At 45.7% G+C, this 140600-nt stretch overlaps 8 protein-coding genes across 21 annotated transcripts in view; all 8 read left to right on the top strand.

Moving 5' to 3' along the window:
* Positions 1-28255, top strand: part of pam (peptidylglycine alpha-amidating monooxygenase) — an 82693-nt gene extending 54438 nt beyond the window's left edge. For all 3 annotated transcript variants that reach the window (XM_035391021.1, XM_035391019.1, XM_035391020.1), the window contains 11 exons: positions 4107-4236; positions 9778-9894; positions 10176-10248; positions 10434-10644; positions 12202-12405; positions 13040-13155; positions 13732-13831; positions 19207-19260; positions 21170-21502; positions 21707-21766; positions 27285-28255. In XM_035391021.1, the coding sequence (XP_035246912.1) occupies positions 4107-4236; positions 9778-9894; positions 10176-10248; positions 10434-10644; positions 12202-12405; positions 13040-13155; positions 13732-13831; positions 19207-19260; positions 21170-21502; positions 21707-21766; positions 27285-27475 (1589 nt within the window). In that variant the 3' untranslated portion in view covers positions 27476-28255. The remainder of the gene's footprint in view (positions 1-4106; positions 4237-9777; positions 9895-10175; positions 10249-10433; positions 10645-12201; positions 12406-13039; positions 13156-13731; positions 13832-19206; positions 19261-21169; positions 21503-21706; positions 21767-27284) is intronic.
* Positions 28256-34700: 6445 nt separating this feature from the next.
* On the top strand, positions 34701-82044 carry ppip5k2 (diphosphoinositol pentakisphosphate kinase 2). Of its 10 annotated transcripts, none has more exons than XM_035390760.1 (31): positions 34701-34853; positions 38849-39361; positions 40458-40653; positions 42786-42876; positions 43676-43761; positions 48889-49043; positions 49829-49930; positions 50300-50461; positions 51142-51263; positions 51787-51888; positions 52924-53010; positions 53738-53813; positions 53920-54029; positions 54202-54287; positions 55177-55302; positions 55886-56007; positions 56740-56922; positions 58373-58514; positions 59028-59251; positions 59780-59907; positions 60591-60705; positions 61336-61443; positions 62014-62130; positions 64693-64857; positions 68796-68969; positions 73146-73218; positions 74736-74855; positions 76807-76869; positions 80697-80840; positions 81133-81255; positions 81540-82044. In XM_035390760.1, exons 2-31 carry the CDS (start codon positions 39182-39184, stop codon positions 82016-82018), a joined length of 4161 nt encoding a protein of 1386 aa, XP_035246651.1. In that variant the 5' UTR covers positions 34701-34853; positions 38849-39181; the 3' UTR covers positions 82019-82044. The 10 variants fall into 10 exon arrangements, with proteins under 10 accessions (XP_035246651.1, XP_035246656.1, XP_035246657.1 ...); XM_035390765.1 differs by lacking the exon at positions 68796-68969 and adding an exon at positions 68592-68633; XM_035390761.1 differs by lacking the exon at positions 34701-34853 and adding an exon at positions 35979-36098.
* Positions 82045-84334: 2290 nt separating this feature from the next.
* macir (macrophage immunometabolism regulator) lies at positions 84335-91618 on the top strand. 3 transcript variants are annotated; one of them, XM_035392433.1, is made up of 2 exons: positions 84335-84596; positions 87430-91618. In XM_035392433.1, exons 1-2 carry the CDS (start codon positions 84531-84533, stop codon positions 88120-88122), a joined length of 759 nt encoding a protein of 252 aa, XP_035248324.1. In that variant the 5' UTR covers positions 84335-84530; the 3' UTR covers positions 88123-91618. The 3 variants fall into 3 exon arrangements, with proteins under 3 accessions (XP_035248324.1, XP_035248326.1, XP_035248325.1); XM_035392435.1 differs by lacking the exon at positions 84335-84596 and adding an exon at positions 84612-85032; XM_035392434.1 differs by lacking the exon at positions 84335-84596 and adding an exon at positions 85040-85310.
* A 2843-nt stretch (positions 91619-94461) lies between these two features.
* On the top strand, positions 94462-101013 carry LOC118212950 (lysozyme C-like). The gene is made up of 5 exons (XM_035391509.1): positions 94462-94542; positions 98316-98443; positions 99383-99541; positions 99990-100068; positions 100784-101013. Exons 1-5 carry the CDS (start codon positions 94529-94531, stop codon positions 100848-100850), a joined length of 447 nt encoding a protein of 148 aa, XP_035247400.1. The 5' UTR covers positions 94462-94528; the 3' UTR covers positions 100851-101013.
* A 2929-nt stretch (positions 101014-103942) lies between these two features.
* LOC118212953 (lysozyme C-like) lies at positions 103943-105983 on the top strand. Its single transcript, XM_035391513.1, has 4 exons — positions 103943-104111; positions 104531-104689; positions 105062-105140; positions 105685-105983. Exons 1-4 carry the CDS (start codon positions 103985-103987, stop codon positions 105749-105751), a joined length of 432 nt encoding a protein of 143 aa, XP_035247404.1. The 5' UTR covers positions 103943-103984; the 3' UTR covers positions 105752-105983.
* Positions 105984-108936: 2953 nt separating this feature from the next.
* Positions 108937-111172, top strand: LOC118212952 (lysozyme C-like). The gene is made up of 4 exons (XM_035391512.1): positions 108937-109189; positions 109640-109798; positions 110148-110226; positions 110883-111172. Exons 1-4 carry the CDS (start codon positions 109063-109065, stop codon positions 110947-110949), a joined length of 432 nt encoding a protein of 143 aa, XP_035247403.1. The 5' UTR covers positions 108937-109062; the 3' UTR covers positions 110950-111172.
* Positions 111173-114186: 3014 nt separating this feature from the next.
* Positions 114187-116290, top strand: LOC118212951 (lysozyme C-like). Its single transcript, XM_035391511.1, has 4 exons — positions 114187-114347; positions 114800-114958; positions 115264-115342; positions 115961-116290. The coding sequence occupies exons 1-4, from the start codon at positions 114221-114223 to the stop codon at positions 116025-116027; spliced, it is 432 nt and encodes a 143-aa protein (XP_035247402.1). The 5' UTR covers positions 114187-114220; the 3' UTR covers positions 116028-116290.
* A 5779-nt stretch (positions 116291-122069) lies between these two features.
* Positions 122070-124110, top strand: LOC118212156 (lysozyme C-like). Its single transcript, XM_035389795.1, has 4 exons — positions 122070-122417; positions 122865-123023; positions 123531-123609; positions 123787-124110. Exons 1-4 carry the CDS (start codon positions 122291-122293, stop codon positions 123851-123853), a joined length of 432 nt encoding a protein of 143 aa, XP_035245686.1. The 5' UTR covers positions 122070-122290; the 3' UTR covers positions 123854-124110.
* Positions 124111-140600: the final 16490 nt, after the last annotated feature.

The following is a 140600-nucleotide window of genomic DNA, read 5'->3' as shown; positions in this document are numbered from 1 at the left end:
ATGCCGTTTTTTTTTTAAGCGAGTTCTTTTGTCGTGGAGTTTTATTTTGTTGAAAGTCTGACGTGTCCCCGCCCCCCCCCCACTTCATCACAGTCATGCACGGTCGCCATAGTCCCCAGCCCACGTCAGTCATGCGCCTCTCCCCCCCGACTGCCGTTAAAACTCCAGAAACTCGATAAATTTGCGGTCTTAACCGGGCGAACAGGCCTGCTTCCGGCTCCGCAGGGCATTTCCTCTCTCTGTCTGTTGGCGTTAAAATGTATGTTTGTAAACGCGTTTCCGTTAATCTCAGTTGGCCCAGGCCAGGACAGACTGATTTTCCGGAGCGTATTTACACTGTGGATATTAATGGAGTCGCCGCTTGGCTGGAATCAGGGGTCTCCTCCGTGACATTTCCCAAGCCAGTTGCCATGGCAGATTTCACGTGTCACCGCGGAGGCTTCCGATTGGACGATCGTCCCCTTGTTATATCGATCAGGTCTGGAAACGCTGTTACCAACACAACAGGTGTAAGTGAGTTTTGTCCCGGGCTTCTGCTTCTGTTTTCGGCCGCAGAAGGAGAATCCGAGCTGCCTGAGCGTGTCCCAGCTTTCCAAACGCTCTCCCTCCTGACATCTCCCCATGAATTATTCACAGAGAAGCTTTCAGCCCCGTTCACCCCTCAGTGCCAGAGTCGAACCCGTCAGCAGAGCCACACGGGGAATCTGACCCGCACGCGAGTGATCACAGACACAGACGCAGCGCAAGTGATCACAGACACAGCCCCAGCGCGAGTGATCACAGACACAGCCACAGCGCGAGTGATCACAGACACAGACGCAGCGCGAGTGATCACAGACACAGACGCAGCGCGAGTGATCACAGACACAGACGCAGCGCGAGTGATCACAGACACAGACGCAGCGCAAGTGATCACAGACACAGCCACAGCGCGAGTGATCACAGACACAGCCACAGCGCGAGTGATCACAGACACAGACACATCGCGAGTGATCACAGACACAGCCACAGCGCGAGTGATCACAGACACAGACACAGCGCGAGTGATCACAGACACAGCGCGAGTGATCACAGACACAGCCACAGACACAGGCACACCCACAGCCAGACACAGACACAGCCAGGCACAGACACAGATACAGACACAGACACACCCACACCTACAGACACAGACACAGCCACAGACACAGACACAGCTCCAGACACATCCACACCTACAGATGCATACACAGTCACAGACACAGACACAGACACACCCACAGCCACAGACACACACACACCCTTTTTAAAAAAAAAGAAAAGAAGTAAGAAAATAATTGTGTGTCTGTGTATGTGTCTGCAAACCTTATCGAGTTATTGCTGCAGAAAAAAAACAATTTAGCAGTTTTGCTGTGGATTATTTTAGGGAAATGAAGCGCAGTCTTTTATTGGATGGTCCTGGAGTTTTTTGACGGCCAGGTTTCATTCCAGACATAAATTTTAATACTGCATCCGTCTGCATTTTTTTTTCTGCATGCTGGTTTGGACGTGCTCAAAACTCATTTTCCTCCAGCTATTCAGCTTTTTATATTTTAAAAAATGGACTGGAAAAATTGAGTGTGCGCGTCTATTTTTGTGAGATTTTTTAAAGATGCTTGCAGTGTATTGTGGGTAAATAGTGCGTGATGGTTCATGCCGAGGTCAAAGGTGATCTTCTGAGCCCCTCTGGCTTGTGCCATTACAATTTCTTGACACTTGTTTTACGACAGGTCTCATCACAAGATGCCATGGCTATTTTTATATATTGTATTGGCTGTTGTATAGCGTTAATGCATGTGATCGTTTGGAAAAGGCCACCGTTACATGAGCTGTCAAGGACGCCCCGCCCCCTCCCCCCCCCCATCACCGCGGCAACAGACGTCAGTAGTTATGTAATGCTAATTCTGGTGACAAAAGGATTGCCCATCGCCGGTGTGTTTAGGGCCCAACCTTCTCACTCTCATTAATCGCTACGTGGAATGTTCGGTGACTAATGAATCTCGCCCCTTTTCTTTGTAGAAGTAATTGCAAGTTGCTCTGGATAAGGGGTGTCAGCAAAATGCCTAAAATATGAATGCGGTTACGTAAACGCCATTACTGCATGCTTCGGGTGTGGAGCGCAGTATCGAGCCGTCTCATCATGTCTGAACGCTCACGTGCTTTTTATAGACGTTACTTGGCTCGTGTTGCCTTTGCTGGGGCTGCTGTGTGATTGACAGCCCATCAACCATTAAGAGTAAAATAGCCTATCTAGCGTTAACTGCTTTGGCAATGGCACTGGTATGTAATAGTCTACGTTTATACAGTCCCTTCGATGGCTTCCCGCCACTTATTTCCATTTCCTGTCTCTTGTTTCTTCTCTTGGTGTCGTATGAAAAAGGAGCATTTCAGCACTCTTTGTTGTGTCTATTTGCCCATTTAAGTCGGCGGTGATGGAATTTTGCTGTTTTTTATCCGTTGGTCTGCATCGCTAAGAGACTTTGGCGCTCAGTTATCCGGATATCTGCCGACTTGCGTTGTGCTAAATTTTAAAAATGAGGGCGGTTGTGTATTATTAATCACCTCAGAGAAAAGTAACAAAATTTTTTAAAAATTTTATTCCCTGGCAGCAGTTCCCATGTGGGAGGGGCAGCAGACAGAGGCTCACAAAAAAATATTAGAACGTAAGATTTTCTGGGGGTGGAGGGGCCCAATGTGAGATCTTTTCATGGGGCCCGAAATCCCTGAGAGCACCCGCTGATCTCCCTGAAGCACCCCTTTTTACTTTCACTGTAAAGTGGTGCTGATCATCCACTTTACCGAAATCTCCATCCCTCACCGTGAGTGACTGTGGACCCTAAATTCTAAAATGAAGTGCATACTCCGGACCAGTCCAGTAGGAGCACTGCTATATTGCTGATGCATGATCCAAACCTCAATGCATACACAATCAGTATAAGTTTGTAAATGGGAGTAGTTTATACTTCAATCTGAGCAGTTTTCTGTCTGTGTTTTCATATTGCTCTGCATGTCTCATCATACACTGCTTTCTGCAACATCGACGAAAAAGTACACGCAAAAATTGGCAGTAATTGGTATTTTGAAAACGCGTTCTTGTATTTTGCATTAAAGTATGTTTTCGTTAATTTTGTTAATGTATTGTCCAGTTCAGGGGGATTGGTGGGTGTGTAGTGAACAGGGAGGTATAATGATTTCAATTTCTGGGTTGCCATGTTTTTTTTTGGTGAGTTTTCTTTTTGTTTGTCGATGATTCACAGCAGATGACATGATTCCATGATGCCAGAAGCCTGGATTTTAACTTAAGACCTACAAAATGGCACCCTTGTGCTTTGTCCTTGAAACTTCACTGCATTGAGATGCTTTTTTAAGAAAAAACTAAATTCCGTGCACCCTTTGAGCAGCCAGATGGCGTGGCCGGGACTTTGAGCCTGTCGGGTTCATATTCTGTAAATCAGGCTAATCTCTTGACTGCGTTCGCTGGAGTTCTAGATGGAGTTAGTCCTGTCGTTTAGCTTGCATCCTTTTCACAGACACCCCTGGACTGTTAGCCAGTTTTAGCAGGTGCCTACAAAATGTCTGCTCCCTCAAACCCTTCTCCAGGTATGGCATTAAGAGGCGGAGCAGGCGTGTAGTACATGGAGGACAGGCTGTTTTTTGCGGGCGGCGCGGGACCCATAATTCCGCGGTTGCCCTCCTCCCCGGCTGGACGGCAGCTTGTAGTCGTTTGGCCCGGGGCGCGGTTCGCCAGGCATGGCTGCCGCTGCGACGATGCCCTTCTGCTCGTAATGGCCGCCGCGTTCGCGGCGCGGAGCAGACGAGTCGAGTCGGGGCGGGTCGGAGGGCCTCAGGAGCAGATGGGCTCAGCGCTCCGCCAGACGGCGACGAGCGGAGAGAAACCGCGGCGTAGGTACCGGAAGGGTACCCAGAATTCCCTGCATGCCGTCGCACCTCACTGCGCGGGGCGATCCTTTCCCCGGCGTCTCTTACCTGTGTAAAACTTGTCACACACACACGGGCGCGCTTGTGTGTGCCAGCTGAAGCCGAGTCTGCTCACCCCCCCCCCCCCCCCCGCTTTCCTCTCGGTCCAGGGTTCCACCTGGCGGAGGTGGAGGACTGGCCGGAGGTGCAGCTCACGCTGGGCCAGGTGTCCGGCCTGGCCCTGGACTCCGACGACAACCTGGTCATCTTCCACCGGGGAGACCACCGCTGGGGGGTCAGGTAAGAGAACAGAAAAGATTAACACACTGTAGAGTACAGAAAAACAACAGACATACAAGAGTGAACGATTTGCTTATTTAGGCTTGTGTACCGCAGTGTGTCACAATGGTTTTGCATTATTTTTCAGTGTGATATCAATGTTTCATCTTAACCCATCATAAGGGGAAAATGTATATAATTTATAACGGACAGAAAGCTTTTTATTAATTTTTAGAGAGGTTTTGGATAGGTTTGTGGACACCTAGATATCATAGACCCCTATACTGAAGAGCAGATAGTAATTCCCACTTGCAAATGATGCAAAAGTGAGGTTCATGAGCCAGAACTGCTGATTTGTAGAGAAATACATGATTATGTTCTGATTTACAGCATTGCTTAATTTCAGCCATTTTACAGGTCTCTGTGTTGCTTGCATCTGAAATGATAAAGCCTTAAATAGAACACCCCCTAAATGGGCGAGGAATTGGCCATATTTGGAATCTGAGGGAAGGGGTTAAGTGTCTAATCTGCAGAGGTCTGAAAAGTTAAAACATCTTGGAGAGCGTTTGACCCAGGTGTCCATGTGACCTCTGCATCCCCACCCCCGTTCTCTCTCTCTCTCTCCCCATCCCATGATGCAACAGCCCTGTAACGGTTCCTGTGGAACGTGTGCAGTGAACCTTCTCTCCAGTGCCCGTCTCTCACCCCGTTCAGACTCCCACCCAGCTGTGCTATTACAGACCGAACCGCCTGCGCGCTGTCTGTTACTCTTACTGAGTTACAGACCGAACCCGCCTGCGCGCTGTCTGTTATTCTTACTGAGTTACAGACCGAACCCACCTGCGCGCTGTCTGTTATTCTTACTGAGTTACAGACCGAACCGCCTGTGCGCTGTCTGTTATTCTTACTGAGTTACAGACCGAACCCGCCTGCGCGCTGTCTGTTATTCTTACTGAGTTACAGACCGAACCCACCTGCGCGCTGTCTGTTATTCTTACTGAGTTACAGACCGAACCGCCTGTGCGCTGTCTGTTATTCTTCCTGAGTTACAGACCGAACCCGCCTGCGCGCTGTCTGTTATTCTTACTGAGTTACAGACCGATCCGCCTGCGCGCTGTCTGTTATTCTTACTGAGTTACAGACCGAACCGCCTGCGCGCTGTCTGTTATTCTTACTGAGTTACAGACCGAACCCGCCCGCGCGCTGTCTGTTATTCTTACTGAGTTACAGACCGAACCGCCTGCGCGCTGTCTGTTATTCTTACTGAGTTACAGACCGAACCCGCCCGCGCGCTGTCTGTTATTCTTACTGAGTTACAGACCGAACCCGCCCGCGCGCTGTCTGTTATTCTTACTGAGTTACAGACCGAACCGCCCGCGCGCTGTCTGTTATTCTTACTGAGTTACAGACCGATCCGCCCGCGCGCTGTCTGTTATTCTTACTGAGTTACAGACCGAACCCGCCTGCGCGCTGTCTGTTATTCTTACTGAGTTACAGACCGAACCGCCCGCGCGCTGTCTGTTATTCTTACTGAGTTACAGACCGAACCCGCCCGCGCGCTGTCTGTTATTCTTACTGAGTTACAGACCGAACCCGCCTGCGCGCTGTCTGTTATTCTTACTGAGTTACAGACCGAACCCGCCCGCGCGCTGTCTGTTATTCTTACTGAGTTACAGACCGAACCCGCCCGCGCGCTGTCTGTTATTCTTACTGAGTTACAGACCGAACCCGCCTGCGCGCTGTCTGTTATTCTTACTGAGTTACAGACCGATTCGCCCGCGCGCTGTCTGTTATTCTTACTGAGTTACAGACCGAACCCGCCTGCGCGCTGTCTGTTATTCTTACTGAGTTACAGACCGAACCGCCCGCGCGCTGTCTGTTATTCTTACTGAGTTACAGACCGAACCCGCCCGCGCGCTGTCTGTTATTCTTACTGAGTTACAGACCGAACCCGCCTGCGCGCTGTCTGTTATTCTTACTGAGTTACAGACCGAACCCGCCTGCGCGCTGTCTGTTATTCTTACTGAGTTACAGACGGAACCCGCCTGCGCGCTGTCTGTTATTCTTACTGAGTTACAGACCGAAACCGCCCGCGCGCGGTCTTTTATTCTTACTGAGTTACAGACCGAACCGCCCGCGCGCTGTCTGTTATTCTTACTGAGTTACAGACCGAACCTGCCCGCGCGCTGTCTGTTATTCTTACTGAGTTACAGACCGAACCGCCTGTGCGCTGTCTGTTATTCTTACTGAGTTACAGACCGAACCGCCTGCGCGCTGTCTGTTATTCTTACTGAGTTACAGACCGATCCGCCTGCGCGCTGTCTGTTATTCTTACTGAGTTACAGACCGATCCGCCTGCGCGCTGTCTGTTATTCTTACTGAGTTACAGACCGAACCGCCTGCGCGCTGTCTGTTATTCTTACTGAGTTACAGACCGATCCGCCTGCGCGCTGTCTGTTATTCTTACTGAGTTACAGACCGAACCGCCTGCACGCTGTCTGTTATTCTTACTGAGTTACAGACCGATCCGCCTGCGCGCTGTCTGTTATTCTTACTGAGTTACAGACCGATCCGCCTGCGCGCTGTCTGTTATTCTTACTGAGTTACAGACCGAACCGCCTGCGCGCTGTCTGTTATTCTTACTGAGTTACAGACCGATCCGCCTGCGCGCTGTCTGTTATTCTTACTGAGTTACAGACCGAACCGCCTGCGCGCTGTCTGTTATTCTTACTGAGTTACAGACCGAACCCGCCCGCGCGCTGTCTGTTATTCTTACGGAGTTAAACTGTGTGATGTTTTATAAATGGCCGTGCCGTGCTGTGCTGGTGCGGGAGGTTGCCTGTGGAGTTGCTGCGGTGGCTTCTGACCGTTCAGCCCGTTTTCTGTCAATCGAGGGAGCATGTCTGCTGACCCCTGACATGCAAGTCTGTGATCAGCAGAATCAGCCAACCTCAAGCTTTTCATAAAGTACCTGAACATTAGTGAACACAGAGCTGGAAGGTCGTGGGTTCGAATCCCGGCCGGGGCCTTTCTGTGTGGAGTTATGCATGTTGCATGGTACTCCGGGTACTCCGGTTTGCTCCCACAGACCAAGGACATGCAGGTTAGGCTAATCTGAGACTCTGAATTGGCCGTGGGTTTGAGCGATGAGTGTGAGTGAATGGTGTGTGTGCACGCTGGACTGGCGACCCGTCCAGAGTGTATTCCCTTTTAGCCTAATGAATGCTGGGATTGGTTCCAGCTCCCGCCCACCCCCCCAGCCCCCCGCCACCCCCCACTCCCGACCAGGAGTCAGTGGGTTAGATAATGGAATGGATGGAAGGCTTTCCAAAGTTTTATGTGAATTAGGAAAGTGAATGATTCCGTGCTTCCTGCGTTTAATGAATTGGCAGACCTGCGAACGCGGTGTTGCAGCTTCTTCACGGCACAGTGCGTGGTGCTAATGGGGAACGGGGGAGGGGGGGGGGGGGTTTGGCATGCACAATACGTCTTTCCAAATCAGCGCGGGCCATTGGCTGCGCCTGGCGTGCGCATTAAACATCCAATTAGACACATTCCCCGGGGTCTGGGGTTAATTTCCCAATCCCCGCCGACCTTTTCCTCAAAACCTCCGAATTCGAGGGTGAAATTGAGTGCGCGTGTTTTAAGATAATTGTAACATGAGTCATTATAGCATGTGCATTTTTCACGGTTGCCCTTCGAGGGAAACAGCATCAAGGACAAACAAATAACAAAAGGACTTGAACCCTCTTTCACATCGCGGAACAGTAGGGGGGAAAAAGATGAAACCGAGGGAAAAAAATGTGCTTAGTCATTTCCCTTTCTAATAGTTTGTGAAAGGTGTGACAAAATGCATCGCCGCTCGCTGTAAATGGGGATTGTCAGAAAATTACAGAACAGCCAATTAACTTTTAAATTATTGACCGTCCACGTTCTACAGTGCCGGAGCAAAAAAAAAAAAAAATGAAGCTGTGATTTAGTCCTCCAGCTTCCCATCAGGCACCTGTGTCTGTTCTGCTGACCGCAGCTATTAGCGCGAATCTCAGCGGGGTAATTTGATGTAACAGCCCCGCTCTCAGCTTCAGTGGTCTGCCCCGTGTCATCTGCACCGCCGCCTAATATTAATGCCCCCCCAAACGGCGTCTCTGGAATAACAGGGTGATGAGCCGTGCAGTGGGGAGTGGGGTGGGGTGAGGTGAGTGGGGGAGGAGGGGGGGTGTCGTCCTTGGAGGAGCGTCTCGGAGCAGAGCCAGTGGGGGCTGGGGGCTGGGGGCTGTGGGCGGGGGGGCGAGGGGGGGGGGGGTGGCGAGCAGGTAAATGGGATGAGGCTGGGGGGTGTGGGCGGGGGGGCGGGGGGCGAGGGGGGGGGGGGGTGGCGAGCAGGTAAATTGGATGAGGCTGGGGGGTGTGGGCGGGGGGGGGGCGAGGGGGGGGGGGGGATGGCGAACAGGTAAATGGGATGAGGCTGGGGGCTGGGGGCTGTGGGCGGGGGGGGCGAGGGGGGGGGGGGTAGCGAGCAGGTAAATGGGACGGGGCTGATTTAATGAGGCAGCGCGGCGGGGGAGCCGAGGCGTTCCTCTCGCACATTCATCAAACCCCGGCCTTAGTTACCGCCGCTGCTCTCGCCGCGCTCCGGGATCTTGTCGCGGGACTGCCCCCGAATTCATCAAACGGGAACGTTTGGGGGGACGGCAACTAACGAGCGCTTCGGGTCGGGGGGGGGGGGCTTTGGTGGGTTTTGCGCGGGCGCGAGAACGGCATGGCGATATTTTCGGGTGTTTGGGGGGGCGGGGGTGGGGTGGATCCAAATTTACCGCTGCCATTTCACCCCCTTCACTCGCCCATGTTCCCTGTGAGGGACTTGCCAGGGGAACCCCTGGTTTGGAAGCGGGAGCGAACCAATCGGACGGGATCGTGTACGGGGGTGGGTTGGGCTTGGACAGACGAGTCTCGTCGCAGTATTTCAGACCCTCGGTAGTGTTGTCATCACAACACGTCTCGGTCCACCAGCGTGTGCAGCGACATGACCAGCCCGGCCTGATGCAGAGGGTCTGACATCACTGATCAGTTTAGCCAGGGGGGAGGGGGGGAGGGGAGAGATGTGATTTCCACTCAGGAGTCACAACACCAGCTGAATTTGACCTGCCTGACCTGAGCATTTATTGATATTGTAAACAGTATGCCCCTAAAACCGTGCTGAGCGTGGACTGGAACCGGTGTGCTGAGCATTGATGATGTGGTGTGACCCCGCACGCTTGCGAGATGACTGATATTTATGTGCGTTTGGGTCCAGACCGTCCTGAATGAGAATGAGCTGATCAGTGAGCTCTTGGGCCCCGACTTTGGTGGCAACTGCACCATGTTTGAGTCCAGCCACAAGTGGAATCAGTGATTTTGTCCTTTTCACCTCCACCCTATTCAGTAGTTCTGTGGTCTGCTGTACACTCATTCTCAGCAACATGCGTTGGGTGGTGCAATAGACGGTGTGTCCAGAACAGTTGAAAATGTATCGATTCCTAATTTTTTTAAGTTTAAATTTCTGCTCTCCTTCTCTTTCTCCAGTTCCTTCGACAGCCGGTTCGAGTACCAGCAGCGGTCTCTGGGTCCCATCCAGCAGTCCACCATCCTGCTGGTGGACCCCGCCAAGGGCACCGTCCTGAAGGCGTCCGGCCGGAACATGTGAGCCCCCCCGCGCCCCCCCCCCCCCCCACCCCCCACCCCCCCCAGCCTTCAGACTCCTCACCTCAGCGCTCCAGCCCCAGACTCGAATCCCCCCCCTCACCCCCCGGCCTTCAGACTCCTCACCTCAGCGCTCCAGCGGAGCGGCTAACGACCGCTTAGCGCCGTTTCATTTCCCCGTAGCGCTGCTTCATCTGTTACCTGCAACAATTTTAGGAACATTTCCTCCTGTGTGTGTGTGTGTGTGTGTGTATGTGTGTGCGCGTGTGTGTGTGTGTCAGGTTCTACTTGCCGCATGGAATAACCACAGACAAGGACAACAACTACTGGGTGACGGACGTGGCTCTCCACCAGGTAAACAAACTCTTCCTTCTGGCTTTCAATCGAGGGTGTGTAGGAGAAACAGCAGAAAGATGGCTCGTTTACGCTAACTGCCTGCAGACGGATTCTGCATTTGCTTTTTGCATGAACCAAGCTGTGTGCGTCACCTTGGAAACGTCTGTTTGACAGCTGAATTTTCCGCTCTTTTTTTAAAAAAGGTGTTTAAATTGGGCAGTGACGGGAGTGACAAGCCGCAGGTGGTCCTGGGACGACCTTTCGAACCAGGAAGTGACACGAGCCACTTCTGCCAGCCCACCGACGTGGCGGTAGACCCGCTGACGGGGAACGTCTACGTGTCCGACGGCTACTGCAACGCCCGCATCCTTAAATTTTCGCCCGAGGGGAAGTACCTGGCGCACTGGGGAGCAGGTACTGAAGCACCTGTTTCGGGCACTATTTTATACCCTTAAGACCACACAGTACTACAGGAGAGCCAGTCACTATTTTACACCCTTAAGACCACACAGTACTACAGGAGAGCCAGTCACTATTTTACACCCTTAAGACCACACAGTACTACAGGAGAGCCAGTGACTATTTTATACCCTTAAGACCACACAGTACTACAGGAGAGCCAGTGACTATTTTATACCCTTAAGACCACACAGTACTACAGGAGAGGCAGTGACTATTTTATACCCTTAAGACCACACAGTACTACAGGAGAGGCAGTCACTGTTTGACACCCTACAGGCCACACACAGTACTACAGGAGGACCCTAGTGACTATTTTGCACCCTACCCTTATCTGCTTATATAATCAAATATGTTCTATTGCTGTTGTAGCAGAATGCGGCAAAGTCACGAAAAACATGCCTCAGCTACATTTTAACCGGCTCCTGTGAGATGTGAAGCTTTTTTTTTGGGTTGGATTTAGAGACAGGCGGGTAAACACAGGCCTTGGCCCTGTCGAATTTCAGAGGACGGCATCGCCACACCCGCCCTCGCTCTCTGGAGACGGGGGAAAATTCACTCTCACGCACGCAATAATGTAATAACGCTGCTTCCTGGAGTACAAACGGGCCGTAGACAGGGCTGCTCTGTGCCTACCAGGAGGGCCACCGCTGCTCCTGATAACGACGCGGGCTGTTCTTTGCGCCTCCATCTTAAGCCCGATGCTCTGCGCGCGCTCCAGATAGCCCGCCGCGCGCCCCGAGCGTCTGGAGCTCGGCTCTGCGCAGGAGGCAGGCCGGCGTGGGGCTGCCCGCGATCGGGACGGCGAGGGGAAATTATTTCACCCGTTCTGCTTCGAGAGCGCGGCTGCGGGAGGAATCGATCTTTCTGAACGTGAAATTGAAAGCGTGTGGATTCAGGATTAAATTCTGAAAATTTTGGCACTGGGGTTTTTTTTTTTTTTTTGTCATTTTGCTTCAGGTTATTTATTTATTTATTTATTTATTTTCTGTAATCCCTACTTTGACATCAAAGGTTGTGTTAGAGTCGAGGTGTGCAGATTTCACTTAATTCTGATCCGACTGACACAGATTAGGAATATGTGGTGACCCACATCCTTCGCGGAATGTAATGTCTTCCATCCAAAAACATTTTCTCACTCTGCAAGTAGCATTATGGATTCCTTCGAAGCGACCATAAGACTGTGTAAAATCGGCATCACCGCGTGCATTGGGTGATGCGCATTGGGTGGCAGTGTAGTGTAATGGGTAAAGAGTTGGTCTAGTAACCTAAAGGTTGCAGGTTCGATTCCCGAGCGGGATACTGCCACTGTACCCTTGAGCAAGGTACTTAACCTGCATTGCTCCAGTATATATCCAGCTGTATAAATGGATGCAGTGTAAATGTTGTGCATAATGTTGTGTAAGTTGCTCTGGATAAGAGCGTCTGCTCAGTGCCTGTGATGTAATGTGATGTGATGGAATGGAATGGAATGATGTCACATCCTGTTTTTGTGTGTGTTTTCCCCCTCAGGATCGGCGGACCGGCGGAAGCGGGTCCAGTTCCGGATCCCGCACAGCCTGGCGTTCCTGCCGGACCGGCGGGAAGTGTGCGTGGCCGACCGGGAGAACGGGCGGATCCAGTGCTTCCTGGCCGACACCGGCGAGTTCGTCAAGGAGATAAAGAAGGCCGAGTTCGGCGACGAGGTGTTCGCCGTCTCCTACGCCCCCGACCACGGTGCGTCCCGGCCGTGCGTTAGGCCCACCGACCGCTCTGCCGCCATTTTATAGGCTGAAGAGAAGGCAGGTGTTACTGCCGTGCCCTGTCCTATTGGCCATAGCTAACCGATTAACCCAGGATGACTAAGTTGAGCGTAGCAGAGGTTATGGGGCGTTTCTTAAGGCCTTGGTTCTGAATTGCAGGCGAATCTCTTATTTTTACTGGCTACCGGCTAACCTTTGATGCGATATCATTAATTAATAAATGTAATCAAAGATGGCTGGGCACCTTCAAATGTGAACGTTCGGATGAATCTTGGCTCGAAAAAAAAAAATGGAAAATTAAAAATTACTGGCTTCCGTGTAAAAGTGGGTCAGGCAGATCCATCGTGCTGCTGAAACCAAAGCAGACCCGACTTCAAACGCGTCCCCCTGAAATTTCATTAGGGGGGTGTCAGCGGGGGCCGGCCTCTGGCTGCGGATGTTCTGTTCTGTAGTACCGTGCCAGAGAAACCCCCAGCGCCGGCTCCTGCAGTTCGGAGGCAGAGGATGGAAGCGTGGCTGTGCGGCAGTGCTGGGGTGTCCGGTGAGCCTGCTGGTTCTGTTCGGTCCTCCTTGCGCCTCGTGTCGCTCATGTGCTTGTGTGCTTTCAGGCGGTCTGATATACGCGGTGAACGGAGCGCCCCCTTATGGCCAGTCGGCTCCGAGAGGATTCGTCATCAATTATTCAACCAAGGAGCTCCTCGACTCCTTCAGCCCCGACACGCAGGTGGGTCTGTCTCCACGGTTTCCTCTACCGCGCTGTGCTAGCGTAGCAGGAACAGGCTGGTCTGTTTCCTTATAGCGCTACAGTTAGCGTAGCGGGAACAGGCTGGTCTGTTTTCCTTATAGCGCTACAGTTAGCGTAGCGGGAACAGGCTGGTCTGTTTTCCTTACAGCGCTACAGTTAGCGTAGCGGGAACAGGCTGGTCTGTTTTCCTTATAGCGCTACAGTTAGCGTAGCGGGAACAGGCTGGTCTGTTTTCCTTATAGCGCTACAGTTAGCGTAGCGGGAACAGGCTTGGGGTTGGGCTGTTTCCTTATCAGGCTGGTCTGTTTTCCTTATAGCGCTACAGTTAGCGTAGCGGGAACAGGCTGGTCTGTTTTCCTTATAGCGCTACAGTTAGCGTAGCGGGAACAGGCTGGTCTGTTTTCCTTATAGCGCTACAGTTAGCGTAGCGGGAACAGGCTGGTCTGTTTACCTGCTAAATGGACGCCCCACTGATTGTACATCGCCATGTTAATTCTCCGCACGGCCACCCATCCCAAATTTGAAAATCCTTTCGCTCTTCCTCTCTTTGCTCAGGAGTTCAAAATGCCGCACGACATCGTCGTCACCGGAGACGGGAGCGTGTTCGTCGGGGACGCGGCCACGGACGCCGTTATAAAGTTTGTGTCTGATGAGAGTGAGTGAAGCTTCAGATTCTCACATGATGTTGTATCCGGTTCTTTTCCCATGTACCTCGATTGGGCTGAGGTGCTGCCAGAGGATGATTTGCTCTTTGGTAATCAGTATTATAAACGGTGAATAATGAAATGATTTTCAGCGTGTGAACAGGAAACGGGGTCATTTCCTCTGACCCATCCTTTCTCCAATAAAATCATTTTTTCTCATATTTTGGAGACGTACGACTACTGACAATGGAATATGGAAATATAGCTTCACGCAGTTGGGTAAAATTGTGATGTGTTGATTGGCACCAAGAGTAAGCAATAGCTAGAAAATCGGCCATGTTAGCTGATCAGGGCTCGACTGGTCAGGTCTGTCTGGAAACCCAGCCTGATTCAGTTCTATTATGGGCCAGGATGTCTCATCACTTCAACAAAAAAAAATCCCTGTTTTTCTCTTTTATGTGCTTTGTGTATGAGTTGGATGTTGGATTTTTCCACATTGAAAATGTTCCTATTTTCACAATGTGTTTTTTCTTTTTGCTTTGTGTGTGTTAGTAATTTAGTCATTTTCACTTGGGACTTTGCTCAGGTCCTCTTCCGTTCTCTGCTGGATCAGCCTGTGGTTTGAGACTGGAGTAGATTGAGCCTGTAGCACAAGGTTTAATAGAGCTGTTATCCTTCTGTAGGAGGGTCAGTGAATATCCAGCATCCAGTTTCTCAATACCGGGGAGGATGTGATTCCTGGCCTCCTTCTGAAAGTAGTTTTTTTGTTGTTGTTGTTATTGACCGAGCCACAGGTGTGTGTGCCTCTGTGGATTAAGAATTGTCTGGCTGATGGAGCGTTTAGAATAACGCTATCAACAAGGACGCCGTTCTGTCAGGAAACTGCCATTCTGTGGAAGGTTTAGCGAGGCAGGGCGTATGATGCTGTTTAGCTGGGCTACCTGACTGTCAGCCTGGGGGGACCAACTGCAGTCCACCGTGAGCGCCGTTTGATCACGATAAACGAGGAGAAAAAAAAAACTCACGGTCATCCATTTCTCCCTTTGTTGTTTTGATCCTCTTGGCCCGGAGGTGTCCGCTTTCTGACCGGTTTGGTGCACCCCAGTCTGTGCTTTCTACACTTTCTTTGTTTTGGGTTTGGCTGTGTTTAAAATCTTTAAAACACTACTGGAGCTGTACGTGAGTTTTGACGCTCGCTAGATAAAGTGTTCGGTGTTAAATTCATACTGTTCAAGCCCTCTCTGTGACTTCTGCTAGTGACAGAATACCAAGTAATGTGCATATTTTCAGGAAAAATCTCCTTGGTATGCACAGGAGCAATAAATACTATCCCGTTTACACATTGTTTTGTAAATTATTAGCCTCTAAGCAGCATGAAAAATAAAATAAAATGGTCACCAGGAAATATGTTAAGACCTATCCTGTACAAGTATAGTGACATTTTTAGATTCACCTAGTATAGGCGACTGGCTGGGCTTATTGCCCAGTGTTAATGTTTTACCGCATTCTATTGCGCCCCCTCTGATTGGTGATTGCGGGAATGGCATTTCCTGTTTACTTCGCTCAAACGCGCTGACTCATGGAGTGGAGTGGAGTGGAGCGGAGTGGAGTGGAGCGCTGTGCGGTTTTACGAGCGTAAAAAAAACGAGGAGGGGAGAAAAAAACAACGATCGGGCGTCCTGCCCGCGTCCCATCATGCACTCTCACGCTGCTCTGAAGTGGCGGGCTGTTGTGCGGTGAGAGCGGCCGCCTGGCGTCCTTCAGAAGCGCGTTTGTGGACCCCGCGCAGTTGAACTGCGTCAGGGTTTTAATGCACTTGACAGTGTTGTCATTTTAAAAAATATGTACATCATCATTTTACTTTTTGGCTCATGAAACATGCAGAATCGGCAGATTCCCCTTTCCACTGACTTTAAAATATTCCCTTTAATAGTGGAGAAGGTCCTAAAATAATCCCTTTAACAGTGGAGAAGGTCCTAAAATAATTCCTTAGGCAGTGGAGAAGGTCCTAAAATAATTCCCTTTAGCAGTGGAGAAGGTCCTAAAATAATCCATTTAACAGTGCAGAAGGTCCTAAAATAATCTCTTTAACAGTGGAGAAGGTCCTAAAATAATCATTTTAACAATGAAGAAGGGCCTAAAATAATCCCTTTAACAGTGGAGAAGGTCCTAAAATAATCCCTTTAACAGTGGAGAAGGTCCTAAAATAATCCCTTTAACAGTGGAGAAGGTCCTAAAATAATCTCTTTAATAGTGCAGAAGGTCCTAAAATAATTCCTTTGGCAGTGAAGAAGGTCCTAAAATAATCCCTTTAACAGTGGAGAAGGTCCTAAAATAATCCCTTTAACAGTGGAGAAGGTCCTAAAATAATCTCTTTAACAGTGAAGAAGGTCCTAAAATAATCCCTTTAACAGTGGAGAAGGTCCTAAAATAATCCCTTTAACAGTGGAGAAAGTCCTAAAATAATCCCTTTAACAGTGGAGAAGGTCCTAAAATAATCTCTTTAACAGTGCAGAAGGTCCTAAAATAATTCCTTTGGCAGTGAAGAAGGTCCTAAAATAATCATTTTAACAGTGGAGAAGGTCCTAAAATAATCCCTTTAACAGTGGAGAAGGTCCTAAAATAATCCCTTTAACAGTGGAGAAGGTCCTAAAATAATTCCTTTGGCAGTGAAGAAGGTCCTAAAATAATCCATTTAACAGTACAGAAGGTCCTAAAATAATTCCTTTGGCAGTGGAGAAGGTCCTAAAATAATTCCTTTGGCAGTGGAGAAGGTCCTAAAATAATCCCTTTAATAGTGGAGAAGGTCCTAAAATAATCACTTTAACAGTGGAGACGGTCCTAAAATAATTCCTTTGGCAGTGGAGAAGGTCCTAAAATAATCCCTTTAACAGTGGAGAAGGCCCTAAAATAATCCCTTTAACAGTGGAGAAGGTCCTAAAATAATCCCTTTAACAGTGGAGAAGGTCCTAAAATAATCCCTTTAACAGTGGAGAAGGTCCTAAAATAATCCCTTTAACAGTGGAGAAGGTCCTAAAATAATCTCTTTAACAGTGGAGAAGGCCCTAAAATAATCCCTTTAACAGTGGAGAAGGTCCTAAAATAATCTCTTTAACAGTGGAGAAGGCCCTAAAATAATCCCTTTAACAGTGGAGAAGGTCCTAAAATAATCCCTTTAACAGTGGAGAAGGGCCTAAAACAATACTCCCGTAGCACACCTTTCTTGTCAGTGTTTTATGGTTGGAGGTGTGAAGGAGTGGACAGGTTTGTGTGCAACTATGTGCTTGCACTTGTTAACTGCTTAATTAGCGCCTTTTATGTGTGAATGCAAGCCAGAATGCTTAAAAAATTTTTAAAAAAAACAATATAAAACGAAAACAAAAGGACACCCCAGACATGAAAGAACCAAAGTGTGGTTTCTCCATTGCCTAAATTGCCTTAGCCTCCAAAATCTACAAACAGACCTGATCAGCTGAGGTCTCCTGGGAGTTCAGCTGCATGAATTTCAATTAGGCTGCAATTTAGCACTTTAATTTAGGCGTTTAATTCAGGAGTTCAGAAGCTCCCTTGATATGAGACTTGGGAGCTGCTGAGGTCAGGTGCGCGGGAGAAATCAGACGGAGAGGTGGTGGGTGAAGATGAGCAGGGACGTGCTCTTTAAAGGGCTTACACGGACTCATTCACAGTGCGCTCACGTCTTCATTCGGGTCCTTGTTGCCGTGGACGCGTGGCGGCAGCCAGTTGAAATCCGCCATGTCGCCGTTGCCTCGTACAGAAGCTCTTGACGCGTCTCATAAGTACTAATTGAGTTGACAAAACTTTCTAACGTTGCTTCATTAACTGCCAATGCTACCTTGGCAGTGTAATTTCAGTTTTGCAATTTCACTTTTTTAATTGCATGAGCTGACCCTCAGACTGATTTGGCAGTAAACAATTTGGTGCTGTAAGACTGCCGTCATTTGGCCCTTAATAACGTGATTAGATAATAAATGCACTGCTTTTTATTCACTAAAGCACATAATATGAATCAGACTTTAAAATCTTTTATTTAATGCTCCCCCCCCCCCCCTCCCCAATTTGTAATACCCAGTTAGATTTATTAGCATTCACTGTAACCACAGATTTGGGAGAGTGCAGACAAAGCAAGGGTTCCACACCAGACTGTGGGGCCGATCCATGTGTTAGGAGAGTGCCTTAACAGGAAGAGCCATCCAGCAGCCAGCCTTGGCATCCTTGTGTTTGCACAGGCTAAAACTCACAGCCTGGCATCCTTCTCTTTGCACAGGCTAAAACTCACAGCCTGGCATCCTTCTCTTTGCACAGGCTAAAGCACACAGCCTGGCATCCTTCTGTTTGCACAGGATAAAGCTCACAGCCTGGCATCCTTCTGTTTGCACAGGCTAAAGCTCACAGCCTTGGCATCCTTCTCTTTGCACAGGCTAAAGCACACAGCGTGGCATCCTTCTGTTTGCACTGGCTAAAACTCACAGCCTGGCATCCTTCTGTTTGCACAGGATAAAGCTCACAGCCTGGCATCCTTCTGTTTGCACAGGCTAAAACTCACAGCCTTGGCATCCTTCTGTTTGCACTGGCTAAAACTCACAGCCTGGCATCCTTCTGTTTGCACAGGCGAAAGTGCACAGTCTGGCATCCTTCTGTTTGCACAGGATAAAGCTACAACCTGGCATCCTTCTCTTTGCACAGGCTAAAGCACACAGCGTGGCATCCTTCTGTTTGCACAGGCTAAAGCTCACAGCCTGGCATCCTTCTGTTTGCACAGGCTAGAACTCACAGCCTTGGCATCCTTCTCTTTGCACAGGCTACAACTCACAGCCTGGCATCCTTCTGTTTGCACAGGCTAAAGCTCACAGCCTGGCATCCTTCTGTTTGCACAGGCTAAAACTCACAGCCTGGCATGCTTCTGTTTGCACAGGCGAAAGTGCACAGCCTGGCATGCTTCTGTTTGCACAGGCTAAAGTGCACAGCCTGGCATCCTTCTGTTTGCACAGGCTAAAACTCACAGCCTGGCATGCTTCTGTTTGCACAGGCTGAAGAGCAGGATTCTTTCCCCAGCCTAAGCGTTTCCTTACAGTCTCACCTTCAGCCTTAAGCCTTAGGCCCAAAGTTTTCACTTGTTCCGGAAATAATTGATTGCATTAATATTTTTATTGCTAAATGATTTCTGGAGAATTCCTTTTTTGTTTTCAAAGCTCAATTTTTTAAATGGGAGTTGAGGGCATGCCCGTTTTCAGGGTTTAATTGGTATATGATAAGTGTGTTTTTGTCCCATTACTTAACCTGTGTATAACAGATTGAAAATGGTTGAAAATTTGGTAATGGTTTCCTTGAATACCTTGGTGCTGATTTGATTATCTTCCTTTTTCAGAAGCTGAACATCGTTCTGTTAAAAAAGGTGGAATTGAAGTTCAAGAAATTGAAGGTATTTTATGCGCAATCCATTACTATAATAGAATTATTTAACGGACAACAGATAAACTGAATGTGCTTTTAGTCTAGACTAGAGCCTCCTCTGTTCCAAGCATGCCGGAGATGAAGCTAAATATTTTGCATGCGCTTATTGCATGTATCCCTGCATCCATGCATTCATGCATGTTTTACATCATTTCATATGTCGATGTAAGAAATGACAGTCATGTAGGTGTTTGAATACAGAGTTCCATTTCCCCATCTCTGTGTTGTGTTCTCGCTGCAGTAAGGGTTTGGGGTTCAGTGTGGGTCCTCTTATGAAGTACTGTGTTACCTAGATGCTAAGATAAGCAGAACAATGTTTTGCAATTAATGCAAAATTTTTTTTAAAATGCAAGCAAAATGTTGTTCATTATTGAGCATTAAGTGTGCTGCAGTTGCAGAGCTGAATTTAGGCTTGGCTCTTTGTGCTGTTCTCTGTGCCATTAAAACCACCGGCTTACATTAAGACCAAACTGTAGTACAGAAGCCTCGGCAGAAATGAGTGGGTGGGTAGGAGGAGGGGGGGTGGGGGTAGGATTGGTGTGTGTTAGTTCTCCCTCTTTCCCCTGCACCGCGGCGTGATGTCACGCCCTGTCGAGCAGCTGACATTTCCGCGGCTCCTCGTCCCTCCGTCATGTTTTGTCACCTTTAGCGCTCCGCGTCCGTGCGGAAGGAAGGATTTGTACAGCAGTAAGCTGTTTCTCCCGGACGTCGGAGCGGCAGAAACGCCCTTGGAAAAGACTGATGAGCTCAAAGAGATGCGCGGGTGTGTGTTGGAGTCTCGGGGGAAATAAGGCGCTGGAGTAGCTCTGCAGCACAGGAGGAGGAGGACAGAGACGGTCACAGGCTGAGTCGCTGCTTATTCTGCCGTTCCTGGCTCCGGCCTTGCCTTCTTGATTTCCTGCCATTTAAAGCTTGATCAACTGCGCTTTAGTGTGATTCACTCTCTTATTTACCGCGCGCCTCCCTGCTCATCCATCCTGCTCGTGAGTAGTGTGATTAAGCTCTGACTACTGCTGCGGGGAGCTGATGTGTTTATCAAAGTTACTGGTTCTGTTATAACCCGTTAAGGAGTGAGGTCACAGATGTGAGATTAGAATGTTCTTAGCTGAACATTCTAATGCTGATGTCACAGTCGCTGCTGGTGACTGAACGCAGCGGAGTTCTAGAACACTGGCTTAGAATTCTGGAGGGAAAACAATTTCCAGAGGACCTGCTCTTCAAGGGGTTAATTATGAAAGTGCACAGCCAAAAAAAACGGTCCCATGTTGACGGGTGTGGATTAATGAAATGAATTGCGGAGACGACCCTTCGCCTGGTGTTCCCCAGAACGTGTTGGTTTCTGTATTAGAAAAGCCGTTTGACATTTCACGAGTGGAAAAGGCCGGCGGAAGAACGAAGCTGAAGACAGACGTTTGTTAAAGTGACACAGCCAGGATCATCTGCAGGGCATAATTCAGCGTGAAGGGTACGAACAGCCAGAAATGCTGCTGCCCTGGACGTCCTAAGATCTGTTTCTAAAGCTGCCTCTTACACACATGGTGGTAAATCTGCTTCTCTGTGCTGGTACTAGAGCAAATGTGTCCAACAAATTTGTACAGTCAGGCCAACCCCCACCCCCCCAACCCCCACCCATATGTGATTCTGGCAAAAGATTCCATCTCGATTCATTCAGTAAATTCGGGAAATGAAGTGAGATCCAGTTAGTTCGCTGAAAAATCCTCAAAGGGCAGCGGGGCCTCTTTCCAATTCATGAACTACTAAGCGCCTGAATTGAGAGAGTTGAAATGGAACGGCCTCCATCTTGTTTTGCCTGCACGTTTCTTTATTTGAATTTTAGGGAAGTTGTTTGTCCGCTAATTTCCGCGACCCTCTCGCAGAGACGGAGACGTTTGTCCAGACGCAGCTGAAGCCGCTCCTGAAAGGGGCCATCCAGAGCGCCCCCGCCGCCGCCCCCGCCGTCCCCGCCGCCCCCGCCGCTGCCGCCGCCGCCGCTCCCCACCTCCAGCACCAGGTGGCGGCCTCCCACAAGACCCCCCCGCCCACCCCCCTGAAGGAGGAAGGGACCGCCAAGGCCAAGCCCGAGGGCGGGGCGAGGCGGGACGCGGAGGGCGTGTCCCCCGCCCTGGTCACCACCCTGCTCCTCATCCCATTGGTGGTGGTCATCGCCATCGGCGTCTTCATTCGCTGGCGCAAGACCAGGATGTACGGAGGTACGACACCGCGGGGCGCCTGAGGGGGGGGGCGGGGGGGGTGGTCGGGGGGGGGTACTGACCTGTCGGTACTTTGGTCCTCACCTGGCTGTGACCCTTCACGGTTTTGTTTTTTAAACAGAGTGTTATTATGATGTTTTCTTTTGTTTAAAATTCAGATTTTTTTTCCCCTGCGTTTAAACTGCTCCCGTTGTTTCCCCGCAGACGACTGTGAGGTGAAACTGGAGCCCGGCTCTTCCGGTGGAATTTTGGGAAAACTGAGAGGTGAGTGACGTTCCCCTCGGTTTGGAGCCGGTCTGGAAGCGAGGGCAGAGGGTTCTGAGCAGGGCAGCGTTCGTTTTTCTCCTGGTTTGGAGCGTATTGACGGTGCTCCGTTGTCCTGGTGACGCCCGGCTGGGCTGTCACGCTGTTCTGGATGATCTGAAGTTAGAACAATCAATACGGGGAATGAGTGACTGATCATGTCGACATTGCGCCGCTGAGTGAGTCTATTTATACCAGGGACGGGCATGCGAGCGATCCCTCAGCGCCAGAGCAACCGGAGGAATTTTAATAGAGCGCTCAAGAAGTTGTTTGAGTTTTATAAATGCTGCGTGTAGAGACAACACTATCAGTATGGGGAGGGGAGGGGAGAGGGGAGGGGAGAGGGGTGGATGTGTCTGTTCATCTTGAGCTGCTGCCGAATAAATAAATGTGTCTGCCATTGTGTCGACGCATTGAGAGGGAAAGGAACAGAGGTGGGCTGGAGTCGCACTGGAAGGCGGCGACGTAGCTCAGGAGGTAAGACCGATTGTCTGGCAGTCGGAGGGTTGCCGGTTCAAACCCCGCCCTGGGCGTGTCGAAGTATCCTTGAGCAAGACCACCTAATCCCTAACTGCTCTGGCGAATGAGAGGCATCAATTGTAAAAGCGCTTTGGATAAAAGCGCTATATAAATGCAGCCCATTTACCAGGTGGACATGTTCAGTGAGGGCGTTTGAGAGATTTTCGTGAGGAAGCGCTGTGACAGTTTCCCCCTGTAATGATCCAAATTCTTATTGTGAGATTTTCGATAACTTTAAGGACAAGTCTTGCAGAATCTGAACAGGCTACCTTACAATAGCACTTCTGAGGCTATGAAAGCCACTTATCTGCAGAAGATTTAAATCACACTCCTGATGGGGGGGAGAAGCTCTGTCAGCCAGAGATTATATGTACACAGTGCGCAGAAGTCTTCGGGCCGCAATGATGAATTAAAACTGAAGTCGTGCATCTGAGCAGTGAAGATAAATCATTGCTGAGCTGAAGTTTTGTGCTGTACCGCACAGTGAATCATAATCAGGTTTATGTTCCTCTGCATTCATAACTCCATGGGTTTGGGCCAGATCCGCTGCAGCGCTGGCGGAAATGCTCTGGTCAGGCGGGCCGTGACTCGCCGGTAATCGCCTCGTTGGTGCGAGACAGTAATTGCATGCCCGTCAGACTGTTAGCTTAGCCATTAGCGCGCGGAGAATTCCCCCAGCAGCACACTGCTCTGGTTCAGAGACTCAGGCCCTCATTAGGTGGAGTCAGGTGTGCAGCCGGTGGACCATAACAGGCCTGTGGAATGGAGGGCTTACCTGGAGGAGAACTTTGGGAGGCAGGCCTGTGGAATGGAGGGCTTACCTGGAGGAGAGATTTGGGAAGCAGGCCTGTAGAATGCAGGGCTTACCTGGAGGAGAGATTTGGGAAGCAGGCCTGTGGAATGGAGGGCTTACCTGGAGGAGAACTTTGGGAGGCAGGCCTGTGGAATGGAGGGCTTACCTGGAAGAGAACTTTGGGAGGCAGGCCTGTGGAATGGAGGGCTTACCTGGAGGAGAGCTTTGGGAAGCAGGCCTGTAGAATGGAGGGCTTACCTGGAGGAGAGCTTTGGGAAGCAGGCCTGTGGAATGGAGGGCTTACCTGGAGGGGAACTTTGGGAAGCAGGCCTGTGGAATGGAGGGCTTACCTGGAGGGGAGCTTTGGGAAGCAGGCCTGTGGAATGGAGGGCTTACCTGGAGGGGAGCTTTGGGAGGCAGGCCTGTGGAATGGAGGGCTTACCTGGAGGAGAGCTTTGGGAAGCAGGCCTGTGGAATGGAGGGCTTACCTGGAGGAGAGCTTTGGGAAGCAGGCCTGTGGAATGGAGGGCTTACCTGGAGGAGAGCTTTGGGAGGCAGGCCTGTGGAATGGAGGGCTTACCTGAAGGAGAACTTTGGGAAGCAGACCTGTGCTCTTCTGCTCGTATCACAACATTTCAATAAAATTAAAAAGCACAAGAAATAATTCTTACTTTTTATTATATTAATGTTTATTTGTATTTATTCTAATGTTATTCCAAACAAATAAGCATTTATTGCCCAGATAAATAGCTTTTTAAACATTGTTTTTTGGGTGGCCCGAGACTTTTGCACGGTGCAGTTTATAGTGCTGTCAAGTCCTTTTCATTTTTAACATGGCTTAAGTGGAATCTAGCTAGAGCTAGCAAGCCACACAAAGGTATTACGCAATAGGCCACAAAGAGTCTGCCATTGTTCGGGAAACAATTATGAGCTGTAGCCCGATTTACAATGTGCCCTGTCCACATCCGAGAATGACTATTTACACACAATAAACACTCGATTCAATTGGCGGTGACATAACATAACATAATTACGGGAGCAGGCCATTCAGCCCAACAATGCTCGCCGTTGTCCCTGCCACTGAAGGGCGCCTAGCGCCCACCGCGTACCCGCGAATTAGATAAAGAGTTCGAGACGCTGTTTTGAACAAAGGCCACGTCGCGTTTCCAGCGCTCGGCCGAACTCCGACTAAACGGCGCTCTGGAAATCCAGCGGATTCGCCTGTATCCATGACGACGGCAGCGGCGTTGAGAGACGCCGCCGCTTCAGGGTCCCGGCTCGTGCGTTGGCCGTAAAAACCGCAGAGCGCCGGAGCTGCGGCGTAGAAATAAACAGCGAACCCGCTTCACTGGCACCCGCTTTCAACTGATTTTTTATTTTTTAAATTTTTTGAAACGGTGAATTGAAGCGGTGAAGCGGACCTCGTTTTAAGTGCTGGAGCTCTCGTACCCGAGCCTTCTGAGCCCATGGCCAAGCGCATATGAAAACATATGCTTTCTGTCACCCTTTCCTTTTTCAAAATGTGTCCGGAGATATTTTCTGACGCATAAATATGTTTCACATGATGTCAAAACAAATATATAACATCAAAGTGTGTTATATGCAGTAAGTAATATAATTTGGCCCGATTCTTGAAATCTCTTTATGACTGCTTTTGAGCGCAGCATTTTGAAAATATGCAGCGTTATTTTTGTCAAGTGCGTACAGTAATTTAAAGCAGCAGTCGGCCCCAGCCCATCGTTCCAGAGACCAGTGTTCAGTGGCCACCCCCCTCCCGTCAACACTATAAAATTTTTTCCGAGAGCAGACGCAGTGGAAGAATTTTGAGTGAGGAGATTTGGCCTGAGGGAGTTTGGCGGGAGGGAGCTCCAGCCACCAAACTCACAGGGGGCACATCATGTGTCAGACGGAGCAGGACTGGGTCCCGCTGTTCGTACCCCCCGTCCCGTCCCGTCCCGTCCCGTCAGGCTCCTGTCAGGGTCAGTGAGTCACAGGCCTCTCCGGCTCACACGGACCGCCGCAAGCTGTGTCCCGACAGGCCAACATGACGTGCCCCCCCCATCTGCACTCTTAATCTGCCCCCCAACCCCCCCGCCTGTCACCTTTCATAAGAGGGAACGCACGCGGGACGGACGCACACGGGACAGGCCGCTCACCGCCTGTGGCTGTCAGGGTCAGGCAGCCCGACCCCTCGGTTTCAGTGGGCCTGTTTGACTCGCTGCGCTGACGGTCTGCTCCTGGCTGCGTGGGCCGCTGGGTCAGTACAGTTGGGCTACTGGGTCAGTAAAGGTGGGCAGCTGGGTCAGTACAGTTGGGCTGCTGGGTCAGTAAAGGTGGGCAGCTGGGTCAGTACAGTTGGGCTGCTGGGTTAGTACAGTTGGGCTGCTGGGTCAGTAAAATTACACTGGTCTGCCCCTGGCTGCGTGCACTGCTGGGTCAGTACAGTTGGGCCGCTGGGTCAGTACAGTTGGGCTGCTGGGTCAGCACAGTTGGGCTGCTGGGTCAGTAAAGTTGGGCTGCTGGGTCAGTAAAATTACACTGGTCTGCTCCTGGCTGCGTGGGGTGCTGCGTCAGTATAGTTGAGCTGCTGGGTCAGTACTGTTGGGCTGCTGGGTCACTAAAATTACACTGGTCTGCTCCTGGCTGCGTGGGCTGCTGGGTCAGTATAGTTGAGCTGCTGGGTCAGTACAGTTGGGCTGCTGGGTCAGTAAAATCATACTGGTCCACTCTCAGGCCAGGATATTGGCCTTGCAGGACTGCGCACCCGGGACCCAGTTTGCCCCGGGAACTTTTCTGCTTTGTCCAGTCGTCTCTGAGGGACCCTTTAGGCGGCGCACAGTTACTGTTCTGCAGGCAGGCCCCCTGATGCTCACCCTACACCAGCGCTGCTCTGGCTCTCTAAATCAGTCGGCCCTCGGGTTTGTCCCGCAGTGTTCTGTTTACAAGCGTCACGCAGCACTGCAGTCCACCCCGGGGTCTACTGCAGTCTGCAGGCTGGGGCAGAAACAGCACGACTCCAGTAGGGCTACTTTCAGTTTGAGATGAAGCTGATTGTCTGATCTGTGTGTGTGTGTGTGTGTGTGTGTGCATGCTGCAGTCTGCTGTTAAATGCAATTATATGCTTACAAACTCTCAAAATGTCATGGCAGGTATACAGGTTAGTTAGAACAGAATTTACATTTTTGACAGCTGGTGCTGTAGGTATGGGTTTCATATGAAATTCTATAGGCTGTTGGTACTGATTTAAAATATTCTCATGGCTTGTAGCATTTAGATTTAGTGTTCAACTGTTTTTGTGCATCACTGAGAGAGACAGTTTGAGCCAATTAATTCCATGGCATTAAGCCTAAAAATCTTGTTTGTCAATGGCTAAACAGGATTGCTTTGATTTATTTTCATATCTTTTCTATGATTCAGTCTGTCAGTCATCTCTGCAGTTAAATATGTATCACTAAATAATCTGTAAATACATAAATATTGTTACATTACATTGCAGTCTTGTAGCAGATGTTTTTTTCCGGGATGACTAACAGCAGTGGAATCAGACCTGATTAGTCGATTCGGTTTCACTCTAATCTGCAGACGTTCCTCAGCATCTGGTGCAGTGAAGGAATTTCAGACAGTTCACATTGGAATGCAAAGCAGGGAACCAGTCGCTACCCTGGAGGGTACACACACACACAGACACATACTCGCACCCGCGTGTTTAAGCCCCTTTTAATGGGCTTCAACATGCATGCACATGGACGCACGTACACACACTGACACGCACACTGAACACATGTACTACACACACACATGCTCATGCACACTCAACACCCGCATATACGCACATGCACACACTTAAACATATACGCACACACTCACACACACACATACTCTTGCATGCACATGCACACACTTAAACATGCACACACACGGAACACGTGTGCTACACACACACACACATGCTGACGTCTGTGTGCACACGCATGAACACACACTGGAGCCTGTAAAGAATGCTCTTCATATTTCTTCACATTTTTGGCTTGACTGAGTTTCAGCAAGTGATGCAAAAAAAAAAGCATTTTTCTCCGGAACGAAAACATTCGCTGACTTTATTATTTCATAAATATGAAGCACAAAAATATGAACCCTTTCCCCCCCCCCCCTCTCACCTGTGCACAGGTAAGGCCGGGGGCGGGCTGAACCTGGGGAACTTCTTCGCGAGCCACAAAGGCTACAGCCGGAAAGGGTTCGACCGGCTGAGCACCGAGGGCAGCGACCAGGAGAAGGACGACGAGGAGGCCACCGACTCGGAAAACGAGGAGTACTCCGCGCCTCCTCCTCCTCCTCCCGTCCCCTCCTCCTCCTCCTAGTTCCCCCGGGAGGAGCGGTCCCGTCGGGGAGGGGGGTGGGGAGGCCAGCGCCTCCTCCCCTGCTCGAGTGTTCAGGATGTTCTTTAATCGTGTATGTCATTGTTTGTATTGGCTGCCAACTTTATTTGCCAATATTATTTATTTGTGCAAAGATTTTTCTCGAGAAGAAATATTACGACTGCCACTTTATTTATACAAATTAACGGGGACCAGATGTAAAAAATAAATAAATAAATAAATACATAAAAATCAAAGACAACACTAGTAGTAGGTCAAGGCTTAAGCTCTAGGTTCTGATTTCAGGAGAAGAGAGATGGAGGAGAGATGATGGAGAGATGGGGGCAGGTGGGGAGGACCCTTTATTTTTGTTACGATTTAAGCAGTTTAACTTCTTCCAATAACGTATCAGCCAAACAGCATTTTTGGGTTCTCCGGGTTATTGGTCCAGTACTTTGGTTGACGTTTTATATCTGTACATTTGTGCCTTTTTAATTATGTATTGAGCCTTCTGCAGCGCCTGCTAACACACGGATGTGCCACATTATGAAAAGAGCTGCTAACGTCAACTGTAACTTCATTTCAATTATATCGCATTCATCGAAAGGAAAAGAGAACTTATTATTATTATTATTATTATTATGTATCTAAGACTATTTACTAAATTTTTCAAATGGATGTGAGATGTATCTGATATTTAATTGTGACATACTGAGGTTTTATGGCCAGAATACTATTTTCTGTAACAATGTTATTTGTGTAATAAAGTGTCTGCAAAGCATAGCGATTTTCTGGGCCTTTCTGCGAGATGTGCGATTGTCTGAATTTAAAATGAGGTTCTGCCAGCCGCTGTGTCAGGGAAAAAAAAATATCTGCGCGCATCAATCTTTTTAAGAAATGGAAGTGCTGTTACAATAAACCAATAACCCTTCTCCATATCCAACATCCATATTCGTTAAAACCTGTTTAAAAATGTTTTTTTTTTAAATGCAGTATCGACTGTGCAAACAGTCCAGTGGCCGTTACTCAGACAGTAAACTGAGGGAAAGACCTTGTAAAGGGGAATTCACGACGGTCCGTAAAAACCAGCGACTCGTGCTGATGTCTTGGCAGCCCCCGCCATGCTAATTCCCACGACCCCCCCCCCCCCCCCCCCCCCCCCCCCGTGACTGCAAGACAGTCAGCGGCTATATGAGCCGTTGCCATGGTATTTCAATTGAGACCCATGCAAACTGGTTGAAATGGCCGGTCTAGCTCAAAGCCAAATGCGTATATCACAGAGTGCCTAGACCAGGGCGTGCACAGCTTAAGGTGGATCGTGTGTCAGGTCCACGGCCTCTGTTTGTTAACTGACGCCGATTTTTCGTTTGGCGTTTAACTGTGTGCAGAGGAGCAGAACTGAGGACCTGACACTGAATCTATCTTATTCTGTATATTCCAGGAATAAACCAAACATCCCGTCACCACTCAGTCAGGTTTTCACCTTACAGTAATTAATTTAATCACATATTTACCCCTGATTAATCAACTGTGAACAGTTGATTCACAAAGAAAAAGATACTGAGAGCAGGTCATGCTGATAACTGCACAACAGCTGCAAATGCTATCTGCGTCTTATCAACGACTGATTCACTGAAGTATTCATGCAAATCAAGCAACCACACAACCACATTCAAATGGTGGCACGCTGTATACAATAAACACGTGTTATGAGCTATATTGTGTGCTCAAAAATGGGGAAATGATTAATTTATACTTGTACAAAGTGCCCCCCCCCCCAAAAAAAAATATACATGGGTGTCAAAATTATTGGCATCCCTGTTTTCAGTACTTTTTTGCACCCTCCTTTTGCCAAATAAAATGACCGAGTTTTATGTGATTTATGTTGGCATATTTGGGGGGTTTTGATCATTTCTCTGTACAGAATCTTCTAAGCCCTTTCAGTCTGAGTCTAGGGCCTGGCCTCTCCAATTCTCAAACCACTGAGTTCTGATCGATTCATGTGTGGAAACTGAGATGGCCATGGCAAGACAGAAATCGTGTGGTCAGTTGACCATTTCTCGGTGGATTTTGAGGTATGCCTGGGATCATCGCCTCGTGGTAAGATCATTTTGCCACCATGTTTGCGCTCCCTGGGGGGGGGGGGCGGTACCAGGTTTTGGGAAAAATGCCCTGATCGTTTTGTGTTCATGATTCCATTGATATTACCTGCAGGCATACCTCCAGAATCAACCTCAAAAACGATTAACTGACACCAAAATTCACTGTTTTTGCAATGGCTGTTTCAGTCTCCAGACTTGAACAAATAGGATGTTTGTGGTTTGGATTGAAGCAAGCGGTCCAAAGGATCTGAAAAGACCCCCCCCCCCCCATAATGTTCACCCATCTCAAAGAACACTACTGAACTGTACTTGCTGGTATCATTACACTTATGAATGGGTGGCGCACAGTACTAAATACAGGTACTGATAATTTTGCCACCTATCTTTTTTTGTAAAAACAATTATTTTAAAACCTTCTCTGAGGAATTGTTGTGTGAAAGACTGAAAATTCCCATTTTTTGCACATGCAATATAGGTCATTTCCTGTTGATTTCCTGTTCCTGATGACATTATACAGCCTTTTTTGTTGTTGTCAAAATGACAAATAAAAAAATCATTACCATAGCAATGATTTCGGGGGATTGTAGTTGGCAGTGCAGTTAACAGAACATAGTTTAGATTGGATATTTTTAACTTGTCTCCGTTCTCTTGAGTGCAATTATGTATTATTACTGAGAAATGGGTCTGGGTGTCAAGTTATCTCCATATGCACAGATAAAGTAAAAGGCGGGTTTTTATTCACACCTGTTTTTGAGGTGGAGCAAGCGCTGATTCAGTAACACCACTTGGAAACCTTCCTGTCGTTTAACCAGTGATTAATATCAATTTAGTGCACGAACTGATGCAGGAATACTAATGATTAGCAAAGGGAACCGCTGAACCGCAGGCAAGATCAACTGAATGACCAGCATTGGGACCTCTTCAATATTCCTTTTAACAACATGCTATCTCAATTCATAGAACTGAACACTGAAAACTGAATTATTTTTTATTTTGAAGCAACATGGGTATGTGGAGTCGCCCGAATAATTGCGCGATGAATGCCTACCGAAAATATCACAGAAGACAAATTACAGGGGACAGCTTCACATTATCTTTGGCATCAAAGCGATGCCTGTAATAACATAATTTACGGAAGATCGTGCCGTGCATGACAGGCGTGCAGGAAAACCTGTCTTCTCGAGGCGACAGTGGCGCCCAGGGCAGAAACGCGGTTACACAGAGCATGGCTTTTAAACGGAACGTGTCGCATTACCACCATGAACGTCAGTTTGCCTCTAAAAAAAACCCATTAAAATAAATGCGTCAGATAATGAATCAACGGTCACCTTAAGCAAAAAGGCATTTTATAATTTAATCAATTATTCGAATTGCTCACCATTAGCTAGCTAGCTTAGCTTAATGGCTCTTGCCGCCTTTTATTAGCTTGACACCCTGAGGTTAAGATATGAAAGAATAGGATGTTTCAACCCCTTAAATTATTATAACTACAAAAGTATAGAGCTAAGGTTTTAGGGGGTAATGAAGCGTTATATAAGCCCCATACTGACATGCAGAGATGTGTGCATGAAGTCAGGGTGGTCTAGCTTTCATGGTTTGGGTTATGGATAAGATTTTTCATGTTATTAATTACGTGTAATTAGGTATTTTGCATAATAAACACTAATGTGATGCATTTCTCATTGCTACTACATGTAATTCATGTGGAGGGATTTTAAATTATTTTGGCTACGCAGGGTATTCTTATCGTCATAGCTGACTCAAAATGCTGCGTTCAATTAAGATAAAAGTGTTAATCAACTGAGTTGATGACCTGCATCTTCTCTGGTGAAACCTGGATTTGAAGTGAATGAAGATTTTGTAATTACATCGGCATATATTTAAAAACTAACTCAGCGTGCATGAAAAGTAGTAGCTCGGGCCACTGCTACTGATTGAAATTATTCACAGTGAAAAATCGTACACACATGAATGTTCTCATCTGTTGGAAGTGCACCAATATTGTTATCATAAATGCCTCTTGTCGCCCCACGCAACCTAGGCCGTTCCGACGGACCAGCAACCCTAATCTACGGCGACGCAGGCAGCGAGGGATTTAGCCAGCCAAGGATGACGTTGTTTCCTCGTGCCCCAGCCACGCTCGACGGCGGATTTGGTGCTTGAAGTTCACCTGTCTTGCTGCAAATAAAGTGTCTTCCCCTGATTAATGCCTGAGTGAGCCCAAGCTATCGCAGTGTGAAAAAAGCGCGCTTCGAAGGCGAGTTTGGGGTTGTCGGCGCTCTCTAAAATAGCCAGCAGACTGAGCAGAGTAGCAACATTGGCGTCTCAGCACGCGCATGAATCAACATTCATAATAGGAGAAAAAGAGACTTATAACGCATAAACGACGCTATTTAAAAAAAAAAAAAAAAAAAAAAAAACCTTCTGTCATTTAAATTATCCAGAGCTGTTGAAGGCTATAATACTTGCCAATCCAGAATTCGAGCCTGAGTAGCAGCAAAATGGTGAGACTTTTGATCTATTCACGTTTATATATAAAGTTTGAGCGACATCCAGTGGCAGTGTAGGGTAACCGATGGATTGCGTTTTAGGGTCATTGCGAAATGTAAACGAGCTTGTAAACATGAATTAAAATGTTATTCTAACATGGATGCTTTTCTTTGCAGATTCTCTGTTCGACCGAATACGTACAAACTTACCTCTCCTCACAAAAACATTTACAGTATGCTTAAAGAAAAGCAATTTAACAGTGTTCAGACTCCATTTTAAATAGACAACAATGGGAACTAAAATTCTGGTGTGTAGCCTATTTATATCTATTGCAACAGGAATTCAGGAAGCATCCCATTTCCCCCCAATCACCTAGTGTGCAGCTGTGGATTGGCTCCGTTATCTTCCAGAAGAAACAAACCCAGGGGAAAAAATGACCATTAGGCCTTTAATCAAATTTGAAATGCTTCGGGGGTTTGTATCACAAAGCAGGTAGCTGGATAACTGCGCTGAGTAAAACCCAGAACCTTCCCAAATCTGGAACATGGACGGAAGTAAATAGAGCTGTTCTGGGTTTTACTCCGCATAGTTTTCCAGCTAACTCTGTAATTCCGCTTCGTGACACATGCTCCCAACATGCATTGGAGCTCAGTGAATCAGCGACCTGCAAACACATATTCACCACAGGTGCAAATGCAATGAGATCATCATAAACAGGCCTGTTTACACCTTTACGGTGAGTACCTTTCCTTTTTCTCCCATCCGCTATTTCATACATGACAGATGTTACAAGCAAGCAAGCAAGATAATATGCAACTACTGTATCAAAAAGAGGAGGATTTTTTTTTTTTTTTTTAACAAAAAACACTATTCCACACTGACAAGGCCACACTGCTAAGGACAAACTATCTATTTCAGCAGTCTTATTCACCACATATGGTAGATTTACTGTGTGCGTGCTGTAACTGACTTGTCTTTTATTAAAAAAAAGGATCCTTGACTATGTCACTGTTGTCAAGGAAACCTGCCATACAGGAGCAAGTGTTTGTGTCTGACAGAACATGCTCAAGGACTCATTTCAGCTTGTTCAAAAGGGCATTTCGCTCTCAGGCAGAGCTTCTGTGGTTGGGCATTCAGCACGGCGTTGAAATCGATTCTGTTTTGTTTCAGGAAGGAACTGCGTGATGGACCACACCCACCCAAATGAGGTTTTTTTGCTAAGTTTTTTTTTTTTTTTTGCCATTTACAATTTTTTTAGTTTTGTCCTTTTTTTTCTTTTCGTATTTTCAGTCGTTCTTATAGTAGAGATGCTATAGACAATATTTTTTTCCTTCTCACCTAGTTTTTCCTCCATAAAATATTATTGTACAGTAATTTAATATTTGTTTTTTATTGCAAGACCGGCCTTGTGTTATGCCTCTCCCAGAACTAACTCAGTGTCACAAAGCTGAAATGCAATGAATTAATTAACTATTTTTGCATGTATTATTTTAATTTTGATTCTAGGTTAGAATGGTTAGCCTACAGTTAGTGTTTTAGCTGGGTTGCATCTATGTCTACATTGCATGCTCAGGGAATATTGTTGCCCAGGTCTGACACTATAATTTGTTCACATTAATCAGCTGCATGCATTCATGTTCTCTGCCATTGTGAGTCACTCTGGATAACAAATCATTTTAGGACAATTACAGGCATTTTTCAATTTATGAATTGAATTTCAGTCAACCCCAATCCTGGTAAACGTGTACCTTTAACTTATGTGGCAGTGCCATTGCTTTGCTTTTAATTGACAAAAATAGCATCATACACTTCACTTATCAACCCCCTCCCCAAGCCTGATCAACCCCTTCACCACCACAGTATGCCACAGAATGAGATAAAGCTCTTATATACACAATAGAAGAGCAAGCTGCATTATTCCACGCTCTGTGTAAAACATTTGTAAAGCTTCCTGGTCGACATTATATGGTCACACCAGATACTTTTGCAACAGAGCTTTGAACAGCTGTGCAAAAAAAAAAAAAAAGGTTTCCTTTCAAAATTCGCACAACCTCAACCAAATTGAGCAGCGCCCTAGTTCGTCTCAGCTAACGCTCGACATAAGCACAGCGTGAGGGCGAATGCCACTGTATGCCCGCTGTCACATGGCTCAAAACACTTTGACGGCAGATAGCCATGGAAACCACGATGCTTTAACTGAGATATGATGAGGTCACAGCCCCAGCCACGGGGCGGGAGAACAAGAGGCTCGTGAGGGCGTTCAAATAAAGGAATCCTGCTGACAGACCATGCTGCGTAAGGCAGATCGTATGCCACATAAGTGTTTGATGTCTTTGAACGCGTGGCGCATAAACATTCAGTAAAACAAAGGCTACATCTCATGAAAATTATCCCGCAACGTAGCCTAATTTTCAAAATTGCAACTAATGTAGCAATGTATTTGAAGCAATGCAGTCCAATATCGCTATGTTATGCTTCCATATGCTATACGGACCTATTCCGTGAAACAGAGCAAAACCTCAAATTTCCAGTCTGGATGTAGCCTAACAACCACGCTTATGCAAGTTAAGCTGTTATTAGTGTTTTCCTGTCCGCTTTCAATGGACGACTGTCTCTCTTTTCCCGCCCCTTACTGACGACATATCCCGACGGTGACGCTGCCTGGCTGCAAGTGTTTGTGATTTCTTTGAGCTGGTTAGCTGCAAGTCAACGTTAATGCGGGTGCAAAAACCAGGAAACCTGACCGGCATCATACCGTCGACGCTGATGCTGCTGCAGAGCTGGCTAAGGTTAGTTGAGAAGTCTTTACTAGCTGCAGCGCTAAGCTTGTACTCGCAAGCAGATAGGCATTAGTCGGGACTGTTTAGTTCTACAGTCTTAGCTAGCTAGCAAGGATGTGGGTTTGGTGTCTTTGAAAGGGTGTAGCTAGTTGGCTAGCTTGCTAGCCACCACAGTAACGTTATTCATACAGTGCAAACAATGCGATTTAAGCCCAGTGTATCACTGCACTAACTCGGTATTTGGGTTAACTGTGGAACACGTTTCTTGGGTTTTGAAATTCGTTGTGCGGTAAGATGAATTGAGTCAAAATGTGATCTAGTCTCTGTATCTTTAGCTACGGAAGTTCGCTGAAAAAGTAAGGACACTGCCATGTGTTAGCTAAAAGATCAGCTTATGTTAGTCAGCTATAGCAGTCATATGCATGACAGGAAGGAGCTAGCTAGCTTGCAAGCAAACTAATAACATTACTGTGTTGGACTAAAGCATCAGTTCTGTTCTAGTAGACCCTATATTATTATAAGGTTACCGCCCAGAAATGGCACATGGTAGTCTTTTCCAAATCACTGTTATTTCACTGCCTCGATAAAACCGTGATGATTTCTCTCCCATATTGGAAAATTTGTCTGCAACGCAAAAATCGCACCAAAAGTCGCGTAGCCTAGTGTGTGTGGGTATTTTCTGTGCTGCTGAGTTGTTTGGTGATGCTGGAATTTGAAAACATTTAGCGCTAGCTAGCTGGAATATTCGCATTAAAACAATCTTAGAAATCATCAGACGAAAGTTGGCCTGAAAACGCACATAAGGGGAATTGCTCTCATAGCACTCATACAGCTTTAAATGTCTATGCACAAAATAATTACATGACGTTAGAAATTAGACTTTCTTGCTTTTCACATTGGAACCGTCGACGGCTGAACTAGCAACAGTTGTAATTCGTGTTTCGATGTTGTAGGACGCAGGCTAACAGCACGCTAAGCATTACTGTATATTATTGCTGGCTAAGTCATGAACTTAACCGAGGTCATCACTAACGTGACTTCGTTAGTTCCAAATGATATTGCTTGGAGGGAGGGACGTTTGTTAACGTTGGCTAGTTGAGACCTTAGCCAAACAACGTTAGCCAATGTAGCGAGAGCAAAATACATACTTTTCAATGGTGCAACTTATCCACCACCTTTATTTCAGATCGGGTCGTCGATTTAACCTGGCTAACGGCATCTCATTTTAAGCGACGTATTTATTTAAAATACTCGGTAAATATAACATTAGCAGATACCTTGTGACGAAGATTTAAAATGTGCTTAGATAGCTAGAAGAAAAGTCTGGCACTGTGTGTCATCCTTGCAGTAGGGGATTCAGTAGGATCATTTTGCTAGTTCAAAACCTAGGTAAAAATCACCACGTTGCACACGTCAACAAGACCACGTTTACGTCACCTGCCCGAAGACTCTGCTAACATTAGGGATCGAGTTCCAGACTCATTCGATTTAATTGACGTCAGCTTATTTGAACTCTAATTAGGGTCATAACAGAATAATTTTTGCTCAAAATTAATACAACTACACTTATTAGAAATGTTTGTGCGAGAAACAGCATACATTAAACAGATTGATTAGTCTGTGGGTATTGTAGTTTTAATATCTGGACAAATCTACCTTGAGAACTTTTTACACTAACCCTAGAACAACGCTGTACTGTATTAGCGTAATGTTTCTTGTCCGAGATGGTGCCTTAGAATTTTTTTCTCTTCCCCCCAGACCAAACATACTAAGTAAAACTTGGCCATCATACCCACTTTAGATTCATCAGCCTTTTTGTTTAGCAAATACCCACATCTACTATGAAGTGTACCACACAGCTTTTTAAATTTGTTCTACTTTCTAGTTGCCAAATCAACCCAGTAAGGCACATTTAACTTCCAACAGTTTGGAAACCTTTTACATTTACTGTTGCAGTTCAGTTCGGCAATCATGGTATTATTGCTCCTGCCAAATACAGTGTGGGGGGTGGTGGTGGTTTGCGTCAGAATTTTTGGATTATCCTTTAGCTGGCATCGGCGTCTCATCCGCGTAGTCTAGATTTCCTGGCTGTGTTCAAATGGGGTGAATGTGCAGCTGATAGTGAAAGGTTGGGGGTCGGGATGGGGCGTGCAGATCAAGATTGGGTCATGCTGCAAATTAATTTTTGAATTCAGATTAATTGCTGTTCTTAAGAGTTAGCTTGAACTACCATCAGATTTGGAATCCTTGGTATTGCTTTCGCAAGCCAAGTGTAGCAGCTGTGTGTACAGGAGGACTCCAGTTGAAAGTTACTGGCCAATGCCCTGGCACAGATCCGTAAGGATCAGATGCTTAACGCCGTATCTTTAACACTCAATGCTCCGTCTCCACACTGGTGAAGTCGGAACAATGAGCAATCTTCGGAATATTCGCTAATGTTTGCGCGACACTAGGGTTACTGTAATGTAGCGTCGGAGATTCCTGTTCCTCACCGCCACGGCCACCTGAAACCTAAGAGACCGAGAGAATAGGCGGAACCAAGGAACCGAGCGTCTGATGATTATTAAATCTGCGATAATCCGAATTAATGGTGACATTTGTAATTTTTTAAAAAATGTGTCACGGGTAACTGACAGTTTGGGCTGAATTAGAGGTTCCAGGAACGCCCACAGCCTGTAGCTGCTGCGAAATTTCATGAGTCAGTCTGGCCGTGAGCCGGTTCGCCCTGACAGATTGTGTCATTCCAGCTTCTTTAAACCGGTTTACAGAGTGGGGTCAATGTGACCGTGTCAAAAACGTCACCATGGCAACGTCACCATGACAGCGTGATCATACTGTACTTTGCAAGTGGAAACTGAGAATAGGAAGCTGATGCATGGGGAACCTGAAAAATGTCAGCCGACCCCACCCCCAACTAACTGTTAGTTAGCCTCCATCTAGACACTTGATCAGGGATACAGAGCAATATATGCAAACATTTTTTTCCAAGGAACACATCTGTTCCTAAGTTGAAAAATTTAGGAGCGGCACTAATTCATCTCAATTATTAAATGTGCTAAATTATTTTTCCAGTTGGCACAAAGCAATTTTCGGGAGCCGCTGCTCCTAAAATAGGAGCTCTGTAGAGCCCAGGGGTACTCTGATCTGCTCCTCAGGGCATTAGCGTTGCTGGTTTTCAGTCCTCCCCTCTAATCAGAGACTGGCTTAAACCTGTCGCACCAACTGTAGATCTCTGGCCAATCAGTGACATTATTGGACTATGGGCTATCAGGCAGAAGAGAAGACCGCTCCAGCAGTACTGGCTGACCTTGAGGGCCCGGTCTGAGCGTCCCAGCTTTAAAGATTAGAGATCACCGAGTCTAAAGCTGTCCCAGCCTGTCTGTTCAATATTTCCCGCTTTGATGCAGGCAGTTAAATAAACTTTATTATTCTGGCTGATAAATATTATGCTTGTGGTTGGGTTGCTTGATGTGACCTCAGATGAGTATCTGGTGAGAACTTGACTGCTTTCCAGAATGCCTGGGGAGGGAGGAGGGCAGGAGTAGGGGGGGGGGGTATTTAAAAATGCAGAACTGGCACGCTGTGTGCATTCTTCATCTGTTTGTTCTGTTTTTTCTTCCTTCAATCGGAGCGGGAGCGCGGTGCAGATGAGCACAGTGATAATTCTGTTTCTGTTTCTGTTCCCGCTCCAGGAGTGAACGTTATGCAGGAGCGCGGTGTGGATGAGCGCAGTGATAATTCTGTTCCCGTTTCTGTTCCCGCTCCAGGAGTGAACGTTATGCAGGAGCGCGGTGTGGATGAGCGCAGTGATAATTCTGTTCCCGTTTCTGTTCCCGCTCCAGGAGTGAACGTTATGCAGGAGCGCGGTGCAGATGAGCGCAGTGATAATTCTGTTTCTGTTTCTGTTCCCGTTCCAGGAGTGAACGTTATGCAGGAGCGCGGTGCAGATGAGCACAGTGATAATTCTGTTTCTGTTTCTGTTCCCGTTTCTGTTCCCGCTCCAGGAGTGAACGTTATGCGGGGCCCTGAGGAGCGGGGGGCGGGGCACCAGGCCGGGGCCCCGCGGCTGTGAGGCTTCGCGGCTTCGCGGGAAATGCGCTGGGCTCAGGCCCTCTAATCCGGCCCCGGGGCAGCTGACTGATCCGGAGCCAGGCGGCAGGCTCGGCGGGGAGAGCGAGCGAGCGAGAGAAAGAGGGGGCGGGCGAGGGAGCGAGCGAGCAAGGGCAGAGAGGCGGGGCCTGTGGAAGTGGGCGGGGAGCTCAAGGAGTAGCGGGAGAGAGGCCTGGCCCTAGCGCCCCACCCCCGCCGTGACCGCCAGGCCCCCGGGCCGCGCAGACATGTCCGCCGGGGGGGAGCCCGACGCCGACCACCCCCGCTTCTTCGTCGGGTGCGATGACGGCGAGAGCGACGAGTTGCTGGACCCGGGGAGGATCATGGGATACGACTGCCGCTACGAGAACGTGGAGGAGGAGGAGGAGGAAGATGATGACGACGACGACGACGAAGAATACGACTCCGTAAGTTTCCAGCAGGGTCGCGTCGTTGGCCGGTTGCTACGGTTACGTTTACCGAGCTTTTTTGTGATGTGTGTCTGGCGTCTGGCAGGCCTGGGTCTGTACTTTAACCCTTTAGCCTTTGCAGAACACTTTACTGACACTTTCACACGAAATATCTGTTTTCACCAACTTTGTGGAAAAAATGCTTCTTTTGTTTGACTGTACGCTGTGATAAGTGTTTTGTAGATCTGCAGGAGCGTTCAAATTTTTTTCAACTCCTTAAGGGTGAAAGTATCTCAAGTATGTATTTGCACTAGGCCTGGTGACAGTGTATTTGACTGAATTTCAACAGTTTTTCTGAAGTCAAATGTAACGGACGAGCGAAAATAGTTCTCCGACATGCTTTTCGGCCCATTCCTGGTTTGCAGTTAAATACTGGGATTTGCCGATTTACTGGTTTCTCCTGGTGTTCGTGCAGACGAGAGAGGCCGTCTCATTATTCCGTATGGAAACCGGCGCGGCCTGCGGGCGGTTAGTGCTTCGGGCCTTCGCTGGTGACTCACGCTCGTCTGGTCTGACGGCAGTTGTTCTCCAGCCCCTCCGGCTGCTGAGCGGCGCTCAGCGTAAGCGGATTAATTTTTACAGCGTGCCGATCGATTAACGCCACGGTCCCCGCCGGGCCTAGGCCAGGGCCGCGTTCTGCACCAGCACATGGCCCTGTGTGCTATAAATAGAGCCCTGCTGTCTGTTAGCGCACCGCCGATAGCACGGTGTTAGCGCTGACGGACGCGCTTCGTTAGCGCGCTCGATTTTGACACGGCGCGTTCCTCGGCGCGGCCCCGCCCGTCGGAACGAGTGGAAAAGTAGAGGCGGTCTGTTTTCTTTTCTTTCTTTTTTGATAAGGAGTTTCAGCGATTAGAAACGTTGCCGCGCGAGGCTTTTGAAACTGTCAGCGCTTCTGAAACGATGAGTAATCGTTAGCGGGATCGCGCGGCAGCTGCTAGCGGCCTTGGCGGCGCGGTTGGCCCCCGGTTGGCCCCGGCAGCGGCTCATTCGGGAACGCTCACGCCCCCCTCCCCCACCCCCCACCCCCCCCCCCCCCCCCATCTCCACGCAGCCCCCAGAGCGGCAGATCGTGGTGGGCATCTGCGCCATGTCCAAGAAGTCCCAGTCCAAGCCGATGAAGGAGATCCTGGAGAGGCTGTGCCTGTTCAAGTACATCACGGTGGTGCTGTTCGAGGAGGACGTCGTCCTCAACGAGCCCGTGGAGAACTGGCCCCTCTGCGACTGCCTCATCTCCTTCCACTCCAAAGGTGAGCGGCCCCACTGCTCTCTGGCGCCCCCCACTGGGACACCACGATAAACTCTCATCGCTCATTCTTTAATTACACCTTATAATCATCCGAATCATGATAAATAAACATCCAAACTTTAGAGCCTGTGAAATTGGGGGGGGGGGGGGGGGAGGGTGAGGGTGAGGTAATCCCTGTTATCTTCTGGGTTAAGACGATCAGTCGACAGCAAGGTCATTCAGTTTCCATGTGATTGTGTGATGTGCTTTTGTCAATCGTATCGGAATGCTGCAAGGCCTTGCTGCTGATTGGCTGCCTTATCAACACCCAATAGATTTCAGTGGTGATGTTGACTCAGCACTGGCCCTCTGCCCTTCACTGGGCCCAAACCCCCCCCCCCCCCGTTCCTCCCCAAAACCCTGGCCCTATTCCTACACCCCACGCCCCAGACCCACCCAGTACATGAAATTACCCCTGAACTGGCCCCTGAACTGACCCCTGAAACGACCCCTAAACTGGCCCCTGGACTGGTCCCTGAACTGGTCCCTGAAGTAGCCCCTGAACTGACCCCTGAAGTGACCCCTGAACAGACCCCTGAATTGGCCCCTCCAACCTTACCACTCTGGCAGCTCAGTGCCGTAGTACTGTCCCCAGACCCCTGTTCCACAGTGCTGTGCATTCACACCGTCTTAACTGTACCTGCGGAGAATTTGGTAAACAAATCCCCCCACCCCCACCCCACCCCACCCTGCCCCCGCTGCACCGACTCCCCGTGAACGCAGAGAAACGTCAGAACATGGCTGGGGAGCTTAGGAGGGGATTTGCATGCAGAGCAGGGTTTTTTTCGGTGCAGTCATTCCTCCCGTGATGTGCTGCCGCGTTTGCCTGCGGCAGAAGCACACACCCGCGGTGTACCGTAGAGGTTAACGGGGTTGTCATGAGTCTGGGGTTTGAGTCTGGGGTCATACGGCGGCAGAGTCTGGGGGTTAAGTCTGGGGTCATACGGCGGCACAGTCTGGGGGTTGAGTCTGGGGTCATACGGCAGCAGAGTCTGGGGTTTGAGTCTGGGGTCATACGGCGGCAGAGTCTGGGGGTTGAGTCTGGGGTCATACGGTGGCAGAGTCTGGGGGTTGAGTCTGGGGTCATACGGCGGCACAGTCTGGGGGTTGAGTCTGGGGTCATACGGTGGCAGGGACTGGGGGTTGAGTCTGGGGTCATACGGTGGCAGGGACTGGGGTTTGAGTGCAGTACGAGATACACCCCCAGCAGGCCCCCTCTGGCGTGTAGCCCTGCTCCTCTGTCCCAGGCGATTGATTTGTCCCGCTTTGCTCCAGAGCCGCGGAGCGCGTGACCTCAAATCTCAGGCCGCTGTTCTGTGTCATGGCTGAGCCAGCTGTAATGACAGCAGCCACGGCTCGTGTGTGTGTGTGTGTGTGTGTGTGTGAACTCCACAGCTGTGTGGTCTCATTCGTTCTCCTGTCACATCTGTTGAAAGAGTAGAGCAGGCAGGGTGTCGCTGGGTCGCTGTTACTCAAGAGCTGCTCTCTCTACTGATGTTCACCCCTGGCGTGCGGACCAAAGGGCAGGGAGCAGTGCATTGTGGGCCACCGAGCAGAAGAGTTTGCATTGAGTGGGAACAGCCTGATGCAGTGTTATTCATTTATTCGTGCAGGGGCCTGTCCTTAAGCAAACCTGACCTTACTCTCCCCCACAGAACCTGTGTGGGGATTATGAATGCTTTCGAGTACTAATCTTCTCCACGGAACCAGTGTGGGGATTATGAACATTTTTGGAAACCCTGGCAGTATTCAGAGCCCTTAATTTGATTGGTTCCACGTGCCTGCACAACCGTACATACACACAGCCTTGTTTTTTTTTTTTCTCGCCACTGTTTGAGGGTTTATCTCCTCACTGGGAGTTTTTTTTTTACTTCATGTGCCTGCTGTTTGGGGGTTCAGGTGCTTGCTATTCGGGGGTTCAGGCCTGGTGTGTACTCTGTTTAGGCTCTGTTTGTTCTGCCACCCCGTACAGCGTCTTTGTGACCGTTTTCAGTAAAAAAGCGCTCTACAAATAAAGCAGATTTGCTTCGAGGTGTTCTGGAAAGAGGTGTGAGTTGGTTTGTTTTTTTTTTGTTTGTTTGTTTTCGCCTGCAGGGTTTCCTCTGGACAAAGCGGTGGCCTATGAGAAGCTGAGGGGCCCCTTCGTCATTAACGACCTGGACCTGCAGTACTGCATCCAGGACAGGTGAGGCGTTGGGCGGGTGAACGCGCGACGCTGTTAGGCTGGGTGGAACGGTTGCATGTGGGGGACGCAGTGGGCAAGAACACCATGCCAGGCGGAAATATGCCCATTTCGTTCAGTAATGGAAACTCTGGGATTTCTTCTGCTGTTAAAAGCGCGGATAGGTTATTTCTGGTATGCTGTCACTCCCCCCAACACACCTGGCTGGGATGTGGAATGTGGAATGTGAGAGGGGTGGAGGGGGGGGGGCGTATATATCGTATATATTTTTGGAGTTTGAGAAGATGTCAGTAGTTAGTTTATATTTGTCGATTCTTCTCATCCCACTCACGTGTATGAGTCACACACACACTGATTTTTATGCCTGTTTTTAGGTGTATCGAGGGTTATTGCAGGTTTTTGCAGGTTATAGGTGCCTGTGACATTTTAAAATGACGAGCTGGTAAAACTGGATTAACAGAATAATCTCTAATTTGCAAGAAGTAATCTGCTCCACAGCTAGGTGCCGCATGGTTGGTCAAACCTACCCGCTCTTTGGCTTTGATTGGTCAAGCCTACCTGCTCTTTGGCTTTGATTGGTCAAACCTGCCCGCTCTTTAGCTTTGATTGGTCAAATCTACCCGCTCTTTAGCTTTGGTTGGTCAAACCTACCTGCTCTTTGGCTTTGATTGGTCAAACCTGCCCGCTCTTTAGCTTTGATTGGTCAAACCTACCCGCTCTTTAGCTCTGATTGGTCAGTCAGTCTGGGCCAAATGAGCTGACCAGTCACGGCGGGCCTGTTTTTGATGTGGTTTTATTCCAGGAGGGAGGTGTACCGTACCCTGAAGGCGGCGGGGATCCAGTTACCGCGATACGCTGTTCTGAACCGCGACCCGGCTCGGCCCGAAGGTGGGTAAACCGGACACAGAGGAGACGGCCTCGTGCTTCCCACCCCTGGGGAAGGCCGTGTGTGTGCTTAAGGGCTCATTTTTAAGGAATCGTGTGTGTGTGTGTGTGTGTGTTTGTTCATCAGTAGTTAGATAAAGTTGTTTTTCCCTGCCGTAAGATAAAGGTGTTTTGCTTAAGAGCCAATTCAGCAAGAACAAGAAAGATGTGTACATGGCTGGATCAATGCAGAATGTGATAAGTGTATGGTTTTGACGTAAAATGCAGAGTATATATATCAGAGAGTACATTTGGTCCTTCTAAAACCAGAGTGGATTATAATTTTCCACAACACCGCATAACAAATTTATAATTGTCCTTAATGTCATTGCTAGCCTGTTGCATGGAGCGTTGTTGCATAAAAGAATTTCCTCTCCAGCGGGGTTGGGCCTTTTTGCCGTAGCCATTTTACCACTTCCCCACAACGCAGACAGAAACTGCTCTCACACCAGCAGCGCTGTAAAATGCTGTGCATCGGTCACTAGCAGCCTGTGCACATTGACCCATTAGCCAGTGCTAGTAGAGCTGCACCACGGTCCTGTGCTGCACTCCCATGCAGCATGAACAAACAGCATCCTGTGTGTGTGTGTGTGTGAGAGAACTAGACCACTACGAAGGCCTGAATACTGCGTTACAACGGCAGACTGTGTGTTTAGTCGTACGGGAAGTGGACGCTTACGGGGGTTCTGTGTCTCTTGGCTGTAGGAATAAGACGTGGTCTTCGTGGTGAACCGTCGGCTTGTTAATGCTCTCTTGCTGCAGCGTAGCTTTGGAGGCCTGTTTGGTTATTGTGATGAGTGGTTGCGCCGGCCGACCCCCCCTTGCTCGCTCGCTCGCTCACTCGCCCCCCCCCCTCCTGATCCGCTTCGACAACGTGACCGAGCCTCTGATGACGGTGAAGACCAGGAGGGGGGGGGAGGGGGGGGAGGGGCAGGTTATCTGTCACGCTGAGATCCATCTGTCACACTGTCCTGTCCCCTTCCACCGCAGCACTGCCCTACACCCCCCCCCCCCCCCCCACTGCAAGGTTCTCATAGAATTTATACCTGTTACGAACAAAAAAAACCTGTTACTGACCCCAAAATCGGTTACTGACCCCAAAATCGGTTACTGACCCCAAAATCGGTTACTGCCCCCAAAATCGGTTACTGACCCCAAAATCGGTTACTGACCCCAAAATCGGTTACTGACCTCAAATCTGTTACTGACACGAAATCTGTTGCTAACAAGAAAACCTGTTACTAACAAAAATCTGCAGTCACATTAATGTTTGTTCTGAATTTTTGGGGAAAATATACGTAGTGTATGCTGGATTTCTTTTTTCAGCAGTGATGCATGGATTTCACATGGACTTTCCCATTTACGGGCCAAGTCCATGTTGCATGCGCGCGCACACACACACGTGCACACGACACGCACACAGACGGACACGGACACACACGTGCACACGACACGCACACACACACACACGTGCGTGCACACACGTGCACACACACACACACATTCACAAACACACACACATGCACACAACACGCACACAGACGGACACGGACACACACGTGCACGCATGCATGCACACACGCACACACACACACGGCTGATTTTCTTCACCGATGTTCATGCTTTCATCTCAGTCACGCATACCAGAAAGCCAGCCGGCCAGCCGTCATCTGTGTGTGTGTTACCCACTCAGAGTGCCTGAGGTAGGGGTTGGGAACAGTACCCCAACAGACCCTCATACCGACCCCTGAAACAAACAACCCGAAGACCAAGTTAGGACTTAAAAGCGATAGTAAATTAGCGCGACCGTTTAGGCAAGTTTCACGCCTAAATATGAACAATGTGCCACAAGATTAATGTGCTGCTTATAGTCGTGTCGAGGGGAAAAAAAACATGTTTTGCGAGATAATACAAGCCACAGCTTCGCTTGTTTGTTTCGGCAAAGTTATTCTGAGCCAACGGATCCATTTGCCTCTGAGCATAGCTTAAAATAATAATAATAATAATAATGAATAATTCCAGCTGCAGAGCGATAAATCGAGCAGTGCTGCTGTTGCCTCTGTGTGGGGAAAAACACTGATATTTTTAAGATGTTCGGAAATATGCCTGATTATCACTTAAACCGAAGTGATAAATGTTTTTGTTTTTTTATTATTGTTATAAATACATTTGTCGTCAGTAGACTTGCATGTCTGGTTCAGGCAGGACCTGGATTACAGGCAGACGAGGTGGAAAGATCTGGTTTTGCTGAACTCCCATCCTCTCAGAATAAGGGAAGGTGTGTAAATTCTCAGTACGACGGTTTCGGGTTGACTCACCGCGACGGCGCCCGACGCACCGGGCCTCGGGGTGCGGCGACAGGCCTGGCGGTTGTTACGCGACGCAGGAAGTGAGTCTCTGAACGCCGCGGCGCGCCGGCGCGGGCCGGTTTGAACCGCCCGGAGCGAAGCCTCGCGGCTCGCCCTCAGGCGAACGGAACTCGGACGCGTGATCGAAAGCACGCGCCACGATTTTAACAAGAAGGCTGGAGGAGGCTCTTTTACATTACATTACAGGCATTTAGCAGACGCTCTTATCCAGAGCGACTTACACAACTTTTACATAGCATTTTACATTGTATCCATTTATACAGCTGGATATATACTGAAGCAATTTCGGTTAAGTACCTTGCTCAAGGGTACAACGGCAGTGTCCTACCCGGGAATCGAACCTGCGACCTTTCGGTTACAAGCCCAGTTCCTTACCCACTGTGCTACACTCCGTCTCTTTTGCATAGACTGCGTTGTTGCTGTTCTCGTTTGTGTTCGCGTTAATCAGTTTAACCTTCAGGGTCCAAGTTGAACTATGCGGTTGTTCCCTGCACTTGGACCTGGTACTTCTCTCTAGGGTTTTCGACACACTTGTTCCTGGTTGTGGTTATACACCTTGTTGTACGTCGCTCTGGATAAGAGCGTCTGCCAAATGCCTGTAATGTAGTGTAATACACGTTTGGTTTGTTTTTCTTCACGTGCTCTTCGCTTTTGCTTTTAGCTTTGGTCGCGGTGGAAATTGCTGGAGATCCACTGCTGTGCTTGCGCCACGTTCGTTTGCGTGAGAAACCGCGCAAATCAGAATGGCTTTACTGAGGGACAGTCCGAAATCACATTTAGCACACGCGTTTAATGTTTTAATAATCCCACGCTTGTAAATGTTCCAGGTTTTTATACTCATCCTCTGCCATATGCGTATATCAGACGTCATGGATAAAGCAGGTAATATTCTTGCTGTCCATAAAGTAGTAACATTAACAACATTTTTTTAAATGCATACCGCCACACATGACGCACATTCCTATAATGACTGTGTCAGAATCAAAATGGTGGCTTTTTGAATTCTTCTTTGGGGAATGTGCTTCACGTGTGGCTGGCACCCCCTCCCATATGACCCGAACGCATCACGGGACGGACAGAAATAGAATTGCGCTTTTGAAAAGACGCCTGCCTCGACGGCTGGTATGCGTGAGCGTTTATAGCCACCATGTACACACACACACACACAGACACACACACACACAGACATGTACATCGCATGCCGTGTCTGCGACGATCTGACTGTGTCCCTGTTTGGACTTCACGTTTAGCACTTAGGAGTCATGCTTTTTATGGGGGTTTAACCCCCCCACCACCCCCCCCAGGATTACAGATGGTGATGGAATTACAGTGCAGAAGGTGCCGGGGGGGGGGGGGGGGGGGGTGTTATGGTAAAACCACTGGCCTCACAGGGGGGTCATGTATGGGTTGGCAGTCTGTTGCTCTCCCTTACGTGGTTTATGATGGAAAAGCTAATGTGTTGTTGGGTCTTGTGTGTGTTGAATAGGCTCTCCCTAAACCTGGGTGTCCAGTCTTATCCAAAAAGCGCCGGTGTGGGTGCAGGTTTTTGTATTAGCCCAGCACTAAGGCACCTGATTGTACTTCTCTTGATTGAAGAGCGTGATTGATTAGTTGTTTCGATGAATCGAGAATCATAGTGCTGGGCTAAAATAGAAACCTGCACCCACACTGGCCCTTTTTGTGTAAGATTGGACATCCATGCCCTAGTCTGAGGCAGGCAGTGAATTTTTGGTTTTTCAAGAGCACCCAAATAGTTTTTTGGGGGATTTTTGAGGAATGCTGATGTAAGGAGATTATATTCAGAGGAGGGGGGGGGGAGGCTTACGTGAAATTCAGTTTGGATTTAAGTTTAATCTTACTCCATATCCACGTTTTTATTCCTTTAATTTTCTACTGTATGTGCTTTTCCATGTCCACTCACTCTGATCACACTCCAGTCGCTGGCTCTGAATCGGCTCCTTTGGTCTGAATCGGCTCCATTGGTCTGAATCGGCTCCATTGGTCTGAATCCGCTCCATTGGTCTGAATCGGCTCCTTTGGTCTGAATCGGCTCCGTTGGTGTGAATCGGCTCCTTTATTCTGAATCGGTTCCTTTAATCTGAATCGGCTCCTTTAGTCTGAATCGGCTCCGTTGGTCTGAATCGGCTGCGTTGGTCTGAATCGGCTCCTTTGGTCTGAATCGACTCCTTTGGTCTGAATCGACTCCTTTGGTCTGAATCGACTCCTTTAGCCTGAATCGGCTCCTTTAGTCAGGGCCAGGCTGGTCAGCAGCTGCACTAGAGAGGCAGAGCAGCTTAAGTTTGATGACTGACAGGATTGCAGGGGAACAGTTATATAGCAGCTTACAGTGTGTGTGTGTTTGTGTGTCTCTGTCACTGTATCTGTGTGTGTGCGTGTGTGCATATGTGTATGCCTGTAAATGTGTGTGTGTGTGGTTGGTGTGTTTGTGTGTGTGTGCGCGCACGTGTGTGTGCGTGTGCTTGTATCTGTGTGTGTGTGTGTGTGTGTGTGTGTGCACATGCGTGCATGTGCATGCGTTTGTCTAAGTTTGTGTGTGTGCGTGTGTTTAAACGCATGTGTGTGTCTGTGTGTGCGCAGGCGTGTGTCTAAACGTGTGTGTGTGTGTGTGTGTGTGTGTGCACATGCGTGCATGTGTTTGTCTAAACGTGTGTGTGTGTGCGCGTGCGTGTGTCTAAACGTGTGTGTGTCCCTGGCTGCGCAGAGTGTAACCTGGTGGAGGGGGAGGACCACGTGGAGGTGAACGGCGAGGCGTTCCAGAAGCCTTTCGTGGAGAAGCCGGTCAGCGCAGAGGACCACAACGTCTACATCTACTACCCCACCTCCGCCGGGGGGGGCAGCCAGAGGCTGTTCCGCAAGGTGGGGGCGCACAGCAGGCGCCAGACGAACACAAACACCCCCGGGGGACAGTGCAATAGAGTACACAGCCGGGCCAGTGTCCCACACAGGGCACTGATACGCCCATTTAAACCTGCCCAGCATCCGTCACTCTTATGATCTGCATCAGTCTGTCGTCACTGTCTTTTATTTTTGTGTAACGTGTAAAGCCATTTATATATAGCTGCTCTGAGAGCACCATAAAAAAAACATTCTTCTCTTGTGTTTCTCGTGTTTGATTCGATGCTTGACGGACATGAAGCACAGCCGTGCGTGTGATATCGCTCTGCTTTGGCTTGTTGGCCCGTTGTGCGTAAGCACTTATCCTCAATGAAATTCACTGGTTGAGGGCGGGTTAAATGGAATTCATGACAAAATGGAAAAAAGCCCGGTTGTAATGCCACGGCACAAATCGGAATGAGTGAAAGGGAACCTTCAGTGACATTTTGTAAAGAAAAGAGATCTAGTGACGAGAGTCAGTCCATTTTCTCACCTGAGATTTGTTACACAAAGGGTAGCTGTGGTTTAAAAACACTGCAGCCCAAAGGACTCTTTCTCTGTCTCGGGGCAGGGGGCATGGGACAGGGGGGCAGGGAGCAGGGGGCTGGGAGCAGGGGGCAGATAGTTCAGCCCATGTTGCTGTCTGTCTGTCTGTCTGCTCCTGCCTGACTTTGTGAAAACGTGTCGATAGGAAGAAATGCATCTTTCTGCATTGCTGGGGTTTTGCGGAAGGAAAAGGATGTTTGAATTTCTGCGGTTTGTCCTAGATCGGGAGCAGAAGCAGCGTCTACTCTCCGGAGAGCAACGTTCGCAAAACGGGCTCCTACATTTACGAGGAGTTCATGCCCACGGACGGGACGGACGTAAAGGTACGACTCAGAAGCGCAGTAATACCTCTGAGACGAGGAGAGCTTCGGGAACGAAGGGGTCGGTTGTGACGACTGGCTGTGATTGGCCAAGAGCAAGGCTCAAATTTGAGGGCCCATCGTATAGGAATGGGGGGTGGAATCAGTTCAGGAGCAGTTTCAGTTGTGTCTTAAAACGGACTGGTATATCAAAACATTTTTGCTTTAGTGATTAGACACATTATCAGTATAATTTATTTCTTTTTTTAGTTTCTGTTCATGTTTAAAGAGGGCAGTTCAGTCATGCCTGTGTTCCGCCTGAGCAGCTCATCTTCATCAGAACACGCTGCGCTCTCTCTCCGCCCTTCCCATCATGCTCTGCTCCTCCGGCAGGTGTACACGGTGGGCCCGGACTACGCCCACGCGGAGGCGCGCAAGTCCCCCGCCCTGGACGGGAAGGTGGAGCGGGACAGCGAGGGGAAAGAGGTGCGGTACCCCGTCATCCTCAACGCCAGGGAGAAGCTCATCGCCTGGAAAGTCTGCCTGGCCTTTAAGGTAATCTAAGCCTGAGCACTACGCACGTTCTGTAATGCGTTATGATTTAACGCTCTGATTATAGTCTGCCTGGCCTTTAAGGTAACCAGCGCATGTTCCATAATGCATTTATGAGTTCTAATTTAACACCGTGATTATAGTCTGCCTGGCCTTCAAGGTAATCTACGCCTGAACACTGCGCATGTTTTATAATGTGTTTATGAGCTCTGATTTAAGGCTGTGATTAAAGCCTGTCTTAATCCCTGTGGGCAGTTTGTGTGGTGTAGGTACAGTCAGAGATTTAAAGTAATCTACAAGAAAAATTGAGCACCCCAAAGGGATGACTTCATACTTCCAGATGAAAGTGTTTCGCTGAAAGATAAAGATGTTTATGTGGCTGATTGAGTGGTCTGTGCAGCAGGGCAGATTCTGGCGTCTGTTATTATTAAAAATGAATAATTATCTGCTGTGTGTGAAAAGGCCTTCCCTGGTACGAGCCTGCCAGCATTTATTTAAAAATTTTTCAAAGAATATTTGGCATATTGACCATTTATTGCATACTGTCTTTTCTCTTAACCTTTAAAATGTATGAAAGTTAATCGTCTGGCAGCTATGAAATGGGAAACCAACCGATTCTGCAGATATATATCTTGATTCTGTGGATGCGCCTCTTTTGAAATTTTTTCCACTGCGTTTGACAGCAAACGGTTTGTGGGTTCGACCTGCTGCGAGCCAACGGACAGTCCTACGTCTGCGACGTGAACGGCTTCAGCTTCGTGAAGAACTCCATGAAGTACTACGATGACTGCGCGAAGATCCTGGGGTGAGCAATCCCAAAATGGCCGCCGTGCATTAATGCATTCACCAGTGTTCTTTTGATCTCATCAGTAGCATCAGCTACATGTTCCTGTGGCACAGTCATGTTGACTTGGTGGCTCCCAAAGTGGGGGGTGTGAACTCCTTGGGGGAGGCGGGGGTGGGGAGGGGGTGGTGGTGGATTGAAGGAAAAAAGCACAGAACAGAGTGTGAGTGTGAGTGTGAGTGTGAGTGTGAGTGTGAGTGTGAGTGTGAGTGTGAGTGTGAGTGTGAGTGTGAGTGTGAGTGTGAGTGTGAGTGTGAGTGTGTGTGTGTGTGTGTGTGTGTGTCTGTGATTGTATGTATGTGAGAGAGTGTGTGTGTGTGTGTGCGCGTGCGCGCTTGCATGTGTGTGCGCGTGTGTTTGTGTGTTCAGGAACCACGGCGGTGACTTATGATTCGGACCTGCTGAATGTACAGAGATGGACAGTGGGTATGAAATGCACTGGCTGTATTTCACACTGAACCGCGCGCGTCTCTCCTCCCTGCAGGAACATCATAATGCGCGAGCTGGCTCCCCAGTTCCAGATCCCCTGGTCCATCCCGCTGGAGGCTGAGGACATCCCCATCGTCCCCACCACCTCCGGCACCATGTGGGTATAGCCTGGTCCTTACACTCTTAGAGCCTGGCACCATGTGGGCATAACCTGGTCCTTACCCTCTCAGAGCCTGGCACCATGTGGGCATAACCTGGTCCTTACGGTCTGAGAGCCTGGCACCATGTGGGCATAACCTGGTCCTTACGCTCTCAGAGCCTGGCACCATGTGGGCATAACCTGGTCCTTACGCTCTCAGAGCCTGACACCATGTGGGCATAACCTGGTCCTTACGCTCTCAGAGCCTGGCACCATGTGGGCATAACCTGGTCCTTACGCTGTCAGAGCCTGGCACCATGTGGGCATAACCTGGTCCTTACGGTCTGAGAGCCTGGCATCGTGGGCATAACCTGGTCCTTACCCTCTCAGAGCCTGGCACCATGTGGGCATAACCTGGTCCTTACGGTCTGAGAGCCTGGCACCATGTGGGCATAACCTGGTCCTCACGCTCTCAGAGCCTGGCACCATGTGGGCATAACCTGGTCCTTACGCTCTCAGAGCCTGGCACCATGTGGGCATAACCTGGTCCTTACCCTCTCAGAGCCTGGCACCATGTGGGCATAACCTGGTCCTTACGCTCTCAGAGCCTACAGTGGGAGGAACAGTCACTGTGAGGGGGGAACAGTGACCGTAAAGAGAGGAACAGTGACCATGAGATGGGAACAGTGACCATAAGAGAGGAGGCCATAGCGGAGGGATCCTCAAATCTGGCCCTTGTGACCAGTAGTACTTCTGGTTTTCTTTTCTTCCCAATAGTTAATTGATCGATTTACGCGACTGGTTGGCCAGAGATGTAACTCACCTGGTGTCCCAGGTTTAAATCAGTCCCTGATTATAGGGGAAGAGTGAAAACCAGCACTGCCACTGGCCTTAAGGGCCGTATCCAGGCCGTAGAGACTGGAGCCAATATCCGTAGCTTCTGTGCTGAAGTTTGAGGTGTTTTTCCACCAATCGGATGTGTCAGCTGCACTCATTTCATGCACAGGAAGCTGTGGGGATTGTGGGTAACAGTCCGGTCTTCTCTTTCCTCAGGATGGAACTGCGGTGTGTGATCGCCGTGATTCGCCATGGCGACCGAACCCCCAAACAGAAGATGAAAATGGAAGTTCGACATCAGAGGTATAAGTCGCTCAGGGTGGGTGATTGGTCACTCCCCTTGCGCACAGGGCAGGTGATTGGTTGCTCCCTTGCGCACAGGGCAGGTGATTGGTCGCTCCCTTGCACACGGGGCGGGTGATTGGTCCCTCCCTTGCATACAGGGCGGGTGATTGGTCACTCTCTTGCGCACAGGCCTGGTGATTGGTCACTCCCTTGCTCACGGGACGGGTGATTGGTCGCTCCCTTGCACACGGGGCGGGTGATTGGTGTAAAATGGAAAAGTAAAGGCTTTGTCAGTAGTGCACAGACGGGCCCCATGGCCTCTCAGTCATGTCCACACACAAGGTCCTCTATTCAGGGCCGTACAGTGCTCCTATTTTAGGAGCTGTTAGATGTGTGCTAAGTGGAATTTTAAAATTTAGGAGCACATGTCCTCCTTGGGAAGAAATACTGCTCTGCTATTGCATAAAATAAGCCTGTACTGATTAAAATTAATTTGAGCTGACATATAAGTTGAGTTACAGCTGTATATATATATATATATCCCAGCTGGCAAAGTTTAAGTGTGACCCCTTACAGGAGTCAACCAGCACGTTGATGCAGCTGTTCAGAAGCTTTAGCCAGAAGAAATGGTTGGAAGAAAACTCGCAAACTCACTGGCCATCCTGTCGTTGTGCAACCTAATATTGATATTGTGCTGTTTATCCTTCTGATGTTTGCCGTTCTCTCCTCCTGATGCCTCCCGCAGGTTTTTTGATCTGTTTGAAAAGTGTGATGGGTACAAAAGTCGAAAACTAAAACTGAAAAAGCCAAAGCAACTGCAGGTAAACAACAAACAATACGAACCATACAGCTGCTTTAATAACCCATAGTATTATTGGGTAAAATATACACTTGACTTTATGTTATTATTTTCTCCTAAAATTTCAGGAAGTCCTGGACATTGCGAGACAACTTCTGGCAGAACTTGGACAGAACAATGACTCGGAAATAGAGGAAAGCAAAGCAAAACTGGAACAACTCAAAACCGTTCTGGAAATGTACGTACAAAACATACGAGAGATGTGAATTAAATGATAATCTCCTATTGGTTAGTTTTCTTGTTACCTCCCAGCTGCTTGGCCACTCCCACGTTCCAGTTCCCCGTGTGCACACGTGCGTGCGAGGACACACGTGCACATGTTCTCAGGCGTATGTTAATTGCTGTTTCAGGTATGGGCATTTTTCCGGCATTAATCGCAAGGTTCAGTTGACTTACCTTCCGCACGGTTGCCCAAAAACATCAAGCGAGGAAGAAGGTAAGATTGTTGTCGTGGTAATTATACATTTTTGCTTTTTTTTACATTTTATTTTAAAATCTCACCTACCCCCCACCCCCCCCCCCAAAACACTGGCCAAATCTTTGTTACTTTGGTGGAGAGCCTTTACCTGTGGCTTTGGTGGAAAAGCTTTACCTGTGGCTTTGGTGGAGAGCCTTGTCTTTAGATTTACTTTATTGAATTGGCATTACTTACCTGAATAACTGATTTATTTTTACCTGCCATCGGTTTGCATGGCCTGCTGTTGAGTAGCTCTTGGCACGGGAGCAATAGCAGGGCCCCACGCGTGATTTGAACCCGCATGCCTGTGGCTTCTGTTCTACGTGCCAGATTTTTGGAATGCCATTGCAGTTAGCTTCCAAGTAAACATGGAGACTGGCACCCTCTGCAAGGCTTACTGGGAGTTGGAGTTTGTTGTCCATTTCTGCAGTTAACTCTGATTCACCCAGTAACAACTACAGTTAGTGCTGCGTCTTATAAAAAGCCACTTGAGTAGAAAGGCATTCTTAGAGTTTGTGAAATGGAAAAGGAAAATCTTCTCAGAAGAGAATTCTCCAGAAAAAAATCCCCATGTGTAGCCACCCTGTTGTCCGATGCCAGCTACTTTTAGACCTGTTCCTACGAACCAATCAAAGTGTCCCAATTCTGTGCTTGTAAACAAAGCCCTTGATTTGTTAATGCTTGTTACGATACATTCCTCTTTAAATTAAAGTACCCTTTAAAGAATTGAGTTGCTGGGATGACGTGTCTCAGGATGTGTGTCGAGAAGTGGTTCAGTAATCATTAGCATAAAAAAAAAAACTTGAAAGTCCTACGTCACTAATTTTGCTGGAGACGACGTTGAGATTACTGTGTCTGTGTCCCTCAGACGTGCGGCGGGACGACCCCTCCCTCTTGCTGGTGCTGAAGTGGGGGGGGGAGCTGACCCCCGCCGGGCGGGTACAGGCGGAAGAGCTGGGCCGGGCGTTCAGGTGTATGTACCCCGGGGGCCAAGGTAAGCCTCGAAAACCCGCTGCTTGTGTGCACATCTACACTTCCGTCCCACTACTGCACCACCACATCACTCTTCACTGGAGGCCTCGGCTGATTGGCTGTAGTGTTGCCTGGCAACGTCCTCTGCCTCTCGAGTCGGTCTGTGGGAGATTAACTGTGATTAAACAAAGTGGGTTTGGGCGAAGCGCATACGCTCTCTCAAATTTACAGAGAGGGTTGCGCTGATTAATAGCACCTGGGCCACCTGCTGCTTGCGTAATAGATTCTTGACCTTCACAGCAAATCGCAATATTCTGATATTCTCGAAATAAAATTTATGTACATGTTACTCTGGTATATCTGGTGTAAACAGCACACTGCCCTCTCCTGAAGACCACTGCATATCACAAATTAATTCCGAAGAAATATCATTTAATTTCATAATTTATTCCATGCCTTTTTTATTTATTGGCTCGCTCGCGTGTTCACCATATGCTGCGTCATAAGTTCCTGCCTGTTCAGTAGAATGCAGTAGAAGTGCAGGAAACGCGACAAAGATGCGAAAGCCTGTGAGGTTGATTTGAGCCAAGATGGCGGCGTTGCAGGTGACTACGCAGGGTTCCCCGGCTGCGGCTTGCTGCGACTGCACAGCACCTACCGGCACGACCTGAAGATCTACGCGTCCGACGAGGGGAGAGTGCAGATGACGGCCGCGGCCTTTGCCAAGGTCAGTGACCTTCACTGCCCCCGCGCTTGGTTATGGGGGGGGGCGGATTTCCCAGCACTGATAAGAGCCCCTGCATTCGGTTATAAGGGGGGGCGGGGGGCTGGGGGGGGGTGGGTGAAGGGGGTGGAGTTCCCAGAACCAATTTGAGCCCCCACGTTCGGTTATGGGGGGGGGGGGGGTGGGGGGTGAATACACTGTGCACATTGGACAGAGACTGGCAGGAATACACCACTAAAATAGACTTGCAAGCAGCTGTTGTTAATGAAATGTAGTGGTAGTGTCCTGGTCCTACATGTATGTAGTTAGCAAGCTTGCTTTTTTTTTTTTTTTACATGCGTTCTTGTATAACTGATTTGATTGGGACCTGTGGCATGCCTAAAATTGAAATTGTACATGGGAAGTATAATTATGCTTTGATTGGGAGCTCTGCTGTTCCTGAAATTGAAATGTGTGGAAGTCATGGGAATTGTGACTGATTTGGGTGGGACCTGATCTGGGCGGTTTTTATTTTGGGCGTGGCCTGTTTTGGGCGGGTCCTGATATGGGGCGGGCCTGGTTTGGGCGTGTCCTCATTTTGGACGGGGCCTGATTTTGGCGGGTCCTGTTTTGGGCAGTGCTGATTTGGGCAGTGCTGGTTTTGGGCATGGCCTGTTTTGGGTGGGTCCTGGTTTGGGCAGTGCTGGTTTTGGGCGGGTCCTCATTCTGGGCGGGGCCTGTGGCCTGTTTCCTCAGGGCCTGCTGGCGCTGGAGGGCGAGCTGACGCCCATCCTGGTGCAGATGGTGAAGAGCGCCAACATGAACGGGCTGCTGGACAGCGACAGCGACTCGCTCAGCAGCTGCCAGCAGCGCGTCAAGGCCCGCCTCCACGAGATCCTGCAGCGTGACCGCGACTTCACCGCCGACGACTACGAGAAGGTCAGCGCCGCGTACCGCCATACCGCCGTACCCCTGTACCGCCATCCCGCCATACCCCTGTACCGCCATCCCGCCATACCCCTGTACCACCATCCTGCCATACCCCTGTACCGCCATCTCGCCATACCCCTGTACCGCCATACCCCTGTACCGCCGTACCGCCGCTCCCGTCCGCCATCGTCCCGGGGGGCGGGGGCCCTGAAAACCCACAAAAATATCCCCTCCCTGGAAACTTTCTACACGGGAGAGTCCTCCTAGTTAAAATTAACCTTTGTAGTAGGGATGCCCAACCCAGTTCCTGGAGATCTACCGTCCAGTAGGTTTTCACTCCAACCCTAACAAAACACACCTCGTTTAACAGCTAGAGAAGGGCTTTCTAACCCTGTTCCTGTAGATCTACAGTTCTGTACGTTTTCATTTCAACCCTAATTTGGCACGTCTGATTCTACGCTCAAAGAGATCTCTAGCTTTTGAGTGAGGTGTGCTTTGCTAGGGTTGGAATGAAAACCTACTGGATGGTTGATCTCCAGGAACAGGGTTGGTCAGCTCTGCTCTAGATGTTGAATGAAGTGTGCTATCTTAGGGTTAGAGTGCACCTACAGGAACAAACATTTCTAGGAACAGGGTTGGACAGCCCTGCTCTAGCTCTTGAATGAGGTGTGCTTTGTTATGGTTGGAGATAAAAATTTGTAGATTTCCAGGAACAGGGTTAGGCAGCCTTACTGCAAGCAAAACACACTGTGTTTTGCTAATTCACAATCATGTTTTCCCCTTATTTGCGATCACAGTGTGCTGATAACAGCTGACAAACTGGATAGCCGACTGGTTTGTACATTAATTCCACTACCAACGTTATGGGTCCTTGGTAATGTGTGCACCTTTGTAGTAATAAAAGTTGCTTGAATATATATTTTGACTTCACAAAGTCACCTCATACCTCAAAGTAGCCCTGTCCGTTGCCCCAAAAATAAATCCTGAAAAAATGTATATTCGTCCTTTCCAACATCACTAAAAACTCCTTGAATAAGTAAATACGATTTGCGTCAGACGCTGAGTCCATGTTTGTTTGTAGTCCCCCTAAGGGAGGAACGTTACCCCGCAGGTAGATCACCTGACAGGTGGCTCACCTGACAGATCGCAGCCTGACCATCTGTGGCTCCCGTATCTGGGCCAAAATGATTGAAACCCTGCAGGTAAAAACTGGCTGCTGTGGCTGGCCCGGTCTTACCTGTAGCGGCTATATATAGCACGTCGTTTGTTTATTTGTTTAGATCCATCAGTGGTTTTAACGTATTGTCCCCCGTACGTGATGACAGTAATAAGTCAGGGATGTGGAGCTTCTGTCCTGAAACGGCTTCGGGGACCGGGCCCGGCAGTGAAATGGCCCCCCGTCTGTAAAATGCGAGATGGATTATTGGTGTGTTCACCGGCCTCTGTTTCCCGCACACAGCTCGCTCCCACCACCAGCACGTCGCTGGTGAAGTCCATGCAGATGATCAAGAACCCGGTGAAGACGTGCGACAAGGTGTACTCCCTGATCCAGAACCTGACCCAGCAGATCCGCCAGAGGATGGAGGACCCCAAGTCCGCGGGTAAAGAGGCCATGAGGCCGGTGGCCTACGGATAACGCGTACATAAACCACAGCTTCTCCCTGCACGCTGGTGTGTGTGCGTGTGTGCGTGTGTGCGTGTGTGCGTGTGTGCGTGTGTGCGTGCGTGCGTGCGTGCGTGCGTGCGTGCGTGCGTGCGTGCGTGCGTGCGTGCGTGCGTGCGTGCGTGCGTGCGTGCGTGCGTGTGTGAGTGAGTGAAGGAGCGAGCGAGTGTGTGCGTGAGTGAGTGTTTGAAATGTGGCTCAATTCAGGAATTTATCGTGTCGAAACGGGGGGGGGGGGGGGAGGCCGTTGCATTTTATTGTTGTCATTGTTATTCCTGGATCTGCCATTAAGGCCGAATGGATGCTCACCCATTTCTTCGGCCTTTTAAGATGTAAAAGGCTTGCTCACAAAATAATGTTAGTCAGGACAGGTGAAGTTTGGAAGCACATAACTAGCCAGTCGAACAGTGTGTAACTGCCCCCCTCACCCCCCCCCCCCCCCCCCCCCCAGATATCCAGCTGTACCACAGCGAGACGCTGGAGCTGATGCTTCGGCGCTGGTCCAAGCTGGAGAAGGACTTCAAGATGAAGAACGGGCGCTACAACATCAGCAAGATCCCCGACATCTACGACTGCATCAAGTACGACGTGCAGCACAACGGCTCGCTGAAGCTGGACCACACCATGGAGATCTACCGGCTGTCCAAAGCGCTGGCAGACATCGTCATCCCGCAGGTGCGCTTACCTGGCCGGCCCCGCCCGCCTGTTTAAACAGGGGGGACAAACAGAGGTCAGCTACCTGGCTGTCCCCTCCCCCTCTGTTTAAAGAGGGGGACAAACAGAGGTCAGCTACCTGGCTGTCCCCTCCCCCTCTGTTTAAAGAGGGGGACAAACAGAGGTCAGCTACCTGGCTGGCCCCGCCCACCTCTTTAAACGGGGAAAAACAGTCCCTTTGAGCATGGTGCAAAAAATAAGTCATTAGAAGATACTTAAATTTGTCAAGTAAAAGCGAGGGAGTTGCGGGCAAAAATAATTTCTTATTTTGTATTGTTTATTCAAGTATTTTAGATGTAGACACAGTATTACAGTAGGCCCAGCATTACAGTAGACACAGCATTACTGTAGGCCCAGTGTTACCGTAGGCACAGCATTACTGTAGACACAGCATTACTGTAAACACAGCATTACAGCAGGCCCAGTATTACCGTAGGCAGAGCTGTGTTGTGATTGGCTTCCCCCCCCCCCCCCCCCCGATGCCCGCAGGAGTATGGCATCTCCCAGCCGGAGAAGCTGGACATCGCCAAGGGCTACTGTACACCGCTGATCCGGAAGATCCGCTCGGACCTGCAGAGGACGCAGGACGACGACACCGTGAACAAGCTTCACCCCGTGTAAGGACCTCTGTGGTCTCCTTAAAAATGCCAGAATGCTTTATTTTTAAAAATATTTTATTTAAATATAAACTATTGTGTTATTATATATATATAGCATAATATTAGTGACACCTCATTTAGGTTAGTTTTTCTGAAGGTTAGTGTTTCTGCGCCCAGACTCTGGAACTCACTTTTCCCATCTGTCCGAAACTCAGACTCACTCCCCCTGTCTCACCTCCTGTCTCAAAACCCATCTATTCCAAACTGTTTATCATTAAAATCTCCCTCATATCTCCCTGGCCACCCTCCCCTCCCACACTCCCACACACCCACGCCTGTCTCTCACTCCCTCCCATCTTGCATCTCTCCCTGTCTTCCTTCACCATGTTCTACTGCTGTGTCGTCTTATTGCTGTACTTCTGCTTTCTGTTTTGTGTTATCTTTTAATTTTGTATGTTTGTAAAGTGTCTTTGGGTTCAGGAAAAATCGCTATATAAATAAAATCTATTATTTTATTATTATTGAAGGTGTACTGTATATTTGTGAGATTCTTCCACAATAGCGTAATTTGTTTTGGCAGAATTTTGTTACTCACTGTTGCGAGTCGCATATTCCTGAACTGAATTCCTGAAATTCCCGATTTCCAGAAATTCCTGAATTCCTGTTCTAATCTCTGCTGCGTTTCCGTCGGTCTCCTCCAGGTATTCCAGCGGCGTCATGTCACCGGAGAGACACGTGCGGACCAGGCTGTACTTCACCAGCGAGAGTCACGTCCACTCCCTGCTCTCCATCCTACGCTACGGGTCCCTGTGTGATGTAAGCGTCCCGCGTAGCGTTTTTTTACGACAGTAATTATTATTATTATTATTTTTTAATCATCTTTTTATTTCCCAAATCACTTGGGACTATGGCAGGGGAGAGTTAAGGGTTAAATTTGCCTGTGAATATAACAGGAAGGTAATTATTGAAATATATTTACGAAATGTATTTATTTATTTAAGTGTTGGCATCTAAAATCAGCACAATACATGAATTAATTGCTGCCTGCAGCTGTATTTGTTAATGATAGTTCTAATATATTACCCTAAAAATAAATTTGCAAATGAAAGCGGACTGATGGTTTACACTGTACAGAACGCTGTGGAATTTCATATTGGAAAAGCAGTTTAGTCAGCTTGCTGGTATTTTATGGCTGTTTTGATTTCATGACGTCTTAAGTCCTAATTATAGGCATCACTGTGTCTTCTTTTCAAATGAAAGATGATCACATTCAGATCCGCTGCTTACAGAACACAAACATTGTTGACTATAAAGTGGCTCTTTGTTTAGTCTTTATTGTATTCATTACATTTATCTACTGACTCCAAACACACTTCCCAGTAATGAGGAATGACAGTAGCGTGACCCCGGATGCCGACTCACTATGAACTACAAATCTGCCCCCAGGAGACCAAGGATGACCAGTGGAAGAGGGCTATGGACTATCTGAAGGTGGTCAGCGAGCTGAACTACATGACCCAGATCGTCATCATGCTGTACGAGGACCCGAATAAGGTACCGCCCCGCTACGTGCCTGCTTCTTCTTGTCAACTTTATTTATAAAGTGCGTTTAAAAACAATCGACATTTGACTGTACAACTTTGATAACTAAATAAATAAATGAATATAAATGTGGACATGAAGGGTGGGGCACAGTACTGCTGATAAAGCACAGTAAGCAGCCCACTAAAAGACAACGGACCTCATGTAACACTCAGAAGCCAGGGGGTTAGTGCTGGGTTTCAGGGGGAGATTTAGGTGTTGATAGTGGGGCAGACCCGGTACAGAGGGGTTGATAGACTGGTCCACAGCCTCGGGACAGTGCCAGCAGAGACACGATTAGTTTTAACCTAGCCTGTGGAATACAGAATAGCATCTGCTCAGAGGACCTAAGCGACTAGAGGTGGAATTCGAGGAGGCGAGGGCGGTGGGAGGGGGACAAGGAGGGAGGCAAGGATGTCAGAAGGTGCCAAACCCATTCAGTGCTTTAAAAAACAAAAAAACAACCGGTAAAGCCTTAAAGACGTGTTTCTCGTTCCTCGTGTGCGCTAACCTCCGCCATGTCCCCCCCCCCCCCCCCCCGAGGACCCCTCGTCGGAGGAGCGCTTCCACGTGGAGCTGCACTTCAGCCCCGGGGCCAAAGGGTGCGAGGACGACCGGAACCTGCCCTCTGGGTTCGGCTACCGGCCCGCGTCCCGCGAGGTGAGGGTCCCGCGCCCGCCGCACATCCTCCCCTTTACATACGTTTCCTCTTCACGAATAAAGCCTGGATTTCAGATAATGAAAGTGGAGAATCACCACATAAATGCCCATGCATTTTTCTGTTGACTTCGCAATGAGTGATTGAGCCTTTAAAATCCTGAGTCAGATTTAGGTGAAATAGACCCCAGTTTTGACAGTTACCCATGGTATCAACTATCTGGAACCGTGGTTCCAGAATGGAAATTTTAAAGTGTTGTATGGGCCCATTGCAAAACATTGGCATCTCCAGTGCCCCCTGCAGGCATTCTCAGGCCAGTGGCCTGCCTTCAGCCTTAATTCTGCGGCTAACGGTAATAATCCTGTCTGTACTGTCTGCCAAATGTAGTATATTCATTAATGGTTTTTGACCAATTGGTATCTGCCCACAATGTAGTATGTGTAGTATAATAGAGGACAGTATAACGCAACATCAACAGTTAGACAGTCTCACTCGCACGCAGAACGAGTTACACTGTCTCACTCGCACGCAGAACGAGTTACACTGTCTCACTCACACACAGAACGAGTTACACTGTCTCACTCACACACAGAACGAGTTACACTGTCTCACTCGCACACAGAACGAGTTACACTGTCTCACTCGCACGCAGAACGAGTTACACTGTCTCACTCACACACAGAACGAGTTACACTGTCTCACTCGCACGCAGAACGAGTTACACTGTCTCACTCACACACAGAACGAGTTACACTGTCTCACTCGCACACAGAACGAGTTACACTGTCTCACTCGCACGCAGAACGAGTTACACTGTCTCACTCGCACACAGAACGAGTTACTGTCTCACTCGCACACAGAACGAGTTACACTGTCTCACTCGCACACAGAACGAGTTACACTGTCTCACTCACACGCAGAACGAGTTACACTGTCTCACTCACACGCAGAACGAGTTACACTGTCTCACTCGCACACAGAACGAGTTTCACTGTCTCACTCACACACAGAACGAGTTACACTGTCTCACTCGCAAACAGAACGAGTTACTGTCTCACTCGCACACAGAACGAGTTACACTGTCTCACTCGCACACAGAAGGAGTTACGCTGTCTCACTCACACGCAGAAGGAGTTACACTGTCTCACTCACACACAGAACGAGTTACACTGTCTCACTCACACACAGAACGAGTTACACTGTCTCACTCGCACACAGAACGAGTTACACTGTCTCACTCGCACACAGAACGAGTTACACTGTCTCACTCGCACACAGAAGGAGTTACACTGTCTCACTCGCACGCAGAACGAGTTACACTGTCTCACTCACACACAGAACGAGTTACACTGTCTCACTCGCACACAGAACGAGTTACACTGTCTCACTCGCACACAGAACGAGTTACACTGTCTCACTCGCACACAGAACGAGTTACACTGTCTCACTCGCACACAGAACGAGTTACGCTGTCTCACTCAAACACAGAACGAGTTACACTGTCTCACTCACACACAGAACGAGTTACACTGTCTCACTCGCACACAGAACGAGTTACACTGTCTCACTCGCACACAGAACGAGTTACGCTGTCTCACTCAAACACAGAACGAGTTACACTGTCTCACTCACACACAGAATGAGTTACACTGTCTCACTCGCACACAGAACGAGTTACACTGTCTCACACACACACAGAACGAGTTACCCTGTCTCACTCACACACAGAACGAGTTACACTGTCTCACTCGCACACAGAACGAGTTACACTGTCTCACTCACACACAGAACGAGTTACACTGTCTCACTCACACACAGAACGAGTTACACTGTCTCACTCGCACGCAGAACGAGTTACACTGTCTCACTCGCACACAGAACGAGTTACACTGTCTCACTCGCACGCAGAACGAGTTACACTGTCTCACTCGCACACAGAACGAGTTACTGTCTCACTCGCACACAGAACGAGTTACACTGTCTCACTCGCACACAGAACGAGTTACACTGTCTCACTCACACGCAGAACGAGTTACACTGTCTCACTCACACGCAGAACGAGTTACACTGTCTCACTCGCACACAGAACGAGTTTCACTGTCTCACTCACACACAGAACGAGTTACACTGTCTCACTCGCAAACAGAACGAGTTACTGTCTCACTCGCACACAGAACGAGTTACACTGTCTCACTCGCACACAGAAGGAGTTACGCTGTCTCACTCACACGCAGAAGGAGTTACACTGTCTCACTCACACACAGAACGAGTTACACTGTCTCACTCACACACAGAACGAGTTACACTGTCTCACTCGCACACAGAACGAGTTACACTGTCTCACTCGCACACAGAACGAGTTACACTGTCTCACTCGCACACAGAACGAGTTACACTGTCTCACTCACACACAGAACAAGTTACACTGTCTCACTCACACACAGAACGAGTTACACTGTCTCACTCACACACAGAACGAGTTACACTGTCTCACTCACACGCAGAACGAGTTACACTGTCTCACTCACACACAGAACGAGTTACACTGTCTCACTCGCACGCAGAACGAAGGCTCAAAGAAAAAGTCCCAGAACGACAGCGATGAGGAGTCGGCGAAGCGGGACGAGCCGGACCGGGCCCTCATGATGTTCAGGCCTCTGGTTTCCGACCCCATCTACATCCACAGGAAGTCGCCTCTGCCTCGATCTAAAAAGATCGGTTCTGTGGAGGTAAGTGCTCCGTCATAATAGCTAGGCAGACCAATATTTATATTTATGCTGCTATTATCTTTATATTCAAGGTGAAAAATGATTAGGAAAGCTGATTGTAATGTTGTAAGGTTTACAGGAATTGCAGAGTATTCATTTTGTTATTATCTTCATTTATATTCAAGGTGAAAAATGATTAAGGAAGCTGTTTGTAATGTTGTAAGGTTTACAGCAACTGCAGAGTATTTATTAAAATGGCAGAACTGTTAGAATGAATCAGCTTCCTGGCACAAAGAATTCAGAGTGCTTAGTTTTAGTGCCATCTAGTGTGTTGTTGGTGTCGAATAACAGTGAGTTAATCAGCCTGGTCACATTAGTATTCCACGCACGGGGGGATACACAGCAACGTGTTTCTCATGCTAGGCTAAGTACATTTAACAGGGCATTCCGTACAGACTGGTGCTAATTCAAACAGGGGAAAAAAAAAAAACACTGTTTATTTTTTATGTGTGCTTAACCTGAGCTGGAAATCCACCCGTACTTTTAAATGTGCCAAAACTGCACACATTAGTGCACAGTTGAGACTTACTGTCTACACTCAGTTTAATTTACCAATCCTCATAGGATTTATGATGTGATTTGGCCTATTTTTCCTGAATTTGGATAGGAGGATTATCAGAATGCAACATGCTAAACAGCCATGTTTTTTTCATGTATTGTTCTTCATGTTTATTATTTATTAGCATTATTATTACTGTTTTTAAATAAAATGTTAAATTGCTGTGTCTTCATGTTCTTTTAGTAATGCAGGTTGTATGATGTATAATTCCGGAATCCATAGCGGATGTGTTATGATAATACCTTTGTCCTTCAGGAAATTTCGCAAGTCCGTTCTGAAGTCCGTGTTCTAAGCCTTACCTGAACACTTCACTTCAGCCCCTCTTATTCCCGCTAGTTTCCATTCCATACCTCAGTAATACACTAAACAAGCAGTCCCATTGTACCATCCCAGCATGCCTGAGATGTCATAGTAGATTGTTTTATTTATTTTTTTAATATCCCCTGAGGTGTAAGAGTAGACTGCATGAACCTTCACTTCGCTTTTTAAGAAAAAGCATTGTTAGAGTTGTATTGAATATGACCAGTTCATCCTCAGAGCAAAAGAAAGTAACCAAAAAAAAAAAAAACTCCTTTTTATGCAATGCCAATTCATTTTATTCTCTATTTTAAAGATATTTCAGAAATGTACGTAGGGAAGTTGAGTCTTTAATGTCATGTTCAGGTTTTTTGTGTGGGGCGCATACAGCAGTGTAAAATCAATTCAGTGTTTTTTTTGATGTTGTTTTTTTGCTGTTTATCAAGCCAGCTAGATTGCTGTCTAGATGCTTTCTGTCTGATCGTGTCATTTCTGTCTTTCGTTTGACCTTTAATCCCCCTGAAAGTCTGCAGATAAAAGCTGCGCTTATTAACGGCTGTCTTGTACCAGGGTGGTTAGCTGAGGTCATTTCACAAGCTTGAAATCAGATAAGTGCCTCAAAGTGCTTCAATTTAATCATCCTCTAAATATGCTGAGGTCAGCTTTCCAAAGCTAAATCGACTGAGGTCAAGTGCTCAAACCCAGCTCCACTGTGCTGTGCCACACCATTAAGAAAAAAAAGTAAAAACTTCAAAATTTTGAAGATGAAATGACTCGTAAAGTTTGCTTTAAAAAGAAGCGATTTCTTAACTGAGATACAGAAGTGTACGGTATTGGCAAGTCACCTTGTGGTTGGATTGCACCAGCTGTGTGTAAGTTTATCTGTACTGCTCACCGCCATTCCCAAATCCCGTTTCAACCAACCGGCGAGTAAGAGATTGGGAGTTTCTAATAATAATAATAATAATAAATTTATTTTATATAGCGCTTTTCAAGAACTCAAAGACGCTTTCTCAAAGAGTTTCTGAGGAGTGCCTCCCCAGGAGAGAGAGAGGGTTTAGGTTGGCATGGTAACGCCAGAGCCATCCTCTGCAGATCCTTTGTTAGCGTCTCTTCCGTTTGATTGGCCACTTGACTCGAGTTGCCTGTGATGTCACAGTAGAGCTGTACAGTGCACTGGCTCGGCGTCTCTGTGGCTCTAGCGGGCCGTGTGCAAAGCCAGCTGTGCCCGTTAGCTGGCTCTCCCCCACAACGTGCGTGTGCTGTCCCTGTTTCTGACGGGGGACCCTGCAAGCACCTTCACTGGCCCTGCCATGGTCATTGGGCACCTCAAATTGGGCACAAAGCAGGGAGGGGGGGAGGGATGGATGGATGGATGGAACTATTCAAATGAAAGACATTTGGATTTCTCTCTTTCTCTCTCCTTCCATCTCTTTATTTCACAGTCTCTGTGAGAGCTCCTGTGGGTCTCTCTCTATTGCGCTGGGTCCTCCAAACCCCCCCCCACCCGTTTTTACTTCCTTGCCAAGAAAAACCACTCCCATAATTCCCTCTGAGCATCCTCCTGCTCTCTTTGCTGTTACTAGTTGGGTTTACTGCAGGTGGCATCTGAAATCCACTCTTGCTTTTATGGTTGAACATTACATGTTGGTTCTGGGACTGAAGGGTAGCCAATCAGCAGTCACTGATTTCTTTTGTTATTAAGTTGTTGATTTAAATTATACTTTTGAAATGTTAGCCTATGCTTTTATTTGCGTATATACTGTAGTTTGTAGCTAACTAAAGTAGTCATCAAGTTTGCTAACCTCTGTGTAGTGGCTAACTGTAGAAGTTATAACTCGCAGTGGGGACTGTGTGATTGAAAGTATACACTTAATGGCTGCCGTGTACGGAAATTAAGGGACAAAATGTTTCTCAGTCTCCGTGCGCTGGATTAGCCTGCAGCTTTAAAGAGGAAGTGTCTGTTAACCATGGCACTTGGACATTTATGACATCCAGAACCTTTACCTCATAATTTATTTCAAAGCTTTGATTTGTTAAATAAAATTTTTTTTTTTTTTTTTCAAATTTCTCTTTTGACTTTAGTGAATTTGGTTTTCCATAGCTTGGAACATTTAAGTGCACTGGCTTGTAAATTGATGTCAATCTTACGTAGTACCTAAGCCATACTTTATTAGTATTTAATGTGGTGAACCGCTTTAGTAATTTTGTAAATTCAGACTCTGTAAATACCTGAAACCTTACGCTAAACTTACACATAGCTGGTGTGATTGCCCCTTGGTTGCACATAGCTGGTGAGATTGCCCTTTGGTTGCACATAGCTGGTGTGATTGCCCTTTGGTTGCACATAGCTGGTGTGATTGCCCCTTGGCTTTAATCAGCTGGACAGGGCTTCATTACAAAAAGAATACGTGATCGGGCAACTGGGATTTTCCTGTGTTATACAAGTTGTGTTGTCGAAACAGCTCTGTCTATTGAAGGAAAAGGAAAACAAGTTAGGATAAATAAATCCTGAGGAGTAGGTTGTGTATAATTATCAGACCTGGGACAGATCCTTTATTTGAAATACTTTAGAGTTGTAAATTAGCTTCTGATTACTGACAAAATAATAAATCTTCAGTATGCAGAATTTTAAAAAAATTCTGTCATATGATTGAACGCTTTTGTTAGTAGCATGTTTCTTTCAAAAAACTTTTAGGGACCTGCATAACCGTTTTCTGCAAATGTTGACCATCATCGAAACAAACCCAGGTGTGATATTTATGCATACTTACTTCATGGACGCAAATGTGTCATCAGTGAACAATAATTGAGTCCATTGGTTCTGCTTTTCTCCTAGTCGCCAGTGCAGACAGACTATAGCAAGACCTCATCGGCAAAAGTATGACGATGCATTTATCCAAAGCAAGGATGTACTGTAGCTGTGAATGTTGATTGGACACGTAGCTGGACTGTTTTTTTTTTTTTGTTTTTTTTATGTTGCATGACTGTGCTGTTACTTTATTTTTTGATTTTTTTGCCCCCCCCCCTTTCTCACCTCCAGGAAGAAAGCCCCCTGAGTGTGTCTAGCCCTGACTCTATTGGTACCTGGATTCATTACACCTGTGGTGTTGGTACTGGGCGTCGAAGACGCAGATCAGGGGACCAAATAACTTCCTCCCCCGTCTCCCCCAAATCACTGGCTTTCACTTCCAGTATTTTTGGCTCATGGCAACAGGTTTTTACAAATTTATTCATTATTCATATGAAAAAAAGAAAAAAACACGTATTTATTTTTATTTTTATTTTTTTTGCAAATCCAAGTTATTATTGTGAATATTGAGGCAGTCAACAAGGACACCTAATCGGCAGATCAATATAAAGGCACTGTTTTCAGTCATTTTTCCCCTTTCCCATCCCGTTTGAAGGACCAGTGTGAAAGGGTTTTATGCTTAGAAAGACCAGCACAGAAGGGCCTTTAATTAGCTTATTCATTCATTTGGTTCCGACACTTAAAGTGACGCTTAGTCTTTTCCTTTAAGTGTTCAAACGGGATGGCTGACGGTTGTTGATTTGTGAAGGTTACGGATTATGAAGTTGAGTCGTCTTGGAAACACCAGTGGTGCATACTTTTGCTGTTCTGGAGCATAACTTCCAAATTCTTTATTTTATAATTGTAAAACCATTAATCGCTTGAAATGTCTAACACCATAATTAGAGTGACTACACCAAGGACACAGCAAAAGTAGATGACAGATGAATATTGATGAATATGAATTTCACTTGGACCAGTTTTCACGTTCTGTTATTTTATATAACTCACAATGGTTATTTAAGGTGATTTGTTGATTTTCAAAGGATCTCTTAAAAGCAATAACTGTTCTGCTTCCTTGAAGCTCCTCAGAACTGGCTCCTCTTATGTTGGAAGAGTGTGTAGAGATGCATCATGGGATACGTTGAGGAGAGTTTAGTTGCCCATTACAGGAGAACCTCAGCTATACAAATGCAATCTTTGGGAATGTTCATAATTGAAAGTAAAGTTAAACTTCACTAAGTTTTACTCATTTTGTTACTCTGATAGCTGATCATTTCCTATTCCTGAGGTCATATTGTATTTCCATATTATAGCATATGATCACATACCACCATTGAATGTAACATACCGCCATTTTATGTGTCAAACGTGATGTAATTTTGGTTAGATATAATCATGAATATGATAGTTTTGACTTGTTTTCCAAACACGTGCAGCAGTGTGAGAAGCAGGTCTGCCTTTTTAATCGTACAAATATGATTCAGATTTGGAACACATTCCTGATTTTGTTTTCACATAATTTTTTGAAGATTACTCTTGAGGCTTGGCAGTACGTTGTAAATTTATTTCCTGCCCTTACTGTTGCATCATACAGTATTTGTCATGGTTTGCTACAGCTTTCCTGTATTTCCCGTTCGTGAAATCTAATAGTGTCATCATTTCTTACAGTACCAAGTAGTAACTGTTCCTAAAGAGTCCATTGAATAAACATAGTGCATGAAGGAAATTGTCAACAACAAATCAATCGGCAGGACGTACTTTACCAGTTAAACTATGCACGTTTAGCATTAGTTGGATATGTCCTTGGTTTTTCAGTGTGATGTAAAACGAAGTGTTTTACTTAATAACTATTTACAGGTGGATCAACCTACAGAACAGCATTAGACTATCACCACTGTGCAGTGTCTCTCACCTGGCGTTCAGCCAACATTTCTTTTGCGGCATTTTGGTTAAATTTTAACATTTTTTTTTAGAGCAGGAAATGAAGGTGGTTCTTTACATTTATCTGCTGAAGCTCAAGTATTAGCTGTCCTTAGCGACTCGCTCAAGTTCTCCGTGGAGTAACGAGAAGGTCGACATCGCGGCTGCCGATGGCACCGCAGGAGTGACTGACTTGGCGCTCAGATTTTGGATTTATGTTTTTGGGGGTGTGGGAGGGGTGTCTTTGTCCTTTCAGTTGCCAAGCTTTTTTGTCTCTTCCAAAACTCGAGTTCATCTCTGGCTTGCACTCTCTTCTGCTAAACACTGTTTCTCCCGGGTCCCAGATTTTGCTAATTTGCAACGCAGGATTTTGCTACAATTGTTGTGCTTCAGGTTCCCCTTTACACAACTTGCAGGCATACAGACATCCGTATGAATGAGCCGTTATGGTCGTTAGACTCAAGTATTTCAACCTTTTTTTTTTTTTTTTTTTTTTTTTTGAAAAATGGAATGCAAGGTCATTTTTCCATTTTTCTGAATTTCTAAATAGTGTATATCATTGCAGATTCCCCAGATACTGAGAGTGAAATAATGTGTTACTGTTGAGAAGACCCTTCATTTTCCCTCTGCTGTCAATTTGATTCCAGCCGAATTCAACATGCAGCAAGAATTAGGGCAACGTTACTAAAATGACTCTATCGACGGCTTCCTGCTGAACGGGCATGGGATTATGGTGTCCTAGAGCTGTCAGTTGACAAGAGAATGCCTGCACATCAAAGTCTTTAGAATCTACACTGTTGCCATGTTACGCAGCTTGGCCCTAACTGTAAAAATTAAGATGGCCACAAAAAAAAACTGTATTTAGGTGCCTCGTTACTGTCTTTGCCTAAGACTGAACCTGACGTTTTGATTTGTAGAAGACCTAGGTGATTATTTTTGGAATTTTCATTTTTCTCTGCATTTCCCTGTGCACTGTGAGGTGTTTAAAAACACCTCCTGACAACAGTTTTGGTAGTTAGGCCCGCTGAGTATTCACTAGTTTGTGTCAGCTTAGGCCTGGTGCACACTATATAGGGCACTTCCGATATCCTCGTCGATATCGAAGATGTGGGAGACCCCCATACACAGTGACAGATGACAGATCTCACTGATATTTCTAGGCGGTTTGGCCAAGAAGGAGCATTGCACACATAACATTTACACTCACAGTCACAAGTCCTGACTCTCAGCACCTGGGATTCTGCAGAAACTCGCACGTTCCAATGTGACGTTGGAGCCCGAACAAGCAGTCCGCTTCCCTGTCAGCTCGGCTCTCATTGGCTACTGCGGGTTTCAGCTCTGCTCTCATTGGCTACCGCGGGTTTCGGTTCGAGATTCCATCGCCGTTCCCCCCCTCCCACCACAGGCTTTCGAGCCGTGAATATCAAACTTGTTTGGTATTCGTGATTTGAAATGGTGGCGACCCCCAAGCTAATCAGGAAGGGTTCACATTCTGTCTGTGAACACCTCACACTACAGGAAGATCGGTTCAGGCCAGCCTCAAATTTGGAAAAGCCCCTGCGTTTGTCGCGAGGAGCGAATCGGGCCTAAAATGGGGCCCAAAATGGGGCCCAATTATCCTGTAGTGTGCACCAGGCACTACGACCGCCACAGGAAAGGGCAACTACTGCAGGTCCCCAGGGGCCTGGGGCCAACCAGGTTCTCTTCTGTCAATGAAAGATAAGTGGTTGTCCTGACTCCCCCCCCTTCCTCTACAAATTAAAATAAATAAAATTGACTTCAATTAAACAAAGGAGACGTTGGCTGGAATGTGGACCATCTGACACTGAGGCCTCAAGGCTTGAGGATCACAGGTTGCCCTTACCTGAGGAGCAGGTGAGTGGCGTGTGCAGGTGTGGAAGTGGGGCTGTAGTGTCCTGCCTCCATCGCTTACCCACTAGTCAACAGCTATGTATCCTACCTGTCCTGTAACAAAATCCTGCCATGTGGGGGGGGGGGGGGGTTAAAAAATAAAAAAATCAGTGATGCCGTTGGATCCGTGCACGAAACAGTGACCTTACCCTTACCCTTCTAAAATAAAAGTTTAAATTGTGTACGTTTGTGCGCGCGCACACACACACATTCTGTTTCTGTTTTTGTTTCTCCCTCCTCTCTCTGAGACAGGTGCGGTGTTGTGTATCTCTGGTAAAAGTCGCACAAGACGTGATTGTTGACCTGACTCATGCTCTCAAACTGTTGCCATGTCTCCTCATTCCTCCCGCATTCCTCTCTCTTTCTCTATTTGTCCTTGAATATGCATCCCCCCCTCTCTCTCTCTCTCTCTCTTTTGTCCTTGGGTATGCATCCTCCTTAATTGCAAGGATCTCATACGTGGAATGAACTGCCTTTTTTTTTTTTGGTCATGAGGATGTTGCATGGACCCCCATCGTCTCTGTAATAAAAATTTTTTGTCAGTCTTGTTTTGGTCTCGTCCGTCGTCTTCGTCGTCGTCGTTGTGTATGGCGCTCTTAGCGCTAACGTTTTTCAGTGCTGCTTATTAACATTCGTCTGTTCGTCCAAGAAAGGCCTCTGCTATGAACACAGTGTTTTTGGACGCCCCACCCACCTGGAGTTTGTCCTCAGAGCGGTCTTCGTAGTTTTCGGATTTTCACTCGACTTCTTTTGCTTCGACGTTCGCAGGTTTTGTCGGAGAACAACAGCCACGCTCGCGCTGGCAGGCTCATCTCAGAACACAAGCTCACCACAGGAATCGGTAAGCCCTTTCTCTTTGATGTTGAATGCCTAAACGTTCATAAGTTCATAAATTAAAAACAAAAAAGTGCATGGCAATTAGTACAACTTTGTATATTTGTCGTAATGGAAAGTCATCAGCAAAGCCTTTTGTGCATATTTCCAGGCCCTTGCTTGTATAGTAATAGTTAGGCCTTGTTATTAACCCAGTAAAATTACATTAATTTCATTTTTTTTGGGTCTGATCCACCTTAATTCCAGCCTTTAGGTCCGCTTTAATGTTAGCAGACCTGCAACAATGAGAGAATGCACAAAGTGCAGTACTCCACTGCAGTCGTATTGACTTGTATTTTGCAGTGTTTTTTTGCATGGTGTCATGCACTGATCCCAGAAATGTTTAGTCATTTTGTTTGCAGAAATGATATAAGATTGTGGATGTGTGACAAGTGTAATTTTCTCTCACTTATTTCAAACCTTTGCTCTGTTTGGGTGGGTCTTCGCAAATCTTCAGTACTTAAGCAACGTCTGCTTTTCTGAGGCTTTTGGCCTACTGTTTGTTTGAACTGGAATGATCAGTTACTAAATTTGTGCTATGAAGCTTATTCAAGCAACTATACTGATCTGTTTTTCTAATGTTTAATGGAGACAAAGATTTTTGCCACATAACTTAACCGATATGGTGCTGACTCAAAATCACACACATGCTGGTAATGTCTTCTTTCAGAAAAAGGAATGCAGTTTGATTTCTAATGATACAGTTTCGAGTTATTAAGAGTCTAAAAGTCGTCATATTTGAATTTTTAACTCATTTCATTTGTTGTGCTCTTGAGTAATCTCTCATAATTGTATTTATTTGATAATATTGGGTTTCTATACATTTGTTGAAGACTGATATTTGGCAACAGAAAAAATAAGAAAATAAAACGGCTGTCTTTCCTAGTCCACTCCAGTCGGGGGACGAAAATAATGGCCATTTGCACCATAGCAAGAAATTGATTGATCGTTTTCATTTGTTTCAGTACGAGGGAGTGTACATACTTCCTCATACAAACCTCTGTGCCCCCCAGGGTTGGTAAAAAATTCCTGATCCCCGGTTCCACTAAAAATATAAAATTGGGGGGGGGGGGGGGGGTAACGAATGTCGCACAGCAACAATTAAAACGAACGGGGGCGAACCTTTCGATTCGGGCGCAAAAAACGATCGCTAAAGATAACTCCCGTTCTGCACCTGCCAAAACAAAACGTTTTTTTTTTAGCCCCTCGTTCGTCCCGCGATCACGCGGAGCGACATTACCGCCGTTGTGCGTAAAAAAAATTTTTTAAAAAAAATTTTTAAAAGCGGTTGACTTTGGGGGCGGCACACGAAGGGAGCGTTTGTGGCAAGAATCTGCTGTAGAGTGCATGCTGCATGTGGCGCGGCGGCGGCGTGTGGCGGTCCCCAGAAACACTGTGCGTTGTGCGTGTGTGTGTGTGTGTGTGTGTGTGTGTGTGTGTGTGTGCGCGTGCGTGTGTGTGTGTGTTTTCTCTAACTCCCATCAGGCCCTCATTGCGCGGGGCTCTTCAGCACCATGGTGCTCGGCGCCTCCTCCAGCGCCCCTAACCTGCAGGATTACGCTCGCGCGCACCGTAAAAAGCTCACCTCCTCCGGCTTCCTGGAGGGTATGTGCAGACACGCACACACATCTTTTTTTTTAAAGAGATGATCGATCCTCTACCCGTTTTTTTTTTGTTCATTTTTTTTGGGTTTTTTTGGGGTTTTTTTGGTCTGTTTTTCCGTTCCTCCCCCCCTCCCTTCCTCCTCATGAAGGAATCCTGGAACTTTCACATTCTGCATTCCCCGGGGGTTCGGTGTGTGTGTGTGTGTGTGTGAGTGTATGTGGGCATCGTTGTAATGATTGAGTCCCTTCCATTTGGTGTCCCCTTCACTTTTGATGTTCATCAGCTGGCTTTTGGGCACAGAGAAAATTCCATACATTCCTATGATTATTCGTCCATACAGTATTCGCATTGCTGGAATGCTATAAATAAGTTATTTGCGGTGAAGTCAGTCATTTACAGGTTTAAATACATTTTGTCGGCATTTAAAGCTGCATTATTAGCTTTGATAAAGTCATTAAATGCTTGATTGCACCATTTTTGGAGATTAGTCTTTGGATTGTCCACATACTGGAGATGGGTTTTACATGTTTCTTCTCAAAAGCTTATGTTTATACTTAAAAGTTATTCAAGTTATCATTCGTAATGAAAAATCGAAGTTGGTACTACAACAGGAAAAGTCAGGTTGTTCGTTTCGCCTTAATTTCGGTATCATAGTTACCCCTGTTCTGTACCGGTTTCTGTACAGTTTCGCCCGTGTGCACATTAGTCCTACTGCTGCTCCTTAGTGTTCCGGTTGCGTTAATGTCCGTGCGTTTTTAACGGGTGAAAGCCGTAAGGAATTCTGTCCCAGAACGGTTTCTCAAAATCTCAGCATTTTTTTAAAGAGCATTTAGAAGGGGGCGTGAGATTCGTGTGGCCTGGCCGGTTGTAGATTAATTCTGAATGAACTGGAGAGAGGCCTGTGGCACCTGTCGGGAGATGGCACAGAGGCGCTCGGCCAATCAGGACCGCTCTAGGGGTTGAGTAAGGCAGTGATTGGCTACACACACAATAGTGTCCACACACACTATTTCCAAGGCCTAAAATGGCTATTGATTGAAAGGAAACTGCAAAAATCTATAGCACACACTTGGGGCTGTCCAGAACTGAAGAGTTTGACACCCCTGACCTAAAGGTCACAGGTCACAGGTCACGGGACCTCAGTGCTCTTCTCTGCTGATCTTTTAATTCAGAGTTAGCACTGGTAATTTAATTAATTGAACACACTTGGAATTTCCCCTGATGTCCCTCTACAAAATCCAGGATTCCTTGTACACCCAGTGCTCGGGCATTATGTCTTGATTTTTTCCCCATGAAAAATTATGCATCGTGTTACGTCTGATCGAATATTATTTTTATCTGGAGAAATCTCATCCATCATTTTTCCATCAAAATACTCTGCATAGGAATGAGTGGGTGGTTTACCCCTTTAAGGTGTGAGGTCACAAATGCGTGATTAGAACATTCCATTGCTGATGTAACAGTCGGTTCTCGTAAGCGAAAGCAGTGGAGTTCTGGAACACTGGCTTAGAACGTTGGGGAAAGAAACATTCCAAAAAAACGTACTCTTCCGGGGGGAAGGGGGGTGGGGGGGGGAAGGGGAATCTCACGTTGCAGGGCCTGTGTTGTGCAGCGCATTCGACGTTCCTGTCAACGTTCTCCCCATTTTCGACTGATCACCGTTGGTCATTTTCACCTGTGAGCGAGCGCTAACCTTCCGCTTGCGGTGTCCGCACTGTGCGCTGGGCTGAGAGCAGAATCTTTAACAACACACTGTAACACACTAAAAAAAAAAAACGCAAAAAAGAGACAAAAACAAAAAGGAGTCTCCGCCCTTCTTTTCCTGGCCCTTCTTTCTTGCATGCCATCTAATACTTGGCTTTCTTTCTTTACCTTCTGTGATTGATTTCTTTCTGTTAGCCGTTTCTGTTAGCTGTTGTACATTTCAGGTACCTGTTCTTCTCTTTCTCAGAGACCACCCGTGGTTCTGCTGTAAAAAGATTTTCTATCTCATTTGCTCGACACCCAACCAATGGTATGTTTGCTTTTGTTGTTTTTTTAATGATGCTCTCTTGCCTCATCTCCTACTTTTTAAAAAAATTTATTTTGTGGATAGAGTTCCTCCATCAGCCCTCCCCCCCCCCCCTCTCCTAACTTCAGCAAAATGCACATGGAATGTAACCATGAACTCTGGGACCTGATATGCGCATGTGTCCTGCAAATTCCATCTGCAAGCACGTACTCAGAAAAAGAAAAGGGGGAAAAATAAAACATTCTGTCCCTTTACAGTTACTCTGTAGCTTATCGGTACATTTTCTGGGGGGGGGGGGGAACCTACCTACCTTTGTAGAACCTACCTGCCCCCTCTGCCTGCAGAACTGTAGATTGGTGAGTTCTTAGCATCAAAATTTTGCCTGTTGTGTTTGAGCTACTGTGCTTTTTTTCCCCCTCCTTTTTTCTTTGGTTATTTTAATGAATTTCTCATTATCAAAATGTTAGTTTTGTCAGAATGAGAACCCTGATGAAGCTATGGCAGAATTCAGCATCACCATGCTTCGCTTTTACAGTAGGCCAGGAAATGTATAATAATGGTTAGGCTAGTAAACTTATTCACTTGCAAATTTGACTAGATTTTTTTAAAAAATTTGAAGTTAAATACCTTTTTTTTTTTAATACCTTTTGCTCCCCAATTTGCAATGCCCAGTCACGCTCACGTAACACTCACGAGCACAGCCTCCGTTGTCTGTTCAGGAGGGTGCAGACAAGCGTATTAGCTTCCTGCCACAACACAGTTAGGAAATCAAGCTTACACAGGCATGAGTCAGAGGAGGACTGTTCACGGATCAGACTGTGGACTCCGTCCATGCACTCGAACAGTTTTTTTTTTTTTTTGTTTTTTTTTGTTTTTAATGTTTTTTTTTTTTGTTTTTTCAGCTTTATTAGACAGGATAGTGTAGAGAGACAGATAGAACTAGGAGGAGAGAGTGAGAGACATGCGACAATGGTCGGCGGTCGGACTCGAACCGCCGACGTCGCGGCTCGCAATGAGCACGTGGACAGCGCTCTACGGGCTGCGCCACACGAGACCCCCCCCCCGCACTAGAACCGTCTTAACGGGGGGCACCCAGCGGCCCCAAGATATTTATCCAGACATTTTATTTATGACTTAAGGTGTAGTAACAGACCATCTCCATTAGTTTGATAGTAATGGATTGTAGAGAAGCTATAATCTCCTCTTCTTTCATTCTTTGGCTTAAAAGCAAAGTGTTCGTTTTATTTATGCGTATTAACTCTATACATATTAAATGTTTATTATTGTTAAAAGAGCGTTTGAAGAACTGGTGATCCTTATCTTTTAAATTTGCTTTTCATGATTTTTTTTTTGTTTGTTTTTTGTTTTTTTTAAATCTGCTTTTCTAAATGGGTCAGTGTTTTCCAGTTTGTTCTGTGGTAAGTGTTGATTATGTTTAATTTACCCATTTCTTTCCTGAATGTTTGTTTGGTCTTTTCCTTTTGTGTAGTTTCCTGATTTGCGTTCCCTAGAAGTGCCCAGCTTCCTCCATCTCTTAGCTGTCTGACCCCTTCTCTCCTTCAACCCGTCTCACCTCCTTTTGTCTTTGTTGCGCCACTTGAACCTTCAGACCTTTGGCAGCAGTGTAGTGTAATGGGTAAGGAGCTGGTCTAGTAACCTAAAGGTCACAGGTTCGATTCCCAGGTGGGACACTGCCCTTGTTCCCTTGAGAAAGGTACTTAACCTGCATTGCTTTGGTATATATCCAGCTGTATAAATGGATGTCATTTCAATGCTGTGTAAAAAGTTGTGTAAGTCGCCTGGATAACATAAACGCCTGTAATGTAGCCCGGAAGGCTGGGAAAGTGTTGCTCTCTCTTGTTTTAGAAGGTACCGACCAAAAATCCTCTTGGCTAAAATAGTTAGAATTTCCTACCTTGAGGGTTTAAAAAAAAACTTTACTTCATGGGGTTGTCATAGCTTTAGATTTTAATCCAGACAGTTCATTATTCAGGGTCAGCTGACATGCTCCCTGGTCTATTTGAACATATCAAGATAGGATGTTCAGCGATAATGGATGGAGAAAATGGACGTCCGAATGTGGAGTCCTTTTGCGGATCTGTTCTTTGCCAGCGAATTAGTGTCCAGTTACTTGAAGGCAAAATGGTCGTGTATGTAGAACTCCCAACACAGAATTTAAAAAGTGGAGAATACCGCACAGAATCATTATAATTGTTAAATAGTTGTTGGGTAAATAATAGGTTTGTACGTTTTAATGCATTTTCTTTTCTTTTACCTGATTTTTTTACATGCTTCAGGTCAGTATGTTTTCTTTTTGTTTGTTTTTTTTGCCCTCAAGCTCAAAGGACATTTTTCTCACTCTATTCCTTTGTCTTGCTGCTAATGTTGATTTAAAAAGATGCTCTTTTTTAAAATCGTGGTGGTATTGACCCTTTTTGTCTACCATGCTTCCTTTGCAAGCATTGCAGTCATGTACACATTTGGCTGCGGTTTGTAGTTTTAATTAGAAAACGGTTAATGCAGTTATGAAGTTGGATGAAATTACTTGTTTCATTAGTGTGAATGAAAATAATTATGTAAATACCCTGTAATTCATGCATATAAATTCTGGTTATAATATATTTGAATGATATAATTTTTAAAGTAATATGATTAGTTTACCCTTGTGCTCGCATTGTAAAAGAATACATCCTAGAATGCATTAACTATATTTGTTAAGTTACATTTGGAATATAATTCAAGGCTGTTGTATTTTAAAGAGCCAGGAAAATTCTGTTAATGTCTAAAATTTAGTTAATTACAAAAAAACTGTCGGGGCCAATTGAAAATGGAAATCTGACGACATGCCAAAAAGACCCCAGAAATTTAACTACCACTTTAAACTTCTTAATTATTGGCTGAACAGTGGAATTTTGGCGTCTTCCTTTTTTGTTTTAACCATGTTTCTTCTAAAAAAAAAAAAAAAAAAAATTCCCATTTATCGCGGTGGGATTTTACATGTGTGTTACCTCATTTTTATTCCCCAGTGGAACAGGAAACCTTGGGAAGCCAAAAAGAGTTCCCCAACTTGAAGTAGCATGCTAATGCAGATTTATTTTTGTTGGAGTCTATTTAGAGTAATCATTAGAAATGTGGCATATCTTTTGTTGAAGAATAGTTTGAAATAAAATCTTTTTTTCTGAGCAACTGTATTAGTATAAATTTTCCCATTCATGAGCATACAGTGTATGTAATTGCCAGTATAATTTAATTTAAAGGCTACTTTCTTAATCATTTAAGGATGTGAATAATTGTGGAGGGAACTGAAACTTTTTTTTCACCTTGTTCATTCAGACTTAAACGTGTTGTGAAACCATTTTTTTTTTTTAAATTTCACCAAATCCGACCATGTCCTTCTTTTTGTGGATCGGTCCGTCTCATAGTAAAATTAGCACTGAATGCAGCTGAGGTAAGTGCCCTGGTGATTTGTGTTGGCGTGTCACCTGGCTTAGAGAAGGGTCTGGGTAGGTAGAGCTCTTCTGCAGTTAATTCAATCTCATTTGTCTCCTTCCATGGGATGTTCGGTGCAGATCTACATCTGGTAAATAAATGGTGGATGTTATTTATTTATTTATTTTTTTATTTTTATTTTCTTTCACTCCCCCCCCCCCCCCCCCTTCCTCTTTTCTCCTTCATTGCCGGCTTCATCATTCATTGCCCGAATGTGAGCTCACTCATCGCCCCGCCCCCGGTGCTGTCCTGCAGTCTTTTTTGGCGTCCCGCGGCTGTTTTTTCGGCACTGATTTGGTCCCCCCCCCCCCCCCCCCCCCCCCCGGTTTGTCTCCCCCCAGGTTTCGAGCTGTACTCCATGGTCCCGTCGATCTGCCCCCTGGAGACCCTGCACAACTCGCTCTCACTGAAGCAGGTCGACGACTTCCTGGCTTCCGTGGCGATGTCTCACGAGGCCATCGTGGACACGCCCACATCCTCCCCAGGTGCGCGTGTCATTGCATTACATTGCATTACATTACATTACATTACATTGCATTACATCCAGACTTAAGTGTCCCTCAGACTTAAGTACTGTGATCCTCTGAACACCAGTAATCAGGGTTTTGTGCTGAAGATTAGGTAGTAGCTGTGCTCCACACGTTTCTTTACAATGATATCCTTCAGGATTGTGTTTGTTTTTTTTTTTGTTTTTTTTTTACTAAAGCTGGTTGTTTAACATGGTTGTTTGTTTATTTATTTATTTATTTTTTGTGTGTGTGTGTGTCTTTGTTCCAGCTTCAAACTTGTGCTGCAGTCCCATTCCACTGAAGAAGCCCCCTTTGAACACGTACACTCCCGCAAAAGTGCTTCCTTGCCCGTTCACCTCGAGCAAGAAAACGCTAGAAAGAGCTGTGACCGGTGAGGACATGTATTTATTTATTTATTTTTTTTTTTTTTTTACACTATATGGAACCTGCTTCTGCACAAGGTTAGACTGAACACAGTTCATGTTTACATGAGTTCACAGATGTTTATGCAAACATGCAGAGCAACTTTCACAACTTATATTTTATAGCGCTTTGCTTCAAGGGTATAACCGCAGTGCCCCAACTAGGATTCAAACCCGCAGCCCCCAGTCCCCTGAACCCTTATGCAGTTCTGCAGTACGTGTGACATAGCTGTTTGGCTCTCCTCTCCCGCAGTGTGTGGCGGGTCACCCAACAGATCGCCGAGGGGGGGTCTGGCCACGCCGCCCAGGGAGGACGAACTGATGCAGGTGCCGTCCCCAAAATGCACCCTGGAGGAGAAAGCTGTCCTGGAGCCCCCCGGCGAGGAGTCCGAACCCCCAGCCGGGACCTCCTCCCCCACCCTGCACCCTCCACCTCACGATACCCCCAACCTACCCCCGTCTGACGACACCCACAGTGGCAAGGCGCCCCCTCAGCGCCACCCTTGTGATACCCCTGCCGATAAAGTCCCCCGGCAGTGCTTCTCTCCTGCCCCTCCCAGTGAGAAATCGCCCCCGCCCGGCCCGTCCCATGATTCCCCTGTTGGGACGCCCCCTCGCGATACCCCAGGAGACAGAGGGTCCGAGCGGACCGCACCCCACGACATGGCTGCTGACAGAACTCCCCCAAAACCCCCTCTCCTTGGTCCCCATGGAGACGGAGCGCGGCATTAGCCCCCGCCCCCCTACCCCAACCCCCCCCCCCCCCCCCCCCCAAAAAAAGCAGAGGGTAGGACGCACAATGGACTGTCACACGCACAGGCTGCGTGAAACAAAATAAATAAAACTGCTGTCCTTAGTAGTCATTCGTTTTCTGAAAATTAGTCCGTCGTTCGAGCGTCCGTCGAGGCGTCGATCACGAAGAATGAAGGCTGAATTCCCAAGACTCCACCCTGATCATGTGTCACATGTTCAAAAATTAATTAATTAATTAAAAATAATAAAGAGGGTTCTGAAGGGCAAAGCTCCCAACTGACATTATGAGACAAAATTAACTGTTACTGATCAGTCGAATGTTACTGGTTGACGGGTTCCACTCACGTCACTTATTCATTGGCTTTCACAACGATATTTGAACTTTATATATAATGCATCAGACATTAGTGTTTTGCACATCGGACTTTTGTTACTTTAACTGTGTAAAAAAATATATATATGGGGTTTGATGGTACCTGAAGTATTTTATTATACAAAGAGGTGTACAGTAGTTCTGTAAGCATAGCAATTTCAAGTACTGCGTCTGTTCGTATAAACAACCGACCATAAATCACCAAAGATGTTCTTGAGAGGTACCAGTGTCTGTATTATGTTGATTGTCCGTCTCTGTATTGTTTGTTCGGTAAGCTCCCATGTCTTGGGAGGTGTTGAACAGTCGTAAGACATGGGTCCTCAAAGAGCCAAACTAATGGCCAGAATACCAATTTTGAAAGACCAGATGGTTGACCAGTGACCATTGAAATGTCACTTCAGTTAGTAAAGGAATTTAAGATTGTGAACCGTATTTAATTTGCCTTACAAGCACATCGCTAATTGTATTTCTTTCATTTTTTTTTTCCATTGTGATTGAAAAGATTGTTGTACATATTCTGTATTGGCTACACTGGACATCCTGACCTGTAAATATTTTAAACTCATGAATCTCATCGTGGTAATATTGACCATCTTAAACCTGATCTGCAAATGGTTTTCAACGCTATGTTTTGCAGTTGTAAGGTGCCCATGTAAAAACCAATGCACCCTTGGAGTTTTTAAGGAATGTAATATTAGTTTTCAGAATTAAAATAAAACATGAAAAAGTCATTTTTATCTGAGATGTGAAGTTTTACTTTAAATTGAAAATTGTAATTCTTAGACACCTGGCTCTAGTCAAATATGCAATGCTGAACTTGGAACTGACTGCTGTGGTCAGATCAGACCAAAGTTGAGCTTTTTCTTTTTTTTTTTTGCTAGGCACCACAGGGGTGTATTTTGTGTCTGAAGAAGGACGCTTATGTTGGGGGGGGGGGGGGGGGAAACGTCATGCATTTGGTGAAATAGGTGGTGGATCTTTGATGTTGTGGGATTGCTTTTCATGTATGGGTCCTGGAGGTCTTTGAAAGGTCATTGGAATCACAAACAAAGATTTGTGGCATCCTCTGAGGGAAGCTAAAACGTGAATGGATTTTACCACAGGCTAATAATACCACAGAATGTGCCTCAAAATCAACCGATAAAAATAGTGAACTGACTGCAAAATGACTGTTTCTCCAGACTTGAACCAACAGAAAATTTGTGGTTTCAATTGAAAAGGGCAGTCTACTAGCACAGGATAAAATGTCACTGTGCCTTTTCCAATAATGGTTGATAAGGATGGAGGACACAACGGATGAGGACAGGCATTAAATTACAGGAATTTAGCAGACGCTCTTATCCAGAGTGACTTACCCAAAGTTTTCCATAGCATTTACATTGCATCCGTTTATACAGCTGGATGTATACTGAAGCAATGTGGGTTAAGTACCTTGCTCAAGTGTCCAACCTGGGAATTGAACTTGCGAGCTTTAGGTTACAAGGCCAGCTCCTTAGCAATTGTACTACACTGCCACCCAGACTGTCCTCTGTTCAGTTTTGATGGGGTTTAGGTGCAGATAATTATCCCTGAATTTTGTTACCAGAGAACCGTTCCTTTGTTGAAATTCAAGTGTAAAAGTAAAGCAACCTTTGCACATTCCCAGTCATCTATTACACCATCTACACATTAGCCATTTAAGGTGTAAGATCACAAATATGTGGTTAGTACATTCTTAACTGAACTTTCTGTGGATATAACAATCACTACAGGCGATTGACAGCAATGTAGTTCTTAGAACACTTGCTTGGAATTTTGAAAAAACCTACCCTTCAAAGGGTTATGTTCCTCTTCTGCCATAAGGGTCTTTGGCAGCCATTTTATATCAGGCCCTTGGGGGCAGCAGTACTGCTGGTTTTCAGTCCTCCCCTCTAATCAGGGACTGATTTGAAACGGTCACACCAAGTGTAGATCTCCGGACAATCAGTGACATTACTGGGCCAAAGGCTGTCAGGTGGAAGAGAAAATCACTCCAGCAGTAGGCTACTGCTGACCTTGAGGGCCTGGTTTGGGTGTGCCTGCCTAACGCCAATTGTTCAGCGCGATGGTAATACCGTGGCAACCAAACATACAACGGTTATGTCTGGCAGAGGGCAATATAAACCAACGTCGTTTATTTTGTTTATTTGTAACCGCTCTTTCAAGGTATGTATGTTTAACAAGCCTGGAACACCTTTTCTGTGTACGCTACTGCGCCAAACACAGAGCACTGATCAGATTTACTAAGGATGACAACATAAGATGTTTTCAGATTCAGAAACTATTCTGTTGAAATCGATTTATTTCTCGAATTTTCTCGACGTAGCGGGATTTAAAGATTAAAGTATCGCCTGTATGTCCTACCCATACATCACACGTAAACCCGAATACCTGGGTGGGTGTTTAGGTTCTAGGAAATATTACAACAAGGCAAGTTTTGCGTTGTTATCATGCAATTTCATCTCCCAACGGTGAGGACAAATACGGATTACCTCACTGTGTCACGTGGTACTTCTCGGAAGCTCCCTGTAGTAGTATCGACGCGGTCCATTTTGGTCCAGAGACCAGAGGAAAGTGTGCTGCAGTTTCGGCTTAGAAACCGGTATGTTTTTGGTTATTGTTTGGACAACGCTCAACTACTGTGCTTGGGTGGAGCACATATGTATGATGAGCCAACGGATGACGGATCGCGCACTGAACTTAATTTCAATTTCATCCATACTCCGATATCTACTGTAATATTTAAACCGAGTGTGCTGTAAGGTAGTGAGGGAGCGACCGCAACCAAACACACCACTAGAAACACTCGCGATTTCAGATGATGGAGGCGAATGTTTAGAATGCTCTGCCAGCTACAACAATTGAGAAACCTTCAGCATGGTATTGTGCATGCCTTTTGGGTGCTCGCGACCACAATTGTGTGACTCGTTTTGAGAAAACGCGATTGAGTAGCTTGCGAACGAAAGACGACTATGGTGTGTTCACAATGGGTTTTCATTGTTGATATGATAGTGTTAACAATGTAGCTGGCTATGGTTACTGTAGCTTTGCTTGCTTCGAAATATGTTTTTGTTTGCATTTAGCGAGTAAAATATAGCTATTTCCTGTTCTGGAAAATATAGCCATGCGCAATTTTGTCCTGTCATTTTATTAGATAGGACAGGCGTATTCTTCAGAATGAGTCCGGTATGACAGGCGTCGCGTGACAGGTGCATGGGGCATGGCGGGAGAATCTCGTCAGATAAAGAGCTGGAATGCAAAAGATTGTGTTTAACTATATTTAACAGCAGTGGATTTTATGCCATCTCTGTTTCGCCGTTGCGCTGAAGAAATACATGTAGGAGGAGAGTAGCTACTCAGCATCTCGAAAAGCCAAGTTAGTCCGCAGAACACAATGACAATTTCGGCCTGTTTTAACACAACGTGAAGATTGGTGAACCTGCAGTTCCAGTGTTGATGGTCTATAAAATGTCGTGTACAAAAATAGTGAATTAGATATAGCCTACATATATTTTTTAATTCGGCGTACTTCCAATTTTAAATGTTATGTAGGGGAATTAAAGTGTGATACATTGAACCGACATGCAAAATTGAAATACTGATACCCTGCAACATAATAGGCTACCGGCAACGCTATGTGATGTAGTTGATCACGCCTATTATTTAAATCTACTGTAGATTATATGCATAGGCCTTGTAGGCTGCATTCTTATTCTGCAGTATAATTTCAAACGTATGCTGAAGCGGTCCGTTATAAATGCGGAGGCCACTGCTTCCTGAAATTTATAATACAGTTTCAGTTATGTTAAAACCCATCAATAAAGCTTTTGCTTTATTTTCAGTTATAAATCGGCTCGAGTAGAACAGAAAATGCTGTTTAGAGGCTTTCCGGACTGAATCGTATTTTTTTTGCTTTTTTTTTTTTGTTCCTCAGCCAAGTTTAGGCTCCGTTTTGTAAAGTAAGACCATAGTTGTATGTATCACTATTGTTTGTTCTCTCCTCTATAGCGTTTATTTATTTATTTATTTACTTATTTACTTATTATCGTATGGTGAAAGATTTCAGTTCGCTTAGTTATACTTAGGCAGTTTTCTTTTCCAGAGGATTGGCCGTTCAAGTCACGTGACTATGATTATTTCTCGTTCTCGGTCATTTCTCCTGGGATGCTGTCGACTGAAGCATTTGTCTAATTAAGTGACGAAATTAACACCTCGAATACAAATTAAACTTTCATTTTCATTAGTTATTTTTGATGTGTTTGGGGGCCACTTAAATGAAATGCACTTGAAGGTCAACTGATCATCTGTAGTTACAATTAGTTAATATTTGATTTCATTGATGTATTTGTATGCACATTCAAATACACTATGTCTTTATAACAACCAACTCGATATTTGTCATATTCAACTGTTTCATTACAGCATGCACTAATTTTATTAAAAATAAGCTGGTAAGCAGGCATTTATCCAGTGTAGCCTAGGTCCAAAAACTAGTTAGTGGGCTCTTAAAAGAAATGACCAAATTACCATTTTTTTCCATGAGAAAAAGTAGTCACGATAGCTGTTTGTTTTTGGGTTTTTTTTGTCTAATGTCTCCCCATGTGCCGATTTGTTATTGTGCTATTTTGACAAGCCGGTAATATTTTGTGGACGAATCAGGGACAGTTTCTATTTAGCCGCTGAGTGTTTGTGTCTCCCCTGCTGTGGCCCCTGAGTGTTTGTGTCTCCCCTGCTGTGGCCCCTGAGTGTTTGTGTCTCCCCTGCTGTGGCCCCTGAGTGTTTGTGTTTGTGGCCCCTGAGTGTTTGTGTCTCCCCTGCTGTGGCCCCTGAGTGTTTGTGTCTCCCCTGCTGTGGCCCCTGAGTGTTTGTGTTTGTGGCCCCTGAGTGTTTGTGTCTCCCCTGCTGTGGCCCCTGAGTGTTTGTGTCTCCCCTGCTGTGGCCCCTGAGTGTTTGTGTCTCCCCTGCTGTAGCCCCTGAGTGTTTATGTCTCCCCTGTCAGGTGATGTCTGTAAAGATGGAGACGGACGTCGGCGGCGTTTCCAGGGCCCCCGTGATGGTCCTGCCGGCCGCTGAGCCGCTCGCCGGGCTGAGGGCGGAGCCGGAGCGTCCGCGCTGCTCCAGCACCCCTTGCTCCCCCGTCCGGAGCGGGGTGGCGGGGTACCAGATCGTCCACATGGACTGCAACTACCTGGTGGGCTTCACCACGGGGGAGGAGCTTCTGAAACGGGCGCACAAGAGGCCGAGCGTCGAGAAGGCCGCGAGCGCCGCCGCTACCGCCGCCGCCGCCGTCTCCACGGCAACGCCGGAGGCCGCGCCCAACCCGCGCGCCAAACCCCTGGAGGCGGCGCTCCACCGGGCCTCCCGCGTCTACAGGACCAAGAGCCGCCACTACCAGCCTTACGACATTCCCGCCGTGAGCGGTCACCGACGGCGACGGAGCGCGACCGGCGCGGGAGACCGCCATCTCAGGCCGCCGCCGCCGGCGGCGGGGGGGGCGGAGCCCGGCCGGGCCTTCCACGGCCCCCTGCCTCTCTGCCTGCTGCGGGGGAAGAGGCCCCACCCAAAGTCCCTGGACTACCTCAACCTGGACAAGATGGCCGCCCTGGAGCCGGCAGACACCGAGGTGCTGCAGTACCAGCTCCAGCACCTCACGCTGCGGGGCGATCGAATGTACACCAGGAACAAGACCTGAGCCATGGGGGGGCCACACCCGCCACCCCCGCCCCCCCCGCCCCCCCCCCACCCCCTCCTCCTCGCCTCCAATCCCTACAACGCTGTTCTGCAGAAAGCCTGCTAGCTATGCCTGGCCACACCTGTTTCTCCCAGGAGACCATAGACGGTTCTCCAGAAAAATGGGTAGTCATCAAAGAACTAAAAAAAAAAAAATTGAAAAAAAAAGGCCCAGCAATCTTGTAACTTGTGAACTTTTTACACTTTTAGGGGTCGCTTGTGCTCAATGTTACGCGGCCCACACTAGCACAAGGACAGAATTGTTTAGTGAAATGTCTGGTGATTGAGGCGTGACTTGAATTGGAAGATGGGGGGTCATTCAGGTTTAGCAATAACTTAAGTATCCTTAATTATTTAAGAGAAAAATATGTGTGTGTGAGAGAGTCTGTGTGTGTGTGTGTGTGTGTGCTGTCAAACCTGTTGATGGATGCTATGAAATTTGCTACATTATATTTATTTTCTGCCTTTAATGCTACACATATCTGAGAGTATTTACACTAATGGTTCTATGGGAAAAATAAAACAATAGCACACCTCTGCTAAACCAGAAAACACTATACCACCCGTTCATCTTTGTCCTGTTTGAATGTCTGTATCGGGTGATTTTATGTAAAAAAAAAATTAAAAAATACAGACTGTTAACAGGATTCTTTTAAACCTGAGTCTTTGGCTGGATTTATAGAGTTGCCCAGGGGTAAATAATTTCTCTCAATTTTCATCAAGTAATGGTGTGAGAGAATGGGATGTGTTTCAGCCCTGGGTTTCTTCTTGTCAGTATCCTCTGGAGATTTTTTTCTTTCTTAAAAACAGTCCTGATTTTGAGGGCGAAGCAAAGGAAAACGAGGAAATAGCAATTTGATTTTGATAAAACGTGTGATGCGGGTGTGTGATCTCTAAATGACATCGCCATGGAAACCAAAGGAACACATATGACGGGATCCTGAGAAGACTTGACGAGCTGTTTCTTTCTCTTTCGTGTTTTTAAGCCCCAGAACACGTGACAATCATCTTTGTATGTATATATGACTGCATTAGGGATGCACTGAAGACAACGTCGAGAAGTAGGCTGCTTAGATTTCAATTATCTTTAAAAAAAAAACATTTATTTACCCTTGATTGACTCGGTGTGAAATATCAAGATTTGTTTCATTTTTATCCTGGCTACCCTCAATCCTAAATGTTTGCATTTTTCTGTTTTGTAGGGGTAAACCAAATGTTACAAAATGGTTTAAAAACTAGGAAGTAAAAAGTTGACTGTACCGTATTGTTTATGCTGTATTTAATTTGAATAAAAAGATGGTAACACGTGATGTTCACTGGTCCATTAGGGTGGCTGCTGTTGATGCAGATATTTTTGTCATCTCCACATTACTGTGAGCTGTGTTGTTTAATGTACTCTGTTTTTCAGAATTTATCTGTGATCTTTTCATCGGGGGTGGTCCTCTTACTGGTCCACATTGTGCTTATGAACTTGGTAACACAGTAAATGAATGCAGCAGTTCCACATCGATCTGTTATTTGTCCAGTGCTGAAGCCGAAACCGCTCTGTGAATTGTCTGGAAAAAAAAGAAGTGTCTTAACGTTTCTGAACAGAAGCGGGAATTGTGTTCACTTACTCTTGTTCAATTTGCAGGTTTTTCCCTTTTACGTCCTTATTCTCCACCATTTTGCTACTTGTCTAGATTTTTTTTTTGTTTACTGTCCCAGTAAATAGGATTGTAATGCTTCTCATGGCGTGAGAAGTGAAACGAAAGTGAACCAGACGGTAATTTTATTCTTCTGTTTGTATGTTGGTGTTTTCTGATTGGCTTACTGTCTGAGTGCACCCCTTTTTCCTAGTCCAAGTATCAACACTTTCTATGTTGTAGTCCTTCATGAAACTTTCATAAGCCCTGCATTGACATTCATAAATGCTTATAACTGCAAATAAGCGCATAGTATGGTGGTGTCATGGTAACGTCAAGTGCTGCGTCAGTGGTAACATAACACACCATATGCCTGTTTGTCATAACATTTATGAATGTTTATGTAGTGCCAGCTTCATGTGTCAGACTAAATATTACAGCCTGACAAACTTTGCACTGAGATGTGGCATAACTCTGTTTAACTTTTAGGCATGTGTTTTGCTAATAAACAGTAATATATTCTAATACGGATACACATTATTGAGAACACCCCCGTCAGCAGTCTGTTTAGCAGTAACATGTTAATGGATTTCTCTGTTTTCTCAGAAATAGTTTAGCATCTTAACATCTTTTTTGGTATGGTTCTCCCTGATGGGTTTTTATTCAGCTTTCACTTCTTCACAGTTTGAGAAATGTTGTCCTGCAGAGAAACATATGACCTTGCGCATGGATTATCTTACGTAATGACGGGGAAGTTTATGAGAGCGCCATCAGATTTTCTGTATTGGTCACTGTTTTCACAATTTTTGGGGCAAAATCGATGGTTAAAATATGAGTAAACTGCTGAAGACGAGTGCGATAAAAAAGCATCATTTAAAATGCCTATAATATGTATGGTTATATGTCACGTATACAGTATGACACACACATATTGTAGAATCTGGCCCTTGGACACTTTAACATATGTGAAATTTATGGCTAAAAAAGTTCAGTCTCTAATCTGTAATGTGATAGTATACGTCTGAATCTTCTGCATGTGCAAAGTTCAAAGAAGGGCAACTAAATTGGTTCCTGGTATGAAAGATAAAAGTTATGTGGAAAGACTTAAGATGCTTAATCTCTTCAAGCTTAGTAAAAGATTTAGGGGCGAATTGATTGAGGCTTTTAAATTCATGGAAGGGATCAATGAAGTGAACTACATGAGATTCTTCAGGTTGAATTCTGTCAGCAGCAAGGGTGTGGAAATGGACGTTCGCAGAAGGTAAATTCCACACATTAGGTATTAGGTAAGTATTTTTTCACACAGAGAGTAGTTGCTGTGTGGAAGGACCAGGTCATGTAGTAGTGGTGGAAACTGGGAGTTTTCAAGGCCAGGCTTCATATGGTACTAGATACTGTCTAGTTTGTAGGTAAACGGTGAGCACTAGGTACCCTTTAGTGGTAGGAAAATGGCGAGCATTGTTGGGCTGAATGGTCTGTTGTCGTCATAACTCTGTTATGTTATTCTTGAAAGGCATTAGTCCTACACGTTCACAGCAGGGTATAGTGCCTTGTCATGTTACACAAGTTTTTCAAAGCCATAGATGGTGGGTTTGTCTTTTTCTTTGGGAAACATATTTGTGTTTGTTTTCCAAAGAAATTGTATTTTTATTTTGTATTTAGCTTTTAAATGTGTACAGTAGATTTACTTCTGAAATATCCACTTGGGTTTTTTTTTCTTGTTTGAACTTCAAACAGAGGCTGGTTTGCACTCTGCAATGGGAGGGACTGTATTACTCTGTTGTTTGTTTTTGTGACTATGCTTGACATCCACTATTAAAAAACTAAACCATATATTGCCTCAGTTTTTTGTTTATTTTTATTTTTTGCTGTTTTTGCAATTTTCTAACGTGATTGATAGGCTACTGTATATGCGAGTCGAAGTCAGTGTGATACTCATCAGTGAGATGCTCCTTGTAAGGTATGAAATTAAAAGTCTCAAATTAAATGCCATTCAATCACAGTGACAAATGTGCTAATATCTTTTTTCTCACCTTAATAACGGAGAGTCGCTCTGTTCCGTGAGGTGCAATGATGAATAGCTATAAAACGACTGTTACAGCAGGCACTATTTAAAGGAGCTTAAAACACTGTTGGAAGCTCTATATTGTTTAACCCTGGGGTCCAATGACAGTTTGGCTATCTTGGTGACATGTCCATTTGCAGTAATATCTTTAAATGTGGTTTACAGTAATCAGCCTTTTGTTGAGAAACATCCTCGCAAAGGGAGAAACTGGAGTCAAAATGAATGTGAAACTACTTGTATTGGTTCATATTCCTCTTTTTAAGCCACTTGGTGTGTTAAACTCACAAACTCGGGGGGTAGATGTGCTCAGTACCAGAGGTAGAAAATCCGGGTTCAGAAAGTAAAAACCCACTCCAGGGGCTTCATTTATAAAAACGTTCTTAGATTTATACTTGAACTTAGTCTTAAGATCATTTCCGACGGTATGCTTACGTTCGATTCATAAAACATACGGAGCATAAAAAACCTTGCTTACGCAGGTTCTAAGAAGACCATTTGCATGATAGGAGAACTAATTATTGTAATCAGCTGGTTTAGTGCATGGTGGTGGAGCAAATACATGGTCAGTCTTTTTACTCTTTGAAGCCGGGTTACCCACCTCTGATTATAAAGGAGGAAAATTGTCACATTTCCGGTTGCTGACCACCAGAGGCCGCTAGTACCCCCGACCTTGTGTGTCTTATTTTTGTCTGCGCTGTCTCGTTTGATTGTATTGTATAATTATTTTCACCTGCTTCCCGTGTATTTAAGTCCCTTGTGCGCGGCAGTATTGTTCTTGGTTTTAGCGTTGTGTTTTCTCATACGCTAGTATCGCGTTACCTGTATCGAGTTCCGTCTTTTTATCTCGTGTGTCCTGTTGGGTGTTTTTTTAAGGTATTATTTATTTTGCCTTTATTTTTGGTAAAAGATCCTTTCTTTGTTGCGCTTCAACTCCTGCGCCGTCTCTGCACACGGACTCTAACCCTGCCTCGTGCCAACAACAGACTCGCCAGACATTACTGGAAAAAAATAATTCTGTTCAGACCATGGAGATATGGTGTAGTTATAACCTGAACAGAGGTATGCAGGGTTATTAATATGTTGGTTCTCAGCACTATTACTACAACACTGCATTTACAGGCCCAAATGGAAAAGATGGAAAAACCAGTGGGTCTGCCTGTCAGACATGGCTCAAAAATATTTGAAATGCAGAAATCTATCGACTCTTCTGATGTTGGTATCGCTTAAACATTCTTGCCATCCCCTGAAGCTTACCAGAATTGCAAATGAATCCAGGAAATGAGAATTGGTTTTCTGTAATGATTAAATGATCTTTGTTTCTCACTGTTGGTGGGATTAAATGTTTATCTTTTTTAACTTCAGTTGTTTGTATTCATGTTACTGGTCTCTAAAAGGTTCAAGTATATTCGGAGTAATTATTTCATCAAGGTCTACTGTGTGTGCAATGAGCTTGTGTGAAATGAGAGGTAGAGAATATACGGAATATGCATTTTAATATCTGATAATTTATACGGCTGTGAGTGAAAGATTGTAATGGTGCCAGCCATGAGCAGCAAAGTCTTATCAAAGATTTAAAAAAAACTTTTGAAGATAAAGCAGCTCAAGGACCTTGCGGTAGCTCATTTTTTGGCAAGACTCCAAAGACGAGTAAACATGAGTTGATAGTCTTGGTACTAACCTAAATGCAGAACATACAGTACTGTGCAAAAGTCTTAAGCACCCTAGATTTTTAAATATAATATATAGTATATATTTGGTCTTAGATGTTTATTTTTTGTTTTCTGCATTAGTGTGTCGGCAGAAAAGAGCAAATTTGAAATTTCCAAACATGATTTTCCAAAAAATGAAATTTTACAGATACATTTTTGTATTTTATTAAATAAAGTAATAATTTAATATACTACTTTTCAGATAACTTGATCAAGGGTCTCTGGGATTACCTGGAGAGCCAGAAGCAAGCAAAACAGCCAAAATCTGCAGAAGAACTGTGGCAAGTTCTCCAAAATGCTTGGAACAACCTACCAGCCGATTTTCTTAGGTACACTGTCCTGCAGTTTTATAAGAGAATTTATGTAGATTTAAAGGCGAAGGGTGGTCACACCAAACATTGATTTTATTTAGTTTTTAACTATTTACTGCTTTTTATATTATTTTTTTTATATTTATAACCATTTCATTATTTTTGAAAGCATCTTAGATATACAGCACTTTTTTATAGGTGCCTAAGACTTTTGCACAGTACTGTGGGTTCAGACCAGAATCTCTGAGTGATCTTCATATCGCCCTACAATTGCAGGTACATCCTGTCCGAATATTTCCCCGCTTTAAATCAATGTCAGAACTTTTAGCTTAAGGACTCAAGGGAGGAATGGTCTTTCCCATATTGTACAGGGAACCCGAAACCATTTTGCTTTGTAAATAAAGACTTGAAAGTTACCTTATGTTGTCATTCAACAGCTGATGCCTATAATCAAAGACTTTAGTCATATTGGGCCTCATTCACAAAACTTTTCTTAAAATATTATTTTTTTAAAATCTTAATGTTCCTATGCAAAACCAATATGGGATTTATGACACATGCGCAGACCTTTGTTTTTGTGCATACCCCAGGTGTGTGCGGCGATGAATGCCGACTGTTTGTAAATTTTACGCACAATCCTGTTCGTGCAGAAACAGGCATGAATGAGTACAGGTAAGAAAAAAAATGGCTGAATGCCACAATGTTCTTGGAAACCTTTTTACACACAGTTTATGGTCAAGTGTAATCGTAGACGTGTTTTTGTGTATGCGGTCCATTGCTCTCACGCTACATCCTGGACAGCGCTGTAGTCGCCAGGCCGGTTGTGCAGCTCTGTGACAGCCCGTCTGCAAATGAAGCGATACCAAACCCTGATTGATTGCCATTGGCTGATAAGGCCTTCGAAAGCAGCAGCGGTGGTGGTTGGGCACGGTTGTGTCTTTAACGGAGATGGAAAATCATGATTCGGAGAGTAAAAGTCCTCCAAAGTATTTTTTGTTTCCATCACCTGGATTTGCTAATTAGCACAGTTCTTCAGCCAGGAGGTAGAACTAATGAGTGAAATCAGCAGGCTGAGTTTATGGGTGGAAGAAACGTGTGGCAGGACTTTTACTTTCTGACTCCTGGATGTTCCACTTCTGGTTTCTAAGATACATAGGGGCTGTAAGAAGACCTGGGTAAAAAACGTATTTGTTTTGGATTCAAATACTTTTCTACATTTTACTGATCTTGTCTGGTGTATTGGAACCAATGAAATACTCTAAGTGCAAACACTGCCTTTTGGTCATATTGGCAGGCTCAATTACACCAGGCAAGATCAATAGAGTACACACAAGTATTTGACCCAGGTCTGGTTGTGTGTAGGGTTGTACTGTTTTAGATAAATGCCTTCAAGAAATTGACTTTGTTGCTTTCGTGCTGTTCAAACCATGGTGCCACAAAGAACGCACTGATTTGGTCTTATAGGAAACAATTCCTTTCCCTTATGGTAATTTATGTGGAAGTACTAAGTTGGAAAGTAAATATGTCTCTTGAAAATCAAATAGAAGGACTTCAGTTTCTGCTCTGAAAAGTGAACAAGATTAGTGATTTTACGGGAAGCTTTGAGAACTGCCAGACTGTTGGGTACATTACATTACATGTACGAGCGCATTGTCTGAGCGGTACATAATATTTCATGGTGTCACCTGGTGATGGAGGGATTTTGGTCAGCAGTTCATCCATTCTGATCATACCACCATTTTAATCCCCAATAGGGGCCATGAGTCTCTAGTCTTACTATCATGAACCATATATTTTACTACGCATTCTACTGTACATTCAATGAAAATGAAAAATAATATTTTTGGAAATATTTTAACTGCAACAAGTTTTTTTTTTTTTTTTTTTTGTCACCGAAGACATTGTATTATTTTTGTAAAAGTAAAAATACAAAAACTTTTTTTTTTTTTCCTGCTGGGCCTTGGGAAGATATCGCATATTTAAAATGGATATCAAATAATAAAAAGAAACTTTTTAAGATAAAGCAGGTCAAGGACTTTGCGTTGGCTCCATTTTGGCCTGTGTTGCTCAACCTCGGGTTTTCTGTGCTCAGCAGTTCCCGAAAAAGTACCAGCATGACTTTGTTCCTTTAACCTTTACGGCAGCCCCTTTCTTTCATTTGGAAGGGACCTCACCGTGTGCTGGGCGCCAAAACACACACATTTCTCCTAACACACACATTTCTCGTCTGACTGATTGTTTTTTCAGATTGCTTCCTGGCAGACATTTTCCATTATAACTTGGAAACGGGTTTTTCAGGTTATGGAGCACATTCCCCCCAACCCCCAACCCATCTCAAACTTGCACATATAGTCCACACACTGAGCTTACATGTCCTCCCAAACTCACACACGTACCCAACACACTGAACTTACCCGTCCTCCCAAAATCACACACGTACTCAACACACTGAGCTTACAGGTCCTCCCAAACTCACACACGTACCCAACACACTGAGCTTACAGGTCCTCCCAAACTCACACACGTACCCAACACATTGAGCTTACAGGTCCTCCCAAACTCACACACGTACCCAACACACTGAGCTTACAGTTCCTCCCAAACTCACACACGTACCCAACACACTGAGCTTACAGGTCCTCCCAAACTCACACACGTACCCAACACACTGAGCTTACAGGTCCTCCCAAACTCACACATGTACCCAACACACTGAGCTTACAGGTCCTCCCGAACTCACACATGTACCCAACACACTGAGCTTACACGTCCTCCCGAACTCACACACGTACCCAACACACTGAGCTTACAGGTCCTCCCAAACTCATACACGTACCCAACACACTGAGCTTACAGGTCCTCCCAAACTCACACACGTACCCAACACACTGAGCTTACAGGTCCTCCCAAACTCACACATGTACCCAACACACTGAGCTTACAGGTCCTCCCAAACTCACACATGTACCCAACACACTGAGCTTACAGGTCCTCCCAAACTCACACACGTACCCAACACACTGAGCTTACACGTCCTCCCGAACTCACACACGTACCCAACACACTGAACTTACAGGTCCTCCAAAACTCACACACGAAACCAACACACTGAACTTACAGGTCCTCCCAAACTCACACACGTACCCAACACACTGAGCTTACAGGTCCTCCCAAACTCACACACGTACCCAACACACTGAGCTTACAGGTCCTCCCAAACTCACACACGTATCCAACACACTGAACTTACACGTCCTCCTGAACACACACGAAGCCCACACGCTCAGCTTACACGTCCTCCTGAACACACACGTAGCCCGCACACTCAGCTTAGCCAGCCGAAACATTGAGTTTAGCGAACTGCATGTGTGCCCTCTGCATCTTCCCGATCCACCTTTGTTCTGATAAACTGGTGTCCCTAGCTATCCAGTGTCATCACCCCACTTTTGTCTAATTCTAAAGCACAGGTGTCAGACTCCAGTCCTGGAGGGCCGCAGTGTCTGCTGGTTTTTTGGGGTGATCTCGGCAGAAGTGTTTCATTAAAGTCATTGATTGGCTAAGGAATCCACACACCGTGTTCTCAAGGCCTTAATTGGCAGCTGATTGAAAGGAAACAACAAAAACCCCACAGACACAGTTTGACACCCCTAAAACTCTAAAACTTTGTTCAGCGGGCAGATTCATAAATTCATGCAAAGACGCTCAGCGTCAGTTGGGATTATTGGTATCATTACCACCCTTGACTTACTTTTCACGTCATCTCTGTAATTTGGTCCAATGAGAGTCTGCTCCACAATGTCATTGTGGTGTTCGGTTCGCCAAAGGGGCGGATGCGTCTCGGATGCGCCCTCTGGTGGACAGCAGCACACCCCGGCGGAACGAATGCCGCAGTCATCAAATGCTAAATCTGTAATCTCGTCTAATTGGCAAGGTGCATATACAGTACCTCATCCAACAGACAGGTATGTACCTTTTTGAACTGACCTGATTCCTAAATCATCATTTTCAAAGCCAGACAGGTTTTAAATTCTTGGTTGGGAGGGAGGGGAAGGGGGGTCAACATCCTCATCCAGTTGTCAGGTGAGATCCCATCCATAGACACCAAGTCCAAAAACCATGCATCTGCTGTAGGCCTGCTTACACAATGCACTGCTTTTAAACTTCTGCCAAGCACATTTGTTGTATGGAAATGTTTTTTATGATTTTTCTTATCACTGTGCGATACAATGATAACTGAACACCTAACAAATATTTGAGGTGCGATTCCTGCTAGACCACATGAAGATAGACATCGTACAAATAATTACAGAGCCAGCCAGTGACAGCTCGGGCCAACAAGACTTGATCCCTTCCCCACTCTCTCGGGGCTATTTAAGGGTCCGTGGGTAGAGGGGTAGGAATCGTTTCAGAATCATCCGCCATTTCAGAATCATCCGCCATTTTAGAATGAGGGCTCTGGTGTTTCTCCTGCTCGTGGCCGCCGCGAGCGCCAAAGTGTTTTCGCGGTGCGAGCTGGCGAGGACCCTGCAGGCCGCGGGAATGGACGGCTATCACGGCGTCTCCCTGGGCGACTGTAAGTACCGAATAAATCTCACAGCGGGGTCTTGCGTTGCATTACATTACCGGCGTTTAGCAGACGCTCTTACCCAAAGCGACTTACACAGCTTTTTTATACACAGCATTTACATTGCCTCCATTTATATAGCATTTATGCTTATATACAAGTAACCTTGCTCAAGGGTACAACAACGGCAGTGTCCTACTCGGGAATCGAACCCGTTACCTTTAGGTTACAAGACCAGCTCCTTACCCATGATGCCACACTGCTGCCCCGTGTCTCAGTGTTATACTGTGACCTGCTTAATCCATTTTATGTACTGTGATAGATCTCTTTTCTGCTACATTCCATTCTACTGCTGCTTTACACCAGGCTGGCCAGCGGAGGATGGGCTCCCCCACTATAGCCAGGCTCCTCTTGAGATTTGTAACCTTATGCAATTGCAATTTGTGGGTGTTTTTCAGGCCTGGTGTTTGCTCCGTTTGCTCTTTTTGCTCTGTTTCTTGCCTTGCTACTTTGTGAAGTGTCTTTGCAGCAGTTCTCTGTAAAAAAAAAGTGCTACACAAATTAAATTTAATTGAACTGAAGTCTTTCTGGAGTTCGTATGTCCATTTAGGGACTGTTATAATAAAAGGTGTAGGTAAATAGTCAGGCGCAATGAAATATGAGAATCTTAAGTTTTAAGGCTTTTTTTTAGAATGATAAAAGAAATTGAGCAGTCAGAAAAGCCATCTATTCTCATTTTGCTGTCATGAGTTGAACTGCTGGTTATCCTTGTTAAAATCGCTGTCATAAATCCTGTTCAACCTGTCAACTGTATTTTTTTATTTATTTTTTTACTACTTCTTAAGATGATGCATTGTGGCTTTATTGGAAGTACTTTTTTTGCTCTTGGAGGGGCATCAGGGGAAGAAATTTGTTTTGCATTTTATTTTTCATTTTTTGCCCTACCAGGGGTCTGCTTGGCCAGGTGGGAGTCGGACTACAACACCGATGCCATCGACCACGACTCTGACGGGTCCACGGACTACGGCATCTTCCAGATCAACAGTCGCTGGTGGTGTAACGATGGCATGACCCGCACCTCGGACGCCTGCCACATCCCGTGCTCCAGTGAGTGGGGACTGTGGGGGGGTATGGTGAAGGGGGGGGGGGGGGGGGGGAGTGGGGGAGGGGTGCAGTGGGAGGGGGGGTGAAATGGAGGAAGGGAGGCAATTGAGGAGTAGAGGGGCAGTGGAGGGGGGGAGTGGAGGAAGAGGGGCAGTGGGGGGGGGGGGGGCAGTGGAGAGGGAAGGGCAGTGGGGGATAATGGCAGTTTAGGAGTAAGGTAACAGGAGCTGTTGCACCAAAGCTGTTGTTTCAGACTGATCTACATCTCACTTTCACTCCAGAACTTTACTTTTCCTGTTTCACAACAACAGTATTTTTTGGGTGGTTTTCAGGTCTGTCATACTGTCATTTTCATACAGTAAGTTCCTTTTTTCCCTGTTCAGTATGTCTGTTGTACTTTCACTTATCACACACTCTCTCTCTCTCTCTCTTCCCCCTTTCCTCCTGATAGGCTTGCTGTCTCCTGACATCAGCACTGCGATTACGTGTGCCAAGCGTGTGGTCAGAGATCCCAACGGGATCAGAGCATGGTAAGAACATGTGCTGGTCATGGTGTGTCAGACCTGACTCAAATGCTTTATCTGAGATGCATTACATTATGACATTATGCTGATCACTTCCACAGGTTCCTTTTTTTTTTTCTTTTTTTTTTACAAACAATAAATTTACATTTTTTTCAAAAGGGGAGCTCAAGGGATCAATATAGTGTGTCAGCTTGGGAGTCAAACCCATAACCTTAGCATTATGAGACCAAATCCCCACCCATTTGTTACACTCTTTGTTAAAGTACTTCAACCTGTCTGACACCTGTAAAGTTCTTCACACTGCTAACAATAAAAAAAATCTATTTTCATTAATATTCAGAAAAAAGTGTTTCTGTCACAAGATTTCACATTTTGCTTAGTAACAGGGATCACTGAAGGTTCTCAGGGACCTGCTGGAGTATTTACAAATTTTACCAGTAGCAAATGTAAAAGCATTTATATACTTTATGTTCATTTTTATCTCTTGGAACCTTTAGTTTCTGTCTGTTAGACTGTTTTTGTTTTCTTTTGTCATCAGGGCTCCATTGAAAAAGAGATCCAGTGTCTCAATGTGATTTACCTGTAGCTAGTAAATAAAGGTTTAGGAATATTCACCCGTAAAATATTCAGTTATGCGGGAGAATTTTTGTGGCCAATCACTGCGGCCTCTTGTCTGGCAATGGTGTGATGTCATCCTGATAACTGTGACTCTTCCCATTAGGGTGGCCTGGCGGGTCCACTGTGAGGGACAAGATGTCAGCCAGTACGTCGCGGGCTGTGGGGTGTGAGACAGGCACCCAGAGAGAAGCACCTTCTCTCCTTCCCTCTCTCTTCTGTGATCACTCTTCTGATCTTTCCAAACCTGGCACACTCACAAAGGCTCAACGGTGAAACACTTGCCCTTGAGTCCCTTGCTTGTCAGTATAAAAATGAATAAATAATCAACCTGAATTTCCAGTGTCAACCTTTTTGCATTGATGGGCAAAATTATAATAAGGACATCAACTGCAATGTTTGGTTCTTTGTTTTCTAATGACATCTTTATTTCCTTCGCATGGCTTAATTCAGCTCAGATGTTGTAGAGAGCAGGTTTGATTAGACGTGATAAAGGTGACTTTCTGGAGCCCTTGATATCACTTCCGTTTCAGTGTATACTGTATGTTTGACTGGCCCAGACAGTTTTCAGATTTCAGAGCCTGTAAATATGAACAGATTCATTGTATCGTGTGTATTTCGAAATATCAACGTAAACATCAGCTTTTATTTTCTGCTGGTAGCCTACTTGTTCACTTCTCAATCCCCAAGCGGTACACGCTGTTTACTTCAAAGTAACGGAAGGTTGCGGCTGAAATGCAGTTGCCCTGGTCTAGGGTACGTACCGCTGTGTCAGACGCTACCTGCGTCACGTTTACCAAGCGATTTACAAACTGAAATTGAAGCTCCGACTATGCCTCGGCGGGGAACAGAACGGAGTTTTGCCGACGATACGATGCAAAATCTTATTTTCAGATTTAATCAGATTTATTTTATTTTTTTTAACTGATGATGAGTTGCAACAGAGGCTGCAAGGACGAAGAGTCAAGCTGTCATGCCATTTTAGGAAAACTAGCCACAGTTTCCATAAATATAGGTTATTTGAATATAGTTTGGTGAAAAATGACGCGAAGCCCAAATATGTTTGTCATTCTGTTCCAGCAAGTTGGAATTGCACAAGCACGCACACACACACACACAGCTCCAGGGGGTAAATGTGCAGCATTTTGAAAATGCAGTTATATTGATAAATTTGGTTTTGAGTTTGATCGGCAGAATTTGTAGAATGTATTGCATTTGTCTGTACTTATTTGCAAAACCTGCAATCCTACGCAGAAAACGCACACACTGAATACGGTATCGGGCCAGCTGCATCACAACAGGATGGGTAAACACAAAACAGAAATGCAGAAATCGGGCCAGAAACCGCAACCGAGGAAGTGAAAGTGGCCCAGCAACAAGCGGGCGTGCACATAGACATATATGGGTTTGCAGGGCAGTGCAGCAAGCACAGAGTCTTTAATATTTTTTTGATTAACAAAAAAAACCGCAACCGAGGAAGTGAAAGTGGGCCAGCAACAAGCGGGCGTGCACATAGACATATATGGGTTTGCAGGGCAGTGCAGCAAGCACAGATGAGTCTTTAATATTTTTTTGATTAACAAAAAAAGAAAAAAAACGAGGTTTGGTGAAAATTAGGATACATTACATTTGGTTGAAAAGTGGACGTTTTCTAGCCAACTAGGACATAGCCATGCTATATTCACGTAAAACGTGAGCTAAATTGGAGCTCACCTGAAATAGCCTCGTCCGCTTACGTCAAAATATGTCGCAACCCATATTTTTTCTCTAGACTCGGGCTTTCGCTCAGGGGGTGGGCATGTGTTGGTGAATTTTATCATGTACACCATCCACATGTGTGTCAAAATAACCAGGTCACAAACTCTGCCGAAATAGCAAGGTATGAACGAAACTCAGCATATTCCGTTATAAAACCTGTAAAGAGATGCTCAGAAAAGGGAGTAGCCAGTAGCCTACATGTGATGGTCGTAGTACGCGGCGACACCGCCTGCCGCCGCGCAACGTCCCCCTAATCGGCCGCTTGTGGGCGTGTCACCTATTTTTGACAGACAGTTGTTCGTTAAATGTTGACCGGGTTTAATGTTGTGTTTCATGTTTATTGGCCAGTCTGAATAAAAATCATTTTTGCACTAACCTAGATCTGAAAGATGTTAGTCAGCTGCCTAGCTAGGCTGTCTAATAGCTGGTGAGTAACAACCAACAACAAAAACACTGTCTGGCTAATTAGCCAGCTAATGCCTCCAAAGTGATATCTGGTTAGCTAGCTAGGTGGCTGGTAGAAACGATGACGAACAACTAGCAACTAATACATTAGGAAGAAAATGTTTTGTTGTTAATGTTGGTTGTTACTCACTAGCTAGATATTAGACAGCCTAGCTAGACTAGGCAGCTGATTTTTCAGAGCAAGGTTACTGCAAAAATTATTTTTATTCAGGCCGGACAGACTATAACTACATAGCAGAGCCACCAACAATTTCAGAGACTTTCTCCAGGCTCCGTTCCTCTTATCGGTGTCTCTGTCGGAGATTTTATTAAGTTGGGAAACCCGAAAGGGCAATTACGATTTAGGTCCTCCAATGTGGAACTATACAATGTGGAACTAAAATTAGAAATGAATAGGGACAATTTACTTGATGGATCATTAGATCAAATCAGATTGGTTACCGCGAGGCAGCGAGGGGGTCAAAGTTGAACTTTGGCCATCTCTCCGCGGCCTCGCCGCGCCGCCGGCAATCCCAACATGCCTTGAGGGGTCTGGCCGCCACCTCTCATTCAAAATGAATGGAGGCGGCCGCGTATAGTGTGGCTTCACCGTGTGGCTTCAGATAACGCGCAGGTCTTGAGTGGTGACTCTGGATGCAGGAGAGCTTGTAGCACCCTGGCTATCCGTTGTTGGTAACCAGATTGTGCAACTGTCATTTCATTTTTCCTGGACCATGAGAAATAAAGGCACATCTTGGTTGAAAAACGTCTCTGCATATAATCAATAACGTCGCCAAGCCACCACTTATTTTAGCCAGTTCGTGCTGTAGGCTGCACAGCTCGTGGTAAGAACTGTACTCTATGCACAACTGTAGGCTATGCGTAACAAATGTTTGGAGTGCGAATCCTGACATACCTCATTCAACGTCAGAACACCTAACGACAGACATTCCGTTTCACTGCCTCATATTTTGCGGAATTTGAAGCACCTGCAAATCATAACAGAGCCTCCCAACCAGTAACAGCTTCTGTTCATTTTGATCCCTTCTCTATTTAAACGGCTGTGGAAGGTTGGATCACATTCAGAATCATCCGCCATTTCAGAATGTGGGCTCTGGTGTTTCTCCTGCTCGTGGCCGCCGCCAGCGCCAAAGTGTTTGAGCGGTGCGAGCTGGCGAGGACGCTGAAGGCTGCGGGAATGGACGGCTACCGCGGGGTTTCCCTGGGAGACTGTAAGTACTGAATAATCTCTCAGTGGGGACGCCTTCCTGGATTTTGTGTCTGTTCGGGGGCAGTTGTGATGAAAGGTGTCAAGTTAAGAGTGATGAAATAGTAATGAATGAAAATTCAAGGTAAGTTTTAATGCTATTTTTGAGGATGATCAAAAATGTGGAGTCAGATGTACCATTTAGTTGTGGTTTTGCTGTCATCAATTGGACTGCTGATTATCCATGTTAAAATTCAATCCGTAAACTGTAAATTTTTAGTACACTTCTTACGATGATGCATCATGGCTTTATTGTAGGTTTGAAGAAGGTTGCTCTTTTTGAGTTTCCGTCTTAGGCAACCAACTCCTAGCCGTCACGTAGGTTTAAGAGGCATCAAATGAAAGCACTTTGTAAAATATTTTGGGGGGTTCTTGCCCTCCCAGGGGTCTGCTTGACCAGGTGGGAGTCAGCCTACAACACGTCCGCCACTAACCACAACAAGGACGGATCGACGGACTTCGGCATTTTCCAGACCAACAGTCGCTGGTGGTGTAACGATGGCGTGACCCCCTCTGAGAACGGCTGTAATATCCTGTGCTCCAGTGAGTGGGGACTGCTGGGGGGGGGGGGGGGGGGGTGCGGGGGGGGAGAGGTGTAGTGGAGGAGGGGAGCAGTGGGGGGGTGGGGGGTGCAATGGCAGTTTAGGAGTTAGGCAACTGAATAGAATGAAATCGGCTGTAAAGCTATTGTCACGTTTACTCCATAGGTTTACTTTTCCTGTTTCATTCTCAGTTCAAACTGAGGTTTTAGTATTCCAGTTCCACTGTTTATTAAACAGTATCGTTTGGGTGATTTTTCAGGTCTGTCATACCTGTCATTTTCACACAGTAAGTTCCTTTTTCCCTGTATGTCTATTGTACTTTCACTTATCACTCTCTCTCTCTCTCTCTCTCTTCCCCCATTCCTCCTGGTAGGACTGCTGTCCCCTGACATCAGCGATGCGATTACGTGTGCCAAGCGTGAGGTCAGAGATCCCCACGGGATCAGAGCATGGTAAGAACATGTGCTGGTCATTGTGCGGCAGACCTCGAATGCCAAGGCCAATTCCTTACTAATTTTATTTATGTTCGATGAAATCCTGAATGGACCGCCCATTTTGGAGTTAAGCGATTAAGTTGCTCAAGTTGCTCAAGCACTTAAATTCCAGTCAGTATCTGGCCCTTAATGAATGAAGCCTCCCATCAAATAAAAAAATATATATCTCAGATAATCTGAGTGAGTCATGCATAACAGAGTGCGTGAAAATGCACTTCAGTTCAAGTCAGTATCTGGCCTTTAAATGAATGAAGCCTCCCATCAAAAAATAAATAAATAAATGATTAAAATATTCTTGCAAGTTGTCCATTTCTAATTCCACAGGTTTTTAAAAAAGCTAGCTTTAGCTATAATGTGAACATGAACTGGTGAGGATAATATTCAGAATGTTGACATGTAAAATATTCACAATTATGCGGGAGAATTTCCGTGGTCGATTACTGTGGCCTCTTGTCTCGTAATGGTGTGATGTCATCCTGATAACTGTGACTTTGCCCGTTAGGGTGGCATGGCGGAAGTACTGCGAGGGACACGATGTCAGCCCATACATCGCGGGCTGTGGGGTGTGAGACAGGCACCCAGAGAGAAGCACCTTCTCTCCTTCCCTCTCTCTTCTGTGATCACTTTTCTGATCTTTCCAAACCTGGCACACTCACAAAGGCTCAACGATGAAACGCTTGCCCTTGAGTCCCTTGCTTGTCAGTATAAAAATGAATAAATAATCAACCTGAATTTCCAGTGTCAACCTTTTTGCATTGATGGGCAAAATTATAATAAAGACATCAACTGCAATGTTTGGTTCTTTGTTTTCTAATGACATCTTTATTTCCTTCGCATGGCTTAATTCAGCTCAGATGTTGTAGAGAGCAGGTTTGCTTAGACGTGATAAAGGTGATCATTCACTTTCTGGAGCCCTTGATATCACTTCCGTTTCAGTGTATACTGTATGTTTGACTGGCCCAGACAGTTTTTGTGTACAATGGAGGATACTTTAGCTACTCCTAACCTGCTTGGACAACAGTATGATTTCAGAGCCTATAAATATGTACAGATTCATTGTATCGTGTGTACTTCGAAATATCAACGTAAACATCAACTTTTATTTTCTGCTGGTAGCCTACTTGTTCACTTCTCAATCCCCAAGCGGTACACGCTGTTCACTTCAAAGTACCGGAAGGTTGCGGCTGAAATGCAGTTGCCCTGGTCTAGGCTACCTACCGCTGTGTCAGACGTTATCTGCGTCACGTTTACCAAGCGATTTACAAACTGAAATTGAAGCTCCAATTATGCCTCAACGTGAAACAGAAGGGAGATTCGGGGAAGGTGCAAAATCTTATTTGAGCCAGATTTTATTTTTAATGATGAGGAGTTGCAACAGAGGCTGAGAGGACGAAGGGGCAAGCTGTTGTGCCATTTTAGGAAAACTAGCCACAGTTTCCATAGATCTAGGTTATTTGAATGTGCAGTAGTTTGGTGAAAGTGACGCAATTTGGTGAAGTGACCCAAATTTTTGTCACTCTGTTCCAGCAAGTTGGAATTTCACAAGTACACACACACACACAAGCTCCAAATGTTGCATGTGCAGCATTTTGAAAATGCAGTTATGTTGATAAATTTGGATTTGAGTTTGATTGGCAGAATTTGTCTTGATTTACTCGATTTGTCTGTAGTGATTCGCAAAAACCTGCACTGGGTTATATTATTTGTATACAGTCAACTGGGAACATGTGGAATGTGGTTTGCACTATCTTAAAAAAACACACAATGAATGCGGTATAGGGGCCAGGTGCATCACAATGGGATGGGATGTAATCACAGAACAGAACTGTAGAAATCAGGGCGGAAATTGCAACGGAGGAAGTGAAAGTATTCGGCCCAGCAGCGACGCACAAAGCGGGTGAGCAGCCGGTGAGGCGGGCAGTGCAGCAAGCACTGATGCTCCTTAAATATTTTGTCGATTAAAAAAAGGAGGTTTGGTAAAAATGAGGCTACATTATATTTGGGGGCGACGTAGCTCGGGGGGTAAGAGCGGTTGTCTGGCAGTCGGTTCGATCCCCTGCCCTGGGAGTGTCGATTCGAAGTGTCCCTGAGCAAGACACCTATCCCCTAATTGCTCCCAACGAGCTGATTGGTACCTTGCGTGGTAGCCTTTCACCGTTGGTGGCACTATATAAATGCAGCCAATTTACCATTTACATTTGGTTGAAAAGTGGAGGTTTTCTAGCCGACAAGGACATACAGCAGCGAGGCTATATTCGCATAAAACCTGCATCTAAATTGGAGCTCAGCTGAGATGACCTCGTCCGTTTACGTCAAAATAACTAGCAACTCAGATTTTGTCTCTGGACTCAGCGTGGGCACGTGTTAGTGATTTTTATCATGTACTGCCCCAGTTCAAGGAAAAGTTCTTCAACCAGTTTTGCAGGAATTCCAGTCGAAAAGACAGGCGATCGCTTTCGAGGACGTGTGATAACTAGTTTAGGCAGTTCGTCCCTATCGACGGTCGTTAAATGGTATAGTGCCACTGTTGCACTGAACTGTATAAGTTCAGTTCATTGCACTGTACATCTTCCTCACATAACCAAGCTCTGCATGGGCCGTTCATGAATTCAGAAGGTGATTTGGGGAGAAGGAGACATTTCGGAGATCTGGTCTCTGAAAACTTTAGTCTTTTGGCTGAAAAAAAAAAGAAGAAGAAGTAATGTATGGCTATGGCCGTGAGCCAGCCCCCAAACATTCTGTACTAAATCTACAGAGTCAAAAAATTGAGGCAAAGGGCACCACCATCCACACGTGTGCCGAAATTGCCGGCAGTCACAAGCTCTGTCGAAATAGCAAGGTATGACCGAAACTCAGCATATTCCGTTGTAAAATCTGAACAGGGCCGAAATGGCCTGTGAACAGAACTCAGAACTTTTTCTACCAAACAAGATTTTGGCTAGCCAGTTGAATAAACAGCAGCGCAGCCTTCACCTGATTGAACGCGCTCGATGGATTCATTTGCATAAAGTTCAGCTCTGCACAGAGGCTCTGCTCAACTTTTTCATCACGCTGCTACCCGTCGCTTCAGCCTGCCGCTACCAGAATGCATTGCGGGGCAGATTGATGCTTGTCCCATGGGAAATGAATGGGAGGCATCGCACCATTAGGGGCATAGACATATACGTATAATTATGTCTATGGCTAGGGGGAACGAGCAGGTCTTGAGTGGTGACTCTGGATGCAGGAGAGCTTGTAGCACCCTGGCTATCCGTTGTTGGTAACCAGATTGTGCAACTGTCATTTCATTTTTCCTGGACCATGAGAAATAAAGGCACATCTTGGTTAAAAAAATGTGTCTGCATATAATCAATAATGTTTCCAAGCTACCACTTATTTTAGCCAGCGGTATGCTGCACAGCTAATGGTAAGAATTGTACTGTATGCGTAACTGTAACAAATGTTTTAAGTGCGAATCCTGACATATCTGTTTCATCCTCAGATTACCTAAAATGGTAAAATGGACTGCATTTATATAGCGCTTTTATCCAAAGCGCTTTACATTCCAAAGCCTCTCATTCGCCAGAGCAGTTAGGGGTTAGGTGTCTTGCTCAAGGACACTTCGACACGCCCATGGCGGGGTTTGAACCGGCAACCCTCCGACTGCCAGACAATCGGTTGCCCTAACAACAGATATTGCGTTTCACTACCTCAAATTTTGCGGAAGTTGAGGCACGTGCAAATCATAACAGAGCCAACCAATCAGTAACATGCTCCTGTTCATTTTGATCACTTCTCTAATCCTGAGGCTATTTAAACGACCGTAGAAGGTTGGGCCACATTCAGAATCAACTGTCGTTTCAGAATCAACTGTCACTTCAGAATCAACTGTCACTTCAGAATGAGGGCTCTCGTGTTTCTCTTGCTTGTGGCCGCCGCCAGCGCCAAAGTGTTTGAGCGGTGCGAGCTGGCGAAGACGCTGAAGGCTGCGGGAATGGACGGCTACAGCGGGGTTTCCCTGGGACACTGTAAGTACTGAATAATCTCACAGTGGGACGCCTTCCTGGATTTTGTGTCTGTTCGGGGGCAGTTGTGATGAAAGGTGTCAAGTTAAGAGTGATGAAATAGTAATGAATGAAAATTCAAGGTAAGTTTTAATGCTATTTTTGAGGATGATCAAATTAATGTGGAGTCAGATGTATCATTTAGTTGTTGATTTGCTGTCATCAATTTGACTGCTGGTAATCCGTGTGAAAATCTCTGTCATAAATTCTATCCAATTTGTAAACTGTACATTTTTAGTCCACTTCTTAAGATGATGCATGAGATTTATTGTACTGAAAGAAGAAGGTTTGAAGAAGGTTGCTCTTTTTGAGTTTCCGTCATAGGCAACCGACTCCTAGCCATCACGCAGGTTTAAGAGGCATCAAATGAAAGCAGTTTGTAAAGCAGTTTTTTGGGGGTTCTTGCCCTCCCAGGGGTCTGCTTGGCCAGGTGGGAGTCGACCTACAACACGGCCGCCACCCACCGCAACACAGACGGGTCGACGGACTACGGCATCTTCCAGATCAACAGTCGCTGGTGGTGTAACGATGGCATGACCAACACTGCAAACGGCTGTAACATCTCGTGCGACAGTGAGTAGGGGGAGGGGGGGGTGTGTGTGGATGATGTCAGTTTAGGAGTTAGGTAGCTGAATAGGATGAAATTGCCACCAAAGCTGTTGTTTCAGACTGCTTTACATCTCACGTTTGCTCCAGTACTTTACTTTTCCTGTTTCAATCTCTATTCAAACTGAGGCTTAGTATTCCAGCTCCACTGTTCATTAAACAGTATTTTTTGGGTGATTTTTTTTTTTAGGTCTGTCATACTGTCATTTTCATACAGTAAGTTCCATGTACAGTATGTCTATTGTACTTTAACTTTAACTCTCTCTCTCTCTCTCTCTCTCTCTGTCTTTCTCTCTCGCCCCATTCCTCCTCATAGGCTTGCTGACCGATGACATCAGCGATGCGATTACGTGTGCCAAGCTTGTGGTCAGAGATCCCAACGGGATCAGAGCATGGTAAGAACGTGTGCTGGTCATTGTGTGGCAGACCTCGAACGCTTTATCTGAGATGCATTACATTATGACATTATGCTCACATCCAGAATGACTTCCATTGATTACATTTTGAAATACAATCAATATTTAAAAACTGAAACAATCCAGGTGATGTAATTTGCTCAAAGGAACAATGGAAGTTCGCCAGCTAAGGATTCAAACCTGCAACCATGGTGTTACAAGGCCAATTCCCTACTAATTTTATTATGTTCGATGAAACTCTGCATGGACCGCCCATTTTGGAGTTAAGCAATTGAGATTCTCAAGCGGAGATGCACATATCTCAGAAGTTCTGAGTGAGTCATGCATAGCAGCGTGCGTGAAAAAGCACTTAAGTTCGAGTCAGTATCTGGCCTTTAAATGAATGAAGCCTCCCATCAAAAAATAAATAAATCTGTATTAAAATATTCTTGCAAGTTCTCAATTTCTAATTCCACAGGCTTTTAAAAATGCTAGCTCTTGCTTGAATGTAAACATGAACTGGTGAGGATAATATTCAGTATGTTGACCTGTAAAATATTCATAATTATGTGGGAGAATTTTCGTGGTCGATCACTGCGGCCGCTTGTCTCGTAATGGTGTGATATCATCCTGATAACTGTGACTCTTCCCATTAGGGTGGCCTGGCGGGTCCACTGTGAGGGACAAGATGTCAGCCAGTACATCGCAGGCTGTGGGGAGTGAGACAGGCACCCAGAGAGAAGCACCTTCTCTCCTTCCCTCTCTCTTCTGTGATCACTCTTCTGATCTTTCCAAACCTGGCACACTCACAAAGGCTCAATGGTGAAACACTTGTCTTTGAGTCCCTTGCTTGTCAGTATAAAAATGAATAAATAATCAACCTGAATTTCCAGTGTCAACCTTTTTGCATTGATGGGCAAAATTATAATAAAGACATCAACTGCAATGTTTGGTTCTTTGTTTTCTAATGACATCTTTATTTCCTTCGCATGGCTTAATTCAGCTCAGATGTTGTAGAGAGCAGGTTTGCTTAGACGTGATAAAGGTGATCATTCACTTTCTGGAGCCCTTGATATCACTTCCGTTTCAGTGTATACTGTATGTTTGACTGGCCCAGACAGTTTTTGTGTACAATGGAGGATACTTTGGCTACTCCTAACCTGCTTGGACAACAGTATGATTTCAGAGCCTATAAATATGTACAGATTCATTGTATCGTGTGTACTTCGAAATATCAACGTAAACATCAACTTTTATTTTCTGCTGGTAGCCTACTTGTTCACTTCTCAATCCCCAAGCGGTACACGCTGTTCACTTCAAAGTACCGGAAGGTTGCGGCTGAAATGCAGTTGCCCTGGTCTAGGCTACCTACCGCTGTGTCAGACGTTATCTGCGTCACGTTTACCAAGCGATTTACAAACTGAAATTGAAGCTCCAATTATGCCTCAACGTGAAACAGAAGGGAGATTCGGGGAAGGTGCAAAATCTTATTTGAGCCAGATTTTATTTTTAATGATGAGGAGTTGCAACAGAGGCTGAGAGGATGAAGGGGCAAGCTGTTGTGCCATTTTAGGAAAACTAGCCACAGTTTCCATAGATCTAGGTTATTTGAATGTGCAGTAGTTTGGTGAAAGTGACGCAATTTGGTGAAGTGACCCAAATTTTTGTCACTCTGTTCCAGCAAGTTGGAATTTCACAAGTACACACACACACACACACAAGCTCCAAATGTTGCATGCGCAGCATTTTGAAAATGCAGTTATGTTGATAAATTAAGATTTGAGTTTGATTGGCAGAATTTGTCTTGATTTACTCGATTTGTCTGTAGTGATTCGCAAAACCTGCACCGGGTTATATTATTTGTATACAGTCAACTGGGAACATGTGGAATGTGGTTTGCACTATCTTAAAAAAACAAACAATGAATGCGGTATAGGGGCCAGGTGCATCACAATGGGATGGGATGTAATCACAGAACAGAACTGTAGAAATCAGGGCGGAAATTGCAACGGAGGAAGTGAAAGTATTCGGCCCAGCAGCGACGCACAAAGCGGGTGAGCAGCCGGTGAGGCGGGCAGTGCAGCAAGCACTGATGCTCCTTAAACATTTTTTCGATTAAAAAAAGGAGGTTTGGTAAAAATGAGGCTACATTATATTTGGGAGCGACGTAGCTCGGGAGGTAAGAGCGGTTGTCTGGCAGTCGGTTCGATCCCCTGCCCTGGGAGTGTCGATTCGAAGTGTCCCTGAGCAAGACACCTAACCCCTAATTGCTCCCAACGAGCTGATTGGTACCTTGCGTGGTAGCCTTTCACGGTTGGTGGCGCTATATAAATGCAGCCAATTTCCCATTTACATTTGGTTGAAAAGTGGAGGTTTTCTAGCCGACAAGGACATACAGTAGCGAGGCTATATTCGCATAAAACCTGCATCTAAACTGGAGCTCAGCTGAGATAACCTCGTTCGTTTACGTCAAAATATCGCGCAACTCAGATTTTGTCTCTGGACTCAGCGCGTGGGCACGTGTTAGTGATTTTTATCATGTACTGCCCCAGTTCAAGGAAAAGTTCTTCAACCAGTTTTGCAGGAATTCCAGTCGAAAAAAGACAGGCGATCGCTTTCGAGGACGTGTGATAACTAGTTTAGGCAGTTCGTCCCTATCGACGGTCGTTAAATGGTATAGTGCCACTGTTGCACTGAACTGTATAAGTTCAGTTCATTGCGCTTTATATCTTCCTCACATAACCAAGCTCTGCATGGGCCGTTCATGAATTCAGAAGGTGATTTGGGGAGAAGGAGACATTTCGGAGATCTGGTCTCTGAAAACTTTCGTCTTCTGGCTGAAAAAAAAAAAAAAAGAAGTAATGTATGGCTATGGCCGTGAGCCAGCCCACAAACATTCTGTACTAAATCTACGGAGTCAAAAAATTGAGGCAAAGGGCACCACCATCCACACGTGTGCCGAAATTGCCGGCAGTCACAAGCTCTGTCGAAATAGCAAGGTATGACCGAAACTCAGCATATTCCGTTGTAAAATCTGAACAGGGCCGAAATGGCCTGTGAACAGAACTCAGAACTTTTTCTACCAAACAAGATTTTGGCTAGCCAGTTGAATAAACAGCAGCGCAGCCTTCACCTGATTGAACGCGCTCGATGGATTCATTTGCATAAAGTTCAGCTCTGCACAGAGGCTCTGCTCAACTTTTTCATCACGCTGCTACCCGTCACTTCAGCCTGCCGCTACCAGAATGCATTGCGGGGCAGATTGACGCTTGTCCCTTAGGAAATGAATGGGAGGCATCACAACATTAGGGGCATAGACATATACGTATAATTATGTCTATGGTTAGGGGGAACGCGCAGGTCTTGAGTGGTGACTCTGGATGCAGGAGAGCTTGTAGCACCCTAGCTATCCGTTGTTGGTAACCAGATTGTGCAACTGTCATTTCATTTTCCCTGGACCATGAGAAATAAAGGCACATCTTGGTTAAAAAAATGTCTCTGCATATAATCAATAATGTTTCCAAGCTACCACTTATTTTAGCCAGCGGTATGCTGCACAGCTAATGGTAAGAACTGTACTGTATGCGTAACTGTAACAAATGTTTTAAGTGCGAATCCTGACATATCTGTTTCATCCTCAGATTACCTAAAATGGTAAAATGGACTGCATTTATATAGCGCTTTTATCCAAAGCGCTTTACATTCCAAAGCCTCTCATTCACCAGAGCAGTTAGGGGTTAGGTGTCTTGCTCAAGGACACTTCGACACGCCCAGGGCGGGGTTTGAACCGGCAACCCTCCGACTGATATTGCGTTTCACTACCTCAAATTTTGCGGAAGTTGAGGCACGTGCAAATCATAACAGAGCCAGCCAATCAGTAACAGCTCCTGTTCATTTTGATCCCTTCTCTAATCCTGAGGCTATTTAAACGACCGTGGAAGGTCAGACCACATTCAGAATCAACTGTCACTTCAGAATCATCTGTCACTGCAGAATGAGGGCTCTCGTGTTTCTCCTGCTCGTGGCCGCAGCCAGCGCCAAAGTGTTTGAGCGGTGCGAGCTGGCGAGGACGCTGAAGGCTGCGGGAATGGACGGCTACCGCGGGGTTTCCCTGGGAGACTGTAAGTACTGAATAATCTCTCAGCGGGGATGCCTTCCTGGATTTTGTGTCTGTTCGGGGGCAGTTGTGATGAAAGGTGTCAAGTTAAGAGTGATGAAATAGTAATGAATGAAAATTCAAGGTAAGTTTTAATGCTATTTTTGAGGATGATCAAATGAATGTGGAGTCAGATGTACCATTTAGTTGTTGATTTGCTGTCATCAGTTGGACTGCTGGTCATCCGTGTGAAAATCTCTGTCATAAATTCTATCCAATTCGTAAACTGTAAATTTTTAGTCCACTTCTTACGATGATGCATGAGATTTATTGTACTGAAAGAAGAAGGTTTGAAGAAGGTTGCTCTTTTTGAGTTACCGTCATAGGCAACCGACTCCTAGCCATCACGCAGGTTTAAGAGGCAACAAATGAAAGCAGTTTGTAAAGCAGTTTTTTGGGGGTTCTTGCCCTCCAAAGGGGTCTGCTTGGCCAATTGGGAGTCGAGCTACAACACGGCCGCCACTAACCGCAACACCGACGGGTCGACGGACTACGGCATCTTCCAGATCAACAGTCGCTGGTGGTGTAACAACGGCGTGACCCCCACCTCAAACGGCTGTAACATCTCGTGCTCCAGTGAGTGGGGGGGGGTGAGGATGATGTCAGTTTAGGAGTTAGGTAACTGAATAGGAAATTGCCACCAAAGCTGTTGTTTCAGACTGATTTACATCTCAGGTTTGCTCCAGTACTTTACTTTTCCTGTTTCAATCTCTGTTCAAACTGAGGCTTAGTATTCCAGCTCCACTGTTCATTAAACAGTATTTTTTTGTGTGATTTTTTTTTTAGGTCTGTCATACTGTCATTTTCATACAGTAAGTTCCATGTACAGTATGTCTATTGTAACTTTAACTCTCTCTCTCTTCCCCCATTCCTCCTCGTAGGCTTGCTGTCCTCTGACATCAGCGCTGCGATTACGTGTGCCAAGCGTGTGGTCAGAGATCCCAATGGGATCAGAGCATGGTAAGAACATGTGCTGGTCATGGTGTGTCAGACCTGACTCAAATGCTTTATCTGAGATGCATTACATTATGACATTATGCTCACATCCAGAATGACTTCCACTGATTATATTTTGAAATACAATCAATATTTAAAAACTGAAACAATCCAGCTAAGGATTCAAACCTGCAACCATGGTGTTACAAGGCCAATTCCCTACTAATTTTATTATGTTCGATGAAACTCTGCATGGACCGCCCATTTTGGAGTTAAGCAATTGAGTTTCTCAAGCGGAGATGCACATATCGCAGATGATCTGAGTGAGTCATGCATAGCAGAGTGCGTGACAAAGCATTTAAGTTCAAGTCAGTATCTGGCCTTTAAATGAATGAAACCTCCCATCAAAAAATAAATAAATCTGTATTAAAATATTTTTGCAAGTTCTCAATTTCTAATTCCACAGGCTTTTAAAAATGCTAGCTCTTGCTTGAATGTAACCATGAACTGGTGTGGAAAATATTCAGTATGTTGATGTGAAATATTCACAATTATGTGGGAGAATTTTCGTGGTCGATCACTGCGGCCGCTTGTCTCGTAATGGTGTGATGTCATCCTGATAACTGTGATTTTGCCCGTCAGGGTGGCCTGGCGGAACCACTGTCAGGGACAAGATGTCAGGCAGTACATCGCGGGCTGTGGGGTGTGAGACAGGCACCCAGCAGGAGAAGCACCATTTCTCCTTCCCTCTCTCTTCTTTGATCACTCGCTTCTGATTTTCCAAACCCGACGCTCACAAAGGCTCAACAGTGAAGCACTTGTCTTTGAATCCCTTGCTTGTCTGTATAAAAATTATGAAATATATCAAGTTTCTTCAAATACTGCTACTTGAAAATACTTTTCTTTTTTGCCAGTATCAACCTTTTTGCTCTGATGGGCTACACTTTAATAAAGCCATAATTTGCTTTTGCACATTGTTTGGTTCTTTGTTAACGACATCTTAATTTCCTTGGCACTTCAGCTCAGATATTGTAAAGAGCAGGTTTGCTTAGATGTGAGAAAGGTTTAAGGTCACGCCTTGCTTGTTTGGCAAACACAAAATGTGAAAATTCCGTCTGCAAACCACGATTTAAAGTTTTGGGAATGAGAGTTTTTGTTGCAAACTGCTGTTACTGTCCATCAACTCCACTCCTGAAAAAAGTTAATATTGTAGATCATGTTAAAGTGAACATTCACTTTCGGGAGCTCTTGATATTACTTACATTTCTGTGCATAGGCTTGACTAGACCAGACCGTTTTTGTGTACAATGAAGGATATTTTGGCAACTCCAAAGCTATATGTTTCCAGGGGCTGTAAATACAAACAGCATAATTGTATAGTGTTTATATACAAATATTAACATGAATATCAGCTTTTATTTTCTTCTTACCTTTTCAATTCTCAAAGCAGTGAAATTTAATAACTGTTGATGAACCTCAAAAACACACATTCCCCTTTGCCAGCCATTGCAGAGCTAGCAATAAAGTTTTGTAAATATCCAAAATATGATTCATAACACACAAAACTGGAATAAACACATGCATAAAAAGTGAACTAATATTTTGTTTTAAAAAATTTAAAAAAGAACTCCAGAAAGCAAGTTATCAGTTTAAGCTACACTAGAAAACCTATGAGACACAAATTGCCTACCTTCATAAACATGACTTACATGGGTTCATATTAATCTTTTTAAGCCACTTTGTGTGTTAAACTCACAAACTCAGAGTGTTCAGTGCCAGAGGTGGAAAATCCAGGTTCTGAAAGTAAAACCCCACTCCAGTATTTTGTTCCAGTCACCTGGATTTGCTAATTTGCACAATTCCTCAGCCAGGAGGTAGAACTAATTTGTGAAATCAGCTGGGCTCAGTTCATAGGTGGACACATGGACTTTTACTTTCTGGACTTTCCACTTCTGGTGTTACCCAATGTGTGGCCTTATTTGTATGGTGCACAACAGATACTCATCAAATGCTAAAATGCTCATAACTAAAATTCCAAAAATTCTACATTCGCGTTATCCATATGAAATCACCGTGCTGTTGAGCTATGACGATGCTTTTTCGGTGGTAATGTTTGAAGACCGTTGTCCTTACGAATTGCATTTAATCCGGGGATATTACAAGCAAGAGCAGAGGACAATAACCACAGGTCCAGTTTCTGACCACCAGAGGTCGCTAGTGCCGCTATTTGATTGTATTGTATAATGATTTTCACCTGCTTCCCTGTGTGTTTAAGCCTCTTGTTTCTGTCCTTTGTTTGGTTTTTATTTTTATGTATTTATTTTATTTTTTAAGTGGTGTGTATGCATGTACGGCAGCCCTGTAGCTGCGGAGGCTAGTTAGAGGTCAAAATGTGGCAGCAAGACTCCTAAGACTTAGAAATGTGACAATATGATAATCTTGGTACTAACCTAAATGCATCCCAGAGGTTCAGACCAGAATCTTTGAGTGATCTTCATCATAGCCCTCAAATGGGATCCCACAATCACAGGATGTACCTGTCCCAATATTTCTTCTTTAAGCCAGAATCAGAACTTTTACCTTAAGGACTCAAGGAAGAAATGGCCTTTCCCATATTGTGCAGGGAACCAGAAACCATTTCGCTCTTTAAATAAAGATTTTAAAATTGCCTTGTAATGTTGTCATTCAACAGCTGACCCCTGTAATCCAAATCTATTCCTTACTTTAGTCATATTGTTCTTACAATACATCCAGAAAACTGCTGTAGTCACCAGACTGGCTGTGAAGCATTGTGGCAGCTTGTTTGCAAATTAAGCGATACAAAAGCCTGATTGATTGGCATTAGCTGATAAGGCTTTAGCCAGCAGCGATAGTGGTTTAGCACAGTTGTGTCTTTAACAGAGGTGTAAAATGCCGGTTCAAAAAGTAAAAATTCTATCCTGTATTTTGTTTCAATCACCTGGATTTGCTGGTCAGTTGTTTAGCCGCGGATATTTGGAGGATATATCTCCTCCCCTCCAGTCCTCCACATATTTCAGGTGGGAAAGGAGGTGGGCAGTGAAAAGTATTGGGATGGACCCCAGCTGGATGAGGTCATGGGTGGAAGAAATAAATGGCAGCACTTTTACTTTCTGACCCCTGGAATTTTTCTTTCTGACCCCTGGACTTTCACTTTCTGGCCCCTGGACCTTTACTTTCTGACCCCTGGACTTTTACTTTTTGACCCCTGGACTTTTACTTTCTGACCCCTGGACCTTAACTTCCTGACCCCTGGACTTTTACTTTCTGACCCCTGGACTTTTACTTTTTGACCCCTGGACTTTTATTTTCTGACCCCTGGACGTTTACTTTCTGACCCATGGACTTTTACTTTCTGACACCTGTGTCATGGTTCTTGTTTCCGTCTCTGCCTTTCCTTGTTGGGCCGCCAGATGGCGGCACTTCTGTTTTGTGTCCTGCTCCCCCTGTTTAATTGTATTATTGCTTTCAATTATTCTATTATTGTTTTTGGGTTGTCTCGTTTTCCCTTCCCTCTCTGTGGCCTGATTGTTCATGGTGCCCTCCTGTGTCTCGTCAGTGTCTGGTCTATTTAAGTTCCCTTCTTCCTTGACTCAGGTGCTGGATCCTTGGTTGTGTGTGCTCCTGGTTGTGTTTCTGCCCTGCGTGTTTCCTTCTGAGAATAGCTCCCTGTGTGTTTCTGCCCATGTTCCATTTTTACAGGCTTTTTGGATTCTTGGAGTTTCTTTGTTTCCAGTGTTTTGAAGTTTTTCTTTGTTTTTGAGAGTTGCCCTGCGAGGCCTTTTGTTCCCTGCTTTTGTTCCTGTTTTCTAAGTAAAGTCCTTGTTCCCGATTACCGTTTGGAGTTTTGTTTTCTCCCCTCACTCTGCGTTTGGGTCCTAACCCCCCGCTACCCTGACACCCTGGACTTTTTAACTTTCTTACCCCTGGACCTTTACTTTCTGACTCCGGAACTTTTACTTCCTGACCCCTGGACTTTCCACCTCTGGTCTTTAAAATGCTGCATTTTGTATACTATGCTTTCTCTGCACTGTTATTTGCAGGAGTATACCATTTTAGAGGCAAGAATTCAACTGATTTATTTAGTTACTCCCATTATTTTCAAACTCTGGTGCCACGAAGAATACACTGAATGGGTCCAATCAAACCATTCCTTTTCCTTCCTGCACGTATTTTGGAAGTACTAGTTTGGAAAGTAAATATTTTTCTTGAAATAATATTGAATGACTTTTAAAAAAGTAAACAAATTTAATCATTTTCTTATGCGAGGCTTCGAAAACTAAGCGGCTGAACTGTTTGGTGTGGGTGCGGTGTTGGCTTAACGGTTTGACGTAAAACTGCCACACCTGCGTTTCTTTTACATTCGATTGCAAATGAAGTGAAGTTTATTATAAATAAACAAGGCAAAGGCTGGCATGGAGCATGGACTGTGGCAGTGATGGCGGCTGTGGCAGCAGGTCATCCATCCTGAACCCAATTTTATTTTTATTTTATTCCTCTTTAGGTTACATGAGTCTCTGGTCATAACCCATCTAAGCCCACGGGGAACTAAAGTTGCCGAAGTCTCTACCACTCTTTTTCCATCTGAATTTTTTTTTAATTTTTATTTTTTTGTGCAAATGATTATATGTAAGAAATCTCTGGGAAAAATCTGGGCATTAATGGGTTCATTTCAAGAGCTATATACATTCTGCTATGCATTATTGTGTACATTCATTAAAAAATAAAATAAGATTTTTATTAGTTTTTCTACATTCTAGTCATCCAAGAGAGTTGTATTACGTAAATAAAATGAAAATACCTAACTTTCTTTCTGCTGGGTCCCCTGGGATTTCCCCAAAGCATAAAATAAAAGCTGCCCAAAGGGATTGCATATTCTGACCTGTGCTATTTGCGTGTTGCTCAACCAACTTTTCTGAGTTCCTGGAAAGGTACCAGCAGGATTTTGTTCCTTGTTCTTACAGCAACCCTTTTCTTTTTTTCCTTTTCTCTTGAACAAACCTCAAAATTTGATGGTTGATGCCAAAACACACACACACACACACACACACACACATTGTTCCTCCAACTGATCTGAAAGTTTGCCATTTAAGCTTTCTTCATGCAATTCATGCAATTGTATCAAGGTTCTGGAGAACGTGCGCACACACCCCTCTGGCGCCAACCCATTTTGGTGGTCAGTTTGACTAAATTTGATAGATGCAACGCCGCGGTCTGATCAGACTGGGCTGTAAATCTTCTTTCTTGACTTGTACAGTAGGAGCCTATGGGCCTAAGGAAAGTTTCATTTTGAACGAAATTTGAGTCAAGTATTTTCTGTTTTCCTAATTCTGCTCTGATTATATTTATTTGAGAAAATGTTGGGCTGAATGTAATGGAGACATTATGTTAATTTTTTTCTATGCATGAGTCAGTTGTGCCTAAATTCGGCTAAAACAAAAGAAACAGAGCACGCGTGGGGCAAAACGTAGGCTAAATACTTCATTTAATTTAATAAACCGTTTGTATTACATGAAATTGTGTTGCCAGTCTTCTTATTATGATTATTAGTATTACTACTATTATCATTATCATAGGCCATTCAAGAAGTCCATAAGCTGATCTACTGCCAGAATTTTCATTTGAAAGTTTCCAATATTTATAGAGCATTTACGCTATCTTCCCTGTCCTGTTTGAGCGTGGCTTTGAGGGTGAACATGCAGCTGACCGCATTTGCGTGCCCCGTATTCCCCCCACATAACTTTCATTCCTGTGACTTCCTCTAGTGTTTCCCCTTTGTCCTTCGGCCCCTGTTTATCCTGTCCTGCCCTGCCACCAGTGCTGTTGCAAACCTATTGCCCCATCTCCGAGCCTCTGACCAGTGTCCAAACTGGTGTGGTGCAGCCCCGCTCCCCCCCCCCCACCCCCCCCACCCAACCACATGTACCTGTGCCGTCACAGACGTTACCGTTACCCCTCCTGTCCTATGTAACTCATAGTATGCAAAGCATTCGAAGTAATCAGTTGCTCAGCTGTTTTCTGGCCATCTGTGTCATTGCACCATTGGTTCATGCAGAGGAAAGCTAACAAAAGGTCTAGAGCTGATTCTACGTGTGGCATTTGAACTTGGAGTCTGTTGCTGTTGTCCCCTACATGAGGACCAAAGAAGTGTCAATGCCAGTATCGCTGGACATCTTGACGCTGAGAAGTCAGAATAAACCGATTGGAGAAAAGCAAGAATGCACTGGTGAACCCAGCAATAGCAAATGACCAGGTTGACCATGGAAAAGAATTGTAGTGGATGACCTGAGAATACTTTTAATTGTGAAGAAAACCCAATTTTCAACTGTTGAACCAGATTAAGAACATTCTCCAGGATGTGGACACAGTTGTGTCAGACCACCATTAAGACCGTCAAGACTACATCAGCATAACCTCAGAGGGTTCACAGATACTGTATGGTCTGCACTGTACCTCATCCAACAGACAGGTTTGTATCTTTGTGATTTGGCCAAATTTGTGACACATCACTTTCAAAGCCAGGCATGATCTAAGTTCATGGCTGGGGGGGTCAACATCCTCATCCATTGCCAAGTTGAGATCTCATCCACTGACGCCAAGCCCAAAGTAAAGGCCAATTTACGCAATACACAGCTTGTCTTAATAAAGCCATGGCTGTGATAACTGTATGCTGAACAAATATTTGAGGTGTGACTCCTACCAGATTGGCCTCGATGCCAGAGGACATAATGACTGACAGGCGGACAAACCTCTGATTTTTCACAAGTTGAACCACGTACTAATAAATCACAGAACCAGCCAGTCACAGCTCGAGTTAGTTTTGACCCTTTCTCTACTCTCGAGGCTATTTAAACGGCCGTGGAAGGTTGGGTCGCATTCAGAATCAACTGTCGTTTCAGAATCAACTGTCGTTTCAGAATCAACTGTCACTTCAGAATCAACTGTCACTTCAGAATGAGGGCTCTGGTGTTTCTCCTGCTCGTGGCCGCCGCGAGCGCCAAAGTGTTTTCGCGGTGCGAGCTGGCGAGGACCCTGAAGGCCGCTGGAATGGACGGCTACCGCGGGGTCTCACTGGCAAACTGTAAGTACTGAATAAATCTCACAGTCACAGGACGTCCTCCTCCAAGTTTGAATGTTCGTTTGGGGGGGTATTGCTATATTTGAGGATGATCAGACCAATTAATGTGCTGTCAAGTGGCTCATTGCTTGTCATTTTTCTGTCATCCGTGGCTACTGGCTATCCTTGTGAAAATCATTGTCATAAATTCTGTTCAATCTGTAAACTATGTGTCAGTCCACTTCTTAAGACGATGCATCATGGATTTACTATACTGAAAGTGTGTTTTTGTTCTTGGCACTGCCTCCAAGCCATGAGTTGAGAGAAGTTTATCATGGACGGGCTGCAGTGCAGTAACATGCTGCACAAAGCTATCTGCACTTAGTTTTGAATGGCTCCATGTCATGCAGGTACAAGAGGCATCAAATGAAAGCACTTTGTAAATCATTTTGGGGGTTCTTGCCCTCCCAGGGGTCTGCTTGACCAAGTGGGAGTCAAACTACAACACAGCCGTCACTAACCGCAACACCGACGGGTCGACGGACTACGGCATCTTCCAGATCAACAGTCGCTGGTGGTGTAACAATGGCGTGACCCCCACTTCAAACGGCTGTAATATCCCGTGCTCCAGTAAGTGGGGCAAGGGCATAATTTATGTGGGCGATAGGGGCGTTACAACCCCCCAATGTTACAAAACAGGCCAAATAACCCCCCCCCCCCATAATATAGCATGACAATGTGAAGATTTCATAGAATAATGATGGAGATATCATGATGTGATTGGGATATACTGAGAGCAGTAAGGCTGAATGTTTGTTACAGAAGTTGCAGGCGCCACGGATTCTGTGACTTTCCCCATTTTTTGGCATTTCCTTGATTTCCTCCATTTGTAATGTTTTCCATGATTCCAGCAAGAGCCCGGACCTCCATAGAGGGTTGCATTTATCCTGCTCTAAACTATTTCAACCCCCCCCCGCCTTGGTATTCAAACTAAAGTTACCCCCTTGGAGTGGATGCGGAGGGGGGCAGTTTTTTTGTTGTTTAGTAGACGAGGTCTACTCTTTAATAAATAGTATTTTTGGGTGATTTATCAGTTCTGTTTTTAACACTCTATCTCTCCGCCTTTCCTCCTGATAGGACTGCTGTCCTCAGACATCAGCGCTGCGATTACGTGTGCCAAGCGTGTGGTCAGAGATCCCAACGGGATCAGCGCATGGTAAGAACACGCGCTGTGTCACTGTGCGTCGGACCTCGAATGCTTTCTCTGAGATGCATTAACATTAAGACCTCACGCTCGTACCCAGAATTACTTCCACCGTTACGCGGGAGCGTTTCTGTGGTCGAGCTCGTAATGGTGTGATGTCATCCTGATAACTGTGACTCTGCCCGTTAGGGTGGCCTGGCGGAACCGCTGTCGTGGAAAAGACCTCAGCCAGTACGTCGCGGGCTGTGGGGTGTGAGACAGGCACCCAGCAGGAGAAGCACCTTCTCTCCTTCCCTCCCTCTTCTGTGATCACTCGCTTATGATTTTCCAAACCCGACGCCCCCACAAAGGCTCAACGGTGTAACACTTGTCTTTGATTCCCTTGCTTGTCTGTATTAAAAATGAGTAAGATATAAAGCTTCTGCAAAAAATTGCTACATCTAATTTTTTCCCATCAACCCTTTTGCTTTCATTGGCTAAATTACTTCAATAAAGACATACTTTGCATTTGCACATTGTTGTTGTTGTTCTTTTTTTAACAACATCTTCGTTTCTTGGCATGGCTTAATGTCTGCTCAGATATTGTAAAGAGCATGTTTGCTTACATGTGAGAGAGGTTTAAGGTCACACCTTGCTTGTATGGCAAACAGAAAATGTATAAATACCCTTTGCAAACCACAATTTAAAGTTTTGGGAATGAGTGTGACTTCTAAAACTGTTTTTGTTCCAAACTTTGCTGTTACTATACATCAGCTCCCCTCCTGAAAAAGTTAACATTGTAGATCATGTTGAAGTGATCGGTCTGCTGGAGAAGCGGATTGGTCTCGGCAACGCCGACTGGTGGAGAGAGCACACGCACCTGGGTTGCGTTAACTAATCAGCCCAGGTGCTTAAAGGTGTGTTTCTCTCCACAGTTCAGTCCCAAGACCAGGAGCACATACATACCAAGACTTTATTGAGTTTCGTTTGTCTGTGCACAAAAAGGAAGAAAATCCGTCGTTGAAAAGCTGGCCAGCTAGGAGCGGTGAGCTGAAAAGCTATCACTCTGTTTTATTTTCTTTTGTCTTTGTTGTTTTAGTTTATTGGTGTCTGTTTATTTGTTTTAGCGTTGGTGTGGGTGCGCTCTCTCTCTCTCCATACGGTGTTTCCCCGAACTGCCGCATCTCTCTCCCAGGGGTGTCACACCAGCGTATGACTCATCCTACATTTTCTGGAGCTTTTGATATTACTTCCATTTTAGTGTATATGTTTGATTGGCCAAGTTTTTGTGTACAATGAGAGATATTTTGACAACTCCAAAGCTACTTGGGCAATAAAAGTATGCTTCCAGAAGGTGTAAATATGAACAGAATAATTGTAGAGTGTTTATTTACAAACTTCATTCCTTTTAAATTTTCAAAGAAGTGACATTTAATTACTGTTGATGAATTCATAACAAAGAAATTAATAAATGCTGCACTGAAAAAGGAAAACAATAACACCTATCAAAACAGGGTAATTTCAATAGTTTGCCATTGAACTATGACCGCTAATTAAGCAATTAGAGCCATTGCAGGATGAGGCTGAAGCTCTGGCTCCAACTAGTGGTGTGGTGGTGCAACTGCTTGCGTCAACAAAACAGTTTCTTACAAATGCAGCGTTGCGGAAGGGCTAGTGTAGAGAACTTTGAACACGGGAGCTCACGTGTCTTTGATTAACGCCGAGGTCTACAGAGCACAGTTACCAGACAGGTCCTCTCTTCAGCTACAGAAGTCCATTCTCATCCAGCACAACGGATCTGATGCGCCAGTTGATGGGTTTATCGTCGTTCCAGCGTCTCACAAAGCCACGAGCATCCAAGGTAAACTCTACGTTGCCCAGTTCAACGGGATGGGGCCTCTTTCACGGGCTTTGAATTTTCACTCCGCCCAGAGAACCCCATCTGCAGCACGGCCTCAACTAGACTGGTGTGGTGCAGATGTGCTCGATGCATCACCTGATCGGAAAGCGTTGTGTGACTCGTTGCAGATCACACTGCTGCTTCCTCAAGGCGGGGGGGGGGGGGTGACCAGGGTTTGATGTAGCTCCTCCAGAGTCAACCTCCCCTCCCCCCCCCCCCACCAAAAAAAAAAGTATGTATGTGTGTTTGCCCACTGTTATAAAATCTAAACAGACACACAAAGCCTCTCGATTCTAGTGTGTTTGGAGGGCGTGTTGGCGCTTGCAGGAAACGAGGTCGCCATCTGCTGGTGGTCTTGAGAAGTTCCGCCAGCCTCACATTCTGGTCTCTTCTGCCGGGCGCCTCATGAAGTCCTCGATCGCCTGGTGCAGGAGCACCCATTTACTTATCGATGCTTTTATCGCCGAAATCCATCTGTAAATATGACAGAAACATGAGGCTTTACTCAAAGAAGGGGTTAAACATTACACAGTGACGGATCCTTTTTTTCGTATTAATTATAATTATTATTGTTATTAATAATAATCCAAACCTATTTTTGTATCACTTTGTTCAATAAGAGATGACAAATATTTTTCAAGAAATAAACTAATGATAACAACAGCTTCTTTTGTGAGAAACTGTCTAGGCACACACGCACAGAATGCACATAAATTTGATTTGATTCTTTACCTAATTCTCCTTGTTGTGCAGTGGACACGTATATTTGTTTTTTTTTCACCTGAATGATCAATTTTGTTTTGAAATATGTCACTTTCAAAATCCAAAAATGACATATATTGTTACATACGAATAAAGATACCTTCCTGTCATGGGCATAAGATCTTTTAATGTATATTTTACTTATTGACGTAAGTAAAGGGGCAGGTCTTGATTGAGGGGGCAGGTCTTACCGCTTGGTTTCTGTGGCATTCTCAGCGCAGAGGTAGAAGGATTTAAACTCTTCCGATGGCGGCTTGAGCTCAATGGTGGAGCACCGGGATCCGTTGGCCTGCTCGCAGACCGTGTAGCCCTGCAGGAAGATCCCCCCTGCGGGCAGAAACCAGCGCGTTGGCAGTTTAACCGAGAAAGAGGAAATCAACGTGTGGAGATCTCAGAGGACTCTGGGAACGAACAAGCGAAGTCTTAAAGGGATTTGGAAATGAACATGTGGAGGTCTTAAAGGAATTTGGGAATGAGCATTTGGAGGTCTTAAAGGAATTTGGGAATGAGCATTTGGAGGTCTTAAAGGAATTTGGGAATGAGCATTTGGAGGTCTTAAAGGAATTTAGGAATTCACATTTGGAGGTCTTAAAGGGATTTGGGAATGAACATTTGGAGATCTTAAAGGCACTTGGAAATTAACATTACTTGTATGTAAAAATAGTATGCAGAAGTATACCTGAAGTATACTATTTTATACTTAAGAATACCTGACATATAATTAGTTCATATCAATCGCATTAGAATACAATTTTTTTCACAAGTTGGTTTGAGCCACTGTCTGGGGTTGTTCCAGGTTTCCTTCAGAAACACGTAAAAAAGAATGTATTGCCTTTGTTTAAACATTCCGTCATTACATTACATTACATTACATTACATTACAGGCATTTGGCAGACGCTCTTATCCAGAGCGACGTACAACAAAGTGTATAATCATAACCAGGAACAAGTATGACGAAACCCCTAGAGAGAAGTACCGGTCCAAGTACAGGGAACAACCGCGAGAACGAGAACGGCAACAACGCAATCTATGGAAAAATAAAAATAAATAAAAATACAAGTAGTCGTTAAGACAGTTGATGCGCCTAAGTCACCTATGAAACAGCTGCCTAGTTACAACCCTAAGTTTAGTCATTTACAGGGGGGAAGGGAGGGATGGGGAGAGGTGCAGCCTGAAGAGGTGGGTCTTCAGTCGTCGTTTGAAATGGGTCACAGTCTCAGCTGTTCTGACCTCTACAGGGAGGTCATTCCACCATCGTGGGGCCAGAACAGACAGGAGACGTGTTCTGGAAGTGCAGGTGCGAAGAGGGGGAGGTGCTAGGCGTCCTGAGGTAGCAGAACGGAGGGATCTGGCTGGCATGTAGGGTTTGAATATCTTGTGGAGGTATGCTGGGGCTGATCCCTTGACTGCCTGTCATCATGGGCATACCCCATTTGAGGACAATGGTTGGACATTAGTCCTGCCGTGGCTGGGGCCAACTTCCACTTCAGGGAGTGAACAAGAAATTCAATTTAATGCACTGGGCCACAAAGCATTGTGGGGGGAAAAAAAGTGCTGTGCAAATAATCGTGTTATTAACACAAAAGGGTCAGATTTATAGCGGAGATACGTTACCCATGGCGTGAGTCGAGCGTATCCCGGTGTAGAAATAAAGGCACGCGTCCTTCAGTATGCAGTAGTGCTGCACCCAGAAGTCCTTGTTTCCGTCCAGCTGGTGCAGCAGGCCCAGGCATTCAGGGCTCTTTATGGCCAGAGGGGGCAGGCTGGAGTTGTGGCGGGCGACGTCGATCCACACGTGGTTCTGAAACGGCGGGAAACGAGGTGAGTGTTACCCCCCCCCGTGACCTTCGACCTTTCGGCGTGGAGTCATGAGAAGCCCTCCCACGGCTGCAGTCCAGACCTGGGGCAAATACGTATTTCTTTTGGATTCAAATACTTTTCTGTGTTCCGTTGAACTTCCCTGGTGTAATCGAGCCTGCCAATGTGACCAGAAGGCGGGGTTTGCACTTTTTGAGAGTATTTTATTGGTTCCGGTACACCAGACCAGATCAGTAAAGCACAGAAAAGTATTTTAATCCAAAACAAATACGTATTTGACCCAGGTCTGCTGCAGTCATATAGAAATTTCTTGCAGATGTTATAATCATATTTGAGATTATGCAAAAAAAACAATCACTCAGTTTATTCCATACTCAAAGTTAAAGTGCAAAACACATTGCGGTTAAACTGAAGCATAAATGGGGTCACAGGTTGTTCTGACTGAATCTTGCCTCAGTACTCTGACATAATGACAATTTGACCCATGAATTTAAGCAAGGTTATATCCTTTATTCCACTGATGTAGTAAATAGTTAAGGTAGGTGGCAGTTTATTATAATGGTTACAGAACTGGCCTTGTAACCAAAATGTAGGACACTGCCGTTGTGCCCTTGAGCAAGATACATAACCTGCATTGATTCAGTATATATGCAGCTGTATAAATGGATACGATGCTAAAAAAAAAATTTCAAAAGCTGTGTAAGTTGCTCTGGATGAGAGTGTCTGTCTGATAAATGCCTGTAATGTAAAGGTGTAGAATGGTGGTAAAAGGACAGTACCTGAGGGGGAGGTTGAACAGCTCTGTCCATAGCCTCTAGCCACCTGAAACACAAGCAATAGGGGTGTTAACCCTTTGAAGAGTAGGCCTTTTGGAATTCCAAGTCAGTGTTCTAGAACTCTATTGCTTTCTGTTATCTTGCTTTCTGTTAAATGACGGGAAAGAATAACTTTGTTCTGAATATTGCTAAAAAATCAGACATATCTGCAAATATTGTGAGTAATCACCAGGAATTTTATCAATGTCCAAAGTCCATACACATTGACCCAGGTCAGACCCTCACTTGTGGGTCCATAAATATGTCCCCTTTACCTTTTCATCTCTTGGTTTGATGTGGCACAGAAGTAATAGACTCGGGCACAGGACAGTGGGCTACACTTGAACACAAAGGGTTTCCCCAAGCTGGTGTCCGGCCCAACTTCAGCGCCCTCTAGCTTCATGGCTGACAAAGCGCAGGTCTTCCCCTCATCCTACATAAAAGCAAAAGTAGGTGGGATTATCATCACTACCAATATCATCATCCACACCACCATCACCATCATCATCTCCATCATCATCCACACCACCATCACCGTCATCATCTCCACCATCCTCGTCATCATCCCCACCATCATCATCATCATGATCTCCACCATCAGCATCACCATCCTCATCATTATCTCCACTGTCATCCTCACCATTATCATCATCCCCACCATCATCATCTTCATCCCCACCATCATCATCATCATTATCTCCATCATCATCAACATCATCCCCACCATCGCCATCACCACCATCATCATCATCACTTTACCCCCCATCGTCATATTGTACAGCCAGCTGGTTGCTCACCCTCTTGCGTCTGTAGTAGTACAGGCAGCAGTCGTGCTTGAGCACAAACCACCTCTTCCTCCAGCCCTTCAGTAGGCCCGATTGGGTGCGCTTGTGCAGGTACCCCCGACATGCCGGTCTTGGGGTGCTGGGGTGGCGGCTGATGTCTGAGCCAATGGTCAGGGTCAGAACGTCTCGCCCTAGAGAGGAAGATGGAGGAAGAGGAGGGGGAGAGAGTGGTTCAGACCATGTTCAGATCCCAAATTATCCTGAGCTGAGTTTTTCATATTTCTACACTCTCAAAACATACATGGTAAAACAACACATAATGTGTCATGTTTTAACAGACCTCTAGTTAGTGTCTAGTTAAGGACAATACATTTTGTTTTAAATACAGTCTGTGTAAAAAAAATAAAAAAAGTCCCCCTTTGTAACACCTAAATTGTATATTTGTAACACAAAAGCAGTTACTTTGACACAAAATGTGTTTAAGGTAACTCAAAAGGAGTAACACAAAAAGTGTGTTGGATATTAACCCATCCTTGTTGACAGTGTAAGTACCCAATGCGTTTTAACAGTTTTTATTCTGTAGCAGTCATCTACATGCTATAGTGTTTGCTAGTTAGTTTAGTGCGTGTTATTTTATTTCTGCTCAATTCAATATTTCTTCTTGAGTTGGTATTAATGCAGTGTGAGATTCCTCTGACTTGGCTGAGCATAGGGCTATGTGGATCAGCTGCTGATCAGAGCCTTGGAGATTAACTGCTAATTACTCGCTGAGAGCAGCTGTTGTGCATTACCTTCTTGGCCAATCAGGGTGTGATGACACCCTTCCTTCTGGGAATGAAAAGCGAAGGAAGCTGCATATCCATTTCTGATCCTACCGTCTCTCTTTCTGTCCATGAGTCCCCACTACTCTGCTTATTTAGTAGATGTTCTTCTAGTCTTTAGGACTGTTGTTTGACATTTATTCTTTGCTGTTTGTCAGACCAATGCTGGATTAGTAGTAGGAGTACGAGGACATTTCGCTAATGTCAGGGTGCTGTATTTAAAAATAAACCTCTGACGATGAAGTGGTAGGGAGAAACTAAAAAAATATTTTATGGTGTGCATTGGTTATGAAGTGTAATTCTGGTCTTTGTTTGGGAAGTCTTAGTACTAGTACAAGAAGTCTTGGTATTTTGTAATAAAAAACATTGCTCTGATTTAGAAATGATCTAAAATCTGCAAAAAAAAAGGCTTTAATTGTGACCTCTCACATTGTAAAGTCAAGCCCTTGTATCATAACATCTGATCTAAAAAAATCAGACTTTTTTTCCCCCGATGTGAGTTATTGGAACGTTCGCCTGCATATCGCCTGCCTGCAGTTTGCGTGTTGTAGTAAAGCGGTTTTTTTGAGGGGGTAAATCTGGCATCGCTTGATCTGAGCGAGCTCCTAACCCACCCCCCCCCCCACCCCCCCCACCTTGCTTGGCCAGCTCCGCCGCTTCGGAATGCGAGACGCTGGTGACGTCCGTCCCGTTCACCGACAGGACCGTGTCCCCCACCAGCAGTCCCGCCTCTTCCGCGGCACCGTCTGAAGGTAAGACACGGGAGAGAGAGAGAGAGAGAGAGAGAGAGAGAGAGGCTTTATCGAACCCTGCAGGGGAACTTGTCCTCTGCGTTTAACCCTTCGGGGCTGTGGGCAGCAGTCACAGTGCAGTGCCCCCGAGACACCCCTCTAATCCCTTCACCGTCAACTCGTAGAGCGACCTTTTCAGAATCAGAATCAGAATCGGAATCAGAATCAGAATCAGAATCAGGTTTTATTGCCAAGTAGTTCTGTCAGGACCACTGTCATCAAAGTAGAACTTTATTGACAATAAAGGCAATACAGTTATGTTTGGCGATATGGCTCTGTTGTGGAGCTCTCCCGCCAACCACGCAGCCCGCGTGGAGAAGGCCGGGAGGCCAGCAGCCAAACCCCCCTGGAGGGGTACACACAGAACAGATCCAGCAGCAAAGCAAGTTATTAACACAGAGGGATGGAGCAATGCAATTTCTTAACACATAGGGATGGAGCAATACAAATTCTTGACGCATGGGGATGGAGCTGGGGTGGTGGAGGGGATTTACGAAGCAACGTGCAGCGCTTGCATGCAGGAGGAGCAGCCGAATGAGTAGAGGGAGGCTGTTTAAGTAGACCGCCCTGTTAGTGAATGTACTGTGATAGGCGAACATCACTCAGCTGAGCCATCAGCTGATTCGGCCGGAGCGCTTGACTCTTGTGGCCTGCCAGAACTACGTGATGCTCCATGTTTACACATACGTTAAGTACGTTACATTTACAGTACATTTCTCAGTACGCTTTTCGGGAAATTTTATCTTACCGCCACCTCGGAGGCAGTCCTGACGTCAGTAGAATAGATACCCAAGTTCAGCCGGATTGCATGCAAGCTAGAGTCAACACCAAAGTTTGCAGAATAGCAGAGAACAGCTTTAGGGTTCACTCAGAATTGCTGGCTGGGGGGTGCTGCGGTATGGCTGTTCCTGCTAAGACACTGTAGTAATCAGTGTGGGAAATCAAAGCCCTCCAGAGTTAAATTAAAACTCCAGAAAGTGAACTATCCCCTTAAGCTACTCAAGAAGTAGTTTCCTCAGACTCAAGAGGTGTCTACCTTGCTGTCCCAATGTAAATAAATCATACAATTATTTGATAAAAACCCAATTTATTCCATACATAGGGTATTTTTGGCCTTGAGTGTAGTGTATACCCTGGGTTTTCAATGGGGGTCTTTCTTTCCCCAAAGTTATGATGGGGGTCCCCAGGATGCCTTTGAGCCCTGGGTGGGGGGGTGGGGGTCCCTGGATCAAAACTGGTTGAAGCCCCCCTTGCTGTATGCTGGCAGCCACCCTTGTGCTCGCCTGCTCCACTGTACTTACTTGTGTCGACTTCCGTGACCACGATGGGTTTGGAGAACTGGATCCGGAACCCCCAGGGGTAGTCCCCTGTGCCTTTGCTGATCCTGACCGTCCGCTCTCGAACTGTGGAAGAGGTCAAAGGTCAGAGCAGTTCTGTGAGCAATCCCTAATCAAATCTATTTTATTACAGAGTAGCCAAAGGAAAATTGCCCAATCCCCCAGAAAGCAAGGAAGTGAACCCTATACCATAACGGCATTGCTCTGTAGTTAATCTCGATGTACTGATCAAGCGTCCGATCTGAGCACAATAAGAAAAATATAAACGCTCCGGAAAAATCTCAAAGAAAGGCTATTAAAATTTGTCCTTGCTGGAAATGTAAAAGTTATGAGGAAAGACTTATGATACAATCTCTTCAAGCTTAGTGAAAGGAAGGGTTTGATTGAGGCTTTTAAATTCATAAAAGGGATTAGCAAAATGAACTATAATAGAATTTTCAGGTCGTGCTCTCAATGGATAACAATGATTTTACATGCATTAGTGATTAAATAGGTTAAATCAATTTCATTTTATATCAATTTTGAGTTTTTGAATCATTAATATTTAGTGTCTGTTCAAATGAAAAATGAAGACAATTTAAAATGGAATACATGTTTACTGTAAGAGATAAATTCAATCCCTTTAATAATATATACTGTGGACTAATTTACAGTTAGAGTCACCAATGCCTTGCTGCACTGAATAGTGGGTTTTGTATAGTGGGGGCTGTACTTGTCACTGGGCGGGGTCGCGTGCCGATGCAGCGGGGGCTGCCGGCGGGGTGGGTGTCGTCTCCGCGGTAAATCCAGGAGGCTGAGTGGAACGTCTCCGTGTAGAAGCCCCTCTCTTCCATGTCGCGCCCGGACACGTCCGCCGAGCGACCGTCGTCTGAGGTCACTGTGCGGCCACAAAAAGCAAAAAAAATAACACTTTCATCCGAGTGCTGTCACACCCAAGCCCTGAGTATTAATTTATTTTTTTTACTAAGAGACGCAACATGAACAATACAGCCCTGTTCATTCAAAGTAGCGATGTTCACATGCCTAATCTGACACTTACTGGCTTCTCTCGTAACTTAGTAAAACCAACGTATAGCCTGTCAACTGGTTTACTGCGCCACAATTCATAAAAACTAGGCTCACACTAGAATTTTGGCAATCCTGACAACCTTTGCATGCTCTCTCTCTCTTTCTCTCTCTCTCTCTGCTTTCAACTTGATCTTGAGTTGATCGATTTTTAATGTGTTGCGCCCCCTGGTGGTTGAGCTCATACCCGACTCCTCTGTAATGTTGCTGGTGAGGGAGCTTCCTCCAGCGGAGCTCCACTGTTTGCTCTCCTTGAAGAGCTTGCGTCTCTTTGCCCAGTGGTCCACAACGTCCTCCTGGTCCTTCGGGACGAGGTCCACCGGGGGTCTCAGGCGTTCCTTCACTTCAGTCTTTACATCTGTGGGGGCTACAAAGTAAAGTCAGAGAATAGGGAAAACTGTTGAACAATTTGGTCACAAACATGTTTACTTTTTCTCCTGTGGACAAAGCTTATTGACAATGTAACTGGAACATTTCAATTAGGCTGGGTCAAAAGTACATTTTAACCTCATTGTAAAAAGTTGCAATAATGGTATCTTCTAGCTGCACGTTTTCTGACTCATCAATTTCCAGATGCAGTGCATACATATTTCTGTGACACTACTCAAACTTAAGAGCGCCAAAACTTGTGACACTACTCAAACTTAAAGTATAAACAAACACTGTGGTTGTATTAAATCTGGGCCTGTGTCTCCCAGTACACAGTATTTTTTAAAAATAAATATTGCCATTTACATCAAACGTACATCTTAGCCTCTCAGTTGAGTCTGTTTGCTGCAGCCTTGTTTTGGAATCTGTTACCCTGGAGTACTGGGATTCGTGGGAAGAGCCGTTTGTGTCTGCCGCAGCTGTGACTGCATCCCCCATCTTTGTATTGCCTTCGTCCTCAGCGCCTCTGTGGGCATCTCGCAGGGATGGAGGCCCAAAGTTCATCCCTGTCTGAGACTCTGTTGGACTTCCGGAAGGTTCCATCGCCTCGTTTTCTTGCACGAGGGTCTGGATCGAGTCGTTTGACTCGACAGTGAGAGACCTCCGGGGGGTGGATTCCATTTCACTCAACGGTTCGCTATGTCCATCCACCTCCTTATCCTCCATGTCCTGTGCAGACGACATAGAGGGTGCTTCAAGAACAACACTGGACAACTCCCTCTGGTTCTTCTCAGGAACCATTATTTCCAGGGGCTTTGTGTCATTCTGAATAGACCTTTGCTCACAGCCCCCGATGATGCTAGTATTCACCGACCCCTTTCTCATATCTGGTGGAAAGTCAGTGCTGGCAGTGGTTTCTGGTGGGCTGGGTTTGGGATTGGCCACGCCTTCCCTGAGAATGATTGGCTCGCAGCTGTCCTCAACAATGTGCTCCTCGGAGCCGTTCAGGGAAGGGGGCGTGACCTGAATGAGCAAATCCCGCTGCTTAAGAATGAGGTTGTTCGCTGTGAACTCATGGAGCAGCTCCTCGACCTCTGGCATCTCCTCGTCGAACCCGCTCTCTGCGACCTCGCTGTGCGCCAGCTGGTCGTTGCCAGGATCAGCCGCGTCCGTGTATGAATCGCCGCGAGGTGGCGTCACCGCTATCAAGACTGGCGCAGCCATCTGATTTAACGCTTGCCCATGTTGAGCGTCCTGTCCTGAGCTGAATGTCTCCTCTTGGTCCTCCCCAGCCCTGCATGGGTAAAAGCAGCTTCTGCCATTACCGCAGGTAGAACTGTCGGTCCCGTAGTTGTAGCCGTTGAAATTACTGGAGCTCGCCTTGTAACCGGAGCTGCCCCCTGAGGATTTGCGGCTGTCTTCCGAAAAGGGAAAAGACCTTTCATCGTCCATGTAGAACCTGCCCAGCCTCTCGGCCTGCAGAGGGAGAGACTGCAGGAAGAAGGGGGAGAGCATACCGGAGGAGAAGGACTCCCTGCAAGAGGACATGCCTTCCTCCATTTTGCCGTGGGAGTCCGTAGGCCCGGGAAAAGTCTGCCTCCTCTTGGGCGGCCTTTCAAAGTAACGCGCCATCCTGGGCTTGGTCTCCAAAATGGCGATGCTGTTGTTGCGCGGCCTCTTGGTCCCGTCGTGGTTGTGGATGAAGTCTTTGGTGTAGCTGGACCGACTCACGGGCATACCGTGCCCCAGGAGCAGTGTACCGTAGGCGTCTGACCCGGAAGGACATTCGAGGAGTTCCTCCCCGTCGCCAAGGCTCTCACGCTCTCGCGAGTCCCGGCAAAGAGATTCCGCTTTGTCCCCCGAGTCTCTGGGTCTGGCTGGAGCAGTGGAGGCCATCCTTCCTCCCCGGTTGTCAAAATTATCACCAGAGACAATCTGACAAGAAGATATGTTCTCGGTGAGGTCGTCCAGCGGGTTGAAACCTTTGTCGACAAACTCCCGAGGAAGCGGGATGTCCGTCGACGCCGCACTGTTCACCGTGCTTGTTAGCGGCTGCTCCGCCACTTGGAGGCAGGTGTCCGACAGAGTGGACCTACTGGAGAACCTCTCTCTGAGTACGTAGTTGTGCCCATAAATCCCCTCTTCGCAACAGCTCTTGCAGCATAGCCTCTGTTCCTGATGACTTGATTGGACTTGACTATTTGCAAGCTCGGTTAGGTCAGTGTTTATCTCAGAGATGCTGAGTTTATAGTTCTTGCTCTTGCACTGCCTGTGGTGCCCATAGGTGGCAGCGTTGAAGTTGTGGCTCGCAGAGTGAGGCTGGCTCGGCTTTTCGTTGTTGGGGGCGGCCCGGTCGTCCCATCGGCTTCTCGAGCCGGCCCCTTTCCTCCTCCCGGTTCTGTCCCGGACCACCAGGGTGGTTTTGATGTCCGAGTTGTCCGAGTGCATGACTTCGTTTATTTCCACCTCCACCTTGGATCTGGAGCAGGTGACTTTGGTCGTGGTGACCGACACCGACCCGCGGGCCAACTCCTCGCAGGGGTTCTGAAGCACGGTTCTCGAGGACGACACTTCGCAGTCGTCGACCCTCACCGAGGTCGTGATCCGCACGCCCCCGTCTGCCTCTTCGACCTCTGACCCGGGGCTCTTTGAGTCGTCCGGAGGCGCACTTCCCGAGCCGCTTGCTCTGAACCTTTTTTCTGCGCTGTCAGCCTCGTACCCCCTGTCCTCACCCGCGTCTGAATCGGCGAAAAAACTCTCCCGTCGCAGAGAATCACTTTCCCCTTTTTCCAGCTGGTCCCTTTTGTACACACCACTGTTATTGTTGGAGCTTTGGCTTTGAGATTGAGAAGTATATTGGGATTGGCTGTCTGTAAAGGAACAGAAAAATTGTCATTTGTCAGTTGGCCTTCAGCCCAAGAATGCTATTAATTGGCTAAGATACAAATAACTTTATTAATACATAATGCTTTTTGTTTGTACAACAAAAGGGGTATTTTTTTAAAAAAAAGGACAGCTGACAGGCTACTTTCATATTTTTGCAGGTAGGAAGCAGACAAGGTAACAGATGGATAAGGGATCACAACTCAGGAGGTGCCATGGTGGGAGATCTAAACCTTGCCCAGACCGGGAGATTCAAACATGGCCACCTTATGGACTGCACCATATGTCTTGCCAACAAAAGGAATATTTTTATCAAATACGGTTTTGTCAAAGTGAGAACACCATTCAGTAGAAGCACAGAAGTGGACCTACCAAATTCAACAATTTCCAACCAAACCCAGAAATCTAAATATTATCTTTTGTCCATCTTGCCATAATCGATACAAGTATAGAAAAATCATCCTAATTTGTTTTCCCTAAATTAAGCATTTCTCACAATTGACATTATTTTGGAAAGCAAGTCAGGCTATAGATCAAAAATGCATGGACATGCATTTGCTTTCTATTATAATTAGTTTTACTTGGCTGCAACGACATCGTCAGCATTCAGTAACATAGTCTTTTTCCCAGACTGTAATTGATGGTTTTTGTATTGTTGGCAAGGCAAGCGAGAAACGTACGCTTTGTGTGTGATTGTAGTTCCAGTAGGGTGAACCAAGGACAATAAAAACAGTAAAAACATTGCAATATGTTTTTGTTTTATAAAACAAATTAAAGAAAAAGCAGACCTCATAAATCGAGTAAAGTGTGGTTCTTTGAATATGAAAAAATTATGGAACTTTGAATTTGGTAAATGCCTCCTAATGTAAAGACTGATTTTTTTCAGTTGCTCCTCGTTGGCCTGTAAGCACTGGCAGGCGGCCAGGAGTAGTCATGGGAACGAAGTGTGACTCAGACAGTAATTATGGGGGATTAACCTTGACACGCGTTCCGCCTTGGGTCAGGCTAACGACCGGCACTCACGTTTCGTGCATCTGGAGCTCTTCCTCCTGAGGCTGTTTCTCCTCCTCCTCCTCCTCTTACTCATGGTCTTCCTTTGTTTTTGATGCCTTCGTGCAGGGTGTGCTGTGATGACCACAAGAGACAAAAGGCAAAGCTTTAACCCGTGCCCTATCTGTACCAGGTTCCCTAATGCTGTGGTTTTCATTCATATCCTCCTTCCTGGGGAACCCCTGTGCATGCTGGCGTTCAATCCAACCACAACTGTAATCCCAGAACTTTAACAAGCTGTTAATTTTTTCTTGTCCAATATAGCACGATGTGAGTAGGGGACTTGATACTTCTTGGCATGGATAGGCAGAAAGTGGTTTAAGAGGGTAAGGAATCCCTCAAAACATGAAGTATAATCATGAAAAAAATAACAGTTTGTCAAAATTTTGGGATGGACAGTTGTGGTTGGAATGAAAACCATCATGCACAGGGGTTCCCCTAGGACTGTGTTTGACAGCCACTGCCCCAGGGTGTCGTAGACTGAATGTACATTCAGTAATGTAGAGCGGGGGATACTCAAATCGTACTTGGCGAATAAATAATTCTGATTCTGATCTGGTCCTGAAGGCCAGTAGCACCGCTGGTTTTCATTCTCTTCCTGTAATCAGGACTGAATTAAACCTGGAACACCAGGTGCGTTAAATCTCTGCCCAGTCAGTGGCGTTAAACCCCCCCACCCCCCCGTTTGATGTACCCTATGTAGGCTTTTATTTATATTATCATCTTTTATCTGTCTTGCTGCAAAATCAATTGCCCTCCGGGGACAAATAAAGTTGAAAGTTGAAGTTAATCCAAAAATTTACCATCAGAGAAAACCAGCAGTATCACTGGCCTCGAGCTTCAGATTTGAGTATTCCTGGTGAAGAGAATATGCATTACCTGTGGATGAAAGCACAATCAGCTTTCTAAGGAACTGTGTGACTGATGTGAAGTCACTGGTATCACAAAATGTTCAGAAGATAAATTAAGATAAGATAAAAATCATATTTATTCGGCTCAAACAGGGGAAACAATTATAAAAAAATGAAGACCACTGGTTCTATAAACACAAAATCAGAGGTAATGAATCTTGGAGGGATTATATATGCTTATTTGTGCTTTGAACCTCACACCTGAATGGTAACCAAAGCTACATTTTGCCATCTTAACAGCATATGAAAGGCCAGGTCATTTATTTCAAAAGGCGGATGCTGAAAAGGTCAGGAAGGTCAGTGCTTTCATTAATAAAGACCTGATTACTGCAGTACACCTCTCAGCGGTGTCCTCATGAAATCCACCGAACGGCTGCTGTTAGTTCAAGATTCAGGCACGATTTCCACGATTTCTTTAACAGCAGGCTCACGGCGTAATGTGCTTGATTAACAGAATTTGGGCTGTTCTCCTGAATTGTTTATGGGGGCCCGGGGACCAGGGCCTAAAAGGGCTTTCAGACAGAGGTGCTTCATGAAAAGTGCTATAAAATCACTGAACTGAATTGGACTAAATCCTGAAAGGTTTTGTATGGAGAAAAATGGAAAGATATCCCCCCCCCCCCCCAGTATGTTCATCAATCTCATAAAACACAATAGGACAATGAAGCAGGTGCATTTTCTAATGCTAAGGGAGGGTGCACAGAGTACTGAAAATGGGGTGGGACACATTTTACAAATATCAAATTATGGACAAATATTATGGACAAAAATATTAAGGTTTTTAAAATATTTTCCACATGTAAGAATTACAATATAGCTCAATACATGTATTATTGCTTTTACAGTAATATATTCACTATGTATTCACCTGTGAAACTCAGAGAAACGTGATGCAGTCTTCATACACATTCTTACAGCAAGTGATTAATTCTCTTATCCCTTCTTAACTTCATCTGTCTTAATCAATAGATTTATTTATTTATCCCCTGGATGAAGGGACCCATAAATAACACGTGAATAAATGTGAATTAAAGGAGGTTCCAAGGCAACAGGATTGAATGGCTGACATTTCTAATTAACTTTTTTTTTTTTAGTTGACTTGCAGTCCTGATCATTTTTAGTACTAATCACATAATACTGAGTATTATTCTGTTATTGCAGTCTGAGCTATTGAGCACGTTATTTCATGAGTACATTAGAATTCTTCCAAAAGTGTGAAGCTGATGAAACCATGTACTAATGTTCACAGGTAGCACAATAACTGCATTTGATTGGCTGCCTGAACAGAGAATTTTCATTCTTTTTGCCAGTTGAAGAGACAAACACAACTGTCTTATCCCCTTTCCTGCATTTTAATACACAATGAACTATGACCAAAGTAATCAACAAAACATGAACATAATAAAAAAAAAATAAGCTTGTTGGATTTCAGCATCACAGTCACACCATTATCGCAGTCGATATATATCAGTGCTGTCTTAATATTTGGCATTTAAAACACAATGGTATTTAAAAAAGATCAAAATTAATTTCCATCATTCAGACGTGGAAAATGTACCCCTCAAACACAGGAACTTCTCAGCCACAGCTGTGCACTCTCTTATGCTACATAAACGTGCATGTTGTGGTTAACCAGACAATTATGCCAGAGCAACTTTTGGCGTCAAACAGAAACCCAGACCAAAGGGGGAATAATATGCGAAAACTTACCTTTGA

Source organism: Anguilla anguilla, chromosome 14 (assembly GCF_013347855.1).
Source record: "Anguilla anguilla isolate fAngAng1 chromosome 14, fAngAng1.pri, whole genome shotgun sequence".
Classification (NCBI taxonomy): domain Eukaryota; kingdom Metazoa; phylum Chordata; class Actinopteri; order Anguilliformes; family Anguillidae; genus Anguilla; species Anguilla anguilla.
Note: the sequence above shows the minus strand (reverse complement) of the source record. Positions and strands in the feature narration are given on the sequence as shown.

What these genes read in the sequence shown, in the direction of transcription:
- ppip5k2 (XM_035390760.1), top strand. Translation starts at nt 39,182, where the DNA reads ATGTCCGCCGGGGGGGAGCCCGACGCCGACCACCCCCGCTTCTTCGTC. An exon ending in CTCAAAACCGTTCTGGAAAT is followed by an intron (nt 54,030 to 54,201) that starts GTACGTACAAAA and finishes TTGCTGTTTCAG; the next exon opens with GTATGGGCATTTTTCCGGCA. An exon ending in TGTACGAGGACCCGAATAAG is followed by an intron (nt 61,444 to 62,013) that starts GTACCGCCCCGC and finishes CCCCCCCCCGAG; the next exon opens with GACCCCTCGTCGGAGGAGCG.
- macir (XM_035392433.1), top strand. Translation starts at nt 84,531, where the DNA reads ATGTCTGGCAGAGGGCAATATAAACCAACGTCGTTTATTTTGTTTATT. An exon ending in TTTGTAACCGCTCTTTCAAG is followed by an intron (nt 84,597 to 87,429) that starts GTATGTATGTTT and finishes CTCCCCTGTCAG; the next exon opens with GTGATGTCTGTAAAGATGGA.
- LOC118212950 (XM_035391509.1), top strand. An exon ending in CGGCGTCTCCCTGGGCGACT is followed by an intron (nt 98,444 to 99,382) that starts GTAAGTACCGAA and finishes TTGCCCTACCAG; the next exon opens with GGGTCTGCTTGGCCAGGTGG. An exon ending in CCCAACGGGATCAGAGCATG is followed by an intron (nt 100,069 to 100,783) that starts GTAAGAACATGT and finishes TCTTCCCATTAG; the next exon opens with GGTGGCCTGGCGGGTCCACT.
- LOC118212953 (XM_035391513.1), top strand. Translation starts at nt 103,985, where the DNA reads ATGTGGGCTCTGGTGTTTCTCCTGCTCGTGGCCGCCGCCAGCGCCAAA. An exon ending in CGGGGTTTCCCTGGGAGACT is followed by an intron (nt 104,112 to 104,530) that starts GTAAGTACTGAA and finishes TTGCCCTCCCAG; the next exon opens with GGGTCTGCTTGACCAGGTGG. An exon ending in CCCCACGGGATCAGAGCATG is followed by an intron (nt 105,141 to 105,684) that starts GTAAGAACATGT and finishes TTTGCCCGTTAG; the next exon opens with GGTGGCATGGCGGAAGTACT.
- LOC118212952 (XM_035391512.1), top strand. Translation starts at nt 109,063, where the DNA reads ATGAGGGCTCTCGTGTTTCTCTTGCTTGTGGCCGCCGCCAGCGCCAAA. An exon ending in CGGGGTTTCCCTGGGACACT is followed by an intron (nt 109,190 to 109,639) that starts GTAAGTACTGAA and finishes TTGCCCTCCCAG; the next exon opens with GGGTCTGCTTGGCCAGGTGG. An exon ending in CTGTAACATCTCGTGCGACA is followed by an intron (nt 109,799 to 110,147) that starts GTGAGTAGGGGG and finishes TCCTCCTCATAG; the next exon opens with GCTTGCTGACCGATGACATC.
- LOC118212951 (XM_035391511.1), top strand. Translation starts at nt 114,221, where the DNA reads ATGAGGGCTCTCGTGTTTCTCCTGCTCGTGGCCGCAGCCAGCGCCAAA. An exon ending in CGGGGTTTCCCTGGGAGACT is followed by an intron (nt 114,348 to 114,799) that starts GTAAGTACTGAA and finishes TGCCCTCCAAAG; the next exon opens with GGGTCTGCTTGGCCAATTGG. An exon ending in CTGTAACATCTCGTGCTCCA is followed by an intron (nt 114,959 to 115,263) that starts GTGAGTGGGGGG and finishes TCCTCCTCGTAG; the next exon opens with GCTTGCTGTCCTCTGACATC.
- LOC118212156 (XM_035389795.1), top strand. Translation starts at nt 122,291, where the DNA reads ATGAGGGCTCTGGTGTTTCTCCTGCTCGTGGCCGCCGCGAGCGCCAAA. An exon ending in CGGGGTCTCACTGGCAAACT is followed by an intron (nt 122,418 to 122,864) that starts GTAAGTACTGAA and finishes TTGCCCTCCCAG; the next exon opens with GGGTCTGCTTGACCAAGTGG. An exon ending in CTGTAATATCCCGTGCTCCA is followed by an intron (nt 123,024 to 123,530) that starts GTAAGTGGGGCA and finishes TCCTCCTGATAG; the next exon opens with GACTGCTGTCCTCAGACATC.